Source organism: Lepisosteus oculatus, chromosome 4, assembly GCF_040954835.1.
Source record: "Lepisosteus oculatus isolate fLepOcu1 chromosome 4, fLepOcu1.hap2, whole genome shotgun sequence".
Taxonomy (NCBI): Eukaryota; Metazoa; Chordata; class Actinopteri; order Semionotiformes; family Lepisosteidae; genus Lepisosteus; species Lepisosteus oculatus.
Window position 1 is genome coordinate 22,823,720 of NC_090699.1, and position 110,955 is coordinate 22,934,674.

The window sequence follows — 110,955 nt, forward strand, 5'->3', positions numbered from 1 at the left end:
TACGAAAGAGGTTATTTTGTTTCCTGTGAAAACGAAAGGGTCAATTCCAAATGGTTGCACCTGGATTTCAACCACTAGCTATTGAAGAACCAAGGCATTTTTCCCTAACCCCCTTTACCTAAAAAAAATGGAAACTGTCTTGAAATTTGTTGGTGATGTTATTTCAGCGCTACACTGTTAAGGGAAGCTGTAGAGATTTAAAATGAGATTTAAATGGTGGGGGCAGGGTAATCTTGTTACATAAGAAGTCATCGAATTTACTGTTCATTCCCTGCTAATCCTTTATACAAGCTAGAGGCAGTATGAACACTTGTGGCTCGCAAGCAAGACGATAAATCATTAATATATAAACGCCCAATGAAGAACGATGACGGTGCGCTGTTTGTTTCTGCAAATTAAAAAGATTCAGCTTTCCTACATTTCTCCTCAGCCTCTCACGTTGCAGTAACAAATCAGCAGTGTGCTGGGCGTCCATGACGAGCCGCTGACGCTGCCTCAGCCTCCCCACTGGAAGAGGACCCGTAGAAAAGCAGAAAAAAACCCCGTAGACTGGAGACTCTATTCAAGGTGAAGGCTAGTCTTGTGGCACGGCGTTCAGAAATTGAAAGAGCAATCCACGTGAAACTGAAGACATGGAGGTCCCACGCATGGGACATAGCATAAGCAGTCCCACCAGCCCGTGTGAGGACATGATCAAGAATCTGAGCTTGGAGGCGATTCAGCTCTGTGACAGAGAAGGTAAGGTCGAGAGTATCACGGAACAGGATTCGGGCAGTGCTACAATACTCATTCCACGCGTTACTCGTCTTCAATGGTTAGCTGTACTCAGTAATAGGTGATCTGAGCACCGGTTTCCAAAAGAAAACCAGGGAATATACTCTACTGTACATCTTGCGGTTATTGCTTGATTTATTTAAATCCACAGAAGTTAAGTAATAGTCGTGAGCAAGCCTTCAGTTTTTAGCGAATCCATAACTCACGGTCTGTGTCGTCCCTTAGGTTTTGTTCCTGGCGTGGTTATACAGGCTCCTGAGTATTTTTTAAGGTGACTCAGGGTGCAGGATAGATTTCGTCGGTCACTGAATGTCATCAAAACGTCAGTGCTTTCCAGTAAACTGTCGAATGCCAAGATGAATAGTAGATGTAAGGTTCAAACCAGTATGGTAATTATAAAAATGAGATTCGTTCTTAATTGCTACAGAATAATTGTTGGTAGAACTGATGCGGTGTTTCAGCACCATGGACACTGGCGAGCTCTACAGAAGCCACTGGAAGGGGCTGCTTTGTAGAAGCTTTAAATTGATTGTTCAATACAAAAGCATATACATCGACATGCTTAAGACGTCGCAGCTCTCCTTTATTAAAATGGAGAAATAATGGAGTCTTAACATAGTTTCAAGCAGTTTTGACAAAGAGTACAGGCTCAGTGTATGAGCTTACGAAAATCGTGCTCTCTGTGAGATGATTTGCAGCAGGGCAGCATATATTATTAAACAGTTACGTGGTCGAAAATCGATATGCTGATTCAGTCTTGAAAGAGGACACATTAACTTAATTTGAGAGTTGAATAAAGTATGATGTTAAAACGACTAGGACATGGTAATTTGGTGTCGTATTAGTAGTTTCAAAATACATTTTCAAATCTTTGTCGTGCTTTTATTTTTGGATTTTTTCGTCTGCCGAATCTAAATCGTTGTCATTGAATGAAAGCTGAATTCGCTATAAAAGAATGAAAGCCGAGGTCAGCATCAGATCCCTTAAATATCTGACTTGCGTTGACTTTGTGATGTTTAGCACCATTGTGGTTTTGGCTTTAAAAGTAAAACATTCCCTTTATTCTCAGAATGGTCGAAACTAGAATGATATTTTTAGCTAAAGGCTAATCCACTCAATTAACCTTAAGTTGTAATAGGTGTCTATTTCCACATAAAGGCCTTTTCTAAAGATGGCTGCACCCATGATCGAAAAACGTGCACACAGCATCCACACCCTAGTGTTGTCAGTAATGAGGTGTCTCTCAGCTATTGCGGCAGAACAGGAGAAAAGAAGAACAAAGAAGTGTACTTCAACACAATTCATCTTTGTTTTTTTTATATAGTTTTATTCATGCTGATTTAGTATAAACAAGCCCCTTGAGAGAACAGACAGAAATATCTGATTTCAGTGAGATCCTGGTGTGGCTAAACAAACAGAACAATTTCTGCAACAAAATCATCTGTTTTCTAAATTATACTGAAGTCTGTAATATAATCTCAATTATCAAATTATATGAATCACAAGAATGGGGAAGAGAGAGAAACAGCACACATTCTCTTTCAGTTTTTTTCACAAATAATCGCTCACAGATATGTGTGATATCATGCTGTCTTTCTGGGGATGTTCCATTGGCTCTCAGTCTATTTTTATTTACTATTTCAAGCTCAAATGAAGCTTCATATGCAAAGTGAAAGTAAACCAGAAACAGTTCTGGAGCCTATAGATTTTAAAGAAAGTGCCAGTTGGTTTAAGAAAAATAAAGATGTCATTTTTGCTTAGTGGGAAAGATTATACTGTATGTTTCTGTTTTTCAGGAGTTACTATCTTCGTGCAGATTTGTCTGAAATATTTTCCCTAAACTGATGGTAATCTATGCCCACACACATATATACTGTAGCTAACCAGAGAACATATTAAACAATAAAGGAATATATTCAGCAGAATGCTAAGAATATGGTCTGAACAGATCAACAGCATTCCTAAAGGAATATACTGTAGTCTGCCCCCTGATATGTCACTTCTGAAAACATCTTAAGCATGACTTACCTTTCTATTATATTATTTAATTGACAAAAATATATTTGGATATTTCTTACTAAACATACTAATATAATAAATTAAATTGTCTCATAAGTCATGAATGAATATCAATGTATATTCCTTAGTTGGGATACGCTACATGCATTTGGAAATGGGCCATAATAATCTAAGCGTCTAGAGTCTGATATAATCACAAATGCTACAAATCATGGTGCAATCAATAAGCCAGCCAGTATTTTATCCTCTGCAGAAGTGTGTTTATAGGTAATCAGCAAATACTCTAAAATGAGTTTCCCATTTTTTTTCCCTCAGCACTGTCTATGTTCAAAGCACTCCAACAAAACATACCACACACACACATGCCCTTTTGTTTTTACAATGTACATCCTGCTGGAATGTTTTTCTGTGCTTAGCTTAAGAGTATAAACAATTCATAGTATATTGAGTATATTGCAGAGTACTCAGGGTCATCTTAAAAGGTGCTACTGCAGTTAAACGGTGTGTCGTCTTGTAGTTGTGTAGTTTGTCTGTATGTCCTTACAATAACAATCATCAACATCAAGAAATGTTGTATTTTAGTTTCCTCAGGGTGTTATACTTGGAGAGTTTCAGTGTAAACATCCTAGACAAGATTCATCTTTTTTTCTGGACCTCCTCAATAACATTTAAATGTTATTAAAGAAAACCAGCACTTTTGACTTAAAAGTCATTTTAAAACCTTAAACATTTTAATTAGATTTTAAAAACTAAGGTGTTCATAGACTAAGCATTGTTTTTAGTTAGTAATTTATCCCTGTGCTTATTCCTTGGTTGGCCAGTTTGCTGTGAAGCATTTGGTGCAGTCTGCTTTTGCCAGAAAGTCAAGTTCTGAAGGTCAGGTACTTGGTCTGGAAGCAAGCAATGCACAATTACTTAGGCCGCCTACTTTGTATTCGCTCCAACATCACCATAAGGTTACCCAGGGTTTCAGAAATTTTATTGTTAGCATAGAAAGTCAGAGCTACTGATAAACGAGAGGAATTTTCACTTTATTGAGTCTTCATTTGTTCATTACATAGCAAGGCCCTTGCAGTCTGATCTCTGAAGATCCCAGTGTAAAGGCACAGAAGGCACAGATTTATAGTGTTTATACAGGCAACTCTGTTTTCTAACTCTCAATCTGTGGTGACCTCTCGACAATTTTACTGTATGCTTTTCAAGTGAACGTAGCACTTGAAGAGTTTCAACCTCGGACCCTGGCTTAAAATTTGAATGTTAACATTTCTCCAGCTCTGCTTCCCATGTGAGTGTTTGTCCATCCGTTCATTTTCAAACCACTTAATCCAATACAGGGTCATGGGGGAGCAAGAGCCCCTTCACGTGTACTCAGTCACAGAGCATACTGACAGTACATCACAGGGCACACGCAGACACAGACACACACACTCACACCAGGGACAATTCTCCCAGAAGCTAATTAATCCACCAGCATGTCTTTGGACAAGTTGTGGAGGAAACTGGGGCACCTGGAGGAACCCCACACAAACACGGGAAGAACACACAGACTACATGCAGATAAAACCCCCGGTCGGAAATTGAACCCAGGGCCTCAGTGCTACATGGTGTACTATGTGTCACATACAGTAGCTAAATTTCACCTGCAGATGACCCCCAATTTGATGCCTAAAATAACATCTCCAATGTTAGATCACCTCAAGGTTCAGGTGAGAACATTAGATTGAGTTAAAGTAGGAATCAATCTTGGCTTCTTCACAATCTTCAGCACTTGATATACTGCATCAGAATGGAAGCTCTGTGGATTAGATTGTTTCGAGTGGCATCAGAGCTAATTGTTACAGTCTGTTTCTCTGGACAATGTTCATGAACTTATCCAGACACATTTTGTGTATTTGTATTTGAGAAAATAGACTGAAGGCATCAACATTAATCTTTTGTTCCTTTTCTGATTTGGTGCTTATGTCATTCAGATATCAGGTGTGACTTACTTGTACAGTCCTTTACAGCTAAACACTAAATGAGTTTCAGTACCTTTGCAAGCTTTTTGAATCAGAAGGACGGAATCAAGAGAAGACTTTCCTCTGCTGTTGCCAAACATTTCATGCTTCTGAAATTCCACCGTATAAATTACTGCTATTAAAACCTGTTAAATACTTTGAAATCTAGAGTAAAACATATCTTTGGAACGTTGTTGAACATTTTACAGTTTCACACTTTGTTCAGCAGTCGAAGTCGTTTCTTAGGTGAAGATAAAGAAATAGCTGTTGGTACTGTACGTGCATTACATTTGTATTTAATTCCAGTCCGAATGCAGATTAAGTGTGTATAAAAAAGATGTGACAGTTGTAGGCATCAGAGTTTCAGCAGTAGATTGGCGCTGTTAGCTATTTATACACTGCAAGTAGTTATCTAAGGTACCAAAAGCAAGGCTATTCATGAGCCCTTGCTTTCTCTTCTTTGTAATTGGTGACTTTCTCCGCTGCAATGCTTTTGGCTGACAACACTGGGGAGATGAATGTGGTGTATAGATTTCTCAGTCCAGCTGTGGCTGGGATTGTGTCAGGGGTAGGGACGACCATCTGCCACGGCTGCTATAGGAGAACAGAGCAAGGAATAAAGGGAATGATTTAACACAGACCATCAATTTATAAATGGCATACAATGAGCTTACACTTGATGGAAAACAAACTGCATCTTTAAAGGCATCATCCAAAAAAATAATGACCAGACATACAAGGCACTTCTTTTCCACAGAAAGAGCAGCAATAATTTTTAAATGAAAGGAATGTATTCTGTTTAAAACCCAACGTGCTTTTAGGGAACAAAAAATCTCCCAGTGAACTGGCTGGCCTTTTCATATTCATCACTTTTTTTTAAAACAGAGCGAATAAGCTATAATGGTTTGAGATCCAGTCGATAACGGGAAGTATTTATTCATCATTTTAAACTCAAGTCTGTAACTCCACATAAAGGAAAGACGTAGTGCAGATAATGAAAAGGTGAAAGTGTTGAACTGTGTACCTCTGATTAAAAAAATTGTAATATGTATCTCTGATAATGTATAAATGCACATTTTGCTTGTAACCTTAAGAACAAAATGTAGGAAGATAAAAACAATTTAAATAATTAGACTAATAGTGCTATTCAGTAAATTCTACAGAATAGTATTATACTTTACTTGTGCCATTATGTAGTTTTTGCATTGCTTCATATTAGAATCAAAATAGTTGTAAAAATATTATCATATATTATCTAAGAAGCAAATAAAAAACAAATAACATTATCTCAAGACGTGTTTATATTTTAAATGACTAAACTATGACTTATACATTTTTTCTGCTGCTTAAAGAACAGTGACAAACTGAGATGAAAAATCAAAAACAGTGTTTAAATAAGGCGTGTGTTGTGAGAAGATGTTAAACATCGGTGGCCATCTGTCAAAAACAATTTATGCCATCAAAAATGTAATGTACATATGATGCTGGATTCAGAAAAGTTTTCATTAAAAAAAACTTTTACCCATGGAGTTAGTCATAGGGGCCTCTGCACTTCAGTTATATGTATTTTACAAAAGTATGTAAAACATGTTGTCTTTTACTTCTGCAGTTTTTTACATTTTGTAACTCATTTGCCCATTTAAAAAAATCTATAATGCATCTTCTGTATTTACTTTACAAAATAAGAAGCATAAAGTATTTCAGTGAGATGTTAATATTAGCAGCATCATTTCACACTCAGCATGTGTCTCTCACGCCTGCCTAATCAAACAAAGCAGAGCTTTTGAAAGGCCTGTACCCCACTGGCTTTTTATTGTACATGATTCAGTGCTGTTCTTTTCAAAGGGTTACTTAACATGTGCACTGTTTCCAGATATTATCAGATTATTTGTTTAGAATTATCTGGCAACATGTTCTGTATGTTTTTAGGCACTGATACTTATACCAAAAAAGCATTACAGGGTACTGTATTTTGAATTACGTGTTTCTGATTTGTGTACTCATTTACAAGTAAAATATCTCCATCCCACCCTTCTTATGTGCACATTTTGATGTTTTGCAAGTGAAAGTGCATTGTGGAACTTTGGTCCTCTCAGTATAATTCTGTTTTCTGAAGGGAAAGAGAAAGATGTTAAGTGACAGAATATAAGTTAAGATAAACGCAGCACCTGTGAATAAAAAAAATGCTCCTGTGTGTGTTTTTTGAAGATTTGTGTCTCTAATTATCACTCTATACTTGAGATCCTCTGAGTAAGTTTTGAATTATGGATGTTCATTTGGGAAGTGGAAACTTTAATTTTAAACAACACCGCAAAATGATTACAATGAACTTTAAAAAGACCTTATTTTGGAAGAATACTATTTTAATAATGGGCTTACTGTACGCACAGCAGTATTGACCAGTTCAGCTGTAAAAGACTGGTCATTCAGAAATTTTTTTTTTGACATACTGAATCATTTCTCAATGGGGTTCAAGATTGATATTTAAGTACATTGATTTTCCTTTTCTTCCTTAGAGTCAAAACAAGAGTTGGAACGAAAATAAGAATGAATCTCCAAACCAATTAGATATTGCCTTTGGAACACAAAGTCTCTCTTAGCTTTGATGCCACACATTTCTTTTTTCCTGCTGAAAGCTCTCATGTTCTCTGGCAAAGGGACAGAGCCATAGAACTGCCCTTTCCCTGTGTCTGGATGATTTTTTTTGTCAGCGTGTTAATAAGCTTGAGTAAATAACCTCTTGATGTTCTCTTGCTGTGATTCTACTCCTATCATTGCGTTGGCAAATGGCACTCTCAGAAATGTAGAGCCGATGACCTCAGCTTCAGGGGAGGCAGCATGATTTGAATTACCTCCAAATGTGTGGTGAAGTGGGTTGGGTTACTCATCCAGTACTGGGCACATAATGTATAATTATCAATAAAGGATATTTGCTAATATATAAAAATAGATAAACGTAGATATAATATTAAAGAATTATTAAAATTCAGATTTCATTTTTGTTAAGAACTTTTGAAAGAAGGTAGAATCTGTGTGATTTGGAAAGTAAGTTTTATGTCTACAGAACAGCAAGAGTGATAATCATATCTTGAAAGACATCTGCAGCTCACTTTACTCTGTCAGTGTGCTTTTCACCTCTACCCTTGCAAAGTGAGTTAATAAGACACTGAAGGTTTCACTACATTTCAATAACACAGTAACCTTTTAATTTTAAGAACTACCTAAGCAGCATTTGGTTCTCGAGACCCTGATATTACATTTCCAGATATAGAGAAAACCTGCAGTCTGGTCATTTAAAACTAAAACTACAAAAAAGAGAAACTAAGTCATTCCGAACACCAGTGCGTTCAGCGCAATATTTTGCTTTCTTAAATCATTCTCTGTAGTGTGTAGTTCATGAAAGATCACTGGTTCACTCTGAAACAATGAAATAGTTAATGTTATTATTGTAATTATTGCCTACACAATAGTCAAACAAGCTTGCATTCTCTGTTAAAAGTGAGTTTAAGTACCCATTATTAAAAAGTCGTGTAGAAAAATTACATTAGCATTATTCAGTCCTGTGATTCACCTTGCCTTTTCACCAAGTGTGTCAGTGAATACATTTGCATAATGAACAGCTACTTTTGTTATCATTCTTTAACAAAAAAGCACTTGCAAAAAGTACAATCATAATAAGAACAAAACTTGTATGTACTGTATAATATGAAGTCTTAGGTACAGAGTTTCAAAATAATTGCTGTTATTTATAGGAGCTGTAATATTATTTTCAGTGCTAAATTGAATTGATGATAACTTTGCCAAAATACTGCAAGAGTACAAGACACGATACAACATTTTCACCAGAAGTTGCATTCTTATTTGTGGGATTTCCTGCACTATAGACTAGATGTTTTTTCTGCTATTTATCTCAGCAGGTTCCCTCTAACATGTAGTAATAATGGCAAGCTGATTCCTTCAGCTGGATAATGGGTTGTACATTTATACAATTTAAATGAATAAAAAAACAATTTTTTTTTAAATGTCAGCAAGGCTACATTTCCAGTTTGTCTACAACAGTAAATAATATCCACATTCTAATGTTTTTGAAAAACATAATACAATGAAAAATTACAGTTTAATAATAAACCAACAGTTCTTTTTATTTAGGGGCAAAATAAATAACTTGCAAAATATTACTGCAAATGACTGCTTACTTTGGTTTTAATACTTAAGTCTTCATTTATAGGCTAGGTATTTCAATGTGCTTTGCAAAAAAGGTTTTTAGTAAGCTGTGGTTCTTAAAAACCCATGTGCTACCAAGACAGAATGAGGAAGTGTAGGCAAACTGCTTTGACCCCACTCACTTTCGAATTGCTGGTGTTTTTTAACACGTCACTTGCAACACAGCAGCATGCAAGAGGTGCCGCGCTGATTGAAGGTCAGGCATGTACAGTACCTCACTCAGAAACGGGCCTACATGTACTCATAAGGCAGACAGTCATAAGCTCATAAGAACATAAGAAAAGTTAAAAACAAGAGGAGGCTAATTGGCCAATCTAACCTTTTAGGTATTCAGTAATCGATTGATCCATTGAGCTGACAGAAGCCAGGGTATTGGCTTCAACCACATGGTAGGGGAGCTTGTTCCATATTCCCAGAAATCTTTGGGAAAGGAAATGCCTGCCGTTCTTGGTCTTAAATGAACTTCCATGTGGTTCCTGTTGTGTCCACTGGTTCGTATTTCACTGTTGGCCATGGTCTCTGTGACCCTGAGAGCCATGACTACTCACACCCTACACTCAGCCAAGTCTGCTCCACTGCCTGGGAAATCCCAGTCACAGTCGACTAGTGACAAGATCCAGGCTCGAATCCGAAATCACAGACCTCAACCTGTGCATGAGCCAGCATTTTTACCAGGTTGAGTGAGACCCCATGAACCCATTTAAATGTTACAGAGAAGGAAAATAAATTATTTTTTTCTGAGTACTTTTCCAGGAGCATACACACTTAAATCAGAACACTTACACTGCTTCTGAAATCTTTTTAAAAAATCATATTCCCAAACACATTTTATAAAACTCTGTATGTCCTCTGGGATACTGCATTTATAATTGCCTTGAACTAAACCAATGTGTCAGCTTTATTAATGTGATGGGTTTTTGCTCATGGGATTTCACTGGAAAATGTAATCATATTCATTGTAATTTTAACTATTAATTAAACTGGGTGATGTTAATTACTGCTCCCCAAGATATTGTAGAAACTCGTTTTCAAAATGTATTTTAAAAAGTATTTGAAGGAAAGCAGATCAGTTAAATGTTTATGTGTTTTTTATTTTCCAGTGTACTTTTCCAGCGCAAGAAGAGGCAGGTCTTAATGCCAAGAAAACAATCAATCTCAAGGAAAAACCAGTTATGTTTCAGTTTTCAGGGGGTCATCTTACAGCACAACAGTGCTGTGGGCTTCAGAAGCAGTCCATTGAAGTGGAACGGATCTTCCACTAATAGAGAATCAGTGTGTTTTAAGTTGAATTACTCATATTTTCCAGGGTAAATTAAGTATTCAGGGAACACATGAGTGTGCAACTACAATTGTACCCTACAATGAAGTGTCTCTCACTGAATACATCAATAGACAATGTTTTAAAAGCAGTTATTTTTCATTCTGCAACTTCTCATGTTTTCATTAAGTATATTACATGTATTATGTAAACTCAGAACTTGTGTGAATTACTAATTACAAATAAGATTATGAACCCTGATCGTGTTAAATTGCCTGTTCTGCAGAAATTGCCTGTTCTGATTATCTGGTGGGATGGAGTTTAGTCATTCTCAAAAAAACATAATGCTGTTCGTCGCCATTTTGCCTTGTCAATCTGTATCACACTCAGTTAAGACTTAGAATAAAGGATCATATATAATAAGCTTATTATTTCTCTTTGTTGTATGAAAATGTATAAAGTAATCCAAGAGAATTCTAAATCAGATATAAAATGATTAAATATATGTAAACTTACCATTAATGTACAATCTTATATTGAACTGATGGGTTTAACTACTGTTTCTTAAGTATTGGTAATGTAAAATGAGTGCTCTAATTCTGTTTATTGTCCTCCAGAAGCAGACAATCAAATTACTGGAACTAGAAAGATGCACTTTTTTATTACTTTTATTATCTTTTCTAATACACGGTTCTCCTTTTTAGAAATATTACTATTAATCAGAAAAACACTGTAAAAATCAGATCTCATAATTGTTACTTAATTGTTTCCTATATTATGAGATTTGGGTATGCTATAAAATTATCTGAAAATATTTGTGTTTTCTCATGTCTTTTCCAACAGCTTGCATACATATCCGGTCTAATCCCATTGTTTTTCTTTTTCTTATGCAAGAGAAACGTGTATCATCTAGTACATTCAAGTCACAATTTGTGTGCTGGAAAAGACCCACACACTCCTAGGTGATTTGAATACATTAGTTAAATCATACTTTACTATGTTACAAAGAATGTTTAGGTTTATGGTTCTCGAATATTTTATTGCATTGATACTGCACAGCTTTTGCTGACTTTTTTTGATGACTCGGCATAATAAGAAAGTTTATAGCAGTTAATTTACTTACTGTATGATTCAGAAGGGAAAAATAAAGCTGAAACATTTACATTTTAAGAAAAGCCTTTTTTTCTCTTTTACTCTTATGTAGTTTACAACTGTTTTATATTTAAAAGGACAGAAAAATATTTAAACAAGGTATTATGTAAAGTGACAATGATCAGATCTTAGTAAACTGATATAATGATGACTCACATTGGTATTAAGAAGAACTAGCCCCACAGATATTAAGAGAACAGTGTCGTTCTCAGCTTTGAAATGCAAGTTTTCATAACAGACCACCTTAAATTTCTACCGATCTGATTTTTACTGTTTTTTTTCTGATTATGAGATAATGTGTCATTGCAAATTATGTAACCCCTTTAAATATATTTCCTAAACTGAACTATAACTGTATCGGTCTGCTGCATAGTTATAAGTACAGTATTGCAACAGAGTCGAGTTCTTGAGGTTGTGCCCTCGCAGCTCCCACCCCAGTTCGTCCTTCCGCCTCATGGCCTCAACCCCGGGTCTCCGACGTCGCTCAACAGGGGTCTTGTCGGCTGAGCTAAAGACGATCTTCCTCAGCCCGGGCGGCCAAGATCCATGTTATGCGCAGGGGCGTATTCGTTACAATATGTCAATTTAAAAGTGCAATAGGTTTCACTTCATGTTTACACTGTAAAACGGGGGGAAATTACGTGTTTTTCGTAACTTGTATGCTTAATGGTACGGGTCTCGGGTAATATCGCAAATGTTCACTGCGGGTTAAAACTGGACAAATCGAACCCGAAAAACATTTCCACCACTCTATATTTTTTTGCATTATACTGTTATGTTAGGCAAATTCTTTATATATATACCACCGTGAAAAGAAAGTATTTTTTTTAAACACAGTCTGCTTAAGCAATTGACAATCTTCATTTCTGGTAAGAATCACTGCTTTAAAATTACGTTAATTCAAAGCGTACCTTCCCTAGTTCTTCCGGGTCGTAGGTGAGGCGGTCGGCGTGATCTTAACGGTTGAAACGTGAAGAGTGTTCGGTTGGTTGAAGGACAAATCCTTGTTTCCTACGACGGTAATATGATGGGGAGGGAGAATATCATCTCTGGAACTTTCTAAAGAAATGTACCCATGTCATCGCAAAAAAAATATGTGATGTTCCCATGTCATGCATTTGTTGAAACATTATTGTGGCACGATGGCATTTTGATTTTACAGTGAAGTTGATGTGCGAACAAATTCTTCTTTTTCTTTCCGAACGTGTATTAAACACTTGTTTAATAGTAGTATAATAAACGAAAGAGGGTGCATTAGTATGATTGCTTTATTATTAATAACTATCGACTGTATCCAGCCTATACAGAAAGCGCAGTAATGCCAGACAAAATACGTACTAATCTCGGTGACAATACTTCAGTAGTTAAGAGCTGCAGTATCTCGGCATTTCATTAACTACTTTGTTGCTAATTAAAAGACTCTTAAGTTATTCAGGAAGTGTGTACCCGATGTTTTCAACCTTTGCGCTTGCTTATGCCACGCGGCAATGTGCCCTACTTCACCATTAAACGACTCAAGACATCCTCCATATTCCGTGTCATATATCACATTCCTACTTTGAATTGTCACAGCGTTTTACTTCTTTGGAAACCAGCCGACACAACAGTCGCTTAAGCCTTTTTAAATTTATGTTCAATAGTGGGTAGGATTTATTTGGACAGAAAACGTTGAGCTCAGCAATTACCCCTCCAACTCATTGCATTTTTTTTTTCATTGTTAAGCGTTGGTTGATTTGTCTTTTCCCAATCATCACGCACGGGTTTAAAAAACGGCATGACTTTCATTCTCTCCTGGATTTTGCTGGTGTAGTATGGAGCCGCACAGTCCAGGGAACATGAACTGGGAAAAAAAGCATATTTGCGAGAAGCGCCAACTCGGTCGTCTCTTTTTCGGGAGCCCGGGAACTGAACTAGTCATGGCCACCCTTTCTGAACTAAGGTTTCTAAACTAAGAATTTTCTTTAAGATGTTATTGAGATGCTGTCTGTATTAGGGTGCATGACTCATAACATGAAGGTTTCACGGACCTTCCAGCAGTGATCATGTGCACAAAAAGAGCATCTGTCACTGACGGGCTAAATGAAACTTTCAGTGTAAACGCATTTAATGTTACCGGTTTTCACATTTGTGTAATTTACAAAACATCACTTTGGAGTGCTGCTGCCGCCCTCGTTTTATCACACTGTACTATGTTTTCATTTTACATGAGTTTACTTTTGGGGTTCTTTGGCAGGTAATTCAGGAGCGTTACAACCGCAGTAGGTGAGGGAAACGCGTTTTAGGTCTGCAGTTTGTCATGATCAGATTGCTTTAGAAATTTAATATCGCCAAAAATGTTTTTGTCTTTTAAAATGTTATCTCCTTCAGCTCAGAACAGATTGCATTTAAGATTGATTAAGGTGGTGGCTGGAATCAATTTTGCTGCCAATGCCTAAGAATGCATGCTGCATATAGGAAGGGCAGTGAAAGAGCAAATCTCTTAAAGAACTGTGTTCCATTGTATGGTGAAGGCACAAGCAGAAGACCAATAAAGTATTATTTTTTGGCCTGATAAATGAGATGTCTGGATTACTCTAATTTGCTTGTTTGCAGCAGTAGACATGTTCTTTGCAGTGAATGGTTGCTATCCAATACTGACACCTTGTAAGACACTTTTTTGGGGTACGCAAGTGGAAATGTCGGCCTGCAGAATGTGATTTCAGAATACAGGGACATCAAGATGAGCTGCAAAGTTCGATGGAATGAAAACCTTTGTGCCGAACAGTGTATAGTGGTGTTCTGTATTTGACAGGGTGACCTTTATGTTCCTTCAGGTTTCATTGTATTGGCTCACTATGAGAGGAACACAGGTAGTGAGCATCACTTATATTTCGTTGTAACTAGTCTGACAAAATTTTATTTTGAAGGCTGGATGTCCCTCGTTTATAACTTATACAATGCAGGGTGTCAAGCCTTTCTTGCATTCTTCTTGCTTTTACAGTTTGGGTTAATTTTACCCTTGAATGAATGGAATAAAGCATGTTTTTTTTTTTACATTTCCTGTTGGGTGATAGACATTTCATTAACACATTGATCAGGCATTACAGAAATAGATACTGTAATTCCTCTGTTAAGTACTGTATGTTAATAGCCATTTTCTGAATTTTTGGCATTCTGATTGTTAAATAGGACCCTTGTTGTGGTTTAAGACTGTAATTTGAAAACTTGTAGAATACAGATGGGCTTTGTCTTCATATTACTGTGTGCTATTCTACTGTTGCTTAGTCTGTAAGCCCAGTTTCATGGGAATGCTTGATACAGAAGGTGATCATGTCTGTTTACTGTAATTGAGGGTGTTAGAATGGGTATTGAGGGCAGTTATCCTATTTAGGCTTTTTATGCTTGAGAAAAGCTCAAATTGCCATCTAGTTGTTGAATCTCTATAACTGAGGTTTGTAAAAGGACAAACCATAATACTGAGGTTGAAACTGAGGGTATATTTTAATGCATGTGATGAAAATAGTAATGCTTACAGTTTTGAAACAAAGGATGTACAGTATGACTGTCCAATTCCCAGGCTTTCCATGAAAAATGCAAATTTGACATTATCTGAAGACATTAGTGATTTTTCTGTTGCTGGGTTTTATATTCACTGTTGTTTTTGTTTGTTCATATTATCTTATAATATATATGTACATGACACAATAGTGCATGTTAAAATACAATAATCTTTTGTTTTATATTCCATGACACTGTCAGCTTCATGCTGGGCAAGGCAGATAACGTCATAGCATAGGTCCTCCTGGGCAGTAATATCTAACATAATAAGTCATTATTTGAACAAAAAGTTTTAGTAAGATTAAAGATCTATACTGTACATTCATATAGTGTGTTGTATTCAGTATTCTGACCATTGCACATTTTGTTGCTTTAAAGCTTGAAGACATGACTCTTCGAGTAGCAATTACAATTTGTTATATTCACAACCTACTGCACACATTCAAAGCAAACAAAAATAAGGAATGAGATAATATGACCAAAAAAAGGAAAGGTCACAATTCCATAAATATTCAAACCTGCTGTGTTAAATTAATATAGGAGCGCATAATTACCCTAACAAGCCACACACTTAGTTGAGTGGCATTTTTCAAGGTGCATTAATAGTGGTTCTCCTGACTCTCAGATTAAAACACCTGTCATTGTGAGGTTCCTTGGTGAGGTAGTGAATTTCAAGCAAAGACTCAACCATGAAGACTAAGGAGCTTTCAAAGCAAGCCAGGGATATACAGTAGTCATTGAGAATTACACCTCAAGAGAATATACAAAGAATATCTAAGTCTTTGAATATCCCTGTAAGCAGGGTATTTTAATCATTATGAAATGGAAGGTGCAACGTTCTGCCTAGACACAGTCTTTCCAAATCACAGCTGGGCAATATCTACAGAGGTTGTCTGTATGACAGGGTAATCCATCTCAAATATTGTATGGGGTTTGCAACAAAGCATTTAAGTTATACTGCAGATGTTGCAAAATTGGAAAATGCAAAGTGTTATGTCTGGTGCAACCTTAAAACAGAGCGTAAGTCAACACCATCCATAATGTCAAGTAATTGTAATTGTTGCCAAAGATGCTTCCACCAAATATTGAGTTCACGGGTCTAAATACTTATGCAATCATTATATTTGATTTCTGTATCTTTCAATTTCATTTAATGTAAGTTACCCTTAGTAGTCTTCAGTTTAAGCATTCAGGTTTTGAACAAACTATGAAGTAATAATAAATTGTATGTATCCTTTTAGAAATTGACAAAAGGGTCTGAATACTTTTCTGAGGTACTCTATAAACTGTGTAAACCTGCACATAACCGACGACTGCTGAGTCTAGAGTACTGTTTTGCAGAACATGTACATGTTGGGTAGCCTGTAAGAAACATGATTTCAGGAGGTGTACTGTGGGAAGATTTACAGCTATGCCAATGGGAGTTGACATTTGTCAACCCGCAGATAATCTCATTGAAAAACATGGACGCTTCTTTGAAAACTGCGGCTGTGACTGGGCCAGTAAGATACTGTAGTTGCCAGCTTTGGCTGATGACATAATGTCAGCTGTGCATTTGATGTCTGCTGGGCTTGTAAAACAAAAGCTAAACCCCAGTAAGCCAATAGCATGCAGCCAGAGAACAGAGCTCTGTACAGCACTGTTCTGTTCCATTGGTCTTGCTAGGGTGATAAAGAATTCAGAAGTGCCTCTGTTTGCTATGTAATACTTTCTGGGTGCTGCTGTACTTCGTTTGCTTGTTCAGTGAAAAGTAAGCTTTCATTACACTGGTATGTTGATTTTTTCATTTGTTTCAATTTAGATTGATTTTTTTTTTAGGGGGGAGGGTTTAACCTACACACAGAATCAAAATTCTCAAACATTTATAAAACAAGCTTGAAATAATGGAAGGATAAAGACTGGGTTTTGTTAATTCTCTTTTAAAAAGTACAGTGACTAACCAGGAAAAAATGAGAAACCATTTTTTTTTTCGGTTCTTATATAACCAGCTTTTGAAACCGTGTTTCTGAAGCATCTTCTGGCTGGGCTAAGACAGCAGCCCCACAGGGCGGGCTGTGATGGGAATTTCAGAAATCTAAAGTGCTGAGTCAAATGATGTGCGATAGCATCCGAATGAATAATAGGAGCTGTTTGTCTTACCCCCTCTGCTGGCTGAGGTTGTGTTTCATACCATTCCTTGGGGAAAGTCACAGATTATATGATTTGCCAGTTCGTAGTGCAGTATAGAGTAGGTATTTTCCTGTGACTACTCTAGAAGGCTGCTTAGTGTACTGAGATTCAGGAACTTTCTCTCATGAACATTTGTAAGATGTTATGTTCTAATAGCAATTGTAAAATTAGATTTTTTAACACTAAAAAGATCATGTGCTTTCCTAAGGTAATTATTATAATCTTTTATAACATATAAACATCATACTGTATATATATATATTATTATTATTATAATAATAATACACTTTATTTTATGTAGGGCCTTTAAAGGTGGCTTCTCAAAGCGCTTTACAGGATGACAATAACAATAAATAAGAAGACTACAACAATAAATAAGAAGATTTCACAAGATAGGGCACAATTATAATTACAACAATACAACAATAACAATAGAGGAGACCGTGGAAGGTGGTATTAAGAAGAGCAGAGGGGTGAAGAATGGAACCAGTTAAGTAAAGGCTTTTCTGAAGAAGAAGGTTTTGAGTCTGGATTTGAAGGAGTTTAGAGAAGGTGACTCTCTAATATCCTTGGGCAAAGAGTTCCAGAGCTTGGGGGCATAGCAGAAGGCCCTGTCGCCCATACAAAGTAGACGGGCTTGGGGGACAGTAAGGAGGGCAGAATTTGAAGAGTGGAGGTTGCGAGGTGGGGAGTAGGGCGATAAAAGTTCAGACAGGTATTGAGGTGCCAAGCTATGTAAAGCCTTATAGGTGAGCATGAGGATTTTAAAGTCTATGCGGAATTTGACCGGAAGCCAGTGCAAGGACTCCAGGATAGGAGTAATGTGAACACTTGCACTAGACCTGGTCAGGATTCTGGCTGCTGAATTTTGGACATACTGCAGCTTGTTCAGAGTAGATTTAGATACCCCAGGGAGTAGAGCATTGCAGTAGTCAATTCGAGAGAATACAAATATGTTGATCAGCTTTTCAGCCACAGTTAATGATAGCATAGGGCGTAGTCTTGTGATATTTCTAAGGTGAAAAAAATATGTTTTGACAGTATGCTGTACATGTAGGTCGAATGTTAAGCCAGAATCGAATATAACCCCAAGGTTTTTCAATTTTGATTGACGAAGTACAGAGCCATCTACAGACAGGGTTACAGGACTGGCTTTACGAAGTTGATGGGGGGTACCAATAAGCATGACTTCAGTCTTGTCACAGTTAAGATGAAAGAAGTTTTGAGTCATCCAAATTTGTCAAATGTCAGAGATGCAATTAAATAGAATAGAGACAGCCACATCAGTGTCGGGTTTGGTATGGATGTATATTTGAGTATCGTCAGCGTAAAAATGAAAGCTGAGGCCATGTGATCTTAAAAGCTGACCAAGTGGGAACATGTTAATGCCGAAGAGCAAGGGGCTCAGTATTGAGCCCTGGGGGACACCAGACTTGACAAGACCAATTTCAGACCTGTACCCATTGAGAGAGACAAAGTGACAGCGATCAGTGAGGTAAGACTTAAACCATTTGAGGGCAGTGTCAGAGACTCCAAACACAGTCTCGAGACGAGAAAGTAAGATGTTATGGTCAACAGTGTCAAAGGCAGCACTGAGATCAAGAAGGATGAGTATGGAAAGAGAACCAGAATCAGAAGCTATTAGGAGATCGTTGGTGACTTTGACTAGGGCGGTTTCTTATATATAACATTTAATTCAGATAAAATTAACTTGAAAAGAAATTCCATGGAATGTAAATAGATTCTCTTTTGAGAAATTTCTCTTTTTTCTTTTGTAGTCAGTGGAAATTAATATTCATGATCCTTTAGTTTTCCAGCAGCACGTGTTATGTAGACAGAACTCTCAGCTTTTGTTTTTAGCTCTGTTAATGAGGAATCAAAAGTGTAGCTCTTACAGTAAGACATCTGTGCTATGCTGAATTAAAATAATGATGTTTATTAATGATATTCAGCAGTGGTATTATATTTTGTGCTGTTCTTATTTCAGGATTACCAATAGTTTCTATTAGCATTTGCATTTCATACAGCAATGGCCAGTCTGTTAAGCAAGATATATATATTTTATATACATAAAAAGCATAAGTAAAATTGTGCTTGAATTCCGTGCTTTCCTTACCTTGTGTTGTTTGTCTAGCCTCTGGTTAACAAATATTAACTTGCTGTGCTAAATTTTTATGCATTGTAAAAATGTATATTAGAGGAAAGGCAAGGTTAATAAGATAATTTAAATACAATATTGCACTTTGTTACATACTTCCACAAAATAAGTGTTTTATTATGTATTGGAATGAAAAGCACTATAAAAAATGCGCGCTGAAGGTCTGCAAAGAAACCTGTTCCAAGTGTCACCACTACTTTGATGAAAATGTGGCAGGAGTTAAGTTTCACTGCCCACAGTTTTCTTTGACAATGTAGGAATTCAATTCAAGACAAAATAATTGAGTGGATTACATATATGTTTTATATTTCTTCAGTCTGATTATGATTATTTTGGTACTTTTATTTTTTCAGATTGCCAACAATTCAATTACTTGCTCTGATCATTTACGAGATTTTACTTAAAGTTTAAACTTAAACTTAAAGATAGATTAGAAACTGTTGGCGTCTAAATCTAGCTGCAGTTTAAGACATATCTCATTAGTACTTTAACCAAAGAATTCTGAGAAATCTAAATACATTCAGGTGATACAAATGAATTTATAACTGATAGAGATAAATGTACGCTAGACTGCCGGGCCATTTTATAATAAGCACTTTTTAATTTTATTTTTAATTTAAATTTAGTTTTACGCACAGTCACCTAAGGAATTGCCTGAAATGATAATGCTCAATAGAGTACACATGAACATGTTATTTCAGCTGAAGAAGGATTTTTTAATATCTTAACACACAAATGTATAGGCATATTTTGTTTTATATGAATAGGCGATGTATATGTGCTTTTAAAGGCTACTGATGCAAAAAAATAATAAGCCAGAATATACATTATGAGCAGGTATTTTTTGTGTCAGGGTTCTTTAAAATGGCTGCATGCTGAGGCCTTGCAGCAATCAAGTGCTTCGATCGAGGATTGTCTTGTGAAAGCAGGCAAGTGCGGACTGGGTACAACACTGCTGTAATTTGCTTTTAGCAAATTAGCCTGATGTTTTGAGGTAATTGCTGTGCAACAGTGGCCATTACATGCCAGATCAAGGTTTCATTTTTGGAGGTTTTGTTTGGCCTTTTGTTCTTGTTGGAAAAACAGAAATGTTCGGCACCTGTGGCGATTGCTGTGCTGTGTCAGTACAAGGCTCCATCACTTATCACTGATTTAATCTTTTCCACAAGTTGATAGGTTCCGTGGGAGTTTCAAGGGCCAGCATTAAGCATTAGCCTGAGTATTATGTGAAAGGCATTCCATTGTGTGGAAGACAAAATTGTGTATTTATCACACGGCAACAGATAATTTATTATACTGTTTCAAGTGGGATAAGTAGATGATAGAAACGTGAGCAAAGTCATTTGCACACATAATTAAAAAATGTGCACGTCTTTGATACAGTTTAAGCATTGTACTGTTGCAGAGTTCCAAGTACTTTATGTCGGGAGACAAAATAAGTGACTTTGTGTCACATATTTAGTCTCCAAACGCATGATAATACAGAAAGTGGTAGTCTGGTGTTATTTTGCCATTATTTTCCTTGTTCCTTCATTGATGATAAAGTTCATTTAAAAATATCTTGAGATCATGTCCAGATCTGATTTTCTTTCTTCTTGACCTTGCGTGCTGCTATCAGTTAAGCTGCACGTGAAATGGAAAAGTCAGTCAGGCTGAACTTGTTGGCATCAGCAAAATAGTTCTGATTCAAGGAAGTCTTTTATTTTGCATACCCTCACTGACTTGCGATAGTAAACTCAAATGTATAGGTGTTACAGGGAGTTTAGTTCCAGGAAAAATAGCAATAATGATCTCTTTCACTGGTTTACTCTACAAGAATAATTGGAATCACTTGAAATGTCGGTAACATTTGAGATTAGGGATTGCAAGTGCCATTTATAAACATTATAATAGAATATGAAATATTAATAGAGTGATATAAATGTGATCATTACCAACTTCTATTGTACATTAATTGTATGTTAGAAACTAAACCCCAGTCCTGACCTTAACCTGAACCATAGCAATGTTTTATAACTGTTCATAATGTTATCAGTAACATGTATATCTCAGTATTTAAGACGGCTATAAATTACATAAATGGTAATTTACTAAAATGTCATTAATAGTGAGAAAGTCACTATGCAATAACTGCTAATTTCACTTTTTGTATATAAAGGTGAGATATATGTTCCACACTTTGTAAATGACAGAAATCAAGTACCTATACAGTATATACTGTATTTAAACAGATGAATCAAAGGGAGTTAGACTTGTGTACAAAATTATCAATAGACCATACTATGCATGGTCACCTAACATGAAAGCATAATAATTAAATTAAAACCTAAAAGCTGTTTTAGAGCCAGATAAATTAATTTAATGTGTCACTTGGAACGGCATGAATGTTTCCAGTTTGTTTAGTGGGGATTATTTTGGGTCCACCTTCATAAAACACCTTCATAAGACATAGAACTTCAGCCTTCAAGATGTGGGATGACACTTCGTGTCATATTCTACATAGCTTTGTGTTTTGTTGCTATGGAAACTATTCGGTTCACATTTTTCAAGGCTTTTCTACAGTTGCGTGGAATGGTCTATGAATAGTGCCACTACTATCTGCAGACGAGCAGGGGCTGTGTAAAAAGACACTGGTGAGGTTAAATAGATTTTTAGTGTCTCTTGGGGTGTGTTGCATAACCAGGCCTTGCTATTTGCTGACAGGGAGGGAACAAAGGAGTACAATATTGCTGAAGGCTGTTCTTTAAGATGTTAATCATCTGTCTATCTTAAAACTTCTGGATCTTTTTTGTTTAATGCTGTGCATTGCAAAAAATCAAATCCTTAATACTTGCAGCTTTAAAAACAGAGTAGGTGAGAGTAAGCAGAGAAATGAATAACAGTATTGAACTGTAAAAAAGTTCATTCTTCTTATCCTTCACAATTTATTTGAATGTTATGGGATTTTTAAAAACCTTTTCTCAATAGAAATAAAATAACTAGAACAAAGCACCCAGGGGACTCACTCATAGTGCTATCCCAAACCAAGTGATGCATGCATTTTCCTCATCCTAATTACTCTGAGCTTACAAGTGAGAATTGATTAGGAGTTGCTAACTCCGCCATGTACTGTAGCTTATTGCTGTTTTAGAACATGGAGCCTGATGTGGTGTAACAAAGAACTGAACATTTGAGCTATATGTTTTTTTTTATGGTGGATTTGAAAAACAAATGAACATTTTGAAATATTTATATTAAAATCACATACGCTTTCATATTCATTTTGGGCCCACAGAGACAATACTGTAGTCTTTGTTTTCCAGAACATGTCTTTCAGTCTCTCTCTGGACTATGAGTGTAGTGGTGAATGGGCTTAATACACATTTAAATGCTCTTCATGCACAGTGTAAGAGAAGGCATTACATGACAGCACAGTAATTTGAAGAAACAAGTTTTTAATTATGCAAAAAAATGAATCTACTGTTTTCAAAGACCTGCACCACTCTACAGGAAAAAGTGTTTAAGCTACATACACTAAGTATCAAGGCCTTTGAGCTTAATCTTACTATGCTGTGAATTCTGAATCTTCACTAAATATAAATATTCTAAATAATATACTGTATGTAAATATATTGCAGTGCTGTAGAACTATGGGAAGAATTTTATTTTTCAAAACAAAGAATAGAAGGAATAATTGAGACCAAAGATATATTGGATTATACAGCATCCAGGTATTGCATTTGTCTGAACTTTTTCTAACCAAGCAAACTAAACTCCATTAAAAAGATGCATTTATGTTTGTGTAAATGAGACCCTGACCCATTTTTGGAGTGACTTAATCATCAAGCTGGAGTATTCAAGGTTTGAAATATTGAGTGAGACATAGCAACTTCATTGTCTTTTCAGCATCAAATTTTCAGCCTGTATACAGCTTAGACAAAATACAGTATTGTTTGCCAAATGTGGGCATTTGTAGTTTCACATTTCCTTTGAATCCTTTTATTTTTTTCTCCAGCTAGAAAAGCACTATCATTCATATATCAGATGTTAGTTACTGTATAACAATCCACTTTTCTGTACATTGTTCTTGAGCTGGAGCTATTATCGGTTGCTATGATTTGATGTTATATGAATACTGGCCTCACAGAGTGTTTCGCAAAAACTGACATTTCTCTTTATTGCTATGACCTTGAAGTGATAATCTTCCCTGTTCTGGTAGTAAACATTATAGATTTGTTTGTGCATGTAAAAGGACTCACAACACGTAAAGCAGGTGTATAATATGGTACATACTAGTGCAACTCACTTAACTATTATTAATTTTCTCTGAATTATTTAAATGAAGAGTGGTGGCATAATAGCTGGCTTCTGGAAAATGAAATGTAAACTGGAGGAAAGCATTGTAGGTGTTGCCATGGTAATGCATGCAATTCCAGCATTGGTTCATAATATTAAAATAAATCCTTGAAATAGGTTTTCTTTGTCTGCTAACATTTACAAAAAACATTTATCAGGGATGATATAATATTGCAGAGCTCACAAAGCCTTTGATCGGTGGACATCTTAGATCTACATTAATGATTTGAGTGAGATTTAAACAAACTGTAGCATAAAAAATTCACTTTTAAATCCTCTGCCAGCCAAGGCAATATTTCAGCTGCTTTGTGAATAACAGAAACTGTTCTGTTTTTCTTTTTCTGTAGGAAATAAATCCCAGGATAGTGGGATTGCCGAGATGGAGGAGCTTCCAGTGCCACAGAACATCAAAATAAGCAACATCACATGTGACTCCTTCAAGATATCCTGGGATATGGATCCCAAATCCAGGGACCGTATCACACACTACTTCATTGACCTAAACAAGAAAGAGAACAAGAACTCAAACAAGTTCAAACATAAGGTATTCTTTGACATGACTGTGCTGAAATGTGGCACAGTGTCAGTACATTTTCACTCTTGGTCTTCTGTAGAAGGTGAAGCAAATTGATTTGTCCCATTGCGGTTTCTGGAAATATTTTATCCTTCTCCTTCAGCTGTCAATGTTATCAGTTTTAAATTACTCACTGAGTTAAGTATACTTTTCTGGCAAACTGAAACACATCCTTGCAAAGCTTGCAGACGTACTGTGTAGTCCTTGGTATAAATAGAAGCTCAAGGCTTCTGTGTCCAGGAGTTTGAGAGATTCAGTAAGAATCAATCAATAGGACTGTAATGTAGGAGCCTTGACTTTCCCAGTGGAAACTTCAGAAGAGATTGACACAGGCAGCACAGGTGTTTAACGACGATAGTGTCTACACTGTTAAATGTACTAAAAATCACCATTTTTTTGCGGTATTTCTGTTTGCATGCTCTTTGTCATAGGATGTTCCCACAAAACTTGTGGCCAAAGCCGTTCCTCTTCCCATGACTGTCAGAGGGCACTGGTTCCTGAGTCCTCGCACGGAATACACGGTCGCCGTGCAGACAGCGTCCAAGCAGAGCGATGGGGACTACGCTGTTTCGGAGTGGAGCGAAATCATAGAGTTCTGCACTGCGGGTGAGTCTGGTAGTTATGTGAAGTCTAGTAGATATGTAGATCAGGAAAACAGTAGAATATTCACAATCTTTAGTGATCGCTGTTGTACTTCCTCTCACATGCTAAAATAATACTAAATAAATACAATTCCTGTTTTTCAGATTACTCGACAGTGCATCTTACACAGTTGTTAGAGAAAGCTGAAGTGATTGCTGGCAGAATGCTGAAATTTTCAGTGTTCTATCGCAACCAGCATAAAGAATACTTTGATCAAGCCAGGTATGTGCTGCTGTGCTTTTCTTTTTATAGTTTCGGGATTTCCATGATTCATTAAGGTGTTTACTTGGTGTCCCCTTGTTCATGTGGGTTTTCTCCTGGGGCTCCAATTTCCTCATGTAATCCAAAGACTTGCTAGCTGGGTAAATTGGCATCTTTAAATTGAGTGGAGTTGTACTGGCGTACTGTACAGAGAGTAGCTGCATCGTGAATGTAAGAATGACTGGATGTCACATTATTGGAATGTCTAAAGAAATAGGTTTATCTTCAATATTTAAGTTACATGGCAAGCTGTTTTATTTATTTTTTTTAAATGGCAGATATTTCATTTATAATGTGAGCATTTAAAGCTGAAGACTTCCTGTGTTCTCCCATCTTTTATTGGTATTTATATCTTCCAATGAAGATATAATTTGTGAAACTGACTACAAGGGTGGCTTAGCAATTATAGTAAGCGAACACAATCTTTGTAGCATTACCACCTTTGTAGCATTAGAGAGTGAATTTTGATACAGTTACTGTATGTATTTGTGTGGCTTTTTCAAAAGCTGTTAAACCATTCTAGTGTATCAATACATGACCATGTTGTTAATTTGTGACTTCAATAGTTAAAGGCGTAAGGGTTTAAAATAAAAACATTTAATGAATTAAAGCTGAGTTGTGATGGGCAGCTTTGCAAATGATGTATTTTTATGAACTTTCAATAGAAGCAATTTGACAATAATGAAGCAATAATGATCTCTCTGCTAAAATGGAGATCTTCTGTCTGCTGCCTGACTCACCTTGTTAAAAGAATGGTTTTCATTCGGTAACATATTCCTGGTGGGGGTTGCTGGAAGCACAGAGCGCATGACAATATTCTCACACCCCAGCGAAGACAGCAATCCATCACAGGCCACAAAGGAGCATTGTAGAGACAGCAGTGAACCCAGTCGGCATGTCTTTGGAAGGTGGGAGGAAACCCATGTGAAGATGCGCACTCTGTACATAAAGCACCCACATCCTGGGCTTTCGAGTTGTGAGGCAGCTCTGCTGACCCCCAAGACCACCATGCTGCTGTATTCTGTAATCTGTGCAATAAATTATTTTCCCAGGACATAAGACATGGAACACTGGAGCTTATTGCCCTGCTCATAATAATTATCCTGATTTATAAAATGAGGAACGGATGGTTTTTGGAGTTGGAAGTGACTGAAGCAAGACTGCTTTTATAGTTTTGACCTTAGTTCTCACCTTAGGTATCTCTCTAGAAACAAGAAAGTCAGACAATGCATTATTTTTATTAATAGAACGAACTAATTCAATGCATTATTTGTAATCTGAACATTTTTCCATTGGAAGTACTGTTCTGGGATTCTGTCATGTCCAATACACATCTTTCCTATCTTGCATATCTTGATTAAACTTAATGAACACTGTACACATGTGTCTTAAAAATATTACACACAACCACTCTTGAGATACTAATAGGATTTGGTCTATAATGAATTGCTTTTTCATTAGCTCCTTGTGTTAATTAAACATTTTCACCTTTTTAAAGATCAGAAAATACATTAGTGCCATCTTGTGGTCTAGAAGGTGCGCTTCTTAAACAGTAGAAAAAAGTGTTTTGAAAATTCCCAATGAAAAAGCAACTTGCAATGTAAAAACCTTTTAGTGCATCTCACTGGATGATAATAATAATCTGCAACTTTATTATTCAGTAAATTCTAGTTAAACATTCAAAAAACAAAATGCCTAAAATTCAAAAGTCCAGGTAGGAAACAACACTAATCAGTTAAGAAATTTGACTCAGGCAGTATGGCATTTTTTTCTCCCAAAATTACAGTTGGGCTGAACAATAATCTTGGCATTATTAGATGTTTGTACTTTTTTAATTGTATTATATACCGAGCATTAAAAGTAACTTAGCACTTACAACTGTAACAGATTCTCAAAGCTATCAGAAAAATGACAAAACAATTAGAGCAGGTTCACTGACATTCTGTTGAATAGACATGACATTAGTAAATTAATGCTATCACTTACCAGTTCTCATCAATATAGAAGGTCTGTCTCTGGCCCGAGGTCATTACTTCTGACCTGGCTTTAGGGAATTTTTAACAGACACCTGTTGTTGTACGTGACATCTCAGAAATAACTCAAAGGCATGGATACCTTCATCAGGAATAGCCACTGGGCCATTAGTGGAATGGTTACTCATGAATGGTGCCTACTTTTAAAGTCACAGTATGTTAGCATGTGTAGCCACTGTTGGAAACAATACAATCTGTATTGCAGCAGGTTGCTGATGTAGTTTTGTGGAGTTCTGTACTATTCCTCCTGTATAGCCTGAGCAAGCATTAGCCTGTTCACTGGTCTCGAAGGCCTAGATGCCACTTGGGCTTCCAACAAGGCATAACTCATTCTCACCTCGCAAGTAAGCCACTGTTACAGCATGAAGACAAGCATTGGTTGTCCTGCTGGAATACCTTCATGTCAGGAAGGGCAACATGTGAGGTCACAGGAGCAGGGCTCTGCGTCATTTGCATCATGTGGACATTTATAGTGACGTTTCTTTTGGTGTTCAGTATACACGTATACACGCTCAGTATACAGTAAACAAAAGATCATCTTATGTTCAGTATTTCTACAAATGTCAGTGTTATTTCAGTTTTTTCTTAACTAATCTTTTCTCTTTTCAGAGACATGCAGAACAATAAGATGCTACCATCAGTGAAGGATAACAGTGGCAGTCATGGATCCCCCATCAGTGGAAAACTGGAGGGCATCTTCTTCAGCTGCAACACTGAGTTCAACACTGGGAAACCGCCACAAGACTCACCGTACGGAAGATACCGGTTTGAGATCCAGGCCGAATGCCTTTTTAATCAAAAGACTAACCTCTACTTTGGGGACTTTTACTGCATGTACACCGCCTACCACTATGTCATCCTGGTCCTGGCCCCTGCTGGGTCTGTGGGCGACGAGTTCTGCAAACAGCGCCTGCCTGCGCTGAACATCGCAGACAACAAATTCCTGACCTGCACCGAGGAGGAGGGCCGGCTGGTGTTCCACCACGCGCAGGATGTCATATTGGAGGTGATTTACACCGACCCCGTCGACCTTTCTCTGGGAACAGTCACTGAGATCAGTGGCCACCACCTAATGAGTTTGTCCACGGTAAACGCAAAGAAAGATCCCAGCTGCAAAACCTGCAACATCAGTGTTGGACGCTAACCTGTACCGCTGTGCAAACCCACACAGATCGTCTAACCCCTTTAATGTTCCATCTCACCTTGTTCAGACTCTTCAGAAGCATGCAGATGCAGCTTTGTACCAAACAGCAGTTGTTTCTTTTGAGGGTTACTTTTTTCTATCCTGAGTAGATTTGTTCGTGTTTCTGTTTTTTTTTTTTTGGGAGGTATTTGTGAAGTCGCTGCCAAATCAGACATTAACAATGCTTCTTTACCCCCCTCCTGGCTGTGATGCTTAACAGACCATTTCTCCAGTTTTAGAGCTGCAATGTATTGTTTTGCCAAAGGTAACAAAAACCGATTGAAACCGCTGTAGAAAAGCAATGGTAACAGCTTCTAAATGGCATTTTAAATGCATATTAATTTTATCTTGTGATTAAAATTAATTACTGGGTAATTTAAAAGAGCATGATAGGATGTACTTGCGGCATGAATTTAATATTGAAAAAACTAGAAATGTCAGCACTTCCAACTTGTTGTTCAACAGTGTTACATGTTATTTATTATAGTTAACAGAAACCATATACTGTGTTTAAACATAATAAATGTGATAGAAAAAATATTTATTTTACTGTTGTATAAAAATTTTACAAACCAGAAGTGCACAATATCAAGGATTCCAACCATAGCAATCAATGCAGTTTGGGAAAACAATTTTCAAGCTGATGGAAAAACAAATAGGAAATTGCAGCCATCAGTTGCACTAAGCTAAAAAGATCAAGCTATCTTACATGATACCATTTTAATCAGAAAGCTTAAGACTGTTAATTTGTTATTAATGTATGGGGCATAGCAAGCTTTATATAAAATATCTACCACATCTGATCATTAAATCACAACATTTGTAAGATCTTTAAATGATTCACATGCATATACACTTTACAACAGTGTAAAGGTTGTTTGTAATCCATCAAAATATTTCCATCAGCAGATTTTAGATTGTTTTTTAACAATCACCAGAATTGCACTTAACAGAAAGCATCATTTGAGCATAAACTACTATATACCTATAATAGCTATAGTAATTTTCACTTTTCACAGAACAAAATATTACAGTGAAGAAAATATTGCAGTGAAAAATGAAAAAAAAAACCACAACTGTTACCATATTGCAGATACATTCCCAAAACTGAAACAGAACTTAAAAACATTTTTTGGATGCAACATAGTACTCTAAAAATGCATTATGCAGACTAATATTTTGTATTGGATTTATCCTATATAATTAACCCAAGGTCTTGAGGATGTTTCAGAAAGAGATGCCCTTCTTTGCTCCTCTTTAACAAACTCTTAATGCCTCATCTTTATTGCCATTTTTCATTATTTTTACAAGGATGTCCAAGCTTCCCAAAACTTAAGTGACATAGTGACATTTTATGTTTTTAAATTTCTGAGCTTAATAGCTGTGAATTAGAGGTACTAAATGTAATAAGTAATGTTTTGGTCTTCTGAACAGATACTAGGTCTGACATGCTTTTCTGAACTAAATGCAGTTTTTTGAAGTAATGGACAAAGGTGGAAATATATTACTGTGATTTTTAGAAGCAACAAATGTTTGCAGACAAGTGTTCAAATGAACTGGATCCCCATCCCTTTTTATGTTAGTGAAATTGTCCATTCTAGTTTCAAGATTACAGAAAATGTAAAATGCTAATGAGAACAAAGAAAGATGCATATTATTTTGGCTTTGGTTTAAAAAAAGAGCAATAATATGTTCCCCCTTCAGTAAAAATAAAGTGCCATATTTTAGCATAGAAACAAATACCACTCTTGTGAACAAACGTCAGTTCTGTTTCAAATGTTATTTCCATGTTTTCAAAATAAACTATTTTAGGAGCTACATTAGCTACATAAGTAGTCATAGTGCATGTTGCAGCTTTTTCACAAACGACGAGAGGCATTTGAAATGTCCGTTGCTAAGCAACAGTTGAATATGTTGCCATCTTTTCATTTTGTCAACCAGGGTGATTATTAGTAAAGTGCATCGTAGTGTCTGTAGGGCACAAACAAGTTCAATAGAAAACATCTTTCAATGCTAATGTCTTAACAGGTCTTCAAAATAAAAAAAGGTAATTCATCCCTCAAATAGTCTTTGAAGCTTCTTGTTTGCTGAGGAGAACTTCCAACAATCTGAGTTTAGCTTTGATATTCTTATATTCGTAATATTCTTCAGCCATTGGAATGCGGTCCTCCTTTTGGGCAGCCCTACCAGAGGAAAAGAAAACACAAGACACGCATCACATAATATTACTCCCTAATTCAGTTTTTTTGTCTATATGACTTATGTATTAATTGGAATAGTTTTACTATTTTAAATAATTTGAATAGCATTTATCAGTACAAATCTTTTATCTATGTGCCCCTAAGTGTGTATTAAGCATTGTGTGTGCATGGGAACTGTGAAATGATTTAGCTACAAAGCTGAATTAAAAAAAATATAGATGTCAGAAATCCAAAAGTAACACTATTAAAACACACCAAAAATGTCTAGAAGAGAGCGCATTTTCTTACCTCCCCATTTGTTTAAAAAACTGGTCTTCAAATTCTCGTAAAGCTCTGCGAAGCCTATGTTTCTCTGCTCTTGTTTCCCGGAGGTACTCTAGTAGCTCAGGCCTGGAGGGGTTTAAAATTACACACAAAAAAGGCATGACAATTATTATACATGATTTATGCTCTGTACAAGTTATGCAACACAAATCAATTAGTCTAGAGCTCATACTTAGTCTGTTGCCTACCTGAAGACCACAGTCTGAATAAAACATTGAAAAAATGTTACAAGCAGTAGTTGATACTACCAAAAATCATTGAAAGCACTGAAAAAATTGGATGTATAAATGGTAATGCTGGAAAATGTAGATGTGTTGAAATGTGGAATTAACTGGGGGTTGTACTATAGCTCTTCTAGCTGTTCTAGGGACAGCTTGAGGATTTTTGTGAGTTTTACATAAACATAAAAACGTTTACTACAGCATTTTTACATCTGGAGCATCTGGAGGAAGATGCTTTTTGTAGCATTCCAGCATGGTTTAAATTTCTTTCCAAAATATGGTTTCGGCAAAAGACCAAGCAAGATTACACATGACTGGGATTCTTGAAATCGCTAGATTTGGGATATATTACAGTGAAGAAAATATTGCAGTGAAAAATGGAAAAAAAAAACACAACTGATATAGGGATGCATGAGCAGAAAGTGAGTAATGTGAAATCTCGTGCTCTTATACAGAAGCTACAGTCGCACTGTCTCTGTTTACAGCAAGTCATAGTATAACGTTTCAAGACTCAGGGGCAGAATCTTACTTGGAAGCTTCATGCAAATTGGACATAGTGATGGCTGGCTGTCTGACTGCTTTCACTTCATCCAAAGGTGACACGAAGGCAGTCTCATTGTCTTCGTCTTGCGGACACAGAGACTCATCGGTGGAGATCTGACAGAGCGCTCTGGATGGTGGAGCAGGACTGTGCGGCATGTTGTCGTCATCAGAATCTTCTTCCTCCTGCACACAGCAAAACTATCCTTACAAGCTGCTTTGAGAGCTAAAATGTTCAAATTCTAACTCTACTATAGGATATCATAGGATTTTAAGTGGTATTAATGTTTTGCACTAGGCAGTTCATTAAAATATGCGGTACCCTAACAATATTGAAAGGACTAATATGAATGTGCTTAAACAAGTTATGCAAGTGACAGTGGTGATCTCCTAACTGTTGCCAAAGCAAGTGAAAGTGTAGCCTCACCTGAGGTTTAAAAAATATCCTTGTATTAAAATATTTTGGCATGGTTTGCACTCAGCTGTCAGCCTGCCTAACCAACAATTAAAGTAAACCCTAACAGAGAACCGCATAAGTCTGTAATTTAAAAAAAATAGAAAAGGGACAAATGAAATATGACATACCTAATCTGAAATAAACTAGTTAGATTAACAGGTCACTCTCAAATGTTTCTAGCTGTTAGTATTTTAGAATGTCCATACAGGTCAGACTCCATTTCCGACAGAGCTGCCAGGTCATGTCAATGAATGCAGACTCTAGGACTGAAACTCACAATAGTAGTTATGGATGGCGTCGAGCAGAGCAGCTGTTTGATGGCTCTGTATCTGTCATAGAGGGGCTTCATGAGATTTCTTTCCTGCTTGGTAACCTGAAAAAAACCAAAATGCTTGCTATTCAATTTAATGGTACCAGATGATTTATATAACTTTTCTAAGAATAGAAAGGGGGACTTACCGGCCGTCCGTGCAGACTCTCAAAATACAGCAAACATTTCTGAAGAGTAACTTTCTCCAGGGCCATTTGGTTTTGATTCATTTCCTGTAAAGTATATAAATGTAGGCAACTGTGAAGGTTTCCTTTAAAAGTACTTTATTCAGCCTCTTCCCTGTGTAAAGCTGTTATCATCAAGAGCAGCTGCGACTGGCACAGCTACTTTTTAACACAAAGAAGTCCAAAGAAGTCAAATCCAGCAGTTGCCATTGCACATTTACCTTCATGTTTTCGGGAAGGCCCAGTGTGCTCCGTTTTTCTTTCAGCCTCTTCAGGAGCGTGTCGACAGTCTCCTCTAGACATGGTTTATGCTGCTGCTCTGCTCCTCCCTGTGGGTCGCTGCTCACTCTGCTCATCTCTGTCTGTGAATCAGTCCTCCATTCTCTCAGCTCCACGACAGACTGTTTTAGTTTGAGGTCTTCGGGGCAAGAAAAACAAAGAGTAAGTGGAAACAAATAGTTATATGTAGTTATGTGTTGCGAGCAGCCATATCACCCTGCTACTCACAACTGACAACCCACTGAAGCTCAGCAGGTGTGAGCCTGGTTGGTACCTGGATGAGAGACCCCCTGGGAAAAACTAAGATTGCTGCTGGAAGAGGTGTTAGTGGGGCCGGCTGTGGGCGCTCATCCTGCAGTCTGTATGGGTCCTAATGCCCCAGTATAGTGACGGGGACACTATACTGTATAAAGGTGCCATTCTTCGGATGAGACATGAACTCAAGGTCCCACTGAGAGCTGATGGGTGGTGAGTGTAACGGCACACTATGGCTGCCATTGCATCATCCATTTGCAACATTGGTGATAGTGGAGATAATACCTGTAAAGTGCTTTGAGTGTCAGGAAAAGCCCTACATAAGCATATGAAATTATTATAATAATTATATATATATATCACTTACAAGTGAAATATTATCCTGGAACTGCAATTTAATATAATATTGTCATGTATTTTGATGGAATTTTCTTAACGGCCTGTTATATTGCTATTACTGTGATTTCAGATTTGTAACCATTATTGTACTGCGCTGCACTGTGGTTGTTAGGAGGAGTCGGGATTCTTCACTATAGAAGAGATGAGCTGGTGTCAGCAGTATTTGCCTTTGTTCCTCCCACCAGGAGAGGGCAATATTTGTTTGGTGGGAAGGAATAAAAGTCTGTTCCCTGCTCCCGGTTGGATTATCTACAGCTGTCGGTGTGTTACGACAGTTACTGATCTAATTGACTTTATTTCCTGGCTAAATAAAGTAGCACACACAATGCTGATTAATCCATCATACGTTTTTTTAAAAACTCCATCCATCCACACAGGTGGTAAATTCAGTTAAGATTTTTACCTTAACGTATAGGTATCATTAAAAATAGAAGAACGAAGATACCGCAAAGGCAGGAAATCCCTTCGTTCCATACATATCTAAAGTAAAGAATAAATACCTTTTAGCTGTTTGCGAGACTTAGCCAGGTCATCCATAAGCTTAAACATCTCTGGATTTGCTGTTTTGTCGTTATGTGAAGGCTGGAAGAGAAAAACACATTGAAGATCTGACATCTGAAGACTAACAGATCTGTATATACATCAGTACAAAGAGGTTTCAGTGAAATATGGCACAGTTCTTTAGGGTACATGGAGAGTTCAAAGTGAAAGTGTTTGCTTTAAGGTCACAGGTCAAATATTGGTAAATATTTAGACCAAATTTCAGATCTAGTCCTGAAAGGTCATATTATCATTTGATGTGAATTCCATTTGGACTCTTACTGAGATAATGGAATATATTACTGATTTATATGGCCGAATTTTACCAGCTCAAAAGTAGTAAGTCATCAAAATAGACACATAAAGCCTGCTAGACACTTTGAGTTTTCTTTTGTATGATTCAGCTTGTAACCATAGCCTTCATCCATATATATATAAATGTAATAATATAGGATGCTTTAAACACATACAGTTTATAGCACTGATAGATGCTATCCTGAGCTAAGCTACTGTATATTTAGAGGAACCTTAATTCCATACAGAACCACAGTGCTTATGTTCTGCATAGTATTGCAGTTATGTTGTGTTTCTTTTATTCTCTTTCAACATTGAAAAAAAACTTTTACTTGTTCCTTTGCAGCCTATGCATGCTGACGCAGCTACATGAGTGTCAATGACAGAAGTGTATGTTTGTCCATCAATATCGCAACTGGCCAGTGAAATCTTAAGATGTAAACTGTCCATTTCAGGAAATGTGGTGTAGCCAGCAGCCATATTACCCTGCAGCTCACAATTGGCAACCCACTGAAACTCAGCAGGTGTGAGCTTGGTCAGTACCTGGAAGGGAGACCTGCTGGGAAAAACTAAGATTGCTGCTGGAAGAGGTGTTAGTGGGGCCAGCAGGGGGCGCTCACCCTGCGGTCCATGTGGGTCCTAATGCCCCAGTATAGTGACAGGGAAACTATACTATAAAAAGGCACCGTCCTTTGGATGAGACGTAAAACTGAGGTCCTGACTCTGTGGTCATTTAAAATCCGAGGGCATTTCTCGAAAAGAGTAGGGGTGTAACCCCGGTGTCCTGGCCAAATTTCCCATTGGCCCTTACCAATCATAGCCTCTTAATAATCCCCATCTATAAATTGGCTTCATGGCTGTGTTCTCCTCCCCACCAATAGCTGGTGTATGGTGAGTGTACTGGCACACTATGGCTGCCGTCACATCATCCAGGTGGATGTTGCACATTGGTGCTGGTGGAGGGGAGACCCCATTACCTGTAAAGCGCTTTGAGTGGAGTGTGCAGAAAAGCACTATATAAGTGTAAGCAATTATTATTATTAATTCACTCACTGGACATGAGAACAAGAAGTCTTGTTTTTCCAGGGATGGAATCTTTCAAAGGTCTTCAGGGATAGTACCGATTTGTCTAGGCTGTTAGTCTACTTACCCTGTATTTCCGCTCCTGCTCAAACCTCTCCTCAAACTTCTTGATCTTCTTCTTCAGGTTCTGGATGTGTTTGGTTAGCAGTGCCACTGACAGTGGCTCTTTGGAGCCCTCCGAGGGAACAGTCCTGACAATGCCTCGGGACCTGTAGGTGCACAACGCAAACCCAGGGGGAGCTAGAATATCAAGGGGTTGGGCAGCGGGGCCCCACAACATAACATCCACGCTGACAGATTCTATGATAAATTAACCCAATACCTGATCATGTCCACAATACGCTTTACTGTGTCATAAACCCCACGATCACGGCAACAATACAGTTGTTTAAGCAAACTTAAGAAAAAGTAATTGTCTTAGTCATTTTTCACTATATTGAATTTTTTCGGGCATCCATAAACAGAACCCATAAATTGCGTGTGAAGAGGAGAGGAGGAGGGGAGGAGAGGTAGGGGAGACCTGCGTCTCCAGGAGAAGCAGAAGAAAACTGCAGTGCGCTGAGGCATCTGGAGAGGGTTCTCTCAGCTGCCTTCATCTTTTTGAAAGGGACTTTCCTCACGAGAAACCCCTCCCCCTCCTAAAAGGGTGACGTGATTCGCAAGAAGAATTACTGCAGCTGCCAGAAGCTATCCCTCCTGAATGCAACCCCAGCAGTGTGGCAGTTCAATGGTGTCTCAAGAAGGGAAGACAAGGAAATCTCATTCACAGCTGGAATCTAGTACCAGGTAGCTCAGAATTACTGCTGAATTTGGGTATATTGCACAACTGTATTAGACACTTTGTATTTCCCTTCGGTCTCATAGGTTGTATTAGTAAATACTGAAATTCTTCAAAGGAAAATTGTCAGCTGTCGATTCTATATTCAAAGGTGAACTTTTAAATTTCAATTATATTTTCAAGAAAGGGTAATAGTGCCTGTTTTTACTCAGAAAGCTTACAAATGTTATCTTTTTTAAGTTGCTGATTCATTGTTGGACATGTTTTATCAGTCTTTTATTATATCTGCTTTAACTTTTCCCCTAATCTTCTGGTTTGGGAACCTGAATCTGTGGGGTAATAAACAGGATTCCTGTCTAACTATGTCAGAAAGTCATTGGTGCTGATTTTTCAACCCTCCCCCACGTCTATCAGTTACAAGTCTTGCGTAAAGTATATTCCATCCTAGATGACCTTTCACACCCCTTGTTTAATGAGTTCCAACTACTCCCCTCAGAGCACAGATACGGATTTCCCAGTTTAAAATCAAACAGGTTCAAGTTCTCTTTTATACTTGTGGCCGTAACCGTGCTTAACAGTTGATTCTCTTGGTCATGTCTGTATGTATTTCTTGTTTGCATGTTTTTCTTTGTATTGTCTGCTGCTGTAAAACAAATTGCCCCTCAGGGATAATAAAGACACGGTCTCTCTCTCGCACACACTTTGAGAAATCCCAGTGGAACTTACATGATGAACTGCTGGGCGGAAGGAGGCGATGGGGCTGACTCGGGGTCACTGTTGAACCTCTGGCTTTGGCTGAAGCTGGGGCAGCGCGGGGAGGGCAGGGGGCTGTCACCATCGGTGATGTAATGGAGGAGCCGGCTGGGCCCTGGGGCCTGCTGGGATTCGGCAGAGCTCTCCCTCTCGTGGTGCAGGATCCTCAGCGCCGGCACAGGCTCTGCCAAAAGAAAACCCAGCGCTCTGCAGTCACCAGGCCGGCAGGGCTCTGACTCACTAGAAAGATGAGGGACATGAACAGCCATTTGCCTAGCAGGATTGGGAGCTATAACTGACAGCAAAACAGGCTCAGGCTTCCCATGTGTTCACCACTTCCAGCCTATGTAGCATGTTTGTTATCAACATTCTCTAGAAATAGCAGCAGGGGGGTGGCGTGGTTGCACATTGGTGAGTATTGCTGCCTGGCAGAGCTGGGGCCCTGGGTTCCATTCTGGACCTGGTGTGCTACCTGTGTAGAGTTTGTAAGTCCCTCCTGTGTTTGTGGGTATCCTCTGGGTGCTCTTGTTTCCTCCCATAGCTCAAAGACGTGCTGGTGGGCTGATGGGCTTCTGGAAAAACTGGTCTTGGTGTGTGTGTGTGTGTGTGTGTGTGTGTGTGTGTGTGTGTGTCCTGCGATGGCCTGGCGTCCTGTCCAGAGTGTATCCTGCCTTGAGAAGGCTGTTTGTCGGGAAAGGCTCTGGCTCCCCCACAACCCTGTACTGAATAAAATTAGATTAGAAAATGGATGGGTGGTACTACTATTGTAACATAAAAATTACAATTCTATCAAATTAAATTAAAGTGAAGATCTTTTGACATCGTTATTGTGATACCAAAACTAGACATCCTCCACCCAGCTTAAGATCTGGTTGGGTTATCTTTTCATTGAGTGTTTAACACTGCTAACAACACCATGCTTAGCTGAAAGTTTTCATTAGTAATTCCACTTGTCATTGTGAATCATTGTCGGTGCACCTGAAAGTGAAGGTGTCCTCTGTGCAGGAACCTGCTTAAGTGATTTGTATCACTTAAAAATATCATGTTTTGTGGAAATATGTGTGTTGTGTTTAGGATTCTGCAAGACTAATTCTACCTAATTTAAATTATGCATACAGATTGATACTTCACAATGGAGACAGTAGTGTTTTTCAAAGTTTCCATAATTTAAATATTCCACTTTCATAAGAAAACCAGTATTGTCTTTTCTACATTCAACGATGCATATAAAGCATTGTTGGGGCTAATGGGTTAATATCTGCCTAGTTCTCTACCACAGTCTGCGAGGCCAGTCTACCAGTAAATTGCCAACTCAATCACTGTGGAACCAAAACTCAGAAATGTCAAACTGATGAGTCTTTATTTTTAAAGATCGATGGGAATAAGGACAAATTAACTATCATCAACCTACAGAGAACTCGTGCTAAAGAGGAGACACATCACTAGCTAGCTCAAGCAGACGTGTTTCCCACTCAGTAGTCGTGCTGCACATTAATACAAATTGGCCATTCCATTGAGTGCACACACTAATTATATTTAAAATATGAAGCTTGCGAGAGATCTGTGTTATTCAGATTACTATGAGAGCAAAACCTACAGTAATTACTAAAATAAATAATGTTACTGAAAAACATAACATCAGAAACTGGAAAGATTATTATTGTCTATTGACATTAATAACGATGCAGAAGGTGAAGAATCATTTTGTACATGAAGCTGCTTGTCATTATTTTACAAGCTGACTTAGGACTGCGGTTAATTTATGGGTGATACATACTGGTACAACAGAACTGAGAGCATGGTGTAACAGATTTATGTGTGTGAATCTGCATGAGACCATACCTCTGCACAATAATAATGTCTATCCATTGTCCATACATATCTTAATGCAGTTTTTTACACCAAGCATCTTGTGTAATATGTGTAGGTGAATGGGCAGCTTATATAAGAATGTCATGCCCATGCGTCTAATGTGACATAAGAAATAGGACAAGCCTTGGGGGAAAAAAAGAGTGTTTGTGGGAGCACATACACACACCTTTTGCACAAGAAACGATCAAAGCAGTCATTCTTTCATCTGTATAATCTCATATGAAAGCATGGCAGGCTCTCACTATGGGATTTCTAATGCTATGAACTGAAGTCTGGTTCAGACAACAGAGAAAATTCACCAGTGCTCTCTTGAAAAAATAAATGTAGTTAAAGCAGGAACAAAACTGCAGGAGACCTCAGGTATTTGAATGTGCACAAAGTGATATGACCTATAATGCCCACAGGAATAATAAAAAAAGAACCATGAAGGGTTAATGAAGAATGAGAAAACATTAATATGGAAACACACAATAATTACACAACATCAGCATATTGCAGGACCTAATGGAAGCATTAATGTATGCTTTTTTCAAAATGAAGTGCTATCGTGGAAACCTGAATGCTGTTCACAGGAAATGGAAAATAGTCCAGGCAGTGCTGGCTCAGGTTCCTACCTCCAGGGTTACTGCTCTCCTCTGCCTGCACACTGCGCGCTGTTGGGAGGCTTTGCTCTTTGTTGCCCTGTATCTGGGCACTGTCCTCCTGTGATGGCACAAATGCAGAGCATAGATCAACGTCCAAGGCCTGTAATTTAAGGAAAGAGCTCTGCAAACAGAAGCAGAACATAATGTCTTAAAAAAACTGAAGCTCTCCTCCTTGGTGTGAGCAGCGTGCTCTGCGGTTATTTCTTACTCCAGCGCTTCTCTAGATCACAGTCCACTCTCGGGGCTCCAGTCCTGGGGTTGCTCAGCAGCAGCCAAGCTCGTCTTCCATGAATCCTCCGTGCCAGTTATTTATGTGTCACCGTTTGTGGCTCTGCAGCTGCATGAATCCTGATTCATAAGGATTATTCATGGAACAGTAGCACTGGTGGGAATGGGGGGTTTTCGTCAGCAAGTCTGTGATAATTTCCTTTTGCCCGGTTTATCCGAGGAAGGGGGTGGGTGTGGGTGGATAGGTGTGGGGAAGAATAAATAGGGAGGTGGGGGTGGGGAGGGGGTTTTTCGTGTTTAGCCTTACAGTACAGTCAACGGTTTTTCCCGCACTGTGGAGGGAGTATTTCATTCAGTCTATTGACATCATGATCTGGTGAGAATTTTGCCCCTCCCAGCTGTTCCCATTCATAAAATAAGAGCAAGAAGAGAATACAGTCTTTCGCTGCAATACGCAAACAGGAAGCACACTTACGCCTTGGTCCGTGCTCTGACTGCAGGCGCCCTTTCCTTCAGAAGCAGGGAAAAAACTGGCTTGTGCTGCAGGCTGTAGCTGGATCCCCCCCATGAGACCACCTTTCATCAGCTCGTTCAGCTGGGATGGCAAAACAAAACAAACGGCGTCATCTGCTGTGTTCAGAATGTCGTTTCGTCCCTTGCTGTCGATTTAGGCCATTCGGCTGCCCGTGCTGCGCCTCCTAGCACTTGCTTTTAATCACGCTCAAGCCTTGTGTCTCTGGGGTGTGAGAAGCTCCCTCGAGGAGGCGGCTGTCAAGCCCCTGCTGCAGCGATGCTCACCTCACTACGCCGAGAGAAACGATTCCGAGTTGATCGGCTGCCCTCCCCAACCCCGCTCCCTCTCCGCAGCCCCCCTCCTCAATCCTCCCCAGCCTCTGGGGATGGCCAGATTGCGCGGTAATACGCAGGAAAACGCACACTGCTGCACATCTCAAAGCTCACAGAGCAGCTGATGCAGGCAAGAACGAGGCTCTTTTGAATGTAGAATGAGACTTTCCCATTGCACATATAGACACACGTGCATATTAAATGAAGGGACATCTGTTATGTGTCAATTCTGAGTGCCTGTAGCTGTGCAAGCTTTTGTACAATCAAAGCAGAGGTGGTATTTGAAGGAAGAAGACTATTTTCATATACTGTGTAAGTATAAAATGGATTGTTAGACAATGGCTTGTATTTGAACCCAAAAGCTTTAAAAAATATAGCCATATTATTCATTAATTGCCAGCAAGCTGCTTATTCCTGGCAAGAATGGCAGCAAACCTGAGTCTATGCTGGAAGCCCAGGGCACCAGACAGGACCACACCCTGGATAGGCAGCCAGTCCTTCACCGGACAAACACAGACACAGGGACAATTTGGTGACACTAAGAAGAAAATAACTGAACTGCAATACTTTCATGTTCACTTCAAAGGTCCTGTTGAATTTTGCAAATGAGTTGATTTTCACTTTTATTTAAAAAAAATCCAGCCAGTCCAGCGAAATAAAGAAATATGTTAATCATTCAAAGTATGTGCCTGGTCTGCTTTTACATGCGCACTTCAGGTCAAAGTATAATACTAAGAAAAAAAAGAACAAAAAGCACTGAATCAGATTGTAATGTATTTTTCTCAGCTCAGCCTTGCAAGCTGGGGCTTAAAAATTGAATGTCATGTACAGCATTTACGTCAGTATCCACCTAACAGGCAACCTACTCTCAGGGCTATCTGACATTTGGCATATAAAATCACCTTGGTAACATCACAGATTCTGGAAGAGCAGTGAGCTTTGGAAAGCATCAATATAACTGCTAAAGAAAAAACAAGTGAGAGACAGGATAATGGTTGCTCTTGCCTTCTCCATCAGAGATTCTTCTCACACCCAGAAATACAGCACAGAGGAGACGTGTTTTTATTCGTGATTATAAACAAGTAGCTTTAAGAGCTGTGGCACAGAACTTTGCACTGAGAGGCTCCAAAGAAGCTGAAAAAAAAATACTGCTGTGCAGGTTATAGTACTTTATCATCACAAACCAAAGGGGGTGCACTTATAACAATGGTCTTATACATGATATTCGTAAAATAAAAAATAAATATTAGCAACAATAGTTATTCCATGCTTACTGTATATCCAAGGTTAAAATTATCTTTAAGAACAAGGTGCAGAGGAATTAGAGGAAGAACAAAGACACTGCAAAGACAGAAAGGACAGATTCCACCTACGTGTGACCATTGATATTGGCCAGGTGGCGCTATTTCACATTCTCCACAAAGGGGACTGACACAGTCAGACAGTGCTGTTTACAATTGCAAACAAATACAATACATTGTGAATTAAAGATCAATTAAGAGCACGTCAGTTACTGTAGCACATTAAGCGGTCATAACTGAGTACAAACTTCTACCATTGCTGTTGTTATTGCACACAAACAACGACAAATTAAAATCTGAGACCTCAAAATTGTCCATCAATCCTTTGTGTGCTAGAACGTATGAAGTTCAGACATTTTCCTGATTTCTATTAGATGCCTTTTTGACATTTTATCCAATAAAATGCCTGGGAACTATATATGTGTCGCAGAGTGGTGTAGTACAATAACATGGGGAAAGCTGCTTATAAATAGAAATAAATTAATTACAGTTACAAATGACTTACTTTAAATCAATAAAACGAAATATTATACATAGTAACTATACACACTCTATGTAGATCTCTGTAACTGATGACTTTTTAAAATTATATTCCTTGATAATCTAGTTTTAGATTTATTTTACAAATAAATTCCTTATACAAGTAACTTTACTTTTCAAGTAACATTTTGCGTGAGAGGCCAACATTTAGTATGAGATTAGCTATGTTTCTATGAAATGAAATAGATGCTGTTAAATGTTACATCGCAACGCATTCATGTGCTGTATATTGAAAGCCTGATGAGTTTACATACCTCTTTGGATTCCTGAAGGCCATTTTCGCCCTCCCTCAGTATGTGTACCTTACTGTAGACAAAGTAGATGAAGATGTGATTTACTGCTTTCTTGAAAACATTTAACTGTTTAGCTAGCTTACTAATCACACTGCTAGAAATGTGAAGTCACTATACTGTATCTGATCTTGATTAACTGTCCAGCATGATTATTATCACTCAAATAAATAAAGCACTATAAGAACATCAATAGCATTTCTTTGAGTTGCATTTGAACATTTATTTGTCTCTCCAAACAGGTACCAAACAGGTCTTGGCCTTAATTATCTTAACTCTGAAGTGCGGCACACTTACTCAACTGGCATATATGCAACATGTCAGACATGTCAACCACCAGAAAGGTGTTTTTTTAAAATATACATATCTGGGAACTATTTATATCCACCTTAAATCTGCCCTGTATGTCACTTATCAACCCCTCTTGGCAGTAAGAGGAAGTGTTGTGTTTACACACCAGACACACACTGCTCTGTGTCAAGAGTTATTTAGCACCCCATTTCCAACTGTTAATTTATACCACAGGGTGTGACATTTACAGAAGTACAATAACTTCTCTTATTTTTTGTTTCTACTCTATTAACCAATTACCTCAATTTGTTGCTGTAGTTAACCCATGGAATGCAGAATTATATTAAAGTACAGTAACTTTTTTAAGACTCGAAAACAGTTATTTTCTCCAGCTTTGTTTGCTATGCAAAAATATTTTCCTATAAATCCACATCATGCACACACATACAGAAATTCATAAAGGCTAGTGTCTGTCTTAAACACAAGGTTAAATGCATCATTTACTGTACATGAATATATACTGTATATACAGTATATTGCATAATACTGTATATACAGCCCCCACTCCCTCCCATCATACTATGATCTCTCTTAACTTCTTCCTGTACCCACAAGGACTGTACTCCAACACCACTACACACACGACAACCGAATGTAAACCGAAATTGTACTGTCCCTTCGATAGCTCAGTAAAACTGTATTAGTTGTAGTATTTATTAATCGCTATACTATTTTTGCACTGTTCCCTGAATTACGTTGCACTGTTTTTGTCCTGTTGTATTCTTTTCTCTGTTTGCGGATTTTGCACAGTTTTGATTACATGTTGTTATTACAAGTTACTGTTATTGTGTTACTGTCTATTGTCCTATCTTCTGTTCTATTTATATACTGCACCTGAGTGACTGCTGAGAAACACTTTTCACTATACTATGCACCTGTGTAAGTATAATGACAATAAAGTTGAATTGAATTGAATAAATGATCTAATTATGTCACCTTTCACAAACAGCTTGTTTATCTAGAGTATATTTGAAAGCTTTTCCAGCTTTACTGTGTTCTATATTCACGTTACATTAGATTGATATGTGTTCTTGCCAACATGTTATTAGCAATAGGTCTTTATCCATCAATTTTTTAACCTGGCTTATAATACGGCATCATGCAGGAGCCGGAGCCTACCCCGACAAGGAACAGGCTCCAGGATGGGACACCGTCACAGGGTACACTCAATCACAAACATGCACACACTCAGACCTTGGCCAGTTTTCCCAGTGGCCAATTAACCAGCATGTCTTTAGACCATGGAAGGAAAACAGAGCACCTGGAGAAAAACCCATGGGAACAAGGAGAGAGCATACAAACTCCACACAGACAGCACCCCAGGTCTAGAATTGAACCCAGGGCTCCAGCACTGTGAGGCAGCGATTCTTACCATTGCGTCCAGTAAGTCTTTGCCCAGTGTAAAAAAATAAACCTTAAAAACAGAGTTTTCATGAGCCTACCTATTTTGAAAATCCTGTGCTTCTTTATAACCAAGACCATTGTGGACCTCATTGTTTCCTGCACCTGTTTCCTTTTGATATGTAGACAGGTTTGGCATTACATTGTCCATGTTCTGAAACAACAAAAAGCACTTCTCTCTCTGACAAAGGGATGATGATATTTTATGTTTTAGAAATTGAGGGTTTCTTATTTTTAACAAACACATTTGAATGCATTTGATGCATTGTCAGGATAAACGCCTCCGATGAATCTGAAATCAGAATGGATGAACTCCATTTCAATCAGTTTGCAAATCAATTAGTTAACTTTACAGAAGTCATTACACACATTTCAAAATAGACTATCTACATCATTCATTATACTACAGGAACATACTACTTAATAAACGTTTAATAAATAGTCTCCGGAATATCGATTTCAAACTATCTTTCTGTGTTTCAACAGCTGCATCTTAATTTCCAAAAACAGGATAACTGCATATACAATCCTAAGTTAACTTTCTGTAAACTATATATACAGTACATTGTATGTTGTTCACTTTAGCAGCACATGCATTAAACAAGCATACTTCTCTTCCTCTGTTGAAAAAAAAAACACTATTTTAATGAAGGTGCCAAAGTCTGAAAACCTACATAGGATTTATGAATGACCATTATAGCTCTGAATTATCTATGCAGATAGAATAGTTAGTACTCAAAGATAAGATTTTTTATTAATGTTATTATCATGAAAAAAGGCTGAAATACTGAAAAGCAAAAATCTTTAAAACGACTGTTCAATGAGAAGTTTACCAGGCTCTCTTCTTTAGGATCCCAGTTTGTTATAATCATAGCTTTAGTGAAAAACAATAACAGTATTTTTTTTTAAATCCAAGACTTCAAAAATGTCTTACTTCAGCAGAGAAGTTTTTTAATAGTTGTTGCAGTGTCAGGCATAGGTTAAAATAAGACTCCAATGTTAGTGGCCCAGATCTATTATGAGACTCATGCTTAGCTGGAAAAAAATGTTTTGCAACGCTTCTCCTTTCCCATAAGTTTCAGGGCTGGTCTTTCCCTTGGGTATAAAAGAGTGGCTTAACTCCCAGGCCTTCAACTCAGATTAAAGAGTCAGATTACACAGTCAGTCCAATCAGAGCATTATGACAGAGGGCAAGGAGGAGTGATAGCCATTATTAAAACAAGCCACAAAAAATGAGATGAAAACCAACAGGTTAACGCAGGTTAGCTTGTGTCAGAAGCAAATCTATGAGCAGCTAGTCCCTCTCTGACTTCTGATAAGGGATCACAATCAGCAAAGACCTTAAAATGTTTACATGTCTTTAAAAGATGTTGCTAATGTCACTGGAAATATAGCATGGTATGGAGTTTTAACTAAGCATGACTCTAAACAGATCATAAAGGTAAGATCACATGTTTCATGTCATTTGTTGTCTGACGCATTGTGAAGCTGGTTGGGTACACAGTGCTTTCTAACTCAGCTTGCATTTGGTCAATGAAAAACATGTCTACTGAAAGTTTGGATATACTTCAGTGACTTTGCCATGAGAATGAAGTTTACTTCCTCAGAAAGGAGGAGAGAACTTAATAACAAACGGACATTTGTGATTACAGCGTTTGTCCATCCTTTAGGCACTCCAAAATGATATGATCAAATCAACAAGGAAGAAGCACCAAAGGAAATCACTGCAGGTCCATGAAACACTAGGAAATTATAGTATATTTGTTTTCAGGATTTGAGTCCATGTGAGCGTTACCAAATTCATTCACATCCTTCATTAACAATCCTAATATTAATGCTATTCTCTTACAAATTGTTGTATTGTTATTTATGCTTATGCTAAAACTAAATCCCCTGAAATCTCTCAATAAGAATCAGTTTCCTTTGACCAGCATTTGGACTGCAGCTGTGATCGCTGAATTGCTCTTACTAAAAGCTAACATCTACTGTAGCTGCCAGAGGTCTAGTTCATTTGCTTTATCAACCACAGTATTTATTTAGACCTGAGATGTTCATGGTAGAATCTATCTAAATTAAAATGCATTTGAATGCATAATTATGCATTTTCCAAAAAAGAAACTTGCCGCTAATAGCTTGGAATATGCTTAACACCAGGAGCTCGCAATTATCTCAGTGTGATAATCAGCATCCCAGTGCTGCCTTGTTCACATTCTTCCTATCATAACTCCTCTCATCAAAGTGTCCAGGATGAAAACACAAATCCAGGGCTGCCTGTGAGCCATAACAATGTCACATGAAGGAAGGCTTGATTGGCTTCAGGTTAAACAGCTGGCACAGAAGCACCTCATGATGTTTATTCTGGATTTAGAATCTGTGGAAAGTCATATTAACTCCATTCAACTCAGATACATAACATTTAAGAGTCTCTTCCCAATGTATCAAGGTCTCTAAAAGTGACCAACTCTTCTTTTCAACAGATAAAGTAATAGTAATTTAATGTTTGAAACTGAAACAGGAACCAAATCCCCTTTCCTTGAGGAGGAACATATCTCTATCTAATGTCAATGTAAGAAAAGTGAATCTAGATTAACCTTTGCAGCAACAGTCTAACACTGTTGTCTAAATACAGTATATGAGGCAGTAGGTGTTATTTTTCCCAATGATCCAAAATTCAACCTGTGTCTTATAATAGTGGTTTGTGAATAATGTATGTACTTTAAAAGAAGCCATTGGGTTAACTGTTAAACCACTGTTACTTTAAAACAGAGGATACTGAAGATCTCATGGCATTGAAATTTACAAGTTTTCAAGAATTCTCAAAATAATTAATAAAATACTTGTTTCAGCACCTGAAACTTGAAAGTCCCAGAAACTACATTTACAGGTGGGATGTCCCTATCAGTCAGAGAACACCTGTATGATGTGGTGACAGCCCCTTTCAAGAGCTTCCTGTTCTGAGGTGCAACATTTAATGTTATCCTAAGCATGTTATTGCTTTTGATAGAGACTAGAAAACTAGAAATTTACCTTGGAGTAGTCCTGCTCTTGATCCAAGATGAGCCCAGTGCTTGATTTCGACCTCTTTGGCTGAAAGTCGTCTTCATGGTGTTTCTCAAGATCGCCCAGAGGTTTCTTCTCTGTGTGTGGCATAGTGTCTTTGGGTAGCTGTTCGCCCTCCTCACTGAAAACGGCGTCACAGGGCAGGTTTTCCTTGTTATGGTCAGCCCTACACATCAGGATATCGATACATGTGAGTTAAAGACATGTGAGAGTTGCCGGATAGATGCTGGAGCCGCAATGTGTTGACAATGTACTGTACAGTCTGGTTACAACTTTCTCTATCCTTCTGTTCTCCCAGAGAACCGCAGGCTTGTATGAGAACAGCATAAGTAACACCTGACAGCACTGCATGGTGAGTCTCGATGGGAGCATCAAAACCAGACCTACGTTATCCTGCCACGGCTGGAGCCTTCCTGCCCTCTCAGCAGACGCCGCCGCTCTCTGGCAGACAGGAGGGCAGCTGAGAGGCCTTGACCGAGCTCGTTGTTCTCCACAGCTTGTCGTCTTCGCTGCTGGTTGGACCTCTCAAGATCCTCTTCATGCAGCTCCCCGGTGTTTTCCAAACTCCTTGGGAAAACAAAACAAAAGAGGCTCTCCCATAACAGACATGAAATGTTTTGTATGAAAAATGATTTTAAAACTGTACACTGAGATCCACAAATGAAAAACGCTGAATTCTCATTTTTGTATAAAAAAGTCAGAACTGCTTATATATTGTAAGAATGCTTCTTATAACTTCAATAACTCAGAAAGGCTGTCATTTGTGTACAACAATATAGGCTCCATACAGGTCTCTTTGTGCCTGAATAAAATAGAATAAAAAAGTCTATTCTATTTTATTAGATCCGTGTCTTCCACATTTTTCAAAGTTGATGAGTGAACTACATCCAAAGAATAATGACTCAGGTACAAACAATAACTCAAAAGTTAAATTAGAAACAACATTTTTTATGTAGAGAGAAACTAAGCATTTTTTTGCATTTAGGCAAAGGAAAATGTTTGCATTGTGTGCACCCTGAATCTGGCCATGATACATTTTTCTGTGGGTACATAATTCACATTTGGCTCTCTGGGAAAAACTCAGGCCGGTTTAAACCTCCATTATGCTGTCTAATGTATTTTGACATTTGCTGTCCCACCAGACCAAAAGCTCAGCTTCATAATTCATGTACCTTCACTACTGATGGGATTTTCAAGTCCTAATAGGCCAAAAAGGTTTAAAATACTGCGCATCCTTAACTTGAAGAACAAACCTACTATTATGAAAAAAGAAGTATTAGCTGTGTAAAATCAACCACAAAATATTTTTTGTACCAAAACAAACTAAACTAATTTTAGCAGCTACAAATTATAAAAACATTAATGACAGTCACATAATAGAATGCATGTAGTTCATTTGAGATATTGCTGCTCCTTGCCTGAGAAATAAAAGCTAGTAATTCATCTTCTGTGTGAACAGTCCATGAGGATATTAATATCCAAATTTAAGCATACTGTTTCTACTGGCTGAAGATTTCAGATACCTTTGCTTTTACATTCACCACTGAAAAGGGTATGATTTCATTCTAAACACTCATCAAGCTTCAGAAACAGTAATAAGCTTAAATGTAAGCACCATGTAGCATGAAAATTCCTCTGCACACTGAAAATGGATCCTTGCTCAGCGTTGGTGGAGACTAATATAGACTGGAAACTGACCTCTTTGCAGCTAATTATTCAGAAGCATTTCACATGGATGGTGGTTACGATGTTCACATTCTTTATCAAAGTGGTCACAACTAGAGCAAAACATTCCTTCAAGGTCAGAACTGACTTGTCCAATCGTTGTCCCAAGAAAATAAAAGGCAGCTTCTTGAACGTTAAAGCGTATAGGATTATGACTTGTCATTTAAGTTTGTCATAAGGTCAGATTTTAAAACCCCTGCCTTTCAGATTTTCAACTGCTTGTTATCCTTGTCGTGATGCTTCCTTTTCCAACAAGCCTTCACCAAGTCAAAGACATCCCCGACCTCAAGGATTTCAGTTAAAGTGCAGCAGTTATGCACAGTACAGTGTTACATATTAAACCGCAAATACCATCATACATTATATTGTATGTTATCTTAATGTATCTGACGTGTAATATTAATGTGCAATGTGTGTAATATTGATATATCTACCTCAGTGTTACACCACAACTCAGTACTATCATTCTTTCACTGACAGCTAATCCACAGCATTACGGTAAATTCAAAATAATAAAGAGACAGGAATTATGATAAGCATCGCAACTCAAAAGAAGGACAAAACTTTTGAAAATAAGCGTTCAGTATTTTTGTGACTGTTTTTAGGCTGTTACTTACTGTTTTGAATCCACACCACCATTAGAGATGCCTTGTATACTGAAACACAGAAGACAAGAAAACATTGGATTTGCGAATCAAAAATAACAGCAGTAACATAAACTCTGATGAGAAAGGTCTTGGCAGTCCTAGCATTTGTATTGGTCGTATCCATGCACATGTTTATAGTGGACTGTTGACTAGTCCAGTGTTGTTGTCAGCTCCTCAGGCAGAAAACTCACTACAGAGCGCTTTCAACTGAAATGGGCAATGTACCAGCTCAGCCAAAGATTCCAGAAAACAGAGCTATGTAGGTCAATGGTGTCCACTTCAATAAGCACTGTTAAATGAAACCCTCCCCTCTTAAAAATTCCAGAGGACTTGCAGAAGTTGAACCATCAAAACAAAATAGTATGGGAAATATGTCTGAGTTCACAAAAGTAAAAAAAGTAATCTGCTATTTTTGGCATTAAAAAGAATTTGCATTTAATTAATATTATACTGTCAGAATTGTTTTTATTTTCATAAAGTCTATATTGCAAGTACTGGAATAATGATGCTCAAAGAAGAAAGTCTATAAAAGCCTGTTCTGTAGGTGAAACTCAAATCAATAGAAAATGGGGCATGAAAATGAGGAAAAGATAATTCACTTTGATAAAGAACAAATAAAATTTCAATTCTTATGTCTCAGAAGATATTTTAGAACTCTGAGCTCCAAAGGTTCACCATTATCTCTCATCCCTACACAGGGATCTAAGACAGACTGCACAAACCATATTACGAGCTACAATGTCTGAATCTGTAAGGTTCAATTCTAATACTCCATTCATTTATTATGTGACCTTAAAAAAATAATTAAGATCACTATATATATGTCTCTCTTTGTCTAATAATAGCAACTGTGAGGACAAATTAGTAGCCTACTTTTTGTTTATTACCAATACTTTTTCAAATATGGTATAATAGTTTTCAGGGCTCCAGGCACTACAAAATTCAAAATGCGTGGTATTAACGAACTGCATTTTCTACGTAGTTACTGCACTGAAATCTGATGCCTTAGGGTTAAGGTTACTAAGTTTATTACTGTCAAATTCTAATTACAAAACAAGAAGATGAATACAAAGGGAAAGTATATTAATACTTTATGGGTCATGTAAGCCAAAATGCCCCTAACTTGTGAGGAATGAGCTAAGTAGGCAGTTGCAAGGGAATGTAGGGAGCGGAGCTAGAAAAGATGCTGTGCAAGAAGTGCAAGACTACAAACTGACCTTCTCATAAAGTTTATCAACTCCATATTGCATCCTCTGGATCTAGAAATTGTACAGACATAGACTTAAACCATCAGGATGCATCTGGCTTTGGATTTAAGGTAATCTAGCAGAGCAAAGCCTAGTGCTCCTCAATGAAATAATGATCTGGACATCAGAGTACTTGTTAAAAGGACTGCAGTTTTAGGGCCTGTTGCCGTTGATATAGTACATCTCTCTGCTTTCCTTTGATATTAATAGAGAGACTTGCTGCAAGGATTCTGAAGCATTTTTACATCAGTTTTTGCTATTAATAGTGAGGATAGACCTGAATACGGTTATATTCCTACAAGACCCTTAATGAATAGCTTCGCACCATCTCCTTTTTATCTTTACGTACTGGCAGCCCAAAACCCCAAACATAAATCATTACATTTTACCATTGTACATAGTGTTAAAATTATTTTTAAACCAAAAATGGAAGCTATGAACAAATCTGAAATTTTATGAAGAAAGCAATCCTTCTTGTAAACCTTTTTTCTGACACTGAAATCAAGCCTTTTTTTCAAAATCCATCCGATAAACCATTCAGACTGATTACAGGTTACATAACATATACAAAAATAACATCTACGCTTCCTAAATGCAGAGCAAATAAAAGATGTCATCAGCAATGATAACTGATGTTCGGTGTTTACATAAATACAATACAACTCTGCAGCAGCCGGGAGTTTCTTTCATAGTGTCCCTAAATTTAATCCTAAACTGTTTCATAGCAGCACCATTTTTATTTATAGCAGTAAAAGCAAAGTTCGGATAAGGACTATGACACTTCTTTCTGCTAAGTCCCAGCTTGCTTCACATGTTTGCCATAGTGGGAAATCCCAACCTTAAATAGTCATAGCTGTAAAGGAGGAAAAGAGTGTTGATAAGCCCTTCTCTTCCCCAGGCTGTGTGTCCTTCTCATAAGGAAGAACTGCTGACATCCTGATGGAATCAGTTTACAAGCTTCCTCTCTGAAGTCTGCTGTTGATCACTGAGTGCATGTGAACCCGCAGTCACATGCAACCTTTCTGGAGCGCAATAATAAGTGAAAATAACTTCTGCTAGCACCAAAAAACATTAGTCAAAAACATGCTCACATCCCTGAACTTTAAATATAGAAACTTTTGCTTCAGAGCAGATTGTGTTTCATCTGAATGACTTCTTGATTTAGATAAAAACTCGTACAAAACACACAGTAGATATTTTGTACCATGTTTCTGTACTGTGAAGTCAAATGACCAAATATTGTTGGCTTTAGAAAAACAACTGTGAAAATATAAAAACACATTTAGAAATCACAAGATAGCCATAATTGATAAATGCTGCTTGTTAATGTTTCTCTTCTTGTGAAGTTGTCCCTTCTGTTATTGTGTTTTTATTCTGTACTTCTTTAACTTGTCTTCAGTGCTGGCTCCCTCAAGATCGGTGCCAGTATCATGAAGAGTCCATTTTTACCCAGACAGTTTTTTAAAAATAGCTGGTACAAGCTTTGGCTTAGAAAAGACATGTTCTGAGACAAACTGATATGATAAATCTCACAAATCTTTCAGTTTTACTAAATAAAACAAACTGGTAGGATACCCGTGAGAGTGGCCATTTCAGTTAGACACATCAAATTAAATTCTAAGATGAAAGCGCAGTAGAGTCCAGATCAAGATTGTTTGTGCAATCCACTGGATGAAGGCAAATATTAACTCAGGACTTCATGATTACAGGAACCAAAATACACTTTTACCACGTGTCTATACAAAACTACGTTTTGCTTGGCACCAGTACAACAACCAATTACATATCTGAGTTTGATTCAAATGCAAACAGAAACCCTGGGAAAAAATGAAAGAAAGAATTTCTGAAATAAATTATATAAAATTTCTATGATATAAATATAACAGAAATTATAGTAAGGATCCACACATTTAACAAGAATTACTTTAACTCAGGAATGAGCTATTTAAAGGTACTCTGAAACATTTCTGCAACAATCATTCAGTCTATTTCTAATTTATGTTAACATGCAGCATTGAGAAAACTATAGTGAAAATGGTAGCATTATAAATTTCTGCATAGCATCCAAATATACAGAGTACACTTTTTTACAAGTATCAAAGGAAACAACAAAGAGTATTAGGATTAGTGTTTCAGTAAACCATTGTCTCTGAGTCTGGAAGGATGTGGAATTAAATTTTAACACTATACTGTATGTGTAAATCCAGCACTATCTTCATGTCTACATAGAGTTTCTCCAGGTGCTCTAGGTATCTCCTAGGGTTCACTGGTGTTGCTACTGTATATTGTTCCAGTATGCTTGTGTGTGTGACTTGTAAATGGGACCGGTTTTTCTTCCCAAGTGTAGTCGTGTCTTGTGCTTCCTGGATAAGCCTGGTGAATATTACAAGGGTTTAAGCACGATAGGAGCCTACTATAACTGTTTCTGCTTTTACAATTGCAGATGCTGCTGACAGCATTACATACACATTCATACTGCAGTTCTAAAGTCTTTTCATGTTTCACATAAAGTATCATCACAAAGTTATATGCATCTCAAACATAAAATAGAAAGCTACTATATATTTTTCCCTTTGGACGATACCCAGACAGGTTCATTTTCCCCATAAGAAAATGCTTGCCGAAAGAAGTTCCAGAAGAAAAGAAAAGGTCAAGAATTCAAATGCTGACCCAGTCATATTTTTTTCCTTTTCTTCTAACCACACATGCTGACCTGGTAAGAAAATGAAAACGACCTTTTGTGGATTTACATCCAAACACAAGAAAAAAGCCTTGCCAAGCCAGCTGAAACCTGAATGAACAGCTTTGTAATTAATTTCCAAAGGAAAGTTGTGTCCGAACCAAACGGATTTCCTGCAGGAGTCCATCACGCTGTGGGTCCATATTTTTTTAATACAAAACAACAGAAGGGCTTGTACTGTTTCTGCACGTACAAGTTACACAAGAAAACATTCTGTATTTGCACGGGTAATAACTAATTCTTAATCATAAGCTATTTTCCAAGATTAAGGAAATTTCTTGGAGAAACAGAAGCAGATAGATCTAGATTTTCCCAGTTCATTAAGGATGAATATACCAATTTAACATGACAAAATTCATTGCACATGTGTCACAGAAACATCATCCACTCTCATTTTCAGTCTTTAGCTCACTCATTTAACTAGACCGCATTCTGGATAAATTCAATTTTATTTTATACAATGTGCATTGATAGATTGATGACAAAGCTTAGTGTGTGCATCAAGAGAATCCACATTTTTTTTTACAACCTATTTGCTCACTTAATTCTTATACCCAAATCACCTAAGAAAGCTGGCAAATCCTCTTCTTTCTGTTTCTTCATGGACAAAATTGTGAGGTTAAGGCCAGACTGCAACCAATTAATAGACTATGAAGTAAATCATAATGAAATCAGGACACCAATTGAGTTTTAACATAATCAATAGTTAGACCCATCAAGGTCTCAGGATCAGTTCATAGATGAAAAGGTTTATTTATAAATTAAGTTATTATCAATTAGTTAAGAAATGCACAGCATTATAATCAAATTATTATAGAATCAGTTATTTTGTTCTTTGCAGTACATACTGTACTAGCATCAATCTGAAAGAAAAACTAATTTAATAGGGAATGATCAACCTAAACACTATTATGATTTTTAAGTTATAAGTTATTGATTAAAACAAAATTATGATTAAGTTTATTTATATTTCGAACAGCATAATGTTTTATATTTACAGTTTCAAATCAATTATTGGCAACATCTGATCACAATATGTTTGAAACTATTGTTTCTTTTTCTATTGTTTCTTTTTAATTACAATGACCTGGATATTTCCTGTCATGTAATTTTCACATTAATATGAGAGGATTGTTGCTGTTACTAATAACAGCAAGATTACTAGCTAAACTGTACGAGTGATAGTTTCATTAAATTACTGAACATGACCTCGGCAATCTGAATTTGTTTTTAGGTTTTTATACTGGTACATGTAGTATCAACAATTAATATTTTAATAGTAAATTTTGAATGTAAAACTAGTTTAATCTATAATTTTATTAAATGTAGTCACAGAAATACAATGTTGGTATTTCCAGCAGTTAGAGACCAGAATCAGCTTAGGTCTCTGATGACTCTTACCTCGCTAGTTAATCTATGCACTTTACAATAAGTAACTTGCCATTGGAAAATGAAATGCAAGCTGCCACCTTACTCTCACACTGTTTTTCAACCTCTTAGGAAATGTTGTTATCAATCCACATTGATTAATATATTTATTATCTTTTAATATCACTATATAAGCAGCTCAACATTTGACATCATCACTTAGAGATGTTGAAGTTTGTTACTGAAATGCAGTACAAAGCATGATATGGTGTCCACATTCACTCAGCCAGCTGAGCATCCGTGCAATGACAGTTCTGCTTTTCACAAGTTGCGCCCACTCTTTGATCCTGCTGTATTCATTAAATAACAATCAGTCAAGAATCATTTTTTTATTGTGTGTTATGTGTGTGATTGTGTTGTATTATGTATCTGATTGTCAGTGCTTTATCTGCTTTGTAACCAGGCTAGACACTGTCAGTGGGATGTAAATTCCATTTTAAGCAGCAAATTCAATAAATCTTTCAGAGAGAAGCTGAGGTCCTGTTTTAGTTCCTTTCTGACACCAAGAAACGCAGTGCAGGATGCTGGTTTATAACAGGTCTGCAATTAATAGCATTAGGCTGGAAGTGGCAGCTGTCGCTCCAGCCAAAGATACTGTATATGGTATTTAAGCCAGTGAAACGTTTATTCATCCTGCTTCGTATATAGAACGTTTTTTTGCAAAATGAAGCACATCGGAAAAAAGAAATGTTAGTTGGCTAATATCAGGGTTGTGTTCTGAAGAATAAACATTCTTTCATTTTCAATTTCCCTACAGAGAGTAATGATTTTTTTAAAAAAAAAACTCTTTTTGAATCACTGCTCATGCAGGTTAACTCATAAATCAGCACTGTTTTTTTTTGCCAATTTCGGCACATCAGGACAATGAAGATACAGTAGGCATAGTTTTCTTTGTTTTAACATCATAGAATTTTTAAATTAAATTTATAAAGCTTTTTTTTAAATAATTTATCATTTAGCTAAATAATTTCTAAATATTTTAATCCCTTCAAGTGGACAATAAAAATAGATGTGCAAGGTTTGAATTGAACCAGCATTTTGTACAGCCTGTGTTTTAACCTAAAGAATTCTACTTTTAGTAGACAATATTTATTATTACTTATGTTACAATTTTCTAATTACTTTATCAAGACTTAGGCTCCATCTCCCTTAAGACCCTACATTGGACAAAGTGGGCCTGGAAAAAGGATGGATGGAAGTGTCTACAAATAAAGTCATTTTTATAAAATAATAAATGTTATTGTGACATCCCCACAAATTCTAGGGTAAAGTCCACACCAGAGCGCAGCCACTCATTGGCCAGAGCTCAACCCTGTTACTGAGGCAATAAACAGACTAGAGAGCATGTGACTCCCCATCCATGGGACATTGGCCCATCACATGTTTCCCCCTACCCTGTAAAGGTTCTATAGTAGAGACTCCATTTTCATTGGAAAGCTTAACCACAGTGATCACATTTTCACTCCCGATTGCTAAGACATCTTCCAATGTGGGAGAAGTAAAAAGATAGCAGGGCCTGGAGGCAGAGCTCTGGGAAAAGAGAGTCTGAAACCCATCTTCATACTGTGCTGCAGTTTCTTGTCAAAGCTCCAAGATGGAGTTGTTCTTTTCATCTGGAGATCTCTCAACTTCCCTCAATCCCCCAACTGTTCATTACCTCTTTTCATTTGCCTAGATATTTCCTGTTTTCAGACACTGGCCAGGTAATAATTACTGTCAGGAAGAGGAATCATTTCATCTTTAAAGCATTAATAACAACATTTTTCACTTAGCTTTTCTAATATTCCTAACATTTTTTGTGGTTTGGCAACACCTAAAGTTATTTTCAACTGCTGCAGTTCTGCATAACTTGCTAGGTTAACAACAGCGGTGCTACTTTTTAAGAACTTAATATGCACATAAATCACTATGAATTGCTAATTAAAATCAACTTAAGCTTATTTTTAAACACTTATTATCAGTACATTCTCAGCACTGAAGTTAATAATATTTCCAGGAATTAATTAAACAATTACCTTGAACAGGAATTGTCCAGTACGCTGCAACACCTCATGGCATTGACATCTTTGTCCTCTATGTGCTCAGCATAGTATCTGAGCCACACTGGAGCTCTCTGGGGTTCTCTGTAAATCTCCTCACCTTCAGACCTGCCCCTTTTACTTTGTGCTGTCCCAGCTGCCAAGTGGCAGACCTGACGTCCTTCATGCAACATTACTTTCAAAGAACAAGTGGTAAATATTTTTTCTTCTGGCCAGTCAAATTAAATAAAGGCCTGTTGAAAGGCAAGTTATGAGTTATGAAAAAAAGATGGATTCTTTCGCATAATAACCCCCACCAGCAACACTGAAGCACTCCAGCCCTTCACCAACACAATATCTGAAAAATATATATTTTCAGATATTAAATTTAAATGGATCATTTAAAACTGCACTTATTAACAACAACACGTAGGTCTCACACAGCTGCAATTACCTAATTAAAATCACCATCAAACTAGCTACATAAACTGAACTTAAATGCCTCCCTTTGCATTTGTCTCAAGTATCCCAGGCTATCTGAATATTATTGCTGAAGTGCTCTTGCAATTTCATTTTCAGAAGTTCCAGTCCTTGACTCCAGTTGGTAATTTGGATCCTTGTCCAATTACAGCCTATTTGGATCTCTTCTTCCCTGTGAACCATCCTTTTTGCCTTCAGACAAGCCAAGAGGCCACATTATCAGGAGCTGCACTTCACTCACTCAGCTTTTACTGGACCACATAGAAGTGTTTTCAATCATTCCATGTCATCCATTGCGTTGATTTCCTTTATATGATACTGCAAGGAAACGCTCAAGGTACAGTATGGTCATCTACTTTCAAGGCTTACCTGAGTGGAATGCAATTGCTCTATGGATCTCTTTATGAGTCAGTAACCCATCTGTCAATTTTCCTATTTTTTAAAAGTCTCCAATGTTATGAAAAGCCTACTGATCACAAATCACAGGAGGCATTCTTTCTGCACGCATTTGCACATTTAGAACAGGCTACCATTCTCCATTTGTTGCGAAGACATTGCAAGCTCTCCTCCTGTTTGGTCCCTTCGGCCCTTTGAAGTATTCTGAACCTACAGCCCCTTCTACATCTTTCAAACAATCAATTCTTCTCTGTTTATCAGATATCAATGTTTAATCTTGCATCACACCAGTATTTTGTCTTACGAGAACTAAAACAAACCAGTTCAACTCAGGCACCGATTTGTATTATTTTAAAAAATAGTCACCTTAGTTCTCACAAACCTCTCCTCAACTATCTCCACCTTCACTTCTCAAAGGTGCCTCCTCTACCAGTCCCCTCTTTGATAATGAGAAAGACTTATTAGTATATATTTCATTTTCTTCTCTTTCACCTCCGTAACATTTTAACCAATTCACCAGCTCACCTTGGTATTCCTGACCATTTAATCTAATTGCTGACCAAAGAAACTTGGTCGCAGTTGTTCTATATGGTTGCAGTTGAACTGGCTCAAACTTGCTGAGGCAAACTTTCTACAGCTATTGTCGTAGTCGTCCATTCACCACATCTCTTCTTTCCTTTGTTTCTGTCCTGGTGGTTTTGGGGTCAACACACTTTACCTTTTGAGTTCCAAGCCTTCTCGCCCTATTGTTCCCATTAACCAAACAGGTTAAGTAAAACCTATCTCACCAAGGAATTCCAAACATTCACAGAGTATTCAATCCTTGGATGATGTTGTCCCTAGTTAAGTGAATCATGTATCATTTAATTTAAGTGTTAATTCTCCAGTTCAAACTGCCATAATCCCACTCCGCCTGGAAAAGATTTTTCACCTGCCTACTCATAAGAACATACACCACATATAACTACACTTACAGTCACTTTTCTCACTAACAATGTGTAAGATATGCTTCTAAAATTGATTTGAGTATCATGTGATAAATATTTCTGACCAACTATGGTAATAGCATTCAGCATGACAATGGTAAGTTTTGTATCAGCACCTAGTGTCCATAGGCAGTCCTGTTAAATTATCAGTACTACACAGGCTTCCTGTTTTATTGATCTTAGAATAGAGAACATGATCACGCTGGTTTGCAGCTCTTGTTTTCTCATAAATAGATAAAAATTAAATTAAATTTTGCACTCCAAAATGTAACTATTTAAACCACACCATTTTATGAACATGCTGATGTTTTATCACCAGTGGGTTGAGTGATACCTTATGACATAAGACAACCTTTTGCTTTAATTTTCTATATATTATACCTTAATTCTTTTCACTCCACTCTTCAGCTACACAGTTCATAAGAACTATGCCAATAATGGTCAAACTGTTCGAACAGACAGCAAAATGCAGGGGGAGCCGTGGCCTAACCAGAAAAGAAGCTGCTATTTTAAAGTTATTAAGGTCATAATGAACATTTTCATTGTTGAAAAGGGTTCCTCCTTTCAGAAGCTGATAACACATCATGCCTAATGCAGTTTAGATCTGATGTGAAACCAATTTTAGAATCTATCTGTGCTACCTTTAAAGGTCAGTGAATGGGATGCTACAGGATCATAACACAAACAGATGTGTAGATTGCACGTGTAGATGTGCCAAAGCTTTAATCCAATCAAGTACATATCAGCATAAATATATCAATACATCTCTTATTAAATTCATAATCTCATTAGCCATAACGGTGCTATATAATAAACTTTGGCAGTATTTTTCCATGCAGCTGAAGATTAGTGCGCCCAATGTTAGAAGCGTTTAAACCAGCAATGGAAAATTAATTTAAAACAATGACCAACTCCTGTTCTATGGTGAAAATCTCATATTATTATTTTAAGGAATACTGTTTTCTACAAGGAGAGCAGGCACTGCCTGTATCAAAGTCTTGAAATGCCATAATGCAAAGATCAGATCTCCTGATTTCTGTTGAAAACGTAGAAACAACCAAATATGTTATGTAAAAAATAGGATGTGAAAATATAAACTGTGATAACATTATTGAAATAAACAAGTATTTCATTGTTTATGATATGATAGTTATGAAATCTGAACACAGATCTTTTCTGATTGTCTTCGGACAAAGAAAAGAGAAGACATTAGTATAACCCTAAATACTAAATTTTCAAAATATTTTTTATCTAAAGCTATAACATCATAGAAATAGGACACTTAAGTAGAAACATGCCAGCCTTATAAGAATCAAATGCAATATGGTTTAGAACACTGTTCATGCTTACCAAGCTAAGTCCTGTTCTCTCCTCCTTTAAAATGATCTGTTACCTTCAATAACGTTGTGGAGTCACCAGTGAATAGCCCATGCATTTCAAGAAAAAAAAACGTCTTTAATGTCATTGGAGTGCTATACCAGTCCTTACTGTACTTACTTTGACTGAATTCACTGCTACAAAATACTCTGGTCCTACCTTTTCCCAAAACCCATGAGCAAATTATGGCGTGATTATTCCAATTGGGATGATGTAATTACTGGAATGCCACAAGGATCTCTGTTCCACTGCTCTTTTCAATTACTATCCATGATCTAGATTCTGGTATAGCTAGTGAACTATCACATTTGCAGATCACTATAGACTAACCTGGTTTATGATGTAAAATGTAGAAAAGTGCAAGGTTTTTGCATGCAGGTAGTAAAGATATAAACTATAAACACAAAATGGAAAATAATGTGCTAGAAGAGGCTACTTGGGTGTGTACTGTATGTTGACACATTATTCAGATAAAGTGGGGAAGTGATAAAAAAGGTAAACAAAATTAGAATATATAGTCAAAAGTGTAGAAATCAAGGGATGTTATGTTATAATACTGTCCTCTAGTATATAAAAATAAAAAAACTGCACTTCGTCACCTGAAGGTTGGGGGACTCGAGAATAAACGTACTAAGCCATGTGGGTGAAGCTGATACTTTGGCTTCTGGCGAGAACTGGCGAGACGAGACCCTTGGATCAGAGTAAACTGTGAAATCCAAACTAGAGGCACAAGTGGAAAATGTGGCGGAGAATATTAAAATTGAGAAAAGGAAGTGTTTGTCCTGTCCAGGGTGTATCGTGCCTTCTACCTGTTGCTTGTTGGGATAAACTCCAGTTCCCCACAATCCTCTGCTGGATATAGCTACTAGAAAATGGAAAGATGGATGGATGAAGGGTCCACTGTCAGTCTTCAAAGAGATTCAGAGAAAAATGGTTTTGTACCTTAAGATCAGCGATGTGCTGAGGCCTGTGATTGATGTCAGTGTGTCTCCAGGCACAGCCACTTCTCTGTGTGGAGAAGAGCCCTGCTCAGTGCCAACAGGTACCAACTTCTGGAGCTCCTCCTAACAGGTCCAGAGCAACATTTTTTTTTGACCAGAAAGAAAAGCATTTCCATATACTGTATCCCTGAAATTTTAGTTTTCCCCAATAACCAAAAAATGTTGGAAAAAAACAGCTTTCGCTAAATAAAAAGATAAACTTAATGTAAAAGACTGGAATATTTGCTTAGCTTCATGGTACGTTTCATATTCAAAATGTGCAGCTTGACATTGCAGAACTATGAATTACAGGAAGTGTGGTAGAAAGATACTGTTTTTCATTATGTATGCTCACACAGTGTAATTTTGCAAGATTGTATCTATAGAAAAATACAGCATATTTTTCAAAGTTGACCTTCAAACCTTAATGCAGTCTCTGTCAAACCTCTGCTCTGCCAAATCAATAAGAAGATATTTTTGAGTTTTCTTTGGAAAACAGCCCTGGGCTGATGTGCATGAGTCAGATTAGCATTTTTACAAATGCACATAACTTCTAAAAAGAGTTTGTTAATGATTGTTGTTAGTAGCACAGATAATGTGGCTCATTGAGATAAGAAGGTATCCCGTCTGCCAGCGTTTTCTGAATACCTACCGGGTTGGCAGGAAGGTTTATCTCTGGACTGCCAAGGAACTCTGTGCTCTTCTCTCTGGGGATTGTGTTCTTAGTTACTTCGGATCTTTCAGAGTGGCTGGCCTGCCACTGAAATAAAAATGCATAACATCTTAATAGAAATGTACTGATATCAGACATTAGAAGGATTGGCTTCAAAGAAGTATGGCCTTTGAACACCAAACAAACACAGGTTGCCTTTCTCTAGAGACCCTCAATATTATTGCACTGAATAAACTACTTATTCTCTTTCTAAGCTACTTCCACAGGGAGAGTATCCTGCTGGTTCAGTTGCTATGGAGTGGTCTGCGTTATAGATTTACAGAAGTGAATTTTAGTCCTGGGTAAATCCATTCATCCCCTGTCACTTGAGGATTAAACTTTCATCTCCAGAGGGGAGGCACAAGAGAGATTTTGCTCTAGGTTGTGTTGCCCAAAGCGCCTCACAGCTTTCAAAGCCAAGCAACATATGCTTTGCTCATCAGCGTTAGTTTCTGTTTATCTTCCAGGTATTGAAGTTGCTTTTTTTAGATTTATATAAGATATTTCTATGGAGTTCCATTAACAATCTGGTCTTGTTGTTTTAATTAATTTTTAATTCAAAAAGGATGATAGAAATAAACACAGTAAGTACTGTAAGTGCTGAATGTGCCCTAATGCTTTTGCAAAGTTAAATTTTGCTGATCTTTGTGAAAAACAAACTGTAAAAAGTCTGAGAAAAACAATGTTTAAAACCATAAGCCTTTCCTGGTGCTTTCAGTATTCTTGAACTGGTTGACTCTTCCTGCACCTGTCCACCCACATCTACTCGAACCAAATTTACATTTCTTTCATCATCAGAATTCTGTCAAAGCAGAATAGTTTTTTCTATCTGCTTACAGGAGTTACCAAGTTTTTTGTTGTTGTCTAAACTAGCGGTTTAGTCCTGAGGGACTTCTCTGTCTTCTGGTTTTTGTTCCAGCCAAGGTCTAATTTGCAGACAAATTGATTTCCATTTTATATTGTAGGTGTTTTTATTTTTTTTTCAACTCTTAAAACATTTCTTGAGGTATGTGCTTGGTATCACTTCAGTGCCATTTCCTGAGTTACAGAACTCCCCGCATTCAGGTGTGTCAGCTGTGTCAGCTGATGTAACCAAACGTAACCAATTGGACTTAAACAGAAGAAACACTGTCATTTTCACCTATGTCCGTTCATCATGAATTGATAGCCTATTAAAAGCTTTTTAGTCAGACATAAATGAGCAAACTCTTTACTAGGAAAAGATTGCATATACAGTAGTTGTGAGTACTGTAAATTACATGTACGTTAGGGTATTTTTGAAACAAGGATTAAGGACAAAACGTCTAAACAAATAAAGATCAATTACAAGCATCAATTAATCGATCAAATGAAATCAATCAATGAGCACCAGTGATTAAAGGTCCATTTGGAACAAATACCCATGGGCACATTGGTCCCACAATAATAGTGCTGGCACCCACTGGTCTAAACTGCTGTCAGTTCATGATATAAGCCTTTATTAAACATTTCAAATATCTTTTGAGTGAGGTGATCCACAAATGTTTATTTAAAAACTACTCATTTTGTAAGTTAGGTTGGTACTCAGAGAGGTTTATGCAATATGATTTGGTACAGGTATATCAAAATCAAACAGGTGTACTGGTATCTAAATTTCACATCTATTTGTATGATCCTGCAGCAAAAACACCTCAAGGTTCAGTCTGCTATTTTTAATTTTGCAAAAAAAAAAAAGCTTTTCACAGTTGAACTGAGAAGCCTGTCCTTGGCTAATCACAGGCAAATGTTGTTTCCATGGAAACCAAGGCAGCAGTTGATTTCTGTTAGAATTCAGCCCACAGAGGCTTTGAAAGTATCATCTTTTGTTATTTCAAGTGCTGGATAACCCCAAACCGAATTTCTTTAAAAGGCACAACAAAACTAGCAGAAATCAATATCGGGAGCAACAAACACGTTTTCTGCTTGACAGGCTTCAGGCACTCGACAGCATCATGACTGACAATCTGAGACACACAAGTATAGTGTACAACCGACAAAGAACGTGACACCATGAAGAACTTAATGACCATTGCAAGCTTCCTATAATAGCCCACCCACAAATAAAGCTAAGCTAAGCACCCACAAATAATTCTAGTGCATGCTGTTTTTTCATTTATTTTTTTGAAAAAATCTGTGCCTTTTACGCAAAAGTTTTGGTATCGTCTGTATATTGTACTCGACTGTGCTTAGAAAGGTGTTTTATAATCCCTTACAGCCATTTCTTTCAGCACTGAATGCAGGGAAGGCTCTAGAAATCTGAGGGGGTTGACAGACTGGGGAAGAGAAATAAGAGCCAGTTTGTGCTGTTTAACCTGAGCTTACGCCATTCCTGCACATAAAGTAATCTTTTGACAACACATTAATCAATTACACATAAAAATCAAAGCGTTGGAAACCAATGGGTTTTTATAGTGATGAACACACCTCAAAATTGCAGTGTCAGGACGATGCATGAATCATCAATTCACCAGTGACAGGCAGAAATGAGCTACAAAGCCTTACTAAGAAACACTTGCCCAGAAAAGCATTATGACTCACAAAGTGGTAATGTCACTTTTCAGAGCCAGGGGTTAATGCAAAGACATTTCACACATGTAAAAAGGAGTCATTCTTGTTTAGCATTAGACACAGCATTACATCACACTGCATTCAACAGCCAATGCCTTTTCTTCTCTGAACCCTTTAGAAGTGTTAGTTCGGTACCACAGATCAGGCTGTGACAAGGCTTGTTTGTAAATACAATTCTTCTCTTCTGCAGTTTTCTAGTTAAAAAAAACTTCCAGTAAACTGGGTTTTATTTCTGTTTAAATCTCCTACTGTGAAATGGATGTCATAGAGGTAATACATGTACAGTATATAAACTGAGAGACCAAAAACACAACAAATTATTTTGGTTCCAATATTTCCTCACCAGCATATGCTGTATGCACAAATTATCAGCAAAAATAATTGAAGTTACTTAATTTTCGAATGAGGGTGCCTTGGCATGTACCAATGTGTATACATTTGTCAGATTGTCTGGCGTGGCTCAATGTCTGTGTGTGTCCCTCCAGGTTGTGCCACATTGATTTGTGTACTCTGGGATGCCGTGCATCAACCTATGTGTCCCAGAATGCACTGCACACATTGTCATCATGGTCCAGGAGCACGTCCAGCCAGTGCAGAGGTGTGTGTAGTCCTCATAAAATTTCCCCGGGACACAGAGACTCTCCTGGAACGTCGATGCTGCTTTTTTGTGTGAGCACTGCCAGTCTCAAATGGAAGATACTGTAACGCATACAGCCACCATTGCAACCAATGGTGGCTGTATGCGTTACAATACACAAGGTATTGAACAAAAATTGGCCTCCTTTCCTAGTGAACATCCTCATACTTGATAACAGGTTTGAATTTTGAGTGCCTCAGCATTATCTGTACCAAATGTGATGTTGAACGTGTTGTGTTTTTAATGCCTCTAGATGTATGCATGTGTATATCGAGTTAGGTACAACTTTTAAGGTATATATATTATCTTTGCTACACACTTAATTAATTAAGCGAATAATTAAGCGATAATTATGGAGCGAAATGTGTAAGCCTGCCCCTCGCCGAGCTGAGCGCTGCAGCAGAGTGGTGGTGACCGGCGCGAAGCTGGTTCACGTCTCACCTCGGTGGCAGCGTGCGCTGGCTGCAGTGCGGGTGGCGGTGCTTCCCAGCCTGCCCTCAGCAGCACCTCCCGGTTCTTCAGCAAGTGCCGGACGATGGCATTGCATACAAACTGGTCCCGAAGCATGTTGGGCCCCACCGGAACCCTGATCACACAGAGCTGTATTACAGCATGTCCTGTAACACTTGCGTCCTTCATTTTAATACACTAGACTGGACAGATAGAGACCAAACTGGGCTCACGGGGTCTTAAACAGCAGAAACCATACGAAGATGAAAAGGTCATTTGGCCCCTCTTGTTCATATAGTTCTGTATCTTTATTGTTCTGGTTATACTAGGAACCAAACACCCAACTATAACCTCGGCCATCCCAGATTTTTTATTGCCACACTACTTTTGTCACAAATATTTCTATTCTAGTTGTTCTAATCAGAGAGTAGGCCTTACCCATGATTTCATTTAAGTATACATTCCTGCTTATTTTACATTAAAAATATGCTCAATGTCTGGCCCAGATCAAGGTTTTCATGTGAACCAAAATATCATTATTTTATGTGAAATAAAATAAGCTTTTAATCATTACTGTTATTTAGAAGAAAATGTGATGAGCTTGAATATTACATACTTTTGTCCAAAGTCAATTTCCTTAAATAATAATAACAATAGTGGTAAAAGATTTGACTAATACGAAGTCAGCTCAATAGCTCCCTCTGGTGATCATAATGAGAAACACCAGATTTAAAGCTGGCACACTGCAGTAGAAATCCTAGTTTGGACAACGATGTGCTACGAACCCTTAGCAGGAACCTTTTGACACGATTGTCTTTTAAGATAATTGATTTGCTGTGTCAATAGTTTCTATTAAATACTTCAGATCACAAGTCAGAAGAATTTAAAAAGGAAGTTCTGACTCACTTTGCCATCCAATACAATTGGTCTGTTTCTAGACTTATACTTATTCTGTCCTTGTGGTCTTGTCAGTATGTTCCTGAGAATCCCAGAATGGTAGATCCAAAAATCACCTTTGCTGACAGTGTCTCTAATCATTCCCCTGTGTTAAGGGGGTTATAGAGTGATACAGTTCCGTTTGTCCGATTCCCCCAGTCTGGGCATCCACCTTTGCGGTCTTGTTATTTGAATACACATTGTATAGCTCTGGTATGTGAGTGTACATAACATTTGTGGCTGATTTACTTACTTTTACGGAAAGGCCTAATTAAACATAATGGAAAAAAAACACCCTACGGTTTCTCTGCTTTCTGAGCTATAAGCAAATACTCAGACGATTCTGGATCTCTCTTCTGTTCTGACTAGACTTCAAACAGATTATATGGGCATTCCGATACACACACAGTACATAATTCTCAGCTGTTGAAAGTTAGTTTTGAATTTCTAGTGTGATGACCAAGTGTTCAGGGCCTACATAGAAGCTAAAATTTCCTTTGGAATCCAGCCTATCAAGTGTCCGGGGCCTGGCCTGAGTACACATCAGGACAAACTGTAAATAGGACCGTTACACAGCGTAAGGACACAAGATGTGCTTAGCACTTGGTATTTTACATGAGCCCTAGCACTCCATTTCCTTACTCTATCTGAAATCGAAATCCCAACTGCTCTTCTACCTTCGACTTGTCTCCAATAACAAAACTCCTGACCTAGTGAAACTCTATTCATTGCAACCCAGTGTCACCATATACCGTGTATATTATGTACAAGTGACATAAAAATTCTGCTTTCTAAAATTAAATACAGCTCTTTTATGTTTTATGGACGTTTCTTAGTTTTCTAAAACTAAGGGTGTGTTGCCATTCTTTACTTGTTTATGGTAGTCAGGAACAAGTTGCCCAGTTACTTGGTTTCATTCACGAAATGGCTGGATGAGATTCTTGAATCAGCTAACTATTGACTACGAAGTGAGTTGGATGAGCAGAATGGCCTCTTCTCATTTGTAACCAATCTTACGTTCTTGCCATATTGGTGGTGCAAAAAGTTTCAAAACTAACTTGGGAGAGACAAGCAGACAGGGAGACAACACGGCTCTGAACTTTCCCTGACTCTGATACTCAAAGATGGCTTCCCAAAATGCATCGGTGCCTTTTGTTAAGTAACACCCGAAAAAGCTTACTGAAATATGCAGGGCCCAAATACTGTGGCCAGATTCTCCGCTGTCATCTGATTATCCTGGCTGTGGGCTGCAACTCTCAGGAGGAAGTGAGTAAGGTATGAGAGCAGACTATAGTGATCCGCAGGCAGGCTGTCCAGTTGTTTCTTCAAGAGGTGGTTGAGCTCAGCCTCGTCTTTGCTTTCTGCAATGAAAACATGGTTAAGAATATAATCACATATTGCTGAAAGTACATTTAGAATACTGAAATTACTCAATATTCATTATTGTCAGTGCAATTCCTAATTAGTTTAATGGCCTACTTTATAAAGAGTCCTAAAAAAAACATTTAGGAACTTCAGACTGGTTTCACCTAGACTGGGGCTCATTGGATACCCATGAAAGCCTTTATTTAATGTTGTGGTTTACCTTAATGGCATCACACACTGGTGGATAAATTCTGATGTTAATATTAATCCATTGTTCAGTCTTCTGACATTATACTGTTATAATTATTTGGAATCTTCATTTTCGGGAAAGTCTACAGCTGCTAGCTAAAATGAGGGATAAATCTACAACAAGAGATGGGCTGATTAAATTCACCTCTGCGTCTCAATAATGAAGCGATCATTGTTTTGTTTTTGCAGTTTAATTTATATTCACATCGCATCAAATTCAATAACCATTTATACAATTCAGGTTCTCAGTGGCCTGGGGCCTATCCTGGCAAAACATTGGGTGGAAAGTAGGATACACCTGGACTCAAACACAGACACACTCACACCAGAGCCAATCTTACAGAAGCCAAGTAACCTCCCAGTATGCCTTGAACTGTGGGAGGAAACCAGCACACCTAAAGGAAACCCAGATGAACATGAGGAGTCAATGCGGATAGCACCCCAGGATTTGAACCATAACTGATTTATATATTCAATATTCCTATGATGCATTTACGTTATAAGGCTGGATACTGCACCTCTGAATGCGGTGATCAGGTCTGTGTGCAGCACAGCTGGAATAAGAGATGTGGGGAGCTCTCTGAGGAAGAGCTTCATCAAGGAGGCTACACACTGGGCATCCCCCTCCATCTGCAGGTCCACAGCCTCTCCAGCATCATACTTTGTCTTTAGGAGGTTGACTTTAGTGACTGAGCCGCTGACACGGAACAGGCCTTTCTGCTGGACTCCTAGGGTGGGGGGAATAAAGGGGCTTGACAATCTTTCAGACAGGAGCTGAAGATATGAACTATCAGCAATATTTAAATGATTTGGAGTGGTTTATCAACCCTTTAACCGCAAACTTAATACATTAAAAAATCTGCCAAACATTAAAAATAAAACATTTTTTTGTAAATTGTGAAAAACATTCCCCTAGATAAAACTGAAGGCTTTGCTCCAAAGGTACTTACCATAGTGGTCTAAATACTCCACCATGTTGTGGAGAACCAGTGGAACTCCACACACCATGAGCCCGGCCTCTCTGAGTGTTTCCAGTGGCGCTCCGAAGACTTGGCTCAGTGGGTGTTTGTGAGAAGATTCTGGGTTGATCTTAGCATTGCACTTTTTTATATTTACTGACGACACAGAATTCTGTGTGGAAAGCAAGAGGACAGTATCAACAGGCTGTTTTTATTTGCTTTTGACAGTGATCTGTTTTTACCACTTCAACATTTCAGTATTTTATACATTTCTCAGTACCTTCTAGTGAGTCATTAGTTCCAAATAATTTGTTTCCAGCTACAGTATACTGATCATTAAGGTTAAAAGCTAATCTTTTTTTTCAGTGCATTACCCTCACATGCTGATTCATCACAAATGGCCACTTTAATGGCTTTTCACAGCTGATATGTAACATTTACACACAGCTTAAGTATTATATTTAGTTGTTTATTCAGGTGGAATAGTTATACTTTGAAAAGATTCCCCTTTACACACAATTACCTACAGCAATGACACAGCAATATGTCTGTTACATAGTCCACTACCACTTTGCAATAAAGGACCAAAAGACAACAGGTATTACAGGTATTCGAGTCTGAAGACTGCTTACTGGAGGCACTGCTGTCAAGAGTGGTCATTCCGGGTTTCCTGCATAAATAGTTCACTGGATTAATTAATCATTTTTAAGATAACAAAAAGCCCTTCAAATGTGGCAATGCTTTCCATACTATAACACAATGGATTCTATATGTTTCTTTCTACACAACATGCAACAGATGATAGTTTAAAAGTTATATTCGTTGTTAGTTTTCAGGACTATCTGTTCTCTCTTTGCATATGATGATTATGAAAAGCATGGATAGATAGGAGTGGTGGGAATGTCCTGTTTATTGTGGGGTAAAAGATGAAGCATTTATTGTTACTCTACAATGTGGCAGAAACCTTTCTGACACAGGGGAGAGTCTATGGAGGGATTCTGGTTTCAATGGAGCAGAAAATGTTCAAGTCCACAGTACTCTGTTATGAAGGGGGTTGGAATAGGTACACTTTCTTACCCCACAAACTACAACAATAAAAAAATAAAGATGTTATCTTGTACAGCTTTGCTGTATATGACAGAAACTGTTCAGAAAGAAGAGGATATACCAGTACACAAAACCAAGACCGCTTAGTTAGCAGGATTCAGACAAATGCAGTTGAAGAGGGTTGTAAGGCCTTTCCATAGATAAAACAGAAGATACATGTTGTAACAACACCTCGAGGAACAACAAAATATTGTGCACTTGAATCGCAGCAGCAGCTGTACAGCAAAAAAAAACTGCTTCACTTGACTCCAGGCCAGAAACTAAATAAGCTGCAGCTGGAAAAAGATTTGTTTGAACTTACACAGAGAGTAAAAGAAGCGCTTGTCCCCATGTCAGGCCTGTAAACCGCAATGCTCCATTCCCATGTCTGAGGGGAGGGATTTTTTTCACCCTGAAAGACTTCTTGAAGAAAACACAAGATCCTCTTCTTTAAGAAAATGAAAGTAAGGCAAAAAAATAAATACTGAGCATTGTAACTGCACACTACTAGATATTATCTTATAGTCTGATGACCTATCTCCTAGATGAAATTAAAACATGTCAGCCAGAGCAGGGTTTAAATCGTCTCTGCTTACATATGTTGTTAATCGTGTGACAAAAGCTCATTATGTGAAGTATGCTTAGCCACAGTCTCCATGGTGCTGTTGAGAGAAGTAAACATCTGAAGGTGTGTGAGGACGATCCCTGGCTACACTGGCTCATTGTCTCTGGCTACACTGAAACTTAGTACAGACAAGGTGCCATAAAAAGGTCCCTTCCTGTTTCTACTGGACTGAAAGCTGATACTGAAGCTTCTCTCTAGCTGAAGAACATATTACAACATTTTTGTCTCACTACAGAAAACTCGGGCCCCTTCTGAGGCATTTGCAGGAAGTGCGGAGCCTGTGTACTTCAACTGCAGCGCTTTCTCTATACTGAGCAGATGTGCTGAAGACTCAGGATGTCGGTTCTAAAGAAAATCATGTTGTTTCTCCGTTTAGAATTACAAGAATGAGAAAACCCTAGGCATTGAAAATGCTTTCAATTTACCAAGAAGTGTAGTTCTTAAAAGAATATTAAAAAACACAACTTTATGTATATTTGTCTCAAAATTCTAAAGGGCCAATAAATTATATAATTTATAAATATTTATTTTTAAACATATGACAGTTAAAGGCCTAGATAAAATTGAAGAGTCATAAACTAACATTGTGCTGCAAAACTTCCTTTAAATAATTTTTTAGTTTAGATGTAAATTATTTCTATATACAAATATACACATTTCAGTTTATGATAGATGTCTGTTTTCTTTTATTCCTGGAATTAGAGGAAACTTAACATAAGCGCAGGATAACAATCTACTGAATCTATCCTTCAGAAAGATAAAGTTACTGGGAAAGAATGGTACATTAGATAATTTTAAGCTGGTCTCTCATAATCGGTATTAAAGTTAATACTTTTGAGGAATTTAATATAATAAATCGCCTAAGGAATTTAATATAATAAATCTACTTAATTCTGAAAAAATAATTTATCCGATATGTTAGTCTCTGAACACTACTGGTTTTAGCTACCGAGAACTGTGTAAGGGATTTCTACAAAACAAAAATATCCTTACATTGGATACTTCCCTTAACAACGGGGACATTCAATTTGATAATCATGGATATTGGACCCAAAGAATCGCACAACTTGTTCCCCAGCATCTGAGAATGAAACTCTGAATCAAAATCTGCGAATGAATTGGAATAATCAGTATTTCCAGCTCCGGTAAATCTGCATCCCGCAAAATCTACCGTCTGCATGGAAATCAAACCCTGCATCCATCCATGAACGTTTGGAAAAAAACAGACCAAACTATTACACATTCGTGTCCCATTAGTAAACAGTGTAATTTATCAGGACTAAAGGACTCTAAAGCTCAAAAGTAAAAAAAAAAAAGTAAATGCTGTTCTGTAATGAATTAATCCTATCACTAGGGCGGCTGCTGTACCACAAGTTGTCTATTGGACATTGGCATCTGTGGACTTGAAGGTCCGATGTGTTCCATCACCCTAGAAATGACAACTGTATGGTACTCTCAGAGGGCTTGTTAGTGACATTCAAAGATTCACCATAAAAAAAAGTTTTCAATTATCATTTTTCTTTATTTGGCACTGTTCTGAAAAAAAATAGTGCTGTAGCAAAGATAAATAACATTGATGAAAAAAAATCGTATGACAATGTGGAACAGGAAAGTACAAGTAAAATCAATAGCAATACAGCATCAACAAACTTCTTTCAATATTTGGATCAAAAATGTCATCAAAAATTACACCTTCCATGTATTCAAAAATAGTTTACACACATACATTTCTCAGTCTTAAAAATGAAACACAGTATTTTCCATTAGAAAATAGGAAGTAAAAATAATACAAAATACTAGTGTTATAAGTCTGTTTCATTGTTGTGATTTCAGTTTCTCACATTTTCTTGAAACTTAACTTACAGTACAAGAATTACTCAATAAATTCTTTTCTGTGGAGGTTTTAAAAAATTGACATCATTTACAAACATAGGCTTCACACAATCTGGCTCAGTGCATTTTAAATAACTGTTTGAAAAAGTTGGCAGCATCAAAGTCTACAAAAGTTAACAGCATCAGTTAACCTTTAAAACCATTGTATGCATATATAATTACTGTATATATATACAGTATAAAATATTTTTGTATTGCTTCCATGTTTTAGAAAAAGGACCAGCCTTTTTTAATATTATATAAAGTATTAAGCATGCTACACAAAATCAGCAAATGAACTGGACCGTGTTTTTAGACTCTGCGTACATCACATCCTTGTGTAGTTTACCCTTTTCAGCATTTCTCCATCTATCAGTGTGATGTATACAGGTATATCCTATCAGAACCAGCACATGTTCCCATGATACCTTGCGAAAATCATATTAATTATATAAATCATATTACTCTAATTCTTATTTTTCAAAGAACCATTTTATTTCAAAGAACCATTTTTATTCATTAGGCTTAACTCTTTTGCTAGAAGAGTTAACAACCAAACATTTTAAGATGTAACAAAAATCTACTGAGTAAAAGGCACTAAAGTGCATTTCCCTCATTTATTCCAATATGTTTTGCATGTGTGTATGTGTATATACACAATTTGCATGCTAAATATAATATTCTATATTTCCCACCTGGTTTGGTATTAACAGTGGGCAGCACTGTCCAATATTACTGTACCCTGTATAATTTACAACAGAAGCTCCTTTTTGTAACTTCAGTAAGAGCCCCCACAATGCACAGGGAAGAGATTTGCTCTTTCAGGTATGCGACACAATCCACAAAGGGAATTATTACAGTAACCAGCATGCCGTGTTCAACTTGATTATCCGAGTCTCTTAAAACAGGACTGTAATAGCAAAGCGTTTGAACACATCGTGAAAAAATCTGAAGTATTAAAATCACTGCCGGCTAGGATGTTAAGCCCTTTGAGAACAAGCGACCCACTTAATTTCATGACTCTCAAATTAAGAAGGAACGAGAAATTCTCTATTAAGTTGCTGGCTCCCATGAGCACTCCACGTTGGGTACCTGACAAAGGCTGTTACAATGCAGCTTTGGGAGCTCTAATAAAATTCTAAATGTTGTGCATTTGAACACTATCTAGGCAACTGAGGCAACTTTGCCGTGGCTACTGGTGTATTTAATTTCGGGCCTGGGGGTGTCTTTGATGTTTTTGTCCCAGCAAGGCAACGCAGAGACCAAAAGGCCCAATCCTCCCAGCAACACACACACTCCACTGAAATAAAATGCTAGGTCATAGGACTCTGTCCAGTCGTAGAACCAACCTGAAAAAAAATAGGAAAGGGAGAAATCAGTGAAGCTGCTCATCTCACATTCAACAACCTGTTTTTTACAGTTAGCAAAATCATACAACTATTTTAAGGATTAAATAAATAGTTAAATAGTTACAGGATTAATGAGGGTATAATGAATCCCAAATCACCTCATGTTCACATTATCAAGATTTTTTTAAGAAAAGAAGGAATATCTTACCCACAACTGGAGGGCCAAGCATAATTCCAAATCCACCGAAGAACATCAAAATCCCGTAGGCCTGGGTTAATCCTTCGAGCCCCACGATCTTGGTGGTTACGTATGGCGTAATGGACCAGTTCCCAGAGAAGAATCCTACCAGTCCTGAAAGGACTGCAAGCTCAACGAAGCTCTCGGCCGTGGGAATGATGAGAAGCACCACCCCTGAACCAACTATGGTGAATGTGTACAAGTACAGGCTGTTCATCCAGCTCAGGTCGGCCATGACGCCGAGCGCGAGCTTGCCGACGCCCGTCATGATGGCTACGATGGAAACGAGGGGGATGACACAGACTCCCTCGACGAGGCCCGAGCTCCTGGCTACGTCCTCCATGAAGAGCACCGGCGGGAAGGCCCCGAGGCTGAAGAGGAACAGGCAGACGCAAAGGCACGCAAACACCCGGTCGCGCAGGATCTCCCCGGTGGTGCGGACGTACTTGGCGTAGGCTTGCCGCTTCTGCTTGATGATCCGGACGAGGGCAGAGCTGCCAAGGAAAGCCCTCTCGGACGCTGCGGGATCTTTCCCGTCGCCGTCGCCCGCCACCAAACCTTTCTCCACGCTGGCGAGGCACTTCTTGCTGGGTTCCTCCGGGAAGGGGTGCCTCTCCGGGCGGATGGAAAGCTGCTCCTCCGTCCGTTCGAGCGCCGCTTTTTGCTTCAGGAAATAACCCGGCTGGCGAAGGGGCCTCATGGGCCCAGCACAGGCCATGAGGTTGAGGGACAACGCTCCAACCATCAACAGGCATCCTTCCAGTCCGTATAGCTCTATGAGCTCATTCTGGGCCGTGGCATACAAAAAGCCTCCCACGCTCGTACCTACAGAAGGGGAAAAGTACCTACATGAACATCTCCAAGTGACAGAGCACCTGTCGGGTGTTGCACCATAACCTTTAATCTTGTAAATTCATATTGAGCGTAATTTTTATATTCATGACTTCAACTCAAGGAATTTAGTGATGCCTAACTCTTACGCTTTATAATTGTGAAAGTGTGAAAAAAGCAGCACTAGTTCCAATGGAATCTGGTAAGGAGAAAGCAGCTGATGTACCTGTTGTGACTATGCCCAGAGCCAGGCCTCGCCTCTTGTCGAAATACTGGCAAGTGATGGTGACAGTGGCAGCATACACCAGCCCACAGCCCAGTCCTGTGCCAAGCAGAAAAGGATTGCGTCTATCAGTTAAATCACTGAAGAAGAGTAAGAGATGGTGTCTTGTCACACTGTCAGATATAAGATTTAAGACATTATCTTGGAAGTTGGGAATTTCACTGATTTGTTTTGTTACTCAAATCCATCAGGGTGTAGGAACAGTGTTATTTGTATTTATTTCTTCCTTCTGGCAATACATTTTTGAGCCATTTCACTGTATAAAATATAAGTAAAAGTATAAAATATAAGTATACATCATACTTATATATCAAATATAAGTATGATGTATAAGAGTAGAAATTTATTTTTAAAGAGCACCAGTTGTTTTAAACAAAACTTAATTGCAGCTCGATGAAAAATCTCAATCTGACCATTTGGTATTACTGACGATTTATTTTAGCTTATTACTTGCATATCTGTCAGAATCACTATATTAGGATATAATAAATAATGAAATAGGATGAAATCAGATTGAATAAAATGACATTACTACCACTGTATAGTTAATAAACATATTGTTCTGAGGATTACCAAGAACAATGTCCATAGACTAAAGAGCTCATAGAAATGCACAATGGTTACATTTCTGTTCTCAAGCATATTCAATCCTACATCTCTACACAGCACAAGTGAGCCATCTGGTCTTCCACAGTATTTCATGAACTGCAAAAATGTCTGCTTAATAATGACATAGTTAGGATGGAGAAAATGATGCAATGCAGGAGCATTTCACTCACCAACTACTATCCCATAGGAGAAAAACAGGAACTGGACATTGGGGGCAAATGCACTGAGCATCAGCCCACCTGCCACCATCACACCACTGAAGACGGTGACAGGTCTGGCGCCGAAGTTCACCACACAGGCACTGCAGACAGGACCTGAGAACACACACAAGAACAGGATGGTCTGATTGCTGCACAGTGAAATTGACACAAACATTCCTGAGGTATTGGTACATTTTTGCAATAGCAAATGCTTTCTCTTTCGATGTGTGTGGCACATGCACTTTAGAAATAATACATGTCACCCTCCTTTCATTTTGCAAATGAACAAAACATTCCCTACATTTTTTATAGAGATTTATTTTTAACTAGGATCTTTTACCCCACGTCAATATGTATAAAACACTTCAGGTTATCTTAAGCATCTGACAGTTTAACGCTCACTTTTAGTACTATAATTATGAATACCAAAGTCTAATCCTAACTTACTGTTAAAACCTTCAGTCCTTTCTCTAGCTGCTACAACTTCCTACAGCTACTTCAGCTCTTGAAGCTCTTACATTGAGGACTGAGTACCTAAGTGGCTCAGATGAATAAACTAAGAGAATCAAGTTTCAAAGAAAAGCTACACATTGGGAGTCTGAAACAGGCTGGCAAGCCATATTGCTGTAGCTCATACTCTGGCCTTGTACAAGAAAAGCCTGGGTTAGATCACCTAAGTACTATAAAAATACAAACAGGCTTAATGTGCTAAATGATTTTTTATGTACAAGTTTCATGTTTATAATAATCTAAGATGCTGTTATAAAACAACATCCTTGCTACCAGACAAACAGTTCCTAAGAATCAGCAACTTTTATATTAATTACTTTTCAGTCCTGGAATAGACATAATACATCATGAACAAGACAAATTTAGAAGTGTCACTTCGCAGGCACATAATTGATATTGGCTAACATCATGAAAGGTCACAGTCTGGCATTAGGGTGAAAGTGAGAGAACAGGATTTTAAACTGGGTATTTGTGTTGGTAGCTGTGGTATCAGTTTCTAGTGCTCTAGATGTACAGGACTCCCTGTTAATCTAATGGTATGATCCTTATTAAGGTTCGGGATAAACTAATTATAAACAGCACAACAAGAAGAGGTTCAAATAAAATATTAGTAAATCTAAAGGTAAAGCAGCTTGTAATTTATCTCTTCATTGAACATAAATTCACACTTGAATATAATCCAATAATCTCAAACAGGAAAATCTGCCTTCCTCAATGTACATGACAAGCACTGTCTTCTTATGAACAGTGGTGTGCAAAGTGCTTGCATATTTAAGAACCAACCTGGTTCTTTCCAGTGATGGAATTAATGCAATAAAGAGCAATAAACCTTCAAAACACTGACTTTGCAAGTGTTTCTTGTATAACTTTCAAAGCTGCCTAGTCTTCTCTTCTTATCAAAATGAAGTCATTTCATGTTCATGTATTTTTAAGATGAAGAATTCACATGATTTCACTGTGTTTATACCTCACTATTTCGGTCTCTTGCTCAGAAAGAGAACAGAACCCCACAGGCAAAAAGCTAAATCAATAAAATCTGGAATAATGCTGTATAAGATCTTGAAACAATGTCCTGTATATTCTACAGGTCTATAGATTGATCTTATAACTGAGACACTTGGTTTGACACAACTGCACAAAGTTTGGTTATACCTGCATAGAGAGGCTACAAGGAAGAATCCTCGCAACTACTAATATCCATATTTCTAATTATGACCATTTAACACTAAATTAAGTGATGTTATCTTGTAAAATGCCTTGAGAAAAAATATTATATGAAACAGAAGATGATAATCTTATCAAGACATTTTAAACTCACACATTAATTGCATATTTCACAGATTAAAGATGTATTTTTGAAAACTAGAATTAATATTATGATCTATTATAATGAGCATAATTTTTGCACATTTGTTTTCTAAAAAAGGAGGAGTGAACAACATCTTCACTCACAAATGTTAAGGTGACCACCTTAAATAGAAACCTGGTAATGCCAGTTTATAGCTGAATACTTTCTATTCATTAATACATTAAATGAAAAAATGTTATAAATACAGAACATATGCCAAAAAGGGTAAACACAATTTCCCACCAGATCTGTGGTGTTAATGTCATTCAGCTGTTCCTGCTAAAACACGTGTTACACAGATCACTGGAACTACCTTTGCCTGTGGAGGTAGGTTTTTTTCTGCATATCATCAATGATCAAGAACGCAGATAATGAACTCTTTGTATGGTCTTTTTTGTAATTAGTTTGAAACTATAAGCTTTTCTTCCATTTGTGAATTATATAGTACAAAAAAGATAATATTCTGGTTTCAACCAGCATCTAGTTTTAGATTAAACATGGTTAGACCACATATCTATTTATTGCAGACTTTCTGGAAGTATATTATATATAATCTGATATGAAACTAAAGAAGTCATTAAAACGAGAGCTTTGGTCCCTAGTTATCACTTTCTTCATAACTGTTTTACAATGATATTGAGATTAACCTCGCCCGGCCTTCCTCTGTCAAGACATACATCGGGAACTAAAGTAAGTGTTGTACAAGGTAATGATTAATATATTAAAACATACAATAACTTGACTTTGCCTCTTTCTATTCCAATGACCATTTCAATTAAATAAATACAGGTTAATTTTATGTTAGAACAAAAAGAAAAAGCACATTTCAGATGCTGAACTTACGTCTAAGAGGAAAAGGCTCACCAAGTGAAATGTTGTGCTTTTTTACTCTTCAATTAACCTGAAATTACTCTGCAATTAACCTCTACTTGTTCCTTTGCAGACCACACACTGACCAAGCTCCTCAATGAAACCTCAATTAAATATTGTTTGTGACATGCTTAACTGTATGGAGTCCTTAGCGTTTTGTTATTGCCTGTAAAGTATATCAATGATGTTTGTTTCTCACATTGCCCTTTGTGGACAAAGCATTTTGAAAATCATGATGGATGTGAGAGAACAAAAAGTATTTTATTTAATTTTGTGCATGTCTCTACTTTAGCTCATGGTTTCTACACAACACAGAGAAAAGCCACATTAATAATCCTAATGAAGGACAGCTAAGTGTCCTAGAATAAATAGTGTATGTATAAAGTCAACAAAATAAAAACTGCACTAATAAAATGTTATTCAGAAAAAATAATGTGAAACGCGGTGATCAAGAAAGCTGACCAGAACTCTTAATCGGTTAAAGAACAAACAGAACAGCAATAATCACAGAGTAGTTCAGGTGGGGAGCTGCGTCAGGATGTGTAGGCTGCAAAGGAACAAGTAAGAGGTTTATTCCATGCGGAAAAGAGAAGAAAGAAAACACAACATTTCGGCCATGGAGCCTTCTTCAGGTGTGATCAACCTGACCTTACAGACGAAACGTTGTGTTTTCTTTTCTTTCTTCTCTTTTCAGCATGGAATAGACCTATTACTTGTTCCAAAATCACAGAGTGCTGCTTCTGCTCTCCTCGCCTACAAGCCCACACGTGAAACTTACTCGCAATCAGTCCAACCCCGGACACCAGAGAGCCGACCCACGCCGTCACTCCTTTCCCTTCCTGAAAGGCGCTCAGCCACTCCGGGTACAGCACCCCGACGGACTGAGGGGACCCGTAGGCAAGGAGCTGGCCCATGAAGGATGCCGCCACAATGGCCCAGCCCCAGCCACCATCCAGCGCCTTCTCCGAGCTCGGGGCAGTCATCTTCTGGCACGGGCTGTCGGCTCTCAAAGGGATGTCCTACAAAGAGGAACCAAACCGTTAGGGAAGCCCGCGCCCTCCGTTTCAGTCAAGCCTACGTCCCCTCTGACTCTGACACACAAGGACAAGAGCCATGGCAAAAACATATAATGGCTCTGAATTTCAAAGTTTCGGCAAGAAACTCCAAAGTATTTTAATAATGCATGAATATAAAATCTAAATGCAGAACATCGTGTAAAATTAAGACAGAAGATTTTGTTACACTATTAAATTCTGAAAAATACTTACACAGTACCTTGATGTTCAACTGAGGACTTGGGTGCTCTTGCCTGGACAATCCAGGCAGCTCACCTGCCACACTGACTAACCACCATCTCCACAGCACGCTGCTGGTTTTGTCCCTTCAGAGATGCACAGACCACACCTCAGAGGAGGGGAGTGGGTCTGAAGACAGCCCCCACACCCCCCTCCGTCCTCTACCCTCCCCTAATGTTTTCACACCTTTTTTTGTGGTGTTGTTATTTATTTTTGTCCTATATCTACAACGAATTACAAATCTTTGGGTTGTTTTTTTTGCCACGTTGCACTGTATTAAACCCAGTCCTTATCACTAATAATGAACTTCAAAGGGTAGAGATACTTATTTGACAATGGTAATGTTTTGGGGGTGGTTTTTGATACGTGTGCGTGTTTTCTGGCGTTTCTCTACTTCTTAATAAATAGACTCGTGTCATGTCGGGGGCGAACCGGCACAATTTGAAGCGTCTCAAATCAAATGTTAAAACACCGATTTTAACCGTCACAGCAGATCTGTTTGTTTTGCTTCAGCCTACACTTAATTTGTTCTATCCATTGTGAATTCTCATAAACAAAGAGGTCACATTTATTTTATTGACTGTTACCCATTCTTATAGGGTGCAACTACAGATTTCTCGCACATCATGCAGGTAAAACCGAAATACTGCGACGCCTCATTCTGAATGGCATTCCCCTTCACGACTCTGCATGAAATTTCCTCAGGGTGGACAAAATAGAAATGCCTTTTGGGTTATTTTTTAAATTTGGTTTGTTAATATAAGCAACTTACCTTTCAGATAATAAGCGGATGAATGCAAAAAATACACGTTCTACTGTAGTGTTGGACAAGGTAGATTGCGGTGAATGATGAATCTGTAATTAACATGGCTCGGGCAAAACAATAACCATGTACAATTTAAAAATACTACCCGGAGAGGACACATCTTAACCCTTTTTGGATACAAATTCAAATTTAAGTCTCCTACATAGTTTATTCCCCACTGTGAAGACAATGTCTGCCAGACACCGCTTTGTTGCTTACTAAAGAACCGGTTTAAAGCTGTTCTCGCTGGTCTGACTAAGCTGCTGTATGAAACTTCACTAGGCTTAGACATCTGTACCCAAATACAGCAGAGAACATCATCTTGCATCTTATATATCTGCGTTTCATTTGAAAATATATATGTAACAAAATGTGAGTTATACTCACAGGTGCATTCAGTGCAATTTTGTAAATTAGCATCATAGGTAATACAATCGGAGTTAATAACAGTAACATGATTCATAATAACTAATAAAAATGATTTTATCATTACCTGAATGCAATTTCGAATATTTGCTTAGACGACTTCAGAATGAGTACACCTCCAGCAGCGGAAAAACACTTTTTATAAGGATTTATTCTGACACTTGTAAAGGCTGTCATTTGAATAACTGTTACAAAAGATTTAGAACTTTTCTATTTAGGTGATGTCTTCATTAGTATTCTTATATTGAAAGCGGTGTTGATTTTCAAGTTTCAGAGCGCTCTGAAACTTGTTTGTGAAGTTGGGCTGCTGCCGGCATATGAATACCATGAATACAAGCTAGACTGCTGGTGTAGCTGTGGGTCCAGTCAAAACCGGTTGCATGATGGCAACAGATGTAACACGCACTAAAGTGGGCGCTGTGGCATAGAAAAGCTAAATAGAACAATAGGTTGGTACTTCAGACATTCTTACCTTTTCCGCAAGTGACAATTAAAGGCAGCTCGAAAGGATTGTGATCGCGGTTTTTTTAAAGTTAAAATCTGAAGATGACATTTTAAAAAAAAAAGAACGTGAAAAAAACGGTGTACGAAAGTCTAATGCGACCCTTCCTAGATTTCACTTTCACTTCATACAGTATTCACAGGGGCCAGAAAGGACAAGTGGTTTTCCGAGAGCCAAAACAATCCCTGGGATTGGTGTGCCGAAGTACATGCGGCGTTTTCTGTACGTGATAACAAAACGTCGTATTAAACATTATGCATCTACTAGTATCTTAAAGTGATTTGAAATATATAGCAACTGACACGTCTTCTAAATAATTTGAAAAGATTTCCGTTACCTACTTTAAATCGGACGCTAAACTAATTACTTGCTAGCTATCCGAGAGATAGCCATAAACTATCAAGCAAACAATTAAGACGTTATTACAATAAGGAATGGTCTCGGCGAAGTAGCACAGTAACTGCACCGAGGCCCTCAAGGGAATAGTTCTCGCTAACGGACCACTATTTTTACATAACACTTCTGATCGCTGGATGGAGTTAAGCTAAATGAAAAATTAATAAAAAATCGCAAACTGAAAAAAAGCTTTCGACAGAGGTTCATCAGTTCTTAAGGAAGTCACTTTTGTTTTTGAAAACAGAATGAGTTTACAGCCTTCTTTGCAGAAAGCCAGGTAGAGCTTGGAATATATTTTTCAGCAGTCAACCAGTTATACCTACAGTATCTTACAAATTGTATTCATATGGGTACCTAACCAATAATGTACCAAGATGACACACGCAATATTTAAGTTAAAAATACATTAAAAAAATATCAGTGGCAACAATGTGTTCAGTGGGTGTTACCGCCATTACCCAGCGGTCATTATCCAATAAGCACAGAAAATGCGGTGAAAAAGGAGTTGTATCAGCATTCGATCCTGTCCCAGCCCTGACCTGCGGTCACGGCCGGTCAGTCTTGAGGGCAGTCCAGAAGAGATCTCCAACTTCTCAGCTGGACAGCAGATCAACCACTAAGGTTATTGTATGAAAAACAATTATAAGCCAGACAGGGCTGAGACATATCTAATGATTCACCTACGGTCTAGGACTACGTGAAGACCGTATGGTACTGTAGGTTTCAGCCGGGCGTGTGAAGTGGCTCAAACTGGGAATTCAGCAAAAGAACAGTCTGCCATTACGCACCTTACAACCATTTATGCTTTTTTTTTACCTAAGCATTGCATATTAAAGACTTATGAAGATATGTTATAACCTTATCACATATAACAATTATTCATTCTTCAAACTATTCTTACATTAAAGCACAAACTGCAGGGAAAAAGCCCAGGATGGATGTTTTGCACATGTAACGATTTGTTCTCAGCTGCTAATCTATAACGCAGTGCAAGACCCACCCAGTCCTTGATGTTAAATCACATCCTGCATTTAATTCAAGGTTGTGTCTTACAGAGAACATGTGGTCCTCGCAACTACAGTTTTTTTATTCTATGTTACAGAACACATGCCAATCGAGATTCGCTCTGCGGCAGCTCAAACTTCGATTCAGCGTCCACATTTCAACCCTTACCATGACTTCCCACCATGTCGGGCGGAGCACAGGAAAGGGGGCCAGTGTCACCTGGCCTTTAGTTAGGCAAGAGATCCGAGAACTGCAGCCAGCCGATTAATGAAAGAACCTGTTCCAGACTCGCAGAAACACACAGTAACAAACCTTTTATTTAAAACAAAGGGTGGGAATTATTTATATCATTGCTTTCATGTATTTTTTTGCAAACAGTGCATTTGGCTGTTTCAGAAAAATCTGAATCTGACATCTGAGAAAAATCAGTAGTACTACTGCTTGACCTGGTGTTAATGGAATTCAATCTCAACACAATTGGTAAATCATGGTATGAATGATTCCTTTCCCTTTATACCCAATCATTACACTTGAAAAAAATAACTATTTTGTCACTTAATGCAACAGACATTTCTATTATCATTTTTATTTACATTACATTATTGAAAATTTTCAAAAGTAGGAGTCAAAATACCACCTTAAGAACTCACAGCAGGGGAAGGCATATACTTGTTTCTTTTGCTGTCCATAGTGACTTTGGTATCCCTGGTGACAATGCAGACCAAAGCCTTTTCTTACTTGTATGGAGTTTAACATGTTGATTTAAAAAGTGGCTTAATACACAAAAAAGCCTACCCACAGGAGGTTACAAAAACAGGCCAATACAGTTACTGTTACTGAAATTCTTGATTCTTCACAGGCAAGACCGCCTCACGCATTCACTTATAGGCTGGTTTTCCTGTCATATGCATCATATTGAAACGTTGCTACAGAATTTTAGCCCCAAACCTTAAAGGCAAATATCTCCTCTAAATGGCTTAACAAACAGTCGCATTTAGGGTTGGCTGAGAATCTTTCACCCTAAATTATTAAGAGAAAATTAGTCAAAACCCTTTGGACATTAAAAGCTCAAACAATATGGATTGTGTTCCACTGATGTCAAAGCTGACACTAAAATTTTACATTTCTGAAGGGAAACTTCTGTACTTTCAAGTGACAGACTGCATCACTAGAACCAAGGCATGGAATTCTCAGATGTGACAAACTGGTCTTGTAAGAACTAATTCCTAGGTGAAAGAAAAAGTACACAATTTCCATGGTTTCCAAGTTCTGCAGGCATGTTGCACTGAACAACTTAAAAACACTTAATCAGCTCATACTGACAAGGTAAATGTTATACAAGATTGTATTTAATTGCATTTTCTCAAAATACCTTAAACTACTCAGTTTAATATTCAAAACATATCAGTTAAATCTTTTATAACAAAAATACTTTAAAGCTGACCAAACAAGTATCAGTCAGATTTGGAAGTCTTGTTCTTGTCTTGAAATGACCAGCACTCAACAACTTACTATGACTTTGGTTTTAGTGGCGGCAATAATGCATTCTTTGAAAAACTAAGAATTAAGCAGGGATCAAGGACATTCTCAGCACATTTGATATCTATATAGCGCATTCTAGTAAGAAATTGGAAAAGCCTGGTCATCTCTTGTAATATTACAAAAAAACACCGACTGTTCTTTCATGAAGAGAAAGTACAATGGAAAAGATTAAATGCAGTCTTAACTTCACAATGACACCAAATGATACAGCGAGGGAATAAGGGAGACCATTTTTTTAAACCTGTTTTTTTCTGTCATTTCTTGCTATCATTTTAGAAAGAGGACAATATATTAGTTTTATTTGAGTTATATATATATATGAGAGACCAATTTCTTCCTGGGGCCTACACACATTGCACATTCTCCCCCACACCCCACTATTTTTTTGGTGAAATTTCTGAGGATAGCAATTGGTGCAAAAATATCTGTTTCATGATCACATTTGAAAACCATGACTACTCAAGGCAATGTAATTTTTGAAAAGATTTCTAGTTATAGAATGACAGGGAGGGCTTATTTTAGATCAGTGCGCTACCATAAAGATAAAAAAAATCCATTATATTTTATGTATACTGAGTGCACAGCATTAAAAAATATCTTCATTATGATGTACAAAAAAAACAATTTACATCTAAAGATCTGGAGATATGTGCAGAAAGAAAGGTGTTATGTAGAGCTCTTACAAAACAGAGCTCCGTTTTCTTCTTTAATTAATGCAGCCAGAAAAACGCACACAAATCTTGGATTTCCTTCCTGCAGAAGTCCGACGAGCTGACCAACAGCACTGAGGCCACCAAACCAAGACATGCACGGTTTTCAAATTAAGAAAAAAAAAATATATTAAATATTAAAGAGGCAAACGTTTACACTTTAAATACAATGTTAAGTCTTCCAATGTCTATTTTAATGCTGATTATTAAGCCGGGAGATCTCAGGAGACGAGAGTCTGACCTGTTAAAATTCTGCTACAGGAGGCTAGAGGACGCGTCACTCATCAACTGCTCCTGCAGCGTCTTGCGGGCTGTGCAGGCCTGGCAGTTGCCTGAGGAATACCAGAGAGGCTCTGTAGCAACTGATCACTGCTTGGGCAGGGTTAGCAGTGTTTTAGCTGTGTCCCATGTTTTCCCTCGCCAGAGTCACGGCACAATAATATTATATATCGATAAGTTGCTGGCTTGACCTTACCTTGCAAAGTTCTTATTTCTTTTAGGCAACTTTGAATTGGGCAATTGGAAACTTGTGCAATTCACTTTTTAAAAGGCAATTAAAATGCTTACCCTTCTGGAATTCATTTTCAATGCCACAGATTAGAAACCTGCATTTACACCCCCCCCCAAACTGGATTCTTACATGGATTAACTCACGTTGCTGAGCAGTAGAATAACAGCATTATAAGAACTGACACCAAGCTGTATAAGCCAAAATTCAAATTTCTAAGGAATATAAAAACAAAAGAACGCCTTTAAAGAGTTAATTTTCCTTTGGTTGAATACAATCTTAATCTTGCTCATTAAGGTTTAAATAGATTTTTTTAAGTAAACTTTAAAACCCTGTTCTTGCCCGGGTTTTGGGTGATGTGCATATGTATTAAAAAGGTTTATCGCATTAATTACTCAGGAACTTAAGCGATGAAAAAGCTTTTTATCAGCTGGATTGAACCAGTATAAACTAGGCAGACTTCAATGTGTTGCTGGCACACTAAGTGTCCTGTTAAGTGCCTGTGCCATTTGGCTATTTACATTTAAAAAACCTTTTGTGCTGTATTTAAATTGATGTATTAAAAAACAAATGTTACTTGTGTGGCGAGGAACTGATCTTCAACAAAAACATGCTTAGGAGTGAAGAGGAGTCACAATGTCTGTTTGAATACGAAAAAGAAGCATTTTGGTGGTCACAGGTCTAATGTCACTGTGAAATGCAAATGGTTTGCGTTGAATAGAAAGATTTTTGAAAGAGTTTTGAACAAAGAAAACAACCACGCATTCGCGGTTTCCTGACCACTAATACCTGACTCTAGCCACCTATAGAGATTTAACCACTCCTTTAGGGTTCTGTAAAAACATTAAAGCTGCAAATGGAAGTTTACTATTTACAAAACTGCCCTTGCCACTGATAGAGAAGACCAGAGGCAAGACAACAAGGACCCTGATAAGACCAGTAAAGCCTAAAAACATATATCCCAACAAACCCCATTTCATCTGTGCACAAATTCAGAGCATTTGTAACTACAGGCCTATCTTTGCATTCCTGAAAAGGAAATCTAGAAAGAGGGTGAATTTCACATATTTACTAACTGTGCACATGAAACTATTGTTACCAAAAGTAAATGGAGTGTTTGAAAACAGAAAGAAGCATTTAATACCAAAGACTGCTCAGAACACATATTAAGGCTTTAATTGTTTGATGTGGGGAGAAGCTAGATAATGCTTACATTTAGCCATACCACAGTGAGTTAAGGCTCAAAGGTGTTCCATCCATTTATGATCGCAGTTAAACACGAGAAAACTTTACATTCATTTGTCAACAGTCTGTTAAAGAAAAAGCAAAACTCCACCCAAAAACGCAAATCAAAAATAAACAGAAAACAAAAAAATCTAACAAAAAGGGTTTGCTAAACTTTGAAATGTGAACACCACAGAATTTCCCTGCGTTTGGTAAATGAATGCAAAAAAAAAGCACTGTTCGGCGATAATGGAGAGACTCCATTATATTTACAATTTGAAACAAAACAGTTGCCAAAGTTTTAAAACCAGAAACCTAACAAATTGTGTTCTTAGATACCCTCCACTAAAGCACATAAAAGTCACATACACAAACACTCTTTAGATGTTCGGTGTAATATTCACTCACGAACAGTCCACTCTAGGGCTTAATGCATGGGGTATTCTCTGCATTCGCACTGATAAAACTCTCTGAGCCCCATTACTAGAGCAAACTGGCTGTATATAAAAAAAAGCTGACATTTCTTTTAGGTTTAGTCAGAATAAGATTGGAATAAGTAATTTTTTCCATTGTACAGCTTTATATTAATCTTTTTCCCAAAAAAATATTTCCCCATTGTTTTACCAGTTTTCTTTGCATTTGCCATTTCTATGCAGTAGTTTTAACATCCTGATTTCCAAGTGCTTCATACCACACTTCTTTGTGACATGTTGCGTAAATGTATTTTTCTGAATCACAGAGACACAAAAGCCTATATACTGAATAAAAGCACATACCTGAACTACAAGTTAAAATACTTCAGCAGTGCTGCTGTGAAAGATGAGGCAATAACATGATCCAATCGCAAATCAGTCAAACATATTTTTGGGTTTGCAAGGTATTACAACTACTATTAGTGCTAAAAGTAGAATAAAATCATATCTACATTTTGAAGCAGCATTTTGCATGTATGCAAATGAACCATAAGGAAATGTAAGATCACCAATAGATGCTGCTGTATGCACAGCCCACCAGTTCACCAGAGGCACAGTGAACTGGCCAATTATACTGAAACCTATTAAAAGATGAAAAAAAGACTTAAAGACTAGTTGTTAACAAACAATACTATATTTGAGATTTCAGTTACTTTAAAAAGACTTCTGCAAGCTAGGCAAAGCTTTTTTTGCTGTTTAACTTCAATACTTGCTCTAATGAAGTACATTCTCTCATGCCATTATTGCAAGTAATAGTTTAATTAGCAGTATTTATGGCAAACCCTTAAGTTAATATATGGAGCTATTCTATTATGTACTCTGCAAAAATCACAGTGATAGCACTTACACAGACACTGTATATGGAATATCTGTGATGTGAAATTCAAAGCAAGAACTACATATATTGTACCAAGAGGATGTAGCTTACATCATTAAGACCCAAATGTTGTCTCACAAATACTGAATTATAGCAAACGTTCACTTAAAATTGGTTTCTGAATTACCCTGTAATGATGGAATTTTCATTAAAGGAACAAATCTGTATATATTAGTGTGCAGCTGTATGTCCAAAGGCAGACCTTGTAGTCAACAGGCAGATGAAAATTGTTTTCATGAAGCACAAGCCACAGTATAACACAGCGTCTTTTTTCTTATGAAAAAGATACTCATTATATTTACAACTGCAAAGTATAACCAACCAATTTATTACATCAGCGAAGGCAAATGATGTATTTAACAAGTCCAATGTATTTTATAAGCATCTGTTCCACTTCTAAGCTCTGCCTTGAATATTTTCCTATGATATACTGTGATGTCACATACAAGTTTTAAATTGGTGAACAAGACAAAGCACACTTCTTGTCAGCATTTTGCTCCACAGCGCCTCCAAGGTGCTCTCCTACTTAAAGTCAACATCATTAGCCCATTGAGGTGGCTCAATGTCAAGATTCAAAAAAAGTGTAAAACAGTTATTAAATAGGCAGTTTATCTGCCTTCTGACAATCAGTTTTAGCTAAAGCCAACAAAAGCATTTTAACCTGTGCTCACATTGCAAGTTTGCAAAACTTAAAGAAGAATGGTGATTTCTAAATTAGATGCATTTTGTACAGGTTTATATAATTGTCACAAGAATCTCCCAAAACACTGGTAAGATCCCATTATTCTTACTTCTTAACTACATGTTTTTTTTTCTCTGAAGTACCTTTCAACATCTTACATGTATATATTTCTTTTTCAACAGGGATAGTCCATAGGGATATGTTACAAGCACTAAAACAACCAAGCCTGAAAAAACAGGTAATTGTACATTTTAATTATCAAACAGGCACTGAGTTGTCAGTGACTTTTGTACCAGTAACAATCTGCATTTTATATTTGAAATGTAGTGCTGATTCTATAGTGATTGGAAAATTCACAATAAATAGACGCATTCTGTAAGCTAATTATATCTTCAGATGTTCGCTGGCTCTGCACTGAAAATGAAATAAGGTTCCCTTTTTAAAATCAAGCCTTAAAGCCATTTGAGATCGGCATCATGACATTTAACAATGCAGTATTATCCTAGTCCGAGTGGTAAATAATTTAGACCAAAAAGATCCAACAAAGTTCCAGTTAGCACTGACAAGAGTAGGTTGTTAGGTTTTAGTGTCGTAGAGCCACAACACTGGCTGCATTCTAAACAAACATTTACAACACAGTTAACAGTGAAGCCTAAATAATCTCAGTGCAAGTAAGTCAAATCCAAATGTCGGTCAAGCCTTTGGCTTTCAATAACCTGCTCTGTCAAGTCCACTCTTGAGGAAGCTGCTGGAGAGCACATGCACTATGGCTGTGAGGAGGGATGCACTGAATGCTGGGAAGTAGCTGCCTGGGAGGATCCAGACTGAGCCATTGGCTGAGCTGGAGGTGGTGGGGGGGGTGCAGGCTGCACCCCAGATTGCGTGTTGGGAGAGGGTGGAGGTGTAGGTCGCTTGAATTTGTCAGGACTGTTGCTTCTTCTAGGCGAAGGTCTCTGTTGGAAAAAAAAGAGGGAAGGTTATTAGTACAAAAACAAAGTGGTGCAAATGTTGCAAAATCATCCAGCGTGGTACGGTGGTCTTTATTTTGTAACATTACATTCACTGCAATAACGCAACACTATGTATTCACCACCTTGAAAATAAAATACTGAAGTCAGTGCAGTAACAAATGCAATATTCCTTCACAGCTGCATTCAAGATAATGTTTAATATGTCTTAACCTTAAAGCTATATTCAGTGACAAGAATACTCTGAATAGGATATACGTTTCAGGTATAGAAATCAGGATTTAAGGAGAAGAAAATCATAGTAAATTTAACATTTACCCTAAAACATATTTAGAAACAGCATTACAATGGATTAAAATAGTTAAGATACATCATTAAGAATAACTGCTGATTCCACTGAGAAGATACAAAGACTTACAAAGGGAAGTATTTCGAAAATTCTTCAGAAAAGGGTGGGGTTTTAAATGGACATAATTGAGAAATGACAATGGTCAACATAACCGAAAACTTCAGTTTTATGCTTAATTGTGAGAAAATAATACAATCAGTGTATGGAGTATGGGTTTAGAAGAGATAAACAGTTATTTGGTAAAACAGACAGGTTTATTAAAAGTTTCATAAGCCTTTTGATGATGTTTGTAAAAGATTTAGTGAAGCACCTCAGGGATCTAAAGTATTTGGACCACCGACTAAATCCACAGTAGTCCTTAAAGTATTCAAATTTGCAAATGAAACTAAAACAGGATGATTAGAAAAAACACCAAAGGCTTGTGAGAGTATGGAACATATTTCTGAATACGATACCCTGGTTTCTTTAAATAAATGAGATCCTTGGATTTATTAACTGCCAACTTCCAAATGGGCTAGATGAGTTAGCCTTTCTTGAGATCTCCAGAATGAACAGTGAAACAAACCAGGGGACAGATGCAGAAATGTCTTTTGGAGAAGTGCTTTTAAAACTAAGTGTAGGAGGCAATGTTATAAACACATAGTGGGAGTCTGGAAAGAGTTATCCTGCCTAAGATGCTGAAGAAGGCATCCTGGCTTTTTTCAAGCAACGGCTGGATGAGATTCTTGTATCAGTTAGCCGCCAGCAACCATACTAGTGATATGGGCAGAATGGCCTCTCGTTTGTAACCTTTACGTTCTTGAGTTCTTAAAAGCCAAGAACTCCTTTTGCTTGTAACCTCATATGACTAAAATTACCCTCTACAAAAACAGACATGCGCGTCCTTTAAAAGAAGGAAACAGTTGATACCCAGTAACAATTTATATCTTGCAGTCAGGTAAGATACATTATGTACAATACATTTCAACATATTTACTAGTGAAGGTCAGGCTTTTACAAAAATAATGTTCCAAACAACACATTTCTTTCTAGACTTTCAAACACTAAACAAAGAGAGACAAATTGTAATAGTCATTTGAACTAAATGCCAAACACTCACTGCGATGCCATGTGAAGAACCCGCATGGACATGAAGGCCTGGGGCATTGTAATAAGACATTCCAGCTCTCGTCAGTGACGCTGGTGGTGTGAATCCCACAGTATGACTTGCATATGAAAGACCTAGAACACAGGAGATGACATTTAATTGAGACTTATGAAGGACATTTACTATTTAGTACTTCTGCATCACTACATTTTTTTATATCCAATTTCTCTATGCAGTGGGCACCACACAGTCCAACAGCACTCAGATTTTTATTTATTCTTCTCATCCAATAATTATGGAACTTAAAACACAGAAACAATACAAGGCCCACAGCATCACAAATTAATATTTTAGACTTAAAGGAATCCCAACTGAAACTTCAGTTTGTATGCTGTGATATAAAATATTGAATGAATCAGATTTTGACTTTCAAACTTTAGATCAGCCTTGCATATGCTTTAGCCTTCTGAACAAAGCTCCAAAGAATGAAAAATTGAATAAATCATTTTTAACTAATGTAATTTTTGCTTCACTTGGTAAAACAAATAAGCCATTTATACCAAAGAATTTAGAAAAAGCTACACATGGCTAAACATATTCCATGAATTCCGTTTTTACTAATTAGAAAAGTAGGCCTTTTCCAAATATTAAGCAGGAAACATTAAGTTTAAACCTAGTGTATTGAATACAGTACCTTCTATAACCTCTTCGACATAACATTTGTCTGGGGTCATTTTAATAGTATTCCTTCTATAATTTCTATAATAGCACCAATATAGCACAAACATCCTTCTCACATTTTGTTACTCTTCATCATGTTAATCAACACTTACTTTTCAATAATAATGAACATCTGACACTGTGTAATTTACAGAGGTGTTCAATCTTGCTGGAAATATGGTCACCAAATGAATACAAATATAGAAACATGGCAATTTCAGGCCCGCAGAATCACATTTTGGGCAGTGAGACACTAGTAATATGATATGCAATTGCAGCGTACTTAAATTGCAAAGCCTTTCATATCTCCCAGGTGCAGAGGAAATTTATTCAATCCATCCTGGTCAAACACACATTTGTACACTGGTAAAAACGGAACACTTTAAAATCACAATTTTTCAAATATCTAAAAACATCAGGAAGCAGATTTTGATTTACCAGCTGCAATTTCAGTAATGAAAAGGAAACAAAGGAAAAATGTCTTCTCAGAGCACTACATCGTCACATGACCATGCTTAATTGCTTGAAACGGAATGAGATTCCTCATTCATGTGTGACTTGTCAGACAAAATTCAGTTCTGTAATCACACACTGATAATCAGGGTCCTCTGTATTTTTTGTTTCTACAGCAATTTTGCTTAAAACTGCAAGTCTCTAGTCCAAGCTCAAAGGTTATTACCACCTTCACCCCAGATATTCAAAGGAAATGCAGAACTATGGCAGTGCACTTCATTTTCTAACAAAGTTCATTGCTATTTCAATCTCTAGTTAGCATCAATTCTGCTTCTCAGTAGGAAAAGAAGACACATCAAATGGTTAGCTCACAATTTGCAAAGCTAATAAAAGTCTTAAAGTTATGCTTTTTTGCGACACGGTAGTAATTCTGAACACATAATACTTTGTATTCCACCTCTTGGTTAATAGCTATTGCATGGTTTCTTTTTCTGAAGGAAAGTTTTGAAGGTCCCAGATGGCTTGAGTCCATTACAAATACAGCAGATATTCAACCTTGTTTGTCACTGCCGATGCCAAGAGTCTTGTGATGCTTACAGACATGATTAATGCTTTGTGAAAACACATTACAGTAAAAACCTGCTCTTTAATTTGCAGTTGACTTGTGCACGATAGGCTTTAATTCAGCAAATTCAGTGCCCCTGTTCTGTCCAACTCCAATGACTCCGAGTGCCATCATGAACTGTCAACAGCTCTATACTACAAGTATTATTGATATAAATCCTGCCACCTCTGTGCTGTTCTGCATTGCAGGATGGCCTGTCCATGGCCTTTACACACAAACCCACTTACTATGAGAGACAACACAGATTACAGAAATGTCAAATTAGCGGAAACACCTCAAGTGAGAACTGTTAAAACCTATGGAGTGGTAAGGCAAGCACCACGTGACCTAAACTGTATTTCCATAGTACACCAAAAACAAAGGTATAAGCATGGAAATATTCCCTATTAAAAACAGTAGTTCAGGTGAGCTCTTATTCCAAACTCATTGCTCATCTGTTCAAGGTTAAGGCAGACTTAATTAATACTGACAGGCAGCATTTACATAGCTCAGAATTTTTACATCTGAGAAGCGGAAAAGAAACAAATGCTATCATAACATTTTTTCCTGAAGTTCAACCTGGTTCCAATAAAATCAAGTTAAGAGTAGCAAATGGGTAAGAATTACCAAAATGACAATCATATCAGTCTTATTTCTGCCACGCTTATGTGTCCCCTAAGTCTCAAAGGTGGTCTTTATGGATGGAATTTCCAGTACAAACTGCATTAAAATGACTGGATCAGGCACATCCAACCCAAATGGCAGGCTGAAGATAAGGGATCTCTTGATTAAAATGTATACGTACCAGGTGATATTGGTCTGCTTGAACTTGGAGATGGTGTGTAAGGAATTGGACTTGACACAGTGCGGGGACGAAGTCCTTGTGCAGACATCTCATTGAAATATCTGGAGGAGAAGAATAAATGTTTATTCAGGGCCTTTAAAAAGCATATGACACAAAGTCATGGGAATTAAAAAGCCAAGAATAAAACTAATCCTGGACATATTGTAACTTAAGTATAGTATTATAGACTCCTGTGGACAGGGTATTACAGGATTCCTTGAGCGAATAAATGCCTCAATCTGTTTTTTAGCTCAGACCATACAGGATTCGCCTGACAGTACTATTCAGAATCTGAAATTAAGGATGTTACATTAAAAAATACTATTCTTCACGGGAAAATCCAAATACGCTTGTTCTCTTTTGCTCTTCGTTAAAACAATTTCATTTAACTGTGTCTAAAAATTTTTTGTTTCATGTAAATTTCACATTTTGTGTAAATACTAGAATTTTAGCACAACCTGGATTTTGCACAAAATCTATGCTACTTACCCTTCCAGGAAACAGCATTTACACCGATGATTGCTATAACAATACCGAACTGCGTTGAAAACAATGAATTACTTATTGCAAATTCAGACCGTCCAGTTGCGTGTTGGCCAAATCGTGGGCTGTCCTGAAATGAGTTTTTTGGGTTTGGGGGGAGTGTAAGGCAATTTGTCCAATCAAACAAACACCAATGCAGGTACACTGTCTCCACGATGCACTTGCACTGGCTCTCAAGTTGATTGAAAAACGAGCCAATCTTCCTTTCAATGGAAGGTGGCCCTGTAACCCCAGCAGTCAGGAGATTAAAGCAGAGCCCCGTACCTCTCGTCGTCCATCTCCAGACTGGACTCGCTCTCGGACAGCTGTCGGCAGAGGGCCTCTCGCCGCTCCATCTCCCGCTGCAGCTTCCTCTGAAGCCTGATGTTCTCCTCCCGCATGTGTCGCTCCTCTTCGATATACTGGGCCATCTTCTCGGTGTCTGAAACGAGCAGCCCGCTGCATCACGTACGCATGCCTGGAAGCGCAGCTCTGCCACAATCACTGACCGTTCTGTTCGGCAAATGTCTGCCATCCCTCGTGGGACAACACAAGATGGATTGCCATCATTTATTGATTGGTTCAACACTTATTGAACTCTTGTCTCATGATGCAAAATGTTGCAGGCTGGGAAACACCATAGTACTGTGATAGCACTCCCTCTAGTGGTCAAAGGGCCACACTCCAGTGCAAATGTAGCCTTGCCTGGAGATCAAGTATGAATAGTTAGCCATGCGAACTCTCAGTAAGATTTATGTCAGGGATTTCCAACCTTTGTCCTGGAAAGCTCCAGAACAGCAAGGTGTAGATAACCTCTAAATCATCAATTTGTAAATAGCAGCAACTACTTAAAAGTAATGATTTCAATAGATTAAAAGGGATTGGGGCTCTCATGGACCAGGGTGCAACAACCCTGATTAAGAAACAAACCAGACATGATCTACCTACATAATGAATTCTGTTTCTTTGAACTATATATTCAATATTTTATTAAGAACTACTGTTGTAATGGGAAATGTTAAATACTTGAAGGACATTCACATTAAACACCACTTATCATTTATCTGTATTCTTTGACACTTGCTACATTGCACTATTTTTATCTTTCATCAATGAAATGTTAAAGACTTAAGCTATGTATGGTTGTTACCTACAAAAACAGTCACATTTGAATTTTTGTCTATAATGTCTACAATTATATTTAAAAATACTGAAAATGTACTTGGAAATGTACTTGGAAAGGCAAACTAAGGATTAATTCAGCGAACTCCCTTCAAATCAAAAGTTTATTTTCCCCACGTACGTTGTAACTGAGCAGTTCGGAGTTGTTTCTTTAGCCTCTCTACTTCATTCTTTAAAAACCTGATGTGTCGCATCATGTTTTCTGGTGAGTCAATCTCCATTGATATGTCTCTGGGCGATGGTGGGGCAGACACAGGCTGATCTAGTTTCTCCTGCAGGATCCTGCAGTTGAAAAGAAATACATGTAAGACCTTTCTGTATCCACCTGCAGAGAACAAACGCTGCCACAGATCACCTCTACTTACATGGCCAGAGGGGGGCATATATCGGAAAAAATTAAAAATGACACTATATAGCTTCAGAATTCCCCTCAGGATTTGCTTAAGAAGCAAAGAGGAATATTTCCTGAGCTGACATATTACTGATTGATCCCATGTAACAAAGTACGGAACGTTAAGTCGTTAAAAGTTAGTAAAGCAAAAAAAAATTGCTTTCCCTTTGACTATAAACAAAATGGATAAAAAACCACTCGATTTAACTACCAATAACTTTTTGGAAAATAAATCTCACTGAAGGAAACAAAACATACCCAACCCCACAAACTTCTTGCCCAAGTTACTAGTAGTTTTAAGAAACAAGGGAAAACGTAAATCTAAATACATAAGACAGGATGGTTCATAGCTTGAAATTAGCAGATGGAAAGATGTGACATTTTTCTAGTTTAAAAAGGGAGGGTTATATTGCCACAGAACAATAATGTTGCTAGTGTGGCTTTAAGCTTATGTTGACATACAGCATGTATTCAAATTAACTTGAAAAATAGGTGCAGACATGCATAAAACAGGTTAAACATTTAAGATAATTTAAAAACAACTACATCAAATTAAGCAAGATTCAACAGTCCGTTATAATAAAACACAGGAAAGATACTGACATTTGTTCTGCTGCAAGATAACCAAGGAGCCTGCAAAATCTAAAGTGCCTCTTACATTTCATTATTTAATGGGAACTGACCTTTTCTCCGCTTCAAGCTTATCCATCCGTTTCCAGAGACGATTAACTAATGCTTCCTGCTCTTGCTCCAATGTATTTTCAAGGTCAATCTTCTCACGCCTTAGCTAGAAGAACAAAATTTTACAAAGTAATTTCCAAATATCGTGAATTGAATAATTAAACGTTTGTATTATAAAATATAGTGTCTAACCCTGGTCTTGGTGGGCTCTCTAAATGACCTGAACTTATTAGAAACTATTCCCCAGGTACAGCTGCTTTTAAGAAACTTTGAAAACCTACAGGCCTGCTGGCATTCTAACAGCTGAAAGACACCCTGCAGTAGAGGACCTTTAAACTCTTCAGCATAAAAAACCAAATACAATTAAACAGTTCCAATATATATAAAAAATGTTTTCAGAATACAAACAAAACTGATCTTCAGGAATTTCAAACACCAAGGGGTAATAGATCATTCTTATTTGACATACATGTGATTTATGATTGCAAAAAACATTCGGTCATTATTCTTAAAAGTACAGTTTGTAAAGTTATCATGTTAAAACTAAAACAGTTTGGGCCATAATCATTTAGCTACAAATCTTGACATTCAATTATTTTCTCAAAATGAGCTGAAAAATTGTAAAATCTATAGGTACAGAACTGTTAAGACCATCCTTAATTAGAAATGTTGTTTTCAGGACCATTTAAAAAAAATAGCCGACTAAACATTAAAATTAATTTAATTAATTTGGTTTCTTTACTAATGTATTTGATCTGCTTTGCATTATGCAACACTCCTACCTGTTCCAGCGTGAGCTGCTTTGATATAGTGTCATTCTCCAGTTTTTTAATTTTCTTCATTAATTTGTTCACTTGGAACTCCTGTTCCTGCTCTAAGTGCTGTTCGAGTTCGGCTTTTTCGTGTTGCAGCTATGGAAAAAAGGTAAAAGGTTCACACACTTAAGAACAATCTAACTAAATGTCACCATGTTGAAATTGCTAGTACGAATTTGAAGTAATAGAAATTCACTAAGGGAAGGCTAAATGTCAAAACAGAAATTTTATTTGCATTGGATACTCTACATTAATACGTAGATCTTAGAAAAAAATTACGTTTAAACTAAATTTATTAATAATCAAGAGTGCTCGTAAGACACCATTGAGGACAAGGAGAAGCACAGATATTCTGCTCATGAAAACAGATCTATAACTAATTAGGTTAACCTTTCTAACTGACCCTGTGAAACATGCACATTCCTCCCATGAGCGATGTGACCTACAAGCACAAAGATTATGGTTAATGAAGAGTGTTTTCTTATTTACTCAAGACCTCCTGCCTGAGCAAGCAGTAGTATTGCCAGGCTCCACTGAGGCATGAATGTGTTTCCAAATACAGTGCCCATATTTATATTGGACTTTTTAGGCTGTAATCACTTTTATTCCGCTCTCTAATCCTAGGGTGGGGAACCTTGGGCGCCAGACTGTTGCAGAAATTATTCCAGCCCACAGAGAAAACTTCTAAAAATACACAGACTATTAACTTTTTTAATAAAAGAGCATCATCATTAAATTCAGATACATTGATGTGTTGCAGGGCAATGTTGGCATGGCAACCAGTGACCATTTCTCGACTCCCATATGCGTGATGTCATTTCCTCCTAATTGAACATTGGCTGCATCTCATTCATTGTCGGCTACTATACACTGACAATGCAGTTTGTGTGAATATGGAAAGGTGTGCCAACTGTCCAGTTCCTTTTCACATTGGGCAACATCAGCAAAAATAAGTAGATGTGGAGTGCTGTGTTTTTAATGAAAAAAGGACAGTTTGTTGTGTTAAGGTGAAATGTAAGCCAGTTTGCCTGATTTATGGAGAAGTGATTTGTCACTAAAAAACAAACTATAAAACTAAAAACAGTGCATATTAAATATGAAGATCTCCATGAAAGTTTAAGCACTTAAATACTTAAAGTTAATGGACAGTTATGCAAGCCAGTTATACAGTGAGTGAACTTAACGCAATAAAACCTTCACCTCCTCCAGAATTTGAACTTATCTTCTTGTCACCCACAGCTTCTTGAATTATATGAAAGTGTGAGTTTCTCTCACCAGACAGCCTCAGATCAAATTAACACAATGGCTCAGGAAACTGAAATGTCTCTAAAAGATTCTGCGGCTGATTTTGAGCTCTACTCTCGAGACTGCTCAGGTGGCTACTTTTCTGTGTGGACTTACATGTGACTACAAGATTTAAGAGGCTGTGTTATAACACCAATGCAAGCAGCAAAAGAAGATATTTTATAGAAGGTTATGTCATCAGCAAAAGTCTGTTAATAATGGAGTTGTCTTACTAATGATAGTGTCCCAGCTGCGGTTGTATCTCAGAGGAGATTAGTTACTGTAGTCAAGAAGAAACATCTCAGCCTTGATCCAAGTAAGTCATTGCCTTATTTATCAAAATCTGTGTGACTGAGCAACACAATGTTGACAGCTGTAGCCAGAATTCATTATAAGCAGAGGATCAAACAGCCTCCAAGCTAAAGAGCTACAGAAAAACCTTGAATCAGAAGCCCAGCAATTTACTTTTCTATTGTGAAATGCGACGGCTGAGCCAAGGGAACATGCCGATGGGCCGCAATGAAGCTTTTCAACACGATTTCCCTTCGCTGTCTTGTGGAGCTGAGGGTCCCCATGTGGCTGTGTGACCTGCTCCAGGCATTCATCGCCAACATAACTACTTACCCGGCAGTCCGTAAGGGAATAAAAGGGCTGGTTCCAAATCCATGTTAAAGCTGTGGCAAATGCAACTAGACAATGTCAACTCAGTTGGCGTCCCTTCCAACCCTTCTGGAACAAAACCAGTGTGTACACAAAGTACACCAGGGAGTGCGCACATTTGCTGCAGAAATCCAGCGAGCTTTTCAAGGTGCCAGAATGAAAGAACTGGAATTAAACATTTTTGCCACACCCTTCACAGCTGGAACAATCAATGTACCTAAAAACATCCAGCTTAAAGCCGTAAGGATACCAACCTGCCTGTGCTGGAAATCTACACACTATAGAGGTGCCGGTGAATTTCTAAACCTGAGACGGGGTGTTCAAAACTGCATCCCCGAAAGGATCAACCTACTGCTGCGAGCAGCTGTTTTCAAGGCTTGCTTCTGTGAAGAACCAAGTGCGCGTCATGTTAACAGACATGTTGGAAAGTCACCCATGTAAGCGGGAAAACCAGCTGTGCAGCAGTAACAACTCAAGTAGTACGAGAAGGTATAACCTATCACGCTAAAAACAGACGGGCTTAATGTTACATGCCTCACTCTACGTTCATATACGTTTTATACGTTCTATTTCTTTGGCCTGAGATTGTTCTGTTTGTGAGCCGCTGTCCTGTGGTAGAAAAATTCCAACAGTATAATAACTGGAATGTAGGGCTCTTCATGCAAAATGAATATGCAGTCACTGCGACATTAAAATCAAAACACTGTTTATGTCTTGTGCAGAATACATTGAATGCAATCTTTTACCTCCGTTTTATTTCAACAGTGCTGAATTATAATAAATGTTCACGTGTTTCTTTGTCGAACCTTAAATTCCATTGTTGGAAATTTTTCAGCAATCTCAGTAAAAACCGTGAAGATGGCAGATCAGAGAAATGCAAAATGGACTCCTTCCTTTACTCTTGAAGTAAAGCTTGTAATACCTTCTACACAACTAAGTCCAGTTCAGATTAAAACAGAGGTCAGAGACATTTTTGGGGGCAGAGTTCAATGTCTACTTTGAAGATGCTGGCACGCTTGTCAAAGAAGATAGGAGCACCAAACTAAATGGGTTAGCATTTCAGACAGATGTAGCAGCTGAAACAAAGATGATCATCAGCACAAATGCCCTGCATTCACAGGCATAAAACTGCACACTAAATACTAAGACAATTCATATATAAATCTACAAATGCTGAATGGCACAGTGTACAGTGTCTTAAAAACCTACATACAATGGCATTAAATGTAATAGCCTACATTTAATGCAATTCCAAATTAAAAAGGATTTCAACAATTGTCAATCTTTTGTATAACGTGCTTTTGCGCAGTCAAAAACGCCAGACAGTTCATACGGCTGGGCTGCTGTCCCACTGACAAGCACAATGAACATCAGTGTGGTACAGCAAATACTCCACTGAAAGAAATTATACTCATCACACATACCACAACCCTTAAATTGTTTCAGAGAACAATGTCACACAGCAGAGAATATCTAAACTGGACAATTTTCACACTATAATTACTAATTTAGCTAAATATTAACTAGCAACAAACAAATGCTAGAGATGCCTGTGCTTTTCAAATTGGAGATATCTGTCTTAATTTAATATTACCAGCTGAAGACAGGGTGACTTCTCACTTTGTAAGTGATAGCAATGAAGACTACGCACTTGATTCCAATGATTCTGATCAGGAATTTACCTGCATGAGTTTTCGTGAAAGTTCATTTGTGAGGAATTCTTCTTCTTTTTCATAATTGACAGCAAGGGTCTCTTTTTCTTTCTGCAGTGCCTGGATCTTTTTGAATAGGGTGTTGCTAATGAACTCCTCCTCTTGTTCTGCTCTCGCTTGCTGCAAATGGAAACAGAAAGAATATGTCAAGTGAACAGCATCAAGAATGGGCTTTCAACACAAGTCTTCCTCATCAATTCTCCAATATAACCTATTCCTTTACCACATTAAATACAAACTAAACTAGAAAATGTGAAACACTGACAATTCAAATCTTCCCCAGATCTCGGCTTCAGTTTATACATAAGTGTATTTCTTATAAACTAAACATATAGTTTGCTGTCCCTTCACTCATCAATGTTTGTGTACAAAATATAAGCACCTCTTTTGATATTACATTTTATTCAGAAATCATATTGATCAATGGTTTTCAATGAAATAACCTAATTTAGTGATGGCATTTAAAAATGCCAAATACCATTAATTTTCGAGAAACAGAGCTTGCAGGCCTTTCTGTTAACTGTTTGTGGCCTGTAAAGCCACAAGCCTAGCTTGGCAGCTACTTAATGTAACATTCTTTCGCTTATGCATCTGAATGCATGGAAAGACTCACTCTGCTCCTAATTAGGGTGACATAATTTTACTTGAAAGGCCAAACATTTAAGACTAAATAATTTTCATAGGTATCAGGCTAGAGCTTTTACTTAGTATTCCTTTTTGCTAGTGAGAATTCATAAATTATTGGCAAACTTTTTTTTGCTTGGACAGAATGCCGTCAAATGTTGAAAAGAACGGACAGTCTACAAAACACGTTGGCTAATTCTCTCACAAAAACATGTCTGTCTAGAAACCTTGACTGCAAAATAAATAAAAAGTGAAACCTATTTTGCTTTGTGGTCTCTTCTGAAGAGGAAGTGGCCTACAAAGAATTTAAATGATCGATGAGCATAGAAATTCCTCCTGATAATCACTTTACCGAAATTGTACCATCTGCCTCAGGTGAAGTTTAAACAATAACTAATTAGCTTCTTAAAACTACATGAGAGCTCTGCAACAGTCTTCATTAGATTTCTTACTTCATTATGCCCTATGGCAGGTGAATATAAATATTGTGTAAATAAGCACTGTCTCTCATAGTAAAACCAGATGTAAAGATGCCGTAAAGAAAAGTAATCTTTAAAAAGCTGCTGCATGTGAAGCCTAAAGTCAAAGATATAAGCAGTAAAGGAAGTCAACCTGTGTCATAACGTATTCAGTATCTACACTTTCAAGACATTAAAAATGAGAACAGAACCCTGAGAGGCACATGTATAAAACAGATAGCATTCTGTACACAGCTTGTCTTAGGGTTGTCCAAAAACTACATTTTTATATAACAGGGATTTTTTAGCATCTGTTTAACCTGCATTCACAGAATTCAATTTGAAAGCTGCGAATAAGTTTTCAGCAGGCAGAACACCTTATTAATTTCCTCACATTGCAAGAACTAACAGTGAAACATGTTGTTCCATGTCCAACCAAGCATAACAGACTTCCTTTAGCCTCAAGAGTTTGATTTTGCGAGTTCTGTGGGGGAAAAATAGGTCAGGTATGAAAAAAGGCCAAATATTTGCTTCCTTCTGTAAACGTGTGGTCCTACTTTAAATGCATCTCATTTTGGGGATCTCAGAACCAATATGGAGAATGTCTGCAGTCCAATAAATGATTCTACAGAGGTAATTCTATGGCCTTTGTACAAACTGTGCACCATCACTTATTTCTGTGTACTGGGGGCCTTAAAATGGAAACATTAAATTCCTGAGATTTCTGAAGTAGAACAGGTCAGCTTATTACTTTCAAATTGCTTCAATAATTTGACTCAATCATAAGTCAAGTGACTTTCTCGATGCAGCCCTGCTATGGTCTATTTTACCATCAGATTTAAATCACCCCACAAAATACGAGAGTGAAGGGCTAGAAAAAGAGAGTGAAAGCTGAAACTCCAAGTGGAACAGGCGTTAAAGTGACCTTTTGTGAGCTTGTAGATAAGGACTGAAGGACTTGAGCTAAGATTAACTTGGTAATCTCTCTTCTTCATTGTTCAATAAATGTACAAAAATACACACATGCCCTTACTTTGATTTGGCTTCTATTGTAACAGTTGATTTTTAAACTAAGGCCAGCCATGAAACATAAAACTATATAAAACGAAAAGGTTTGTAATGGGACTACTGAGGTACTGTCAATCTCTGTTATCGTGAATTGTTGTCATAACTAATAATGGATTTTTATAAAGATTCAAAACAAGCCATTGTCTCTGTCTCTGCCAGTGCTCATCACCAAACCAATAACATCCTCCACTCAATGTCCTGAATTTCCTCAGACCTTATCTGGCCTTGTTTCGTCTGACTTATATCTTCTAATACACAAAGTATTGTCAGTAGCTCTGGTTTAGTCAAACCGCTTTCAGCTCTTTTCAGAGATCCTGCCAGAGCACAAAAAAACACTGACACTAAAAGACAAGTAGATGAAATTGGTCTGTGCAATTAAATCTGTGAATTTAAAAAGGAATGGATGTGTGTTGATGCATGACCACAACAGTGACAGGATAGGGAATGTAGCATCTGCTGAAATCACTTTTTGGTCTCTTGGTAGATGACGCAAGATGCAAGTTAGCATTTGCACATCACCTGTAAAGGGAGCTTAAATAGGTAAAAAAAATTAACCAGGTTTGGAACTCATAAGACAACAGTATAACAGAACCGAGCATTCAATCAAACAGCAAAAGGCAGAGGTCCCCATCACGGTTAGTAGTTGCCTAAAGGGGATATCATAAATATAAAGTATCAGATCAGATCAGATGCCATCCAGCAGGACGTACAGGCAATCAGAAGAGAATGAGGGTTATGTGGGGACACACATCAGAAGCTAGGGTCGCGCACAGCGAATATGACAAGCTGGCGAGCCATGGAAAAGCTCTGGCATGTAGCAGAAAATTCTGGCACTAGATATCCTCAGGAATACCAAATTGCACACTCAGGATGTACGGCTCCGCTTTTAAACAATAGAATCAATGCAGGAACGCATTACTCAATGAGAAGTTCCAGCAGGGAAAATGCTTTTATCCCCCCCTCAATGCCACCATTTAAATGGACTACCGGGGAAGAGCTGGATAAATGAACTGGATAAATGACCTAATGCTTGAAATACATGAGTGTTCAATCCAGTTGTAGCCTTGAACTATGACAAACACTATCTTGTAACTCTGGGTGTTCCTCCCCACCCCCTTTTACAAACCGTAAGAAAAATCAAGCTCTTCACTGTATTACACTTGATTACCCACACAGCACAAAAGCACCAACTGCGTCATTTTACCTCAGGTGCAACACACTTGAATTGAATTATATTTTTGATCTTGGAGCCAAATCTTGAGCACCACCCAAAAAAAAAGGAGAAAAACACAGCCTTTCAAACAGACGTAGCAAGAAAGAGAACGCAAAAATTCTTCAGCACTGCCTGATACCTTCCCTTTGTAATCTCTGGTATAGACATCTCATGCAGCTTGAATTGCCCACTTTAAACTCAAATTACTAATAGGCAGAGGAGCAGAATCATATATGGACTAATGCAGTACATTACATTTCCTAGGTAAAAAAATTGAAAATCGTGAACGAGGGAGCAATCTGAAGCTTTAGCTTCGTTTCCCACAGCAGCTGTTTCATATCTGAGGAAACAATCTTAACCTGGATGACCTTTTCCATTTTTGCAATCCCTAGTTCTTTACTGCCTCAAATAAAACCACTTGCTTCATGATGCCCCACCCAGAGGTGCACCATCAGAAGTGCATGCCCACACCTGCCTGAAGAGAAACCCACTGTGCCTTTAGACACACATATCAGGTGGAAGAGAGTTAAAAGTTACTGCCAGCAAAATCAATTCAAGTAGGTAGTTGCGTCACCATGCGTAGGCTGCAAAGGAACAAGTAAAGGTTTATTCCATGCTGAAAAGAGAAGAGGAAACAACGTTTTGGCTGCGGAGCCTTCTTTGGGTGTGAGCAATAATAAACAATAGAATCAATGGCACAACTGAAGAAGGCTCCACAGCCAAACGCAGTCGAAATGTTGTTTCTCTTTTCTTCTCTTTTCAGCATGCAATAAACAACATTAATATTCTATTACTGAGAGCCATCTATTATATACTGACTCAAACACCACTTTCGCTTGTTCTAGGAACAGCTGCAGCTTTCTAAAGTGAACCCCATAAATTAACATACATTTTGAAATTTACAGTCACATTAAAAGAAGTGCATTTCTTGAGCACACACTAATTTGAGGCACAGACCTTTTCCTATCAAATACTGGCAGCAACAACACATTAGGAATATAATCACTAAAAACAACAAAAGTGAGGCATGGTCAATTCTGAACATAGAAAATTACACTCCATTAAATTAATAGAGACAATGACGCACAATAATAAAGAATGAAAGTCTAGTTTCCTGTAACTCAGTATGAGAAATGTGAAAGAAAGAAGGTTACTGCTGCCCCATAAAATGACCAGCTGCTACTCAAATAGCAGAACACTGGCCAGTGTACGTATTCCATTTCCAGACCAGGGAACACGATCTGGACACACACATTAGCGTGACTTTCATCATCAGAGGGAGAGAAAATGGCTCTTTAAACCCTGCCGTTTCTCCTCTATAGGAACAAATACGCACAGGAATAGGAGGCTATTCAAACCAGAAGTGCAATCGTGAATTAAAAGTGACCAGGCCGATAACTGCTGCCTTCTGCCTGTTGCTTCCCAGGATGGGCCCTGGCTTCCCTGCGACCCTGAATTGGAGGCAGCAGTTTGAAAATGAATGGATGAATAGACCTACAATAAAGCCTACAAAATTAAAAGGGCAAAAACACCGACCACTTCCTTCACTTAAGTAAACTGTTTGAGAAAATCACTCAACCAAGGGTATTTTTATTTAGTTATATGAGGCCACTTAAAAAGACAATGCAAATATTCAGCAAACAACTGCACTACTGCTAAACAGAAGTGTAGTACCATAAAGAGTGCATGTAGAAGTATGTATTTTCCTTTCATGTTACCTGTTGACACGTCTACTATATTCCCTGAAGAATTCATAAATGCACAAAAACCTGGAATATAAAACCATAACTTCAAATGTGTACAATGAACAAGCACAAAGCAATTTCCCGACATTATGACACATTATTTTTACACATTGGTCTAAACACCTTTCGGTACAGTAACGACATGTCGCTAACTCTTGCTGGACAAAAACATCAGAATTTAAAGGGATGGTGACTGAGTAAAAACCTGAATACCACTGGAACATAAGATAAGATAAGATCACTTTATTAGCCATATACAATTTCTTACATTAGGAATTCGTCTTTTTCCCCGCATAATCTGCAGGATTTGAACCGGCAACCTTCCAGCCACGGGCGCAAATCCTTAGCCACAGAGCCACCGCTCCGCCCATAGTTGCATCATACTTACCAAACTCAGTAACCTAGAATTCTCCTGTTATAAATAGTTTGGCCACTGTCCTTGATCTTTTGTATTACTACTGATTATGATGAATTAACAGTATGCATTTGCAGTTCACATGCTTGCACAACCCATTGTTGAGGTAAAACATAGGTTATCTTACACCTGCCTTGGTTCTAACTCGTCATGTGGTTACCAAAAATTGCCATGTCACAAAGCAGGAATCAAAGCAGATGTACAAGGACCTACATTACACGACAGAAAACACTTAACTACCCAGATTCCTCACTTGTGTTCAAAAAGCAAGAAGTGGCTCTGGCTTTAAGGAATGAGGTAGCACTCACTGAACTCAAAAGGCCACATGCACTATGCTTCATTCACCATCAGAAAGCAGAAGGTAGCTGTATTTTTGGACCAGCGTGTTACTGATTAACCGTACTGCACTGAAGTAAAACCATAATCGGGTCAAACAAAACAAATGTTTTCAAACTACTTTAACAAGGGTCTGAGCCTGAGGTCCAAAACATTACCTACTCATTCAACATTCTTCAAGACTCAGGTGTACAGGAAATGTCACCATGTCCACGTTTGCTCTTATTATAACCTGACATTAAACATTAAGTCAAAACTACACGCCAACTGTGAAAACTCCAGCTGAATCCAAACCACAAAACACAATGGCGTCAATTAGCTCACTTCCTGATACCAACTGCATTATAAACAGATGGAAAATTTAAGAGACAAGAAGCAACGGCTGCATGAAAAAGAAACTTCGGAAGCACCTTTCTCTTCACGGTACACCTCGGGCTCGATAAGAGATCGGCCCCTAAATGAAGGCACCGATATCAAGCTGGCTTTAAAATATCACAGTGAGAAGTTAACAAGATAACTGCAAGAAAGAATGAACGCCGGCAAGCGTGAACGGCCGGAGCAAGTATAAACTAACCTCACGGGTGGCACTGTGAAAATTACACAGCACGTTCATACATTACGCCGGATTTCGACAGCAGTCACTCTCGGCACAGGGCTGTCAACCGCCCACCAAGACACAACGTGCTGCAGTCCCCACCCAAACACGACCATGAAAGAGACATCCACATGGCAACGGGCTAACCCGCAAACTACACGTACGGTTTCCTGTGCCGGGGCATCTGAAAGTACAGACACGTAGATACACCGCCAGAAAGGAACAAGGCGTTAAAAAGTACAGAAATGTGTTTAAAAGTAGACGGCGTATAGACACGAGATGCTCTCGCACATATGCACACCTAACCGACAACCATTTTGCTGTGATTCTGTCTCTCGTAGAAACAATTATTCCGATTCCCATCACTGCCATGTCCGGCACAACTCCAGTCGGACGAAGAGAAGAATGATCCAGTAAAAAAATAAAACTTGAGCAATGACTGGCCTCGCTTTATGCCTCAATAAATGACTCGATGAACTCCTTTTGTAAAAAAAAAAAAGGTCCGGATCTGAAAGGCCACTAGGAACGGCATGCAGCGTTTTCAACCAAAATAAAGTACACCGCTTTACATAATTAGCATTTAAGCGAACATTTCTCAGCTACAAGATCCACGCTTTTATTTTAACAGTGCTCAAATCCCCGCTAAAGCACACAATGCCATGCTTATGGCGTTTCGTCTATTAACAGCAGAACAAATAAAGAGGAAACCAGGAGGCCCGACTATTTCTACTTGCCCAGGGATTTTTACTGTTTGAAGGGTCGGGGACGACAGCGCTGTGCTACACACAAGGGCAGTTCAACACGGCCGGGGCTCCACTTCGCTCAGGGATGAGACCCCTCGGATGCTCCCCTCACCCCTGTTCAAGCCCAGGCTCGGACAGCGGCGGCCTCGCTAGAGCCCCCGAGAAACACAGAAATGTCCCCTTACAGACACAGTCCGCGATTCCGTTTTTAAGTTACGGTACCGTGAACGTTGCTGTGTGATTTCTGCCTTCCAGAGAGGCTAAAAAAGGAGTATTCAGCGCGGGGGGGAGGGTCGAGAGACCAGGCCTTGAACGATACATTCTCGTGAAAAAATGGGGCGAAACAGGAGTTCACAGGCAGACAACCAAGAGTCTTACTACTCTCGTTTTAAAGATGGATACTTAACGAAGCTCGGCTGGGGATTAACGCAGTACACCCGCCGTGTGCCGCATTTTAGCGACCATGATGTGTCCGCACGCCTGATCCCCCGCACACAGCCCCGCTGCTACTCACAATGGTGACGCTGGCTTTACGCAGGTCCCGGTTCTCCTCCTGCAGCGCCTTGCACTTGAGTTTGTACGTTTCCAGCTCGATCTTCAGCACTTTGTTCTCCTGCTGCAGGGACGCCAGCCGGTTCGTCAGCTCCTCCAGACGGAACGGGGAGATGACGATGCCCGGCTTGCTGGAAGACGAGGAAGAAGTAGAAGACGGCGGGGCGGCCGAGCTGCTGCCCGCTCCATCGGTGTCGCTCTCGCTTGCGCTGTCCGCCATGTTCGCCGAGCGAGTGAGAGGGGCAGCTGCGTTTCAAGCTGGGCGGAGTGCCGGGAGAAGCCTGGAACGGCGCGCAGGGCGACCCCTCCCGCTCGTAGGTGGAACTGCGACCCCGCGCAAGAGCGACGACACAGGCGAAGAGGTACGGCGAGAGAAACTGAGCTCCTTTTCTTCGATGTTTGATGTTCTACGATTGATATTCTAATGACGAAAATGATTATGAAGATACCAGGCACTCTTATGCCCACCCCCTCAGCAGCTAATGCACATTAAATATTGAAAATGAACAGGTCAGCGAACCTTTAGGGTACTGCACCGCCGGGGCCGCACCTGTTTGCAAAAATCTGCAACGAATTTGACATTGTTAAATAGAGCTACATTATTGCCTTGTTTACGAAAAAGAATAAAACGGCAAACATGAATTGTTGTTAGTTGTTTTTTTTTCGCCTCTCCTTTAACTAAGGAATTACAATTGATTATCTGCTCCACGGAGTGTCACGCCCTAAAGACTTGTATGAATGTTATAAAAACCACGTAATAGTGGTTTAGTGCCGACTGTAAATGTGGCCTGATTTCTGAATCATGAATCCGTAACTGTGCATGCACAAAGACAGGGAAAGGAGTAGCAGGTCTCCATATTGTATCTGCCTCTCATAGCTGATCAATTGCACAGAAATGTGAAAATACCCTTGACATAAACATAACAATGTAATAAGATATAAGTCATGAGATAAATGAAACAGGTAGTCTATCAAAAAATGTACTGTATGTATAAAATGTTAAAATAGTAATAGTTTTTTTTGGATTATGTTCCATCTTATTTCAGAGACAGAAGAGCAGAGATACCTACTCAGTACAGTGTTTTTTTCATACACTAATCTTTCACAATCATCGTAATCTTTCGGTTTTTTAAAAAAACTTTTTTTTCATAATGCGTTAACTTTTTTATTTTCTTATTATTCTCATCATCTCACCACATTTTTTATTTGATATTATTTGATTGTTGATGTAAAAATGCCTTTGCTGTGATCTGTTAGAATGACCTTATGATCTTGTCAGCAG

The 110,955-nt window shown here is 37.9% G+C and overlaps 4 protein-coding genes and 1 long non-coding RNA gene across 11 annotated transcripts; 2 read left to right on the plus strand and 3 right to left on the minus strand.

The window, feature by feature from the left end:
* Positions 1 to 271: 271 nt before the first annotated feature.
* On the plus strand, positions 272 to 30,068 carry phyhiplb (phytanoyl-CoA 2-hydroxylase interacting protein-like b). Of its 2 annotated transcripts, none has more exons than XM_006630379.3 (5): positions 272 to 738; positions 23,971 to 24,167; positions 24,629 to 24,803; positions 24,944 to 25,061; positions 27,743 to 30,068. In XM_006630379.3, the coding sequence occupies exons 1-5, from the start codon at positions 633 to 635 to the stop codon at positions 28,275 to 28,277; spliced, it is 1,131 nt and encodes a 376-aa protein (XP_006630442.1). In that variant the 5' UTR covers positions 272 to 632; the 3' UTR covers positions 28,278 to 30,068. The 2 variants fall into 2 exon arrangements, with proteins under 2 accessions (XP_006630442.1, XP_015202346.1); XM_015346860.2 differs by lacking the exon at positions 272 to 738 and adding an exon at positions 12,371 to 12,443.
* fam13c (family with sequence similarity 13 member C) lies at positions 28,841 to 71,021 on the minus strand. Its single transcript, XM_006630380.3, has 23 exons — positions 70,795 to 71,021; positions 69,378 to 69,558; positions 68,946 to 69,155; positions 67,994 to 68,174; positions 65,869 to 66,013; positions 62,145 to 62,252; positions 61,455 to 61,576; positions 49,811 to 49,849; positions 47,856 to 48,035; positions 47,436 to 47,634; positions 44,450 to 44,562; positions 42,621 to 42,672; positions 40,155 to 40,274; positions 39,422 to 39,509; positions 36,909 to 37,119; positions 35,472 to 35,613; positions 33,988 to 34,069; positions 32,776 to 32,972; positions 32,519 to 32,602; positions 32,337 to 32,432; positions 31,592 to 31,788; positions 30,806 to 30,907; positions 28,841 to 30,499 (listed from the first exon to the last, which is right to left on the minus strand). The coding sequence occupies exons 1-23, from the start codon at positions 70,822 to 70,824 to the stop codon at positions 30,376 to 30,378; spliced, it is 3,003 nt and encodes a 1,000-aa protein (XP_006630443.3). The 5' UTR covers positions 70,825 to 71,021; the 3' UTR covers positions 28,841 to 30,375.
* On the plus strand, positions 32,910 to 48,289 carry LOC107077346 (uncharacterized). Its single transcript, XR_011189422.1, has 3 exons — positions 32,910 to 32,995; positions 35,529 to 36,190; positions 47,767 to 48,289. It is a non-coding gene; the product is annotated as an uncharacterized lncRNA (long non-coding RNA).
* Positions 71,022 to 72,629: 1,608 nt separating the features above from the next.
* On the minus strand, positions 72,630 to 82,691 carry slc16a9b (solute carrier family 16 member 9b). 5 transcript variants are annotated; one of them, XM_015346534.2, is made up of 6 exons: positions 82,206 to 82,691; positions 79,986 to 80,226; positions 76,450 to 76,593; positions 75,614 to 75,709; positions 74,527 to 75,381; positions 72,630 to 74,318 (listed from the first exon to the last, which is right to left on the minus strand). In XM_015346534.2, exons 2-6 carry the CDS (start codon positions 80,188 to 80,190, stop codon positions 74,134 to 74,136), a joined length of 1,485 nt encoding a protein of 494 aa, XP_015202020.1. In that variant the 5' UTR covers positions 80,191 to 80,226; positions 82,206 to 82,691; the 3' UTR covers positions 72,630 to 74,133. The 5 variants fall into 5 exon arrangements, with proteins under 5 accessions (XP_015202020.1, XP_015202017.1, XP_015202018.1 ...); XM_015346531.2 differs by lacking the exon at positions 82,206 to 82,691 and adding an exon at positions 81,801 to 82,178; XM_015346532.2 differs by lacking the exon at positions 82,206 to 82,691 and adding an exon at positions 81,275 to 81,746.
* A 4,856-nt stretch (positions 82,692 to 87,547) lies between these two features.
* ccdc6b (coiled-coil domain containing 6b) lies at positions 87,548 to 110,139 on the minus strand. 2 transcript variants are annotated; one of them, XM_015346637.2, is made up of 9 exons: positions 109,636 to 110,139; positions 101,895 to 102,044; positions 98,236 to 98,364; positions 97,456 to 97,559; positions 96,503 to 96,663; positions 95,485 to 95,641; positions 94,639 to 94,739; positions 92,069 to 92,190; positions 87,548 to 90,605 (listed from the first exon to the last, which is right to left on the minus strand). In XM_015346637.2, exons 1-9 carry the CDS (start codon positions 109,891 to 109,893, stop codon positions 90,417 to 90,419), a joined length of 1,371 nt encoding a protein of 456 aa, XP_015202123.1. In that variant the 5' UTR covers positions 109,894 to 110,139; the 3' UTR covers positions 87,548 to 90,416. The 2 variants fall into 2 exon arrangements, with proteins under 2 accessions (XP_015202123.1, XP_069045065.1); XM_069188964.1 differs by lacking the exon at positions 109,636 to 110,139 and adding an exon at positions 108,358 to 108,411.
* Positions 110,140 to 110,955: the final 816 nt, after the last annotated feature.

Excerpts from the sequence above, each read along its gene's own strand:
- phyhiplb (XM_006630379.3), top strand. The coding sequence starts at position 633 with ATGGAGGTCCCACGCATGGGACATAGCATAAGCAGTCCCACCAGCCCG. Across the intron at positions 739-23,970 it reads TCAGCTCTGTGACAGAGAAG|GAAATAAATCCCAGGATAGT; the intron begins GTAAGGTCGAGA and ends CTTTTTCTGTAG. Across the intron at positions 25,062-27,742 it reads GAATACTTTGATCAAGCCAG|AGACATGCAGAACAATAAGA; the intron begins GTATGTGCTGCT and ends TTCTCTTTTCAG.
- fam13c (XM_006630380.3), bottom strand. The coding sequence starts at position 70,824 with ATGGGGACAAGCGCTTCTTTTACTCTCTGT. Across the intron at positions 48,036-49,810 it reads GGTGGTGTGGATTCAAAACA|GAGTTTGGAAAACACCGGGG; the intron begins GTAAGTAACAGC and ends TGTTTTCCCAAG. Across the intron at positions 40,275-42,620 it reads GCCTTCAGGAATCCAAAGAG|CTGAACGAGCTGATGAAAGG; the intron begins GTATGTAAACTC and ends TTGCCATCCCAG.
- slc16a9b (XM_015346534.2), bottom strand. The coding sequence starts at position 80,190 with ATGACTGCCCCGAGCTCGGAGAAGGCGCTGGATGGTGGCTGGGGCTGG. Across the intron at positions 75,710-76,449 it reads CTCCTATGGGATAGTAGTTG|GACTGGGCTGTGGGCTGGTG; the intron begins GTGAGTGAAATG and ends TGCTTGGCACAG. Across the intron at positions 74,319-74,526 it reads GCTTGGCCCTCCAGTTGTGG|GTTGGTTCTACGACTGGACA; the intron begins GTAAGATATTCC and ends ATTTTTTTTCAG.
- ccdc6b (XM_015346637.2), bottom strand. The coding sequence starts at position 109,893 with ATGGCGGACAGCGCAAGCGAGAGCGACACCGATGGAGCGGGCAGCAGC. Across the intron at positions 95,642-96,502 it reads CCGAACTGCTCAGTTACAAC|ACACCGAGAAGATGGCCCAG; the intron begins GTACGTGGGGAA and ends TGCTCGTTTCAG. Across the intron at positions 90,606-92,068 it reads GTTCTTCACATGGCATCGCA|AGACCTTCGCCTAGAAGAAG; the intron begins GTGAGTGTTTGG and ends TTTTTCCAACAG.